Source organism: Tetrao urogallus (assembly GCF_951394365.1).
Source record: "Tetrao urogallus genome assembly, chromosome: 15".
In the NCBI taxonomy this organism is placed as follows: domain Eukaryota; kingdom Metazoa; phylum Chordata; class Aves; order Galliformes; family Phasianidae; genus Tetrao; species Tetrao urogallus.
Window position 1 is genome coordinate 8,949,367 of NC_136828.1, and position 130,400 is coordinate 9,079,766.

The 130,400-nt window shown below is 48.0% G+C and overlaps 11 protein-coding genes across 11 annotated transcripts in view; 6 read left to right on the top strand and 5 right to left on the bottom strand.

Moving 5' to 3' along the window:
- HS3ST6 (heparan sulfate-glucosamine 3-sulfotransferase 6) overlaps nt 1–19,063 on the top strand; it is a gene marked incomplete at both ends in the record, with an annotated part of 21,445 nt that extends 2,382 nt beyond the window's left edge. The window contains one exon of the mRNA XM_079543050.1: nt 18,445–19,063. Coding sequence (XP_079399176.1) covers nt 18,445–19,063 — 619 coding nt within the window. The remainder of the gene's footprint in view (nt 1–18,444) is intronic.
- A 17,953-nt stretch (nt 19,064–37,016) lies between these two features.
- On the top strand, nt 37,017–48,115 carry MEIOB (meiosis specific with OB-fold; the record flags this gene model as incomplete). The annotated part of the gene is made up of 13 exons (XM_079543109.1): nt 37,017–37,085; nt 40,599–40,656; nt 41,680–41,811; nt 42,575–42,647; nt 43,246–43,441; nt 43,952–44,052; nt 45,184–45,236; nt 45,333–45,428; nt 45,854–45,955; nt 46,422–46,575; nt 46,946–47,129; nt 47,529–47,615; nt 47,993–48,115. The coding sequence occupies 13 exons, from the start codon at nt 37,017–37,019 to the stop codon at nt 48,113–48,115; spliced, it is 1,428 nt and encodes a 475-aa protein (XP_079399235.1).
- Nucleotides 48,116–50,087: 1,972 nt separating this feature from the next.
- On the bottom strand, nt 50,088–50,759 carry FAHD1 (fumarylacetoacetate hydrolase domain containing 1; the record flags this gene model as incomplete). The annotated part of the gene is made up of 1 exon (XM_079542824.1): nt 50,088–50,759. The coding sequence occupies one exon, from the start codon at nt 50,757–50,759 to the stop codon at nt 50,088–50,090; it is 672 nt and encodes a 223-aa protein (XP_079398950.1).
- A 3,516-nt stretch (nt 50,760–54,275) lies between these two features.
- LOC306952126 (hydroxyacylglutathione hydrolase, mitochondrial) lies at nt 54,276–59,058 on the top strand (the record flags this gene model as incomplete). Its single annotated transcript, XM_079542775.1, has 8 exons — nt 54,276–54,395; nt 54,875–54,939; nt 55,860–55,977; nt 57,022–57,130; nt 57,315–57,418; nt 57,834–57,935; nt 58,403–58,482; nt 58,959–59,058. The coding sequence occupies exons 1-8, from the start codon at nt 54,291–54,293 to the stop codon at nt 59,056–59,058; spliced, it is 783 nt and encodes a 260-aa protein (XP_079398901.1). The 5' UTR covers nt 54,276–54,290.
- A 1,365-nt stretch (nt 59,059–60,423) lies between these two features.
- LOC306952123 (hydroxyacylglutathione hydrolase-like protein) lies at nt 60,424–62,499 on the top strand (the record flags this gene model as incomplete). The annotated part of the gene is made up of 8 exons (XM_079542770.1): nt 60,424–60,643; nt 61,008–61,072; nt 61,154–61,271; nt 61,357–61,465; nt 61,555–61,658; nt 61,803–61,904; nt 61,982–62,061; nt 62,334–62,499. Exons 1-8 carry the CDS (start codon nt 60,539–60,541, stop codon nt 62,497–62,499), a joined length of 849 nt encoding a protein of 282 aa, XP_079398896.1. The 5' UTR covers nt 60,424–60,538.
- A 3,009-nt stretch (nt 62,500–65,508) lies between these two features.
- CIAO3 (cytosolic iron-sulfur assembly component 3) lies at nt 65,509–76,365 on the bottom strand (the record flags this gene model as incomplete). The annotated part of the gene is made up of 11 exons (XM_079542889.1): nt 65,509–65,747; nt 66,785–66,942; nt 67,959–68,096; nt 71,226–71,298; nt 71,517–71,646; nt 72,707–72,825; nt 73,253–73,387; nt 73,697–73,838; nt 74,168–74,311; nt 75,537–75,632; nt 76,300–76,365. 11 exons carry the CDS (start codon nt 76,363–76,365, stop codon nt 65,509–65,511), a joined length of 1,440 nt encoding a protein of 479 aa, XP_079399015.1.
- A 7,543-nt stretch (nt 76,366–83,908) lies between these two features.
- MSLN (mesothelin) lies at nt 83,909–97,782 on the top strand (the record flags this gene model as incomplete). Its single annotated transcript, XM_079543110.1, has 22 exons — nt 83,909–83,945; nt 86,270–86,310; nt 86,863–86,884; nt 86,984–87,011; nt 87,572–87,743; nt 88,050–88,265; nt 88,373–88,543; nt 89,448–89,594; nt 89,740–89,789; nt 90,601–90,721; nt 91,013–91,098; nt 91,776–91,905; nt 92,037–92,227; nt 92,913–93,003; nt 93,192–93,303; nt 93,548–93,729; nt 94,460–94,606; nt 94,828–94,961; nt 95,483–95,610; nt 96,181–96,275; nt 96,850–97,039; nt 97,688–97,782. 22 exons carry the CDS (start codon nt 83,909–83,911, stop codon nt 97,780–97,782), a joined length of 2,586 nt encoding a protein of 861 aa, XP_079399236.1.
- A 1,433-nt stretch (nt 97,783–99,215) lies between these two features.
- On the bottom strand, nt 99,216–104,204 carry LOC306952208 (mesothelin-like protein; the record flags this gene model as incomplete). The annotated part of the gene is made up of 12 exons (XM_079542869.1): nt 99,216–99,298; nt 99,978–100,890; nt 101,173–101,267; nt 101,418–101,548; nt 101,763–101,896; nt 102,090–102,245; nt 102,367–102,726; nt 102,822–102,912; nt 102,981–103,130; nt 103,504–103,553; nt 103,853–103,884; nt 104,180–104,204. The coding sequence occupies 12 exons, from the start codon at nt 104,202–104,204 to the stop codon at nt 99,216–99,218; spliced, it is 2,220 nt and encodes a 739-aa protein (XP_079398995.1).
- Nucleotides 104,205–107,525: 3,321 nt separating this feature from the next.
- RPUSD1 (RNA pseudouridine synthase domain containing 1) lies at nt 107,526–108,963 on the bottom strand (the record flags this gene model as incomplete). The annotated part of the gene is made up of 5 exons (XM_079542920.1): nt 107,526–107,926; nt 108,158–108,259; nt 108,329–108,431; nt 108,517–108,640; nt 108,719–108,963. 5 exons carry the CDS (start codon nt 108,961–108,963, stop codon nt 107,526–107,528), a joined length of 975 nt encoding a protein of 324 aa, XP_079399046.1.
- Nucleotides 108,964–109,288: 325 nt separating this feature from the next.
- CHTF18 (chromosome transmission fidelity factor 18) lies at nt 109,289–120,182 on the top strand (the record flags this gene model as incomplete). The annotated part of the gene is made up of 22 exons (XM_079542883.1): nt 109,289–109,364; nt 109,797–109,964; nt 110,086–110,236; nt 110,336–110,525; nt 110,609–110,692; nt 110,787–110,839; nt 111,006–111,132; nt 111,286–111,498; nt 112,527–112,624; nt 112,700–112,823; nt 113,249–113,382; nt 113,856–113,949; nt 114,025–114,123; nt 114,578–114,708; nt 115,104–115,266; nt 115,394–115,618; nt 115,709–115,858; nt 116,367–116,497; nt 117,813–117,957; nt 119,023–119,133; nt 119,832–119,889; nt 120,046–120,182. The coding sequence occupies 22 exons, from the start codon at nt 109,289–109,291 to the stop codon at nt 120,180–120,182; spliced, it is 2,862 nt and encodes a 953-aa protein (XP_079399009.1).
- Nucleotides 120,183–120,708: 526 nt separating this feature from the next.
- GNG13 (G protein subunit gamma 13) lies at nt 120,709–121,064 on the bottom strand (the record flags this gene model as incomplete). The annotated part of the gene is made up of 2 exons (XM_079542906.1): nt 120,709–120,814; nt 120,967–121,064. The coding sequence occupies 2 exons, from the start codon at nt 121,062–121,064 to the stop codon at nt 120,709–120,711; spliced, it is 204 nt and encodes a 67-aa protein (XP_079399032.1).
- Nucleotides 121,065–130,400: the final 9,336 nt, after the last annotated feature.

Genomic DNA, 130,400 nt, shown 5'->3' on the forward strand with positions numbered 1-130,400 from the left:
TTCATTAATGTCGGCTGCTGATTTAAGCCGTTTACTCTTACTGGAACATTTTATTTCAATGTGAAGTAGCTCAACATTCCTTTAAAATATTTTCTTAAGCAGTTCTTTTTTCTCTTACGAAGAAAACTTTTGGTAAAAGCAATGCACGTCTCGTGGAATTCCTGGAGTTGCTGTAGGTTTCACTAATTATGGGAAGGTTAAACACCTTCTCCAGGCTGCAGCATAAATTACCTAATGGATAATCCAAGCATGACGTGAAATTGTATCCCAAAGCAAAACACATTTTAATTTTTTTGGCGCTCTGTGCTGCTGTTAGGGTGGGTGAACCCCAATGGAAAGGGAAAGGGATGGCAGTGTCTGCTCCTCTGCCGGCTCCATGCAGCCCTTGTCTGTCCTTCTGCTGAGTGGGAATGTGGGTGAAGGCAGATGTAAGGATGGGATCTGAGATGTTTCCTGGTGATATTTAGAAATTCTTTCCCCTCAGCAGAATCGGCCTTTGGGAGCTCTCCCTGTGCTGCAGCTCATGCAGTGTTCCCTCGTCTTTGTCCAGCAAAACTTTGTGTCAGCAGCAGCTCTGTCAGCTGCTTTGCTCTGTTGTGTGTTTCTGTGCATGATGTGTGATCTGAGCCTTTCTTCCTGTCCCCTCTTGCTGCTTTTTTGCAATATGAAGGAGTTGTACAGCTGGAGAGCTGAGCCCAGCGTGTCTAAGATCACAACCACGGGCACTGTGCTGTGAGAAACTGCTGCGGGTGGTGGATTCTGTAGGAATTGCAAATAATTCCTTATTTCCTCCTGGTTTGGGGCAGAAGTGATGAATCCACCCATGTGTGAGTGGTGCCAACAGTCAGCAAGCACTCAGCCCCACATGAACAGCAATCGTTGGTGCTGCGGAGCATCCCGGAGCCCAAACTCTGGGGCTGAGCTGCGCGGTTCGGTGCCGTTCTGCCTCTTGCTGGGCTGTGGGTCTGCACACTGTGGGGGGAGAGGCCTCTCCATGTGCTCTGCTTGCACTGCTGGCTGTGTGTTGGAGGGCTGTGTGCATTGGGAGTGCGTGTGTGTGCACCCATGGGCCGTGCTTTGCCTCTTGAATCTGATAATGGCATTTGGGATTTCTGAAGGCAGACTTCATCTCAGGACCTCACAGCCTTCGGGCAGCAGCGAAGGGATGTGGCTCCAGCACTGCTGCTTTGACTTCTGCTGCGAGTGCTTCTGGCAGCTGAAGAGTGGAACTCAGGAGATGTTTTGAGGGGGTGTTTGTGCACGTTATGCTATAGAGTGCCTCGATCCATCCGTACAATCACAAGGACCTCTTTGGCACTGTGCTGAGAGCCTATCTGGACTGTGCCATTCCCAGATGCCTTTTAGAAGCCCATGGGTAGTGGGGAACAAGGGAAACCTCGCCAGGAGTTGGGTGGCAATGCACAGAATGGTTTGGGGATGTTATTTCTACTCCGTGACAGGGCCAATCTGCCCTGTGTAGGGCTGCATTTCCATGCTCAGAGCTGCCCTTGTTTGCCTCTGTGCATCTCAGCTCTCCTTGGGTTCGCTGCTCTGATTCAGTGATTTCTCATTTCCGTTTGTAGCTTTCATTACCAGCACAGAGCCTTTCTGCATCACCTTCCCCTGTGTGTATAAAAATACAGAGGGAAAACACAGGAAAACCGAGGCAATGGTGGTCGCTTTCTAATGGCATTTGAATGTTTTATTGTATAGGTGCTACTTTAAATGTGATAGTAGACAGAAAAATGTGTCCGCGTGCACAGGGGCTCGATGTCCCTTTTGTGCATTAGAGCTGGGGCTGAAACACTGCCCCAACAGCTGTGCTCAGAGAATGTGTGTGCACTCCTTGTGATACACGCAGGGCTGGGGCTGCTGCAAACTGCTTTCACGTGGGATTAAAAATAGTTTTTCTGGCTGTGAGGAGGAATTAACATTTGAAAACACTTAGAGCTGCTGGGAAGCAGCATTCTGCCCAGGATCTGCCCTGTGTTGGCCACTCTGTCCCTGTCCCCGCTCCCCCCAGTGCTCCTAGGTGCTGCTCTGACCCTTTGCAGATCCCTGTGCTGCGGCTGCCACGTCCCCGTGGTGCTGCACAGATCAGGTCTGAGGGAATGTTGGAGCTGTGCTGGTGTTGGCTGTGGTGTTCGGATGGAGGCTGTGAGCTGTGGAGCAGAACGAGCCCCGCTCCTCCTGACGGAGGAATTCTTTCAGTGTCGCTGTCTCTGCTCAGTAAATGGTGGTGTTATCTGTCTGCTGTGCAGCGGGGTGTGCAGAAGTAACAGGAGTTTCTAAAGGATTTAAAGTATGCTGCTGTCCCAGACTGCTGCAATAAATACATGGTGCACCTAGAAAGCCTGGAGCTGCTTTAAAAATGACTATGAATTGATACAATTGAAAATGCTCTGTTCACGCCCTTCTTGTGCTCCCTGGTTCCACTTTTGCAGCCTCAGGGGTTGGGAATTCAGGCGTAGGAGCATCGAGTCACAGAACCATTCAGGCTGGAAAAGCCCTTTCATATCCCCACTCCGTCTGACTGTGCCCACCGACCACATCCCTCAGTGCCACATCTCTGTGGTTCTCAAACTCCTCCAGGGACGGTGACCCCACCACCTCCATGGGCAGCAGTTCCAGCACCCAGCAGCTCTTTCAGAGAAGAAATCGTTCCTGATATTCAACCTGAACCTCCCCTGGCACTGATAAAGGCAGTGAATGGGAACAGGTGTCTGGATGCTGAATAGCAGAGTTCAGCATCAAGTACCTTGTGTTGTGCTGCACCGAGACCAGCTCAGCACCACGGGTGTTTCTTAAAGGCATTCTGTCCTTTTTGGGGTTATTTTATTTTCAGATGCAGACAGTAGCAGGAGATGGAAAAGGCCAATGGGTTCAGGGTGCTTTCATGCAAGGAGAGACCATTACTTAGAGGTGTTCAAAGCTTATTTATAAAGCAGTAATTACCATCCCCAGAGATGGAAGTGGGCAGCTCGCATGGGGTGGAGGAGGGAGTTACAATGGTTAATTGGCAAATATGCTTAAAAGCTTCTTCCTGACCTTTTAAAAAACTTTTCAGTGACACCGGCTCCGGTCGAGATTGAAAACCTGCCTAATGAAAGGCCAGCTCTAATACCAGGACTTAGCTCCAAATGGCTTTTCAAAGGGCTTTGGAAATCTGCCTGCTTACAAAGCTGCTGCGGATGCTGCTGCTCCCGATCCCACAGCGAGGGCTGGGTGGGACAGCGGGGCTCAGTGCCATGGATGGGAGCCGGGGCAGCCAGCCTACAGCAGAGGTTGGAACCAGAAAGGCTTTAAAGTCCCTTCCAACCTAACCGTGCTGCAATGGTCCTATGAACAGTTGCTCACATTTTGCCCAGGACCATCCTCATAAAGAAAAAAAAAAAAAGCAGCTGATTTAATTTGGCCTCTTTCTCCCTCCTGGTGGAGACAGCTCGCAGATCACAGGGCTCTAAGTGTCTTCAGAATTATTCATGCATCTTTTAAGTGAGTCGATCTTGATCTGAAGAGTTGTTTGAAATGCAAATGGTGAATATTGCAGTCAATCAGGGCCGCTGCTGTCACTGGGGCACAGGCAGCGTGCCCAGTCTGAGCGTGCACACAGGCTGTGCGTGTCTGAGCCCACAGAGCACCGTTTGCAGAGTAATGGCTGTGCAAGAAATCTGGGCTCTGCCACCTGTGAGATGCTACAGAGCCACAGAGCACATTCATCGCTGCTCCAGCATGTGTGGGTGCTACAAATTGCCCAAAGCAGCAATGCACCACATGCTCTGACCAACACCGTCTGTGCTTGAAATGCAGAGCAAAATATTTGCAGTTGGTTTCTTGTGAGCAATTGCACGAAACTCTTGCTGCTGGGCTCATCGTGGAGGGATTTTGCCCGTCACATCATGCTCTGCACGAAGCATCGTGGCCCAGGAATGGCCCAACAGGGAGCAAACTGTGCTGCTCCCGTAGCACTGTGGCATGAGGGATGCTGGCCCTCAGAAGGGCTGTAAGTTTTAATACACACATTGATTACAAGCAGCAGAGAATTACATTAATACAGTCACTTGTCAGTGAGGTCTTACTAGTAATCTCTGCTCATTAGGCTGGGGAGCATAGGGACGTGACCTTGCTGGGCGTCCTTGCTGGGGAAGGACTGAATGCTCTGCCATTGATTTATAGCTCAACCCCTGAGCAGCACGTGGCTGTGTGCCTGCACTGACACCACTGTACGCTTAAGGCTGCACAGGAGAGTTTGTGTTGGAGAATTTGGGATCTTGTACCCTTTGGGCTGTTCCAGCTGGTGAACTGGCAGCTGCCATCAGCAGGCACTGCACAGGAGGCAGTGGGCACTGATGGATGGGAGCACACAGGGAATGTGATGAGTCCTGTCCCCAAGGCTGGAGCTTGGCTCTGCCTTCTGGCTGTGTGTGTGGTGCTGGGGCAGCATACTTCCCAGCTGCTCCAGAGCTGCTGGCCTCTCACAGCCCAGGCCTGGGGGAGCAGGACCCACTGCTCTTGGTACAGGTCCAATGCAGCCTCTAAAGCAAACTGCAGCCCAGCGAGGTGGTGGCTGGCTCCCTGCTATAACCGAGAGCAGTGCTGCTGCCAGGGTGCCAGGTGCCTCTTCTTGCTACTTTGTGCATGATGTGAAAAGGCTGAAATGCATCTCCCATGCATCCCACTGTGCTGCACTGCAGCAGACTGGAGTCAGGAGCACACCTCTTGCTGCTGGCATTTGTTGATAGCTGCCAAGGCCCCAGCAGTTCAGCTGGGTGCTATCAGTGCCACCCCTCAAGTGACAGCTCTGTGGGGCTGCTGCATGATTGGCAGCAATTGGGAGTGGTCATTCTTCACCAAGAGCATGGGCTGCTTTTATATTGCAGAAAATCATGTTCCTAAGCCACGAGGAAAAATGTCAAGGGGCCGCTGCCAAGTATTTGGAGCTCGGAATTGAGGTTTTGTTGAGGGAAGGGATTGTCTGTCTCTATGAAAGCCTGTTTGGGGCAGAAAGGGGGCTGGATGTCCGCCCTGTGGTGTCACAGCCCTAGCATGACAACCTGCACCCGCTGGAAAAGGGGACATGCATGGTGCAGAGCAGCCAGCACCACAGGCTGGTTGGGTGTTCTGCATCCAGCTGAGCTCAGCTGGGGTCTGCGGATGGGGTTCAGCCTTGTTTTATTGGGGGGCTGTATGGAGAGATGTTTGTGAAGCAGCACTTTTCATCAGCAGGATTTTGGAAGTTCGGATCTGGTTGTGCGTGCTGTATGTTGGATGGAGGACCGTGAGAGGTGGCTTTGTTGGGGTTGCCCTGTTCCCATCGGCCCAGTTTTGAGGCAGAAAGAGAAAGACAGCTTTGTTGGGCCTGATCCTATCTGTACTAAGCATTAATATTCCTCTGCTTCAAACTGTGAGAGCCTGATGTATTCATGGACTGAACCAGGGTGGAGGTGCACACTCACACAGTCTCTCCTTTTCCGTGGGGTTTGGGGAGGACCTTAAGGCTGAGGCTCTCACGTGCCGTGTTCCCTGAAGCGCTGTGAGGGACGGAGCAGAACAACTTTAAAGACCAAGGAAAACTGTTGCCACTTCAAAACCAGCCTGGGAATTGATGCCAGGACTCCAACAGACCGATGCTCCTTTATTCTCCTGTTAATTAATTCCTTTGCCTCCAGTGAATTTCCATCTTTTATTTCTGCGGCAATCAAAGGGCTGCGAGCATTGCGGCTCACATTAGGAACAGACCCATCCGACCTTTTTTCATCTCCCCGTATCAGTTACGTGTCTCTTCCTCGCGCTGCCACACTGCATCTGAAGCACATATGCCAGGAGATGGCTCGGAGGAGAGGTGGGGCACGCACAGCCCGTGGCTGGAGCTGGCTCCCAGCAGCTCCGTGTGGCAGTGGAGGGTCCAGATAAGCTCGCTTACATGCACGAATGAGCAATTGCGTGGTCACCTGAGAAGTGCCTGATGATTTATGGTGTTATTAAAAGGTGATGGGAAGTGGAGAAAAGAAGTGCAACATCTGCATGGAAACCCCCGGCACTGACCCTCACACCCCAGATACCAACAGATTAAATATCCCAACAGGCGTTTAAGCCTGCAGATGGCTTTGACAGAGATCCCTGCACATCTGGTAACACTTGGCCTGATACCCAATGCACTGGACAGTGTGTAATTAAACGTAATTCACTCCTGGCCCTGCTGGGGACTTGAGGAGTGCAGTTCCTGCTGAAGGGAGGCTGTGGAGGAGCCTCACGGAAGGGGAATGTGCAGCCAGGGTGGTGTGGGGTGTCCTCTGAGGATGTGCTGGTGGGGGGCACCGAGCCCATAACAGGGGGTGGGGATTGGGGTGTGGGGGTCCCTTCTAACCCAATTGTTGAATGGCAGTGACTGAGGCTCCCAGCAGCCTGCGTGGATCTGCTGCACTGGGCAGGCTGCTGGGTCTGCTATTGCCCTCCAAAGACTGTGGAGGAGCAGGGCTGTACTCCTGGCTCTGGTGGTGGGAGCCTGTGCTGCTGGGCATCCTGGCTTTGGCACAAGTGTGCTGGGGTCACCTGAAAGAGGACACTGTGGGAGGTTTTTTCCCACACCTTGGTCCTGTACTTTCCCACTGGGAGATCTCTGCTCCCAGACCCAGCAGTACTGCTGGTGTCAGGATGATGCTGCTTTCCGTCAATGGGGTTCCCAACTCAAAATGGTGCCTCAGCCCAGCACAGCTGCCTTGTTTTGTGCAAACACCGATTTTAGGTACAAATGGGAGAAATCCATTAGGGGAAGTGGCTGAAATGGGCACGTTCACTTGTTGGGAGCCCATGCTGTATGGAACTCGCCAAGCTGCAAAGGGGCAGAGCGGAGGATGCATGTGTTTGCAGAGAGCAGGGGAGAGCTGGCGGCTGCGGGGATAAAAGCAACACATGTCTGATTGAATAAATGGAGAAATGCAGGCCAGATGGCTGGGAATGAGAAGAACCATTTAATAATTTCTGAACTCCTCGCTCTCTGAAGCAAGATTACGGGCACTTGCGATCTTTTCCTCTCGGCTCAATTTGCCTCCTGTGTTGGCTGCATTACTTCTGGCTTCACGTAGAGCTCTTCATATTGCTTGTGACCTTCAGAGAACCAGGACTCTAGGGTTTCCCTTCCAACTCTTAAGGATTCTATGATTCCAACACCATGAGGTGCCGTAATAAGATGGGTAATGCTGAGCATGCAGCACTGAGCCCAGGCGAGGCCCAGAGACGAGGAGCTGTGCAGGGATGGAAGCAGTGCTGGGGACGGGAGGGGACCCGACACATCCCCACAAGGTATTCCTCCTCGTGGTGCTGAGCTCACTTTGTACCAGAAGAACTTATTTCAGCCCCTGGAACAGCACTGTGCTGCTCCCACTGCAGGTGGGAAAAACTGGATTCTTTGAGGGTTCTGTGTTAAATAGAATAACAATAAAGTCATAGCATCTCAGGAGAATAAAGGCATGCAGGAGTAAAACCGCCATTCCAAAAAACTGGAAACACCAAGTGTTGAAAAATAACGCGGTATTTGGGATCGCTTCTTTTCCTCACACGATGGGAGGGAGAAAAACAAATTGCGTGTAAACTCTGCTTCAATGAGAAGGAACAAATTTGAGTTCATTCTTTTCCTCCTAGCACAGCTCCATTCAGCATTTTGAAGTCAGGGGATTTGGGGATGTGGAGGGAGCGGCGCTGCTTTTTGGTGCTGTGTACAAACGGGCTGTGGGGCTTCGGAAGCTGTTTCTGATTAGTATCTTTTCTTTTGACAACTTTTTTTTTTTTTCTTCTTGAAAAGAAAGGAAAGGGGTTTTTGTAACACGGTTGGACTGGAGATGGGGGAAAATCTGTTTAAAATATGCAGGGACCTGAAAGAAAATCTTGAGTGAATAATAAGTTTAACTGACCTTAAAATATCCCATTGCCATGAGGGATTTGAGAGTAACACTTCAAATGGATTTTTGATGAGGGCTCTCCGGGCTGTGGGGAATTGAGCGTTTTACCCAACGCCTTCTCCTATCTGAATTTTCATGCTGACTGGGAAAAGCCACGCTGAAATGCCTAAAGAAGGTTTTGTCTTGTTTTGTTTTCCTTCAGAGCTACTGACACACAGGGAAAAGCCATTCGCTGTAAGCTGACTCTTCGGATTTTCATTTCTTTTACCCAGTGCTAAGTTCAGGATGGGTTCTGCCAGGACCTTGCTGTGCCCTGGGGACATCACAGGACCAAGCATCTCCTCGTGCTGGTCACCCAACCCCAGTTCTGTGCATGGGGCTGCTGCCCCAGTCCTCCAGCAGCATCATCCTTCTCGTGTCCCTCTGCCCATCCCTCTCTCCCTGCAACCTTGTGGGGTTTTCGTCCCACGTGGCCTTGGTTCTACACAGCCCCAGGATCTGCATCCCACACAGATGAAGGGATGGAGCTGTTTGTGTTGCCGCAGGCTCCCACCCACCACCACCCAGGTATGGCAGTGCCTGGCTCAGGGGTCGGTACCGAGGCCAGCCCTGTAGAATATCTTTATTGATGATCTGGATGAGAGGATTGGGTGAACCCTCAGTAAGTGCGCAGGTGACACCAAATTGGGGGGGAAGTGTTGATCTGCCTGAGGGTAGGGAGGCCCTACAGATGGATCTGGATAGGATCGGTGGGTTGAGGCCAATGAAATGAGTTTCAACAAAGCCAAGTGCCAGGTCTTGTGCTTTGGTCACAATAACCCCGTGCATTGCTACAGGCATGGAGCAGAATGCCTGAGAGCTGTGCGGAGGTAAAGGCTGAAGGCTGTCTTGGGTGTGCATGATGGCACATCATAACGTGGGAGCAAAGAATGCAGGCTTGGGATTCCTGCTGCACTGGAGCTTCTCCCCAAAGCCTTCTGGGTTGGGAAGAAACGCCTTTCTTTATGCTGTGCCTAGGGGTGAGGTGGTCCTGCTCCATCCCTGCTTGTCATGGAGATGTGCAAACTTCCTGGGTCTGATCCTTGTCCTCCATTCAATCTGGCTGGAATGGGGCGGTGGGATCAGAGGATTCTGGGGGAAACCCAGCAGACAGACGGGCGGGCAGGCAGACAGACCGTGTGATTGCTTAAGCCACATTTCCTTAGGAAGCCGGGCTAAAAATAATAAAAATCCAGTCCTTTCCCACAAACAGCTCTGGTAGCCACAAACTGATGCTTTTCCAGTGCAGAAATGCTTTGTATGAGAATTCCCAGTGGTTCCCAGTGACGGGAGGACGTGGGGCTGCTGCTCTGGGGCTGACGGATACCCCAGATCTCAGCCTGGGGGCAGCCCCTGGGGCTGCAGGTGGTCCAGGCTTGGGGGGGCAGTGTTGGATAACCCTTCCTATGTCCGATCAAAATCTTTATGGTCCCTTTAGAGTGAGAGAAACAGCTTTTGGCGTGCTCTGCCCACGTCCTGCTGCTCGATGGGGGATTTCCTGCAGCTGGGGAGCAGCTGGGGTTGAGCGCCAGGTGAGAAGGTGTCCTCTGCAGCTACCCCAGATTGACTCTGTGAGGGTCTCTGAGGCTTCTCCATGGAGGAAGCGATTGTAAGTGCACAGGGGAGATTGTTGAGATCAACCCCACAGATGCTGAGCAGGTTGATCTTGCTGCAGAGTGCAATGGGGTGCTGTGGGTACGGGGGCACAGAGCCATCCCCTCATCACTGCTGCACTCAGGGGCGAAACTTGCCTGTGCTCCGTGCCAGGAAATGGGGCTTTTTCTGATAGTAAAAAAAGAGCTAAATTTGTTTCCCATCTTCCCCCAGGCTGTAATACAAATTTGACACAGATGGGGAATTTTTTTTTTTTTTTTTGGTGGAAAATCGGATACATTTTCCATCTCAACAAGAGCTTTTCCGTGGCAGTGTGACAGCATGCTGCCTGAGAACAGCCCCGAGCTGCCCGTGCTGGAGTTTTGTCGCTAACAGAGGCAGGGAGGGAAGCAGCTCCCAGAGCCTGAACTGTTGTGAGCCCAGCACAGGTGTTATGGGCTTTGCAGAGCTGGGGTCTGGCTGTGTGCAGGGAAAATGACTATTTGGGGAGGGGTTAGCTCTAATCTTCCCTTGTTGCACTCCAAAAACAGGGCCAGAAGGTCCAGCTTGCAGCACTGATGCCCTTGTAATAAATGCAGAGGATGCAGCTGACGGTGATTGACTGCTTGAGGTGTTGACATTGCTGGGGCATGCAGGCATGGGGCTGCTGTCCTCTGCATTCCTGTTCCTATACATCCCTGTCCCCCACAGATCCCAGTCCCCAAACATCCATGTTCCTCACATCCCTGTCCCTGCAGAAGAGATGGGGTCTGATGGCAGATGGTGTCAGGGCACGCGGTCCCCATATGAGGGTATGCTCACTGACAAGGTGGGGCTGCAGATGGGTTGAGAAGATGGATTTGGGTGCAGTGTCAATGAGCATCACCTTCCGAAATGCCTTTGTGGCTCTGACCAAGAGAGCTCGAAGCTGTCATGGGGAAACATTGTGATGGATCCCAAAGGCTCTGCTGCAGCTCTCAGGTCTGGCTGCAGTCCATGGGTGAGGATTGATGGATGCTTTCTTAGGTAGAAAGGAGACAGTTCTGGATGCATTTCAGAAGGGCTCGTGGTTAGCTTGAACTTGTAGCTTTTTTTTTTTTTTTTTGGTTGTCTTTTTCTTTTTGCCATCCCCACTCCACCCTCTGTGTTATAAATTCAATAAAGGCAGCTTTGTCCCTTAGCCAAATCTGACAGATTTTCTGCACTAGATTAGCTATCCCGCCTCTGGACCCCACTCATGTTTCACAGAGTGGTTTCACTCTGAGGAAGAGAACATCCGACCGCACTGCCTCGCTGCTCCCTGATAAGGGGGATGCAGATAAGGGTGGATACAGATAGAGGGGATGCAGATAGCAGGGGTGGATAACAGGGGCAGATAACAGAGGTACAGTGGCTGTTTCTGTGTGTATCAGACCACAGGGTCACACAGTCAGTCTGAAATGCGTTCACTGCGTTCTAACATCGACTCGGTGATTTCAGAGAACCACAGAGCGGTTTGAGTTGGAAGGGAAGTTGAGTTGGATGGCCTCTGAAGGCCATCAGGTCCCACTCCCTGCACTGAGCAGGGACACCCACAGCTCCATCAGTGCTCAGAGCCCCGTCCAGACTGACCGTGCGTGTGTGCAGGGATGGGACACCTCCATCTCTCTGGGCACCCTGTGCCATTCCTCATTACCCCTTGACTAAACTTCTATTCATCCTTCTCAGTGCCCACCTGAGGCTACAGGGCGCTGGGCAGCCCCATGCTGACATCAAATAAACGTGAAGGCAAAGCACATTGACTCACAGCTCTGGGGACTTGTCCCAGTGCCTCGTCAGCATCTGTGGATCAAAGCAAGCAGCTGGCAGCACAGCGGCCGCTTGAAGGTCTCTCTCTGGCACACACGTGAGTCTCTCCTTTCTTCCTCCCCCCTGCACTCCCACACCTGTGGCAGTACTGGGACCAGGTCCTTGCACTGCTGTGGGATGGATTTTGAAAGTTTTGAAAGTTTTGCCCTTCAGCTCATTGAGGCTCAGTGCTTGCTTTCTTTCACCTGCTCAGGATCCCTGTTTTGGCAGAAATTCCCCTTTCTGTTGAAGATTTCCTGGCAGGAGCTGGAGCATTAGCAAGCTTCATGTGGGAGACAGGAGCCTTGCAACCTTAAGGTTGAGATAAACAAGATTTAGAGTTTATTTACTTCCTGTGCTCTTCTGAGACTATGTAAGAAGCCAAGAAGTGTCAGCTCAGTGCTGCAAGAGGGCGTTTAGTCAAAAATACTATAGATGTATTTTTTTTGTTTGCAGTCGTAGATGTCAGGCGTTCTTGGTGGCCACAAAAGATGAGATGCGTGGTTTGGGGAGAGCTCTGTTAAGCAGTTGATTCCGCTGAAAGGTGCAGCAATCTGCTGGATTACCCTCTGCTGTGGTGGCAGCAAGATTTACTGCTGTGCAAAGATTACCAGCCCTGCCGCAGGCAGCAGATTTCTTCCTTTTCTGCTATCCAAGGAAGGAAGCTTTTCATTCAACTCCTGCTGCTTGTGCCCAGAAGTGGTGCTTCCCCACTTGGGTCAACTCTTAGAACTCTGAAGAGAAAAGAATAATGCAGGCAGTGCCCTGTTTTACCCCATCTCTTCCCACAAGGCTGATCTCAGCCTGGTGTGAGCTTGCATGCAGCCGCTCTTGGCGCTGGTGCTGATCACCCAACAGCATTGGTGCTGCATTGAGCTCGGTGCTGGGACAACACCATGCAAGATGGGGGAAAGCCCACACCTGAGCTCTGTGCTCCCTGTCCCTGGCAGGAAACTGAGTGAAAGCATCATTTTGTGCCGTTAGTGAGTTTGCAAACCCTTCAGTCGTGCCCCAAACTGGGGCGCGTGGAAGGGTTTGGTTTTGTTATATTTCATTCCCCTGCAAGGGAGGAGAGCTGCGGCGGGGCTGGGCAGCTAACCCCTTTAATTGTGTGCAATGAAGGCTGACAGCGGCGAGGCTCAGCCTTTAAAAGGGGTACTGAACCTTTAATTCCTGAATAAATCATCTCCAGTCTGTTGCTCCTTCATCTGCAAGCTGTTTGGGCGCGGGGACGTATTCACTGCGGGAAGGGTCATTTGGAGATCAGAGCCCTCGGCTGACCCGTGTGGCAGGCAGGACACCTGCTGCAGGCCGTCCCTGTGCCCCGGGCTGGGAATCAAAGGGGCACTGGGGAGCAGCAGCTGAGCAGGGCTCTAATTGCTGTGCTTCGTCACAGAGGGATGGCAAAGCTGCGTCCTGCCCACGCTGCTCAGACCCTGCTTGGCACCAATGCTACCTGCCTGCTCCTTCTGGGTTTTTTTGAGGATTTGTGGTACCGTTTCTTTTCTCAGCTGTAAATCCGGGCTCAGCTGCTTTTATGCCAATGGCTGATCAAAGGACATCTTTGCTCACTGCAGGTGGAATGCTGCGCTTCTCCAGTTGTGGTGTTTACGGTGACGCTGCCCAAGGTGGCTCATCAGTGTCCCCACGTGGCATCATCTGTTGGAATTGTTTCCACTCTTTGCTCTGCAGTGCTCATCCATTACATTACCCTTGGGTGGGCATCCATTACATTACCCTTGGGCGGGCACTGGAGGTAGCAGCTGTCGCCATGGCCTTTGGGGTGCTGTACTTCTGCAACCCTGGGTGATGGTCTCTAAGATGACAGAGGCCCCAGGCGTGGCTTTGTGCTTGGCCGGGAGCCCTGCGCTGCCAACCAGACCTTCCTACACCTGGTGTACACCTGGAAGCAGAGGGGTGGTGTGACCCCACCTGGCTTGCAAATGGAAATGGGTGCATAGAGCAGAGCCCCAACAGCACCACAAGATCTTGAAGTTCCAGTCTCATTCCTCTATACCAGGCCTCCCTGTGCATATGTGCAGACAAGTGTGTGTGTGCAAGCCAGTGTGTGTGTTCCAGGGCACGCATGCAGCACCCCTGCACTGATCAGGCTCTTCCTCCAGCACTGCGCTCCCATTGTACCTGCTTTCTGCTCTCCATAACGGTATGTGTTGGGTGGACTCATCAGTAACCCTTTGGCCTTAATGACCTCATTGGAATAACCATGGAAGGACACCACAATCAGTCACATGCCTTCAGGGCCGTAGCTGCCCATAACTGAGGTATCTGACCATAAACATGAGCATGGGCTTGAAGCAAATGATGCAGGGGCTGCAGCTGTGCCATGGTGATGGGGGAGCATCCCTTTTCTCTGCTAACCATCAGGATTTGGGGCACACAGAGGGCTGGGTGGCTCTGTACACAATAAGGACTTTGGTTCCCAAAATGGTTTTCCAAATGGCACGGTTCTTATCGGGGATGAATAACTGGGTGTCAGATGACACGTAAAAGCAGCCAGTTCATTAGAAATGCTAATGCTGTCTCCAGCTTCTCCCCTTTCCATCACTCCACATCCCCTAGAATTTGATGCTCAATAGGTTGGGAAGCCAAACCCAACATTCCCCAGCTCCTGGCCCTGCACTGAGCCCCTCCTGATGCACAGGCTGGGTTGAAGCCCCAGAAGAGACTCCATCCCAGGGCTGGGAGAGGTCTGGAGGCACTGAGGATGCTGGGGGCTGCTCCCTGCAGCTGGGAGTGGGGCAAACCTCCAGGCTGCTTCATGTATCAAACAGTAATTATGTGCAAAGGGCGTGGGGGTGCAAAGGAGCATTAATAAATTATCTCCCTTGTTGTTAATTGACATGGCTTTGGTCGCTGAGCTGAGGGCTTGGCTCCCCTTCCAGGCGCATCCTGGCCTCATTACCACCTCCATTACCATATTCAGGTTTCCCTGCTTAAAGCCAATTAGCTCATGGCCGGGCCTGATTGGGAAGCTGCGGCCTCATTTGCACATTTTTGAATCAGTGAAAGAATCAAAAAATAATGGAGCAGGCAGGGAGGGAAAGCGCCGCAGGGCTCAGTGTGCACTGAGGGCGACGAGGGGCGAAGGGGATGGCGTGGGGACGGCACGGTAATGAGCAGCCAAAGAGACCATGGCCTTAATTTGCTCCCGGGCGGTTTGCTGGGGTTCAACAGATGCTCCAGGGGGAGGTGATGGAGGGGCGTGGGGTTGTGGTTTTCTGCTTGTGTCCCCCACCCCACTTTGGAGACAGAGTGGCTGTCTCCATCCATGCCGTTAGCCATGGTGCGCTCAGGGATGCACTGTTGGGTCCGTATCCAGTGTCCCATCCCCTCGCTGCCTTCTGGCCCCATTCCCTAGCAGAGGTGCTGCTATCTTCGCTATCTGAAAGTTTTCCTCTCCGGTTCCAGTTTAACAACTTCATAGCTGCTGCTGCTGCCACAAAGGCCTCCTTGTCCCCGCCGGGTGAGATAAGCCTTGGTGCGATTCATATGTAGATCCGGGTGGTACCGGAGAGGAGAAATCTGCGGAGATCTGCCCCAAGCCCTCTCCCGTCTCTGGTTCCAAACTGTTTTACATCTGCACAAAAAGGTCCCGGCCCCCATTGAGCCTTGGGGCTGTCACTGTGCCATCAGGGAGATCCGGTGTCACCGTGCCGGACGCAGCTCCATGCCCACGCTGGGATGGAATGTGACACCATTCTGCGGGTCCTGCTGGGTTAGTCCTGAAATCACTGTTCCCCTTTATGGCTGACTGTCTTGAAAGCGTTGTTGGTGCAGCATCAAGCTGCCAGCCGTGTCAGCTCCATCAGAAATCCCTGTGCCTTTCACTTGCTTCTGTCACTGCCTTATGTCAGCGGTCACTTTTTAATAATTTTTTAATAATTTTTTAATAATTTTAACAATAATGAAGGGGTTGTTTTTTCCCCTTTTCCAGGTGTGGTTTTACCTCTTTTCCTTTTCTAGTGCTGGTGACAACACAGAACCCAGTCCGACTGCTCCCATCACCAGCACTGTGCATTACGGGGTCCAGGACCGTTGTGAGTGTGCCTGGCACAGGCTGGGCCTTGGGAGGACGCTGCCAGCATCGCCCGTGGGAGCTCTGGGCTGGAGCCTCCCTTATCGCTGTGAGGCACATCCGTTATGTTACACTCAGCCCATCCCTGGGATGGATTCTCCTCCGTCTCCAGCAAACCAATCGCAGAGCCCAGGAATCCTGAACCAATTAACCCCACTTTTTGAAGTCTGCTTTGATTACCTGTCCGCTCTGGCTGTTAATCTGTGTTTAAAGCAGCTTTCTGCGTTTTTATCAGGGTTATAATTCATTGCGCCTCGCTACCTCAACAGAGGAGATCATTAATCATTGTAAGGGCCCCTGGGAGCACAGCCTTAATCTGCCATTTCCCATTGCCTATAGGAGGGTGGGCCTGGAGGTGTCCGGCAGCACTCGGTTGACAGATCCAAGGGCACAGTTCTGAGAGGAGACCCTCAGTGACTGATCACCCGCGTGGTGCAGTGGGAGCTGCCTTGGGGGGAGATGCTCACAGCTCCACGTGTTGAACATCTCCCTGTAGGAAATCCCATTGCCCACGCCGTGGATACGTGGCACCTGGGGAGATGGTCAGTGGGGGTGAGTTGGGATTGGGCTTGGTGACCTTAGCCATCTTTTCCATGGGGCACTCAGAGTAATGATTCTGTGATTCTATGACGTGTACCTGTGGGCAGTGCTTCGCATACTCGATGTGTTCTCTTAGTAAAAATTAACTGTATATTCAATTAAAGTTTCCAGTGCTTTTTCTAAGGTGGAGCATAACAGGTCCATTGATTTCTGATTTAAGTCAGGTCTGTAGGTGGAGGGGGGTTATCAATAATTAACTGGAGTAATTTAGGGAGAAGTCTTAGGGAGCTAATGGAAATGCAGAGTAACACAGTTGTCTTGCAAGGAGTGGGAATCTGTGGGACAGAGCTGAGTGGAAGGTGTGTGCTGCTGCCTTAACATGGACTTTAAATTTTACTTTAATTACATTTTTTGTTAAGCATAGGAGAGAGTGGCTGGCTGTAATTATATCTGGGACTGCTCCTGCATGCATGCGACCATGGATGGCAGGGTGTGTGTGGGCTCTGGCAGTGCTGGCTGTCAATCACCCAGACAGGGGATAAAGCAGCTTTTGGAAGATACTTCCTCCAAGCTTGGCTTGGGGCATCCAGAATGGCATCGTTCCTCATGGTCACCATGTCAGGGCAAAGGGGACCCAGCTGCCCATCCTTTTTCAGTGTACTTGGTACCTCAGTGTGCACTGACAGCTCTGGACAGGGCTGTATATTTTTTCCTAGAAATAACCCTAATCCTTGGGTTACAGGAGCGGCATGTGTTGGCACTGAAAATCTGGTGGCTTTAAATGATTTAGTGATTTTTTTTCTCAAAAACTTGCCTTCCTTTGACTTTTCTGTGGTCATCCAGGTGAAAGCTCGGCAGAACTTCAGCTTGGGTCAAAACAAAACCAGTTTGTAGAGAACAGATCAAGAGAAGCAGAATTTCGGCTTCATGTTGGCTCTCCAGGAGCTTGGATGATGTCATCCCAAATGTTGCACAATGAACATTTTGTTGTTGTACGTTGAGGACAGGGTCTGATTTAGGTCCCACATGCGCCGTGAGGCATCTGAGGGAAGTGCTGGGAGCAGTGCTGCGTTCCCAGAGGGGAGGACTGGCCCGTGTGGACTCAGGGGCGCACAAGGGATGGGATGGGCAGGAGCTGTGCTGGAGGTGTCTGTCCCCATCATCCCCCAGCTAGCTTAGAAGTGGCATTGTGGGGTTGGCTTTGGGATGTGTTTAGGGTTACAACTACAGGAGATGTGACAACCTGCTGCCAGGAGCCCCTCCATCCAGCTGTGCCAGCTGTGCCTGCCCCTGCTGATGGGGCTGGGGATAAGAAGTGGCTCTGTGAGTGCCGTCACTGTCCAAACAAAGCCAACAAAATACAGCCACAAGTGGCTTTGCCTCTCATTTGGGGGAGGGAGTAATGTGGGGCCCAGCGTTGCTCGCAAATGCTTTTAATAAAGTGTTCTTTCCTGCGTCCAGAGGAAAAAAACCCCAAACCTCAAGCCTTTTCCCATTACATAAGGAACAGATGCTGCTGGGCAGAGCCCTGGTGTGCTGACAGCGTGGTCAGGACTGAGCCATTGGCATCCGCAGGGCAGTGCTGGCCCCAGTGTGCCCACAGGACATCATCCATTACTCCTGGCCATGGTTGGTATTCAGGACTGGGTAGCTCAGTGTCAGGAGGTGTATGTGGGTGTATGTGGGCATTCCGGAGGCATGCCAGCACCCACACAGTGCACACCATGTTGGTTTCCATCTATAAAATAGTGCACACCTGCAGGGTTTCTACTCTTCTAGGAATGATGCTGGGTGGGAGCAATGACTGTGATCATGTATCTGTATGTGTAGGTGGACACACAGTTCTTGTTTCAGAAGAACCTAGTGGAGTGATTCAGTCATTGCCCACAGTACTAAGTCAGTCTCTGGAAGCGTCCCATCCCACCCCATCCCTTCCCATCCCATCCTCCTTCTTCATCAAGATGGCCAGAAGGGACATGCTCAGCCCCAAGTGGAAGGAGACATGGAGGAGTTGGGAAGGCACCCATACTGCTGTAGGGGCACCATGCCCCAGTCCCTTCCGAACCCAGCCCCAGCTCTCAGCCCAAAGGGTGACATGCCTGGGTAATTTCTCCAGTAATTAACGCCTCATTAAAGTGCACAGAGGAACAATCTCCCTAGTGAGTTTTACACAACATAATGCCTGGGTCCTGAGAGGTTTCCTGCCCCTTTTTTTTTTAAAGGGAACTGTCTTTTTCTGGCCTTAACTGCTTGCTCTCTGGAGGCAGAGGAGGTTGAACCTGATGGGCACCTGCACTGTGGTTGGGTCAGGTTTGAGGGGAAAGTTAACTGTCCCTATGACCAGGGCTGGGAACTGGGGCTGCTCCAGGCTCTGAGAAGGTGAAGTGGGAACTGATGGAGTGCAGTAGGGTCACATCCACCAGCCCTGACCGTGTTGCGTTCTCTCCCCAGGAGCTTGATGCCGCGGACACTAGAGGGGCAGATCACAATGGAGAAGACCCCCAGCTACTTTGTCACCAAGGAGGCTCCGCGGCGCATCTACAACATGTCACGGGACACCAAGCTGATCGTGGTGGTGCGCAACCCCGTCACCCGCGCCATCTCGGACTACACGCAGACGCTTTCCAAAAACCCCACCATCCCCAGCTTCCAAGACTTGGCCTTCAAAAACATCAGCACGGGACTGATCGACACGAGCTGGAGCGCAGTCAGGATCGGGATCTACGCCAAGCACCTGGACAACTGGCTGCAGTACTTCCCCCTCTCCAAATTCCTCTTTGTCAGCGGAGAGAGGCTGGTCAGTGACCCGGCTGGGGAGATGGGCCGCGTCCAGGACTTCCTGGGTCTCAAGAGGGTGGTGACGGACAAACATTTCTATTTCAACCAGACAAAGGGCTTTCCCTGCCTGAAGAAGCCGGAGGGCAGCAGCAAGCCCCGCTGCCTTGGCAAGTCCAAGGGGCGGCCGCACCCCAAGATCGAGGGGCAGGTGGTGCAGCGCCTGCAGGAGTTCTACAGACCCTTCAACATGAAGTTTTACCAGATGACGGGACAGGACTTTGGCTGGGACTGAACGGGGCCACCGGCAGCCTCCTCCCTCTGTTCTAATTTATATCGGACCTTTTCCGGCGAGAAATGGACCCTTCCGGAGTAGAGAGAAATATTTAAGAAATAAAACCACAGATGACCCCTCCCTCCCCTTCCTCCCCTGACCAGATTAAATATTCTTCCATATAAATCTTGCTGATCTGTATTAACCGTGGCCGTGCTGGTGACAAGTGCATGGGTGTGATTGCATGCTACCCAACACGAGCGCTGGGAGCCAGCCTGGCCCCGTGATGCCCACGCTGGGTCTGTATTTGGGGCAGGCCTTGGCTGCAGTTGGCCAGGCAGCAAAACCCAGAGCACGGAGCGTTTTGTGCAGGCTGGGAATCGTCTGAAGGAATTTCCTCATTGAGAAAAACGATTGATGGTGGTGGTTTGGAATAAGTGCCGGATCTGGGGATAAGGAGAGGGAGCTGCGTATCACATACCTTCCTTTGAGTAACCCAGATGATGAAGCAGGGCATTTCTCACCCTTAGGATAGAAATCCCTGCTTCCCCAAATTCACCAAAGCAGAGCAAACAAAAGCTCCAATCTCTGACCTTTGGGTTCAGTCATCTCAATAGATCCTCACATCTGCAGTCATAGAGAGCCATCACGGGAGGCTGCAGAAATTAGTTTAATCTGAATTAACTACTCTTCCCTTAATTAAAGATGGGGAAACATTTAATTAACCTTTAATATCTTACTAGTGACTTGCATTTGTCTTTTTAATGAGCTAATTATGTGTTTTCAAGGGCCCTGGGGCATCACATTGCTTGCAAATATGCTTTGGCTGTGGTTTCTTCCACTACAGTGCATCCCAGCGCTGACCATTCTGCCACGCGTGCTGTAGAACTGCTCAGCACCACTGCTGTGGATGGGTGGGTACCACTTGTCCTAGAGGTGATGCATATGATGGGTACCACTTGTCCTGGAGGTGATGCATATGATGGGTACCACTTGTCCTGGAGGTGATGCATATGATGGGTACCACTTGTCCTGAGGGAGATGGATTGGGTGGGTACTATTTGTCCTGTAATGCACAGAAGGCAGAGGAACCTTTCTTCACTCTTTGACACCGGCACTTTTTCCTTTGCTCCACTCAGCTCTCCCCACTCGCTTGTCCCAGCTCTGGGACATCCTCTGTGTCCCCTCCAGGAGACACATTTTCTGTACCAATGAGTGGAGCTGGGGCTGGCAGTTGGCAAGTTGGCACTTGGGCTCATCGAGTGGATGCTGGGACAAGTGACGTGAGCAGGACAAACATGATGTGGGAGCTCAATGCAGCATTTACCCATTCCTATAGGCACCGTTGGCTGTCCTGGCTGTCTGTCCATCCTTGTGAGCATCCATGAGCTGAAGATGCCCGGGTGCCACACGTGAGCTTTATGGGTTTAAAGCCATAGGAGGAATCAGGGCTGTTTTAGAGGACTGGAAACAGGAGATGAAATGGTGCTAGTGCTGCTGTGGTGGCACTCAGAGCTGCGCAATGGACCATGCTTCGCCGCTCGCGGTTTTGTTTCCAGCCACGACATTCGACCAAATTATTCTCCGCCAAGAGCTTTAAAGTTTCCCAAGTGCCTGTGAAAGCCTGGAAACGCTGATAGTGATCCTATTTCCCAGCTGAGTGACTGCATTCAGGCCGAGCCGTATTCATATGCAAAACTCTCAGGGTCCCGGCTCCAAGGATGGGGTCTGTCTGCCCTGTGAAAGGGAACCATACTTTTTTGGAGCCCGGGCCTTTCTAAAGCCGCACAATACCATATAGACTATGCCATTTAAAGCATCTGAAGCGACCCAAAATGTATTGAAAGCTTGCTTTGCAGACTCATTAAGACTACTCAATAGGTTCTGGCAAATACCGTGCCAGGGCTGACCGCACGGATTAAGACTTTTGAAGTGTTACACAAACCCCCTGCTTAAACTAATTGCTGCCCCACGGCTCACGAGGTCAAGTATTTGTATTCATTGCCTCAGAGAGGAGCCACTTGTGGGTCTGCCCAGGTGAAGCCGCACTTCATTACATCGGGACCATAAAAGCGGCCTTGGATGGGCAGAGGGAAGGTGCCTGGGATGGAGTAGCCTCAGTGAGCGCTTGGGATTTAACGTGGCCGTCAAGCAGCTCCCCACCATGATGTGTTTTAAGGCAGCATAATCTCAGGAGATGTGTGACATCCATGGCACGAGGTGTTGGTGGACACATTGAGGCTGTAGGTCCAGCACAAGGACAAGTTTGAACACCTGGTGCATCGTTGCATGGCGGCCCCTCCACGTGTGCACGGCCTCAGCCCTAAGCTGGGGATCTGCAGGGTGCTGTTTGCTATCAGAGCAGTTAGTGGTCACTGATGGAAACCAAGGTGGGGAGTCTGCACTGAGCTGGGTGAGGTGCAGGGAAGTCAGCAGCCAGTTTCCTCCCATTGCTGTGTTTTCTGCACCAGCACTAGCCCATGGACTCATTCTTGAGGCCGTGGGGAGCTGCTGATGGGGCTGTAGGGAAATAGACCCATGTAGGTGTTTTTATGACTTCCTTCTTTGCATCTATCTCAGAATGCTAAAAATCCAGAAGCCTGGAGGGTGATGTTTTCCTCCAAGTGGCAGTGCTGGGACAAAGGCACTCCTCAGCTCTGCGTCTGCATCTGCTGGTAGGAGGATGCAAAGCTCCCAGTGCCTTTGAGCCCCAGGTCCCAGTGGATGTTAGTCGTTGCCAGAGCAAGAGGGGGATGGAAATCCACACAAGAAAATCTCCGTTGCCAAGTGTGGAAAGTTTTGTTCTCAGTCTCAACCAAAGTTTCCATTTCTAACTCAATTCCTGTTTTTGAAGTTAACTATCCAAAGTGTTGCTGTTCCTGTGCCCCGGTGTTCCCACTCCGTTTCAGCTGTTATGTGAGCCAGGAAGAGCAGCACTACAGAACCTTCTAAAATTGTTATTTATTTATTTTTTGTCTTTTATACCAAACCTAGAAGGATGGACAAGAAAAAAAATGCACAAGGAAGTAATTAAAACATTCCGATTTTTTGTGAAGATCTGGAGAGCAGCTATTTGCAGTTACCCTTCTCATTTTGATGTGCCTTGGGAGCATCTTTTGACAGGGATGTGCCCCATTCTCTGCCTGCTGCACCAGCCCCACACCCCGTTCCCAGTTGGGGCTCATGCTGCAGGGCTGTGGTGCACCTAGAGGTGATAAATGCAGGAGATTTGTGGGTCTGGCTCCTTGCTGCAGGACCTGGTCCAGCTGTGTAGGTGGTGTCCTGGATCTGGCAGGTAAGGAGGAAGCTGAAGCCAGGGACAATGTTTGTCTTTTGGTTGTCCTTTGCGCTGTTTGTAAGGTAGAGTCCCAGAAATATTTGGGCATAGGGCAGTGTGGTTGCTCAGAGGTGTTCAGGGACCATCTCACAATACTTAGGGCAAATCTTTGAGATTTCCCATACTGGTGCTTGAGGTCTCCAGATCTTTCCTGCAGTGTGGTGCTGCTGCTTCTTTAGTGTTTGAGTGCTCAGCCCTGGGGCTGCTGGTGCATCTCTGGTTTGCGATGGGAGAGTGAATGGGGTTTGGAATCCACCAGAGCTCAAAGGCAAGTGAAGGTGAAGCAGGGAGGGCTGGGGCAACTCAGCTGAATGCATGGTTTAGGGGCTATGCTGTGCTGGCAGTGCTCAGGTGGTGCCTATGCCTTGTGGAGGTGAGTTTGTGCTCCTATGGTGGGAGTGGGCAGCAAGTTCTACTTCCTCCTTCACTCAGGGATGCACTGGGCTGCAATGCTACATGCCATGGGATGTACTGCAGTGTCCAGCAGCCCCCGGGGGAGACATGCATCCCTTTGCAGTGCTCAGCCCAACAGCACCCCAAGTTGCCATCCCCCACCCAGCCTCTTCTCTGCTTCCAATCTTGATGTAATCTCAATACACAAAATAAATTCATGCCATATTCCCCAATAGATGAGAAAATGCCCACGCTGAGGTTGCTCTAATTGCAACCACGTGCCTGGTGGTGGCTTCCAAGTAGTGCAGAGAGCAGCCTGGGTTGCATGTGGGGCATAAACACTGTCAGGTGCAGGGCATCGTGGCTGTGTGCAGGACATGGAGAGCACAGCACTCACTTCCAGCCCAAGGGGAGCTGAGCTGCTGCGGTTCAACCTGTGCCCTGATTGTGGGTTTGGTTATTCACTGCTTTAATTGGAATTAGGGTGAAACAAATGCATCCTTTGTATCTGGCCCCTCTGGAAGCCTGTGAACAGGCAGTGAGTTGCTTTTAGGAAAGTTGTTACTTACTGAAATAATTAACCAAATGATTTATCTGGGAGCAACCTGCTGGGAGCTGTTCCTGTTCAAACTGGGATGGGACGTGTTGCTGGCGTGTCCCCACCATGAGTGTCTGGGCTGCCAGGGAAGGCTGCTGTAGAGCTGGCATCAGTGCTGTGCCAGTGGTGGGACTGCTTGACTGAGTTTATTTGCATTCTTGGTGCAAAAGAAGTAATCTTTGGGCCATTTTAAAAATGCAAGTTGCTTTTCTGCTAAGATCTAAAGACTTGCCTGTGCATCCCAATAGCCATTCCTCCCAAGGGGGATTGGTGCCAGTCCCTAAGGGCAGTGAGGCAGTGGCACAGAGTGCCCAGGGAGGTGGCATTGCCCCATCCCTGTAGACACCCACAGTCAAGCTGGACAGGGCTCTGAGCACTGATGGAGCTGTGGGTGTCCCTGCTCAGTGCATGGAGTGGGACCAGATGGCCCTTAGAGGTCCTTTCCAACTCAATCTATTCTATGATTCAGGGCAGTTGAACATGCTCTGGTCGCCCTATTCATCCTGCAGCCTGCTCAGGGCTCTGTCCCACTGGGCTGGTGAAAAACATGGTCTGGAAGATGACAGTCCCCCAGCCTGTGGTGTCCCTTTCCCTGCAGGGTCCATGTCATGCCTGCATGGTGCTTCTGCATAGGCTACACGGTCCTCCCTTTCCCCCCACCCAGCAGCACAACAGCATTGCTGTTTGCTGAATGGAACCAGCTCTCACATCACCAATCAAAATATTTAAATAGAAATAATAAGTTGGGGGTGGAGGGGAGGGGGGCTTCTGGCAGGCTGTCCCCTGGCAGGACAGGACCCCCAGGTGTGTGCCCATCACTTTCCAAGGGCATGGGATGGGGCAGTGCCACTGCCTGGGGCCTGCGGAGCAGAGGAAGGATTGTGGAGCTGCAGCCATTAGAGTTGCCTTGTGCCCAGGCACCAAGAGACCCTGCAGCTGAGTGCAGGATCCCAGGATTAGAGGCAAGCAGTGGAGCTGGGGGGCTTGATGCAGTCCCATTGCTCCTGATGTATTGCAGTGGTATGCAGACTGCAGCAAGGAGATGAAGGAGTTATTCCCAGCACCCAAGCAGGAGTTGGAGCAGCCACATAGGCTTCACTTTGGCACATGCACCGGCAGTGCTGCCTCCATCCGTGCTGGAAAATTAACAGAGAATATTTCACTTTTTCTCCTTTTTGCTGCGTATGCAAACTTCCCTTGCCCACAAGGGCTGATTGCCAGGAGCAGCCCCAGCATGCTGCCAGGAAACACCAGGGGGAAAGTGTAAGGGATAGAGGGGCTGAGAACTGGGAAACACTCCTGGTGGGGGTGGGAAAGGGGCTTGTGCAACAGTCAGCCTTTAATTAAGGGTCTTTAAAATGCTTTCCCAGCTGGTTGCCATTGCCTTGCCATATTGGAGTGGTTTAGAAGCAATGCTGCTTGGGAGCAACTCCCTTCCTGCCGGCTTTGCTCCAGTGACGTGTCCCCTGTCTGTCATCCCTATGTCTGCCTGCAAACGGGGCAGCAAAGTAGGGTTGTGCATGGGTAGAAAAGGTTGGGAGCATGCAAATATCTTTAATGCAGCTTCTGCTGCATCATTTAGACCTGTGTGAGGCAAAGGCCACTCTTGTGGCGGAGGACACGATATTGGTGCCAGCTGCCCAGGGATGGTTCCTGTGCCCAGCAATGTTGCAGCAAGTAGGCGTGCAACCAACCAGGCACAGACATTGCTACAGCTGCCCCAGGGTGAGCGCCTGCAAACAGCAGAGCATGCTCAGGGTCCAGGGAGCCTGTGCTATAATTTCCACATTCCGTAATGTTTCTCAAGAGGGGAAGAAAGGCAAGCCTGAAATAATTACCCACACAAGCAGTCATTGAAATGTTCTTTACTGTGAGCACTGATCACTTACTGTATTTAACAAGACAATTTTGGCTCTCGGTGCATGAAAGCAAGTAATGATTAAAGCTCTTGTTTTCAGAATCTTTGAGCCAAAGCACAAAAGTCTATCACTAGCTCCAAGTCTGAACTTGGCAAACAGCTGTTGCGTGGGGATGGAGCCAAGGTGAAGCCGCTCTCAGTGCTGTCTGCAGGGCTGGGGAGCACAGTGGGTGCAAAGGGATGTCCCCAGCAGCAGGGCTCAGCCTTGGAAGCAGATTGTGGGTTTGAGGTTGAAGTTGTTGCAGCTCTCTGGGGCCGTGGAATGTTTCTCAGCTGTGGAAATGGGCAGATGCTGCTGGGGGATGGCTTGAGAAATGGGGTCAGTGCATGTCTGATGTTGTCTGCTTCTGTCCATGGAACAAGAGGAGACATTTGGGGGGACTCCAGGAAGGCAAAGAGCTTTTATGCTGCTGCCTGCATACGCCAAGCAGGGATGTGGCTGGATACAGTGGCATTGGGCAGTGCTGGGTACTGAAAGGGTTTGATGCTGCAGGGTGTGGAGGGCTGGGTGCTCCCCCTTTGGGGATAGCAACCAGATAAATGGGAAGGAGCCAGCCCTGCTGAGAGGCCGCCCGGCTGTTGTGTTCATCCCAGGGTGAGTGTTAGCAGAGCTGATGAAAGCAGCTTCTTGTTTTGTGCTGTGCCACTCTGCTTGCAGATGCTGCCCTGATATGAACTGGGATGGGCGTAGAGAGAGCTGATGGCATTGCAGTGTCCCCATTGCCATCTCTCTCTGTACTCAGCTCTATGCTGGCTCCTGGGAGAGATGGCATCAACAGGATAAGCTCTGCCCAGCACAGGACAGGCAGCTCTGGCAGCAGCAGGGCTGGGCAAGAATTTGAGCCTGGGCAAGAATTTGAGCCTGCTTTCTTGGTGGCATAAATCAACCTCACTTGGTTCAGCGCAGCTGTATGATTGAGACCAGGTCCAGATCTGTTTCAGATCTTCCTACAAGGCTGTTGAGCTTCTTTCCTTGATGATGGTATTGCTTCACTTTTGAACCAATACAAATGACACCCAGTATGGCAACGCTCAATCTACACAGCCAAGCACTTGGCTTTTCTGGGTCCCTTTTCTTGCTTCAGGGCAGAGAGGACTCCTAGGAAAATATTTGGGACAGCAGGGAGATGCAGTTCTGCATGGACAACATTATGCAGATACTCCTGCTGCTTTTCCCCTGGAAAAAGTGCAAGAATTTTGACACTGAGTAAATTCCACAGGCATTAACTATGCTAATCAGGCAACTGCTTTTATACACAGGGCTGTTATGTACTGCTTTCCTCTCCTCCCCAAGTGAGGTCAAATCAAACTTGAAAAAAAAATCCTTGTAGTGTGTTTTCATTTCTAGCAGTGGGCTCCGGGCTCCTCTGGAGTGTGTGGAGCTGCAGGAACCAGCTCCCAATGGCTGCATGTCCCTTGGACATGGCCTGGCCTTTGCCTTTTGGTTGTTGCTCCCCTTCTGGCAACAACTGGGAGCATTGCAAGGTGTCTCATGTTGGCACTCATCCCCTTGGATGTTCCTGCAGCACCAGGAGTCTTATGCCAGCCCAGGGCACAGCTGTTGCTGTCACCCACCCGCTGTGCTGGCTCTCTTGGCTCTGCTTTGCATGAAGAAGAGCATTTCAGGAGCTGCCCCATGGCCCAGCATTGCTGGTACGGTATTGCCAGCCCTGGCATATGGGCAGCCTTCAGCCATGTCTGCTGCCCCTTTGGTTGAGTTGTGCTCGTGGGAATTATTTACTACTCTGCTCAGTAAGTAGGATAGGCAGTGGGCTGTATTTCATGAACACAATGCTATCCTTGTGCACACTGCTATATTTCAAGAGCATAAATAATACCGGGGCATCAGCAGAAATTAAAACCAAACAGATAGAGCAATTTATACCCCAAATCTCTCAGTGTGGTGAGGAAGGAAGGAGGAGCAGCTCCCCATGGTGCCATGGGGCTCTGCCCTGTTTAACCAAACCCTTCTGGTGCTGCCTTTACACCCAGCAGGGCTCTCCCCCTGTCTCTGGCACAGGCAGCATTGGGCATGGGACAGCCACCTGCTCTCCTCAAGTCCTCCCACACCATGGGGACATAATCCTGGGCTGTCTGCTGCCACGTGCAGTTTGAGAGTGGCCTTTAGCATGTCCCACTGGTCATTGGATGGTCCCAGCAGGAGCACACCAGAGTTTATTTTGCTAGAGGACATATAATCCAGCAGCACGTGCACCATCACTGAGCTGTTTGTTTGCCTTCAGAATGTAATATAGGTCTAATTATATCAAAGCAAAGTATAATAAATAGTGTGGGGTTATGCAGCGCAGCTCTCAGTGCATGCGGTGAGTGCTTCGTTCCCCTTCCCTCTGGTAGTGTTTAAGCATTTCCCCTGCATCAGTGACGCAGACGTTCTCCATAAATCAGCGGAGGTAGGAGCACATTTGCTCCCCCAGCTTTGAAGAGGCGTCAGATCTCCGTACAGAGGCTTCTTGCTGGGTGATCCTCTGGGGCTGGTTCTCATTTCCTCGTAGGAGGTGGGTCTGGAGCCCATTTTGTGCATTTGGGAAGGCTTGGCAAGGGGGGAAGGGGGAAAAAGGAATGACTTAGCTTTGCTGACAAAAAAAAAAAAAAAAAGTCTTGACACCATGAGCACTGCACACCATTAGCATCCCACTGACACAATTATTTACCAGGAAGACACACATATTGATTTGGCAGTAATAACATATGCTACAGAGAGGCCAAGGGTGCAGGGATGCAGAACGGTTCCATAAGCATAATCAACCCATGCTTCAGTGGGGACTTAATCCTGCCCAGTGCTTAGTTGACCTAAGTCTGCCTGGGTGAATTCCACCATGCACTGGGTGCTGTTGTGCTTTTTGGTTTCCACAAGGAGGATGATGGCACTGAGGGATGGTGACATCCTGGTGATGAGGGACGCAAGAACCCTGCTCCCCATTCAGTTCTGGCAATCATTTCTGGCAGGGCCATTTCCTCAGTGCTCTGCTTGGTGTCTTCAGAGACCTTTGAAAAAATTTTAACCCCTGTTAAAGGTCTTTACCAGTAGTTGCATGCCCAGCCTCTTGGAACTGGGTGGTGAAGGATGGAGAAAGCACAAGATGTGTGCTGGTTCCTGGCTAGTGTTGCTACTGACTGAGCGATACTAGGAGGGCTTGGGCAGGGTGCTCACAGTACCTGGAGGGTCCTCACTGCTGGTGCAGCAGGTGTATTTTAAAGAAGGAAAGTGAGAGGGGAGGTGCCAAGAAACACAAAGCTTCTAGGGGCAAACTGCAGGTGAGATTGATGGCAAGATGGGGTAGGGTTTCCCACTCAGCTCTGCCTCATTTTGACTCTCCTGGATCAAGGATTGTACTGCATGAGAGTATAAGGTGCCCACTAGGGGATTGGCCTCTTCTCCCAGAAGACCAGTGATGTGAGGTGACAACCTTAAGTTGCACCAGGGGAGGTTCACATTGAATATTAGGAAACATTTCTTCTCAGAAGGAGTGGTGAGGCATTGGAACAGGCTGCCTGGAGAGGTGGTGGAGTCACCATCTGTGGAGGTGTTCAAGAACCATGGAGATGTGGCACTGAGGGACATGGTTAGTGGGCATGGTGGGGATGGATTGGCAGCTGAACTTGATCTTGCAGGCCTTTTTCAACCTTAATCATTCTATGATTCGATGATCTCTATGTCATAATCTCAGTCACTCTCACATCCCTCCTGAATCTCTCCTTTGCATGCAGTAACTGGAAAGGACTATCAAAGAGAGCAGTCCATGCAGCAGCAGCTTGAGCTCCACAGGAGGGCCATATTGAAGATGAGTGCAAGAGGCTTGTCCTGCCAGCCTGGTATGTCTGCGGTGGCCCTGGGATGCACCAGATCCCTCTGGACATTCCTGGGAAATACCCCTATCCAGGAAGATCTCAGAGCTGCCCAGGAGAGCATCACTATCCATGGTCATGCATGGAGCCACATCACAAAGAAACACCCTGAAAGAATTTTAAGGATTTTTTTTTTTTCTGGTATTTTTTTTAAAGGTAATTGTAATGCAAAGGTTGGGCTGGAACATTTCTGCCTCGCTGGGTTGTTTGCACTGAGGAGCTGGCAACAGGCAAGCTGCTGAGTGAGGAGCTGGCGCTGCCATATGGAGCTCTGCTCTGGCTGCTTGCTAAAGAGAAAATCATAGAGGGCCAAGACTTGGCAGCCCTGCTCCACAGAGACTGCTTGTGTGAATAAATGTTACTCATTGGTGTTGCTCAGTGCTACAGGATCTGGCCCACAGTCATAAAGAAGAACTGTGCTTGGCCACGGTTCAGCAAAGCATTCACACATGTGCTCAGCGCGAAGCACATGAATGGTCCCGGTGACTCCCTGGGAGAAGTGTGCTTAAACATGTGCTTTGCTGGGTATGCACTTCCATTGGACTTGATCTCTGTGCCTTGAACGTCCCTTAGCTTTCCTGGTGGAGGAAGACTATGTTGGTGTCCTTACTGAGACTGAATAAGAAAGGAGCCCTGTGAAAGGGAATGGAGGGTTTGCAAAGGAAGTCTGTAACAGAGAGGCTGAAGCAGGCTGGTAGTGCTGTGCAGTACTTCTCTTACTAAGAGCAGGGAAAAGGGAGGGAGAAAATCACAGACACTGGAAGGCTGGGCATCTAAGGATGACAAAGGAAAAAGCAGTTTTGCATATATTAGAAGTAAATAGTTTGTGAGAGTTCACAGCCATAGAACGTAAGTGCAGAAGATGAGGTGAATAGGGCACAAACTGATCCATATGCCTAAGAGATGGCAGCTGGAGCTGAATGCTGAAAGCCACAGCCTTGTTGCATCCCATCACATGCCATCATCTGTGGGGTCACAGTTGAGGCCATTGCAGACCTTCCTCTGGTTAGACGGGCTTTTGGCCATGTGGCAGTGGCTGCCCCTTTGTCCCCATGCTTGTCTCTAATCCAATACAATCCTGTGCAGTGGGGCTGCAGCAGGGATGCATTTAGCCCCTGGTATTTACACACACGAGTGCCAATTTCCCCTTTTGTTTCATGAACGGGTAGTTAAGTACATTAGCAAGCCATGTCAATCGGGACAGCGATCATACAGGCAAGCTCCAGGAAAGGAAATACTAATGTACAGCAAGACAAGAACAAATTCAAAAGAATAGAACAAACTCTTGTTAGATACGAAGTGCCTTGCCAAGCCAGTGAATCTGGATGTAGTTAGAAAGGTGTACAGTACACAGAAGAAGTCTGTAATATTTTATTTCAGGGATACATATTTCCGGGACAAGTTGTTAGATTGACCTCTAGTGTTCATTTTCTTCAGGGAAAATTTCTTGATGTAGCTCCGTTTTGATCAGATCTCATATCTGTGCACTCTGAATGGGCTTTGAGGAGAGGGTTGGTTTTTTTTTTTTTGCTAGTAGATGAAAACAGAAAATGTCAGTGTTGGTATGCAAGAATTTTCTAGCTAGCTGGCTGACGGGCAGCCAGGCATACCATGGAAATGTTGACACGCCATTACCTATAGGAAGGAGCTGGAAGCAGTCCTGGCTTTTGGAGGTAATGGGAACTTTGCCACTGGCTCCATTGCCAAGCACTCGGCCAGGAGATCAAAGGTATATTTTTGCAGGAAAGTTTAGCTTGGACAGATCGTTTCCGTTTCTCTAATGTTCTGTTCACTGAAATCTGTGGTGGGGGAAAATGTTATTTACTCTATGATTCCGGTGTTCTCTTACAGCCATCCTCATCTGTCTGTGAGATTTACATCCCAAATTTTCTTCCTTACAATCTGCTCAGGCATGGTGAAAAGAGATTGAGTTTTAGACTTGGTTGGAAACTGAAGTTTGGAAGGGTTTTCTCTCACTTATGTTGCTGGAGGGCTCCTGTCATGTGCAGCCTAATTGGTACTGTTGAATATCACACGTATCAATCTGAAATCCAAACAGAACTTATTTGGGTTTGGTTTCATTGATTTCAATAGCCGAAAATGTTTGAATGGCAGCCAACCAATGCTAAATATCATTCTTCTTCTCCTAAAGCATTCTTCCCTAGTGTCAGGGAGCTGTCACTAAAACTATTTTTAATTGTTGTATTTTTTTAATTCATGGTGCTTTGCTGGAAATTATTCATCATTTGTTTGCACATAAGGGGATGAGGAAGTTCTGGTCTTGAGGAAAGTGGTGAAAATCCAAGTAATTTCACTGACTTTACTGAAATGTATTTGGAATAATACAGGGGGGAGATTATCCTCCACAAGGATAATTTTTTGAGACTTTTGGAGTCTCAAAAAAAGAAGAAAAAAAGAAAAGAAAAGAAAAAAAAGCACTTTTTATCTCTGCAGCTTTTGGCGAGGTAACCATCAGACTGATTTCCCTACAATCCTCAGCCAAAGCCTGGTTCTGAGCATTTCAATTGTGGTGTTTCCTTTGTTGCTAGAATTCAGCAGTGGCCAGAATGAGCAGGTTTTGCAGCATGTTCTGGCACCGGTGGTTTTCTCTCCTCGCTGAGCTTGCACAATTTACGTGACGTCACGTCATTGCGTGAGCATAGCAGAAGGGATTAATTACTTCTGAATTCATTATGAGCTGAGGTTGCTGATGAACGGGCATCCGGGACCAACCACACAGAGCGAGCCCTGCCACCATCCCCCAGCGTGGACCTTGCTGCTCTCAGGGCCCCCAGATGCTGTAGCTCCCTGCCCAAGGGGAAGGCTGGATTGGTTTTAAGAGGTTTTCTGTGAATTCATCAGAGGGAACTGGGAGACATTGTCTTGAGAGCAGCTGTTGTTTCAGAACACTGTCTTTCCTGAACAGCTGGAAGGGGCAGCACTTACACATCCTAAATAGCTTTACACCTTCAAGACAGCCTTTTTTCTTCTTTGTCAGCAGTAGGGCAAAAAAGAGCCATCGGTATCCCCACCCCAAGTCCTCAACGTGTGGTCCCATGGCTCGTGCTTGCACACAAGAAGCACTCACACTGCTGCTTTGCAGATGCATCAGCCTCAGATCTTTGTGTTTTCCCTGGACCAAAGCAGCTGAAACCAGCCATGGTTCATGCTCCTTTTCATTTTCAAATAAAACTCCAGGTTGCTTCATCTTCCTGGGCTTCAGAAGGTTGCACAGAGTGAAAAACTCCTATTGAAATAGAACTGGGATGAGTCCAGAGCTGCAGATCAGAATGGAGAAGATGCATGGCAAAGCAAGAGATTAACAAAGACTGTGGTGACGGGGAGACATTTAGATTAAATATCGCTCAGCACGCTGAGCACCTGTTGGCGACATCAGCACCTGCACTGCTTCTGCTAAAGATGTCCATCACTACTTCATCAGCACACCCCATTCTTATCCAGTTCAGGTATCAGCCAAAGCTGTTGAAAAGGGAATACCTTTAATAATGTGCTGCCTTTAATGCAATCAGCCAGGCCAGTTACATACACTTACAGGTCTGCCCTTTTCGTTTCACAGATTCTTTTGGTCCTGAGAGTGTATAAATGTTAAATTAAAGTAAAAGCTGTGTTCAGTGTAAAACTTGCAAATATTTTGATTTGCTCTAACCTTGGAGATCCCTTTGAAGACGATTTCAGGAATGGCCCTGCTATTGCTAGACAGGGATAGCTTCCCCTGCGTGCAAACGGTACTGTCACATAACAAATTGCTAAGTGAATTACAAAATGGCATTTGCACTCCTTGACCATACCAATGAGTGTAATTTAAATAAATCCATTCATGAAAGCCTAATTAGCAGGGACCATTCAGCGTGCAGCTGTGCATGGGAAGTCTCTGCTAATCACAGGTTGAATCGACAGAGTGCTAAGTGCTCCTGATGTGCTGGAGAGCTGAAATCGCTCAGACCTCTCAGGGATCAAGCACTAGATCAGAAAAATATTGATCTTCTGTTGCAGCCCTCTCACAGGGCTTGGTACTCATATGGAGCTGGGTGGATGTGCCCAAGGTACTTGTGTGGAACCTGGCCCTCAGGAAACTGCTTCTAGTTTTTCTCTTGCCTTTGTTTTTCTGGCTGACAAATGGAGATAATGATGCTGATCTACTTTATAAGAGCATTTTGAGGTTAATCGAGGAGAAAAGCCTTAGTAAAGCTGAGCAAATTCTATTTCTGCAAGCTCACTTCAGTGTTGCTGTTAAAAACACCTGGAGAAGCTGCTGGTATTGCATATTAGTGGGAGACGCTCTGGTTGGAGACGTTTGTTTATTACAAGCACCAATAGAGATGCTAGCAGCTCACAGTAACCTACAGAATTCCAAATTGCTGACTGTCCCCCCCCTCCCTCCATGCCATGTGCCTGACAAATGGCAGAAGTCAAAGCATTGCTGCCAGATAGGTGCATCAGTCACATGTATTTATGTCTCAGTGTGTGTAAGTTGGAAATTTGGCATCTAATCACGTTTTCCAGGGAAATGCTCAGTTCTCATGCCCTCTCCCTCAGATGCCTTTGTGTTGTGGCTGGGTACATCCCCTTGTGTTGCTCCTTGCCTCTGGACACACCTGAGAATGATATCCTAGAATAAGTTACTACGGGGAAAATGAAATGCATCTTATTTTTAAAATGTAGATGTGCTCAAAAAGGGAGCAAGCACCAGGAGTAGAACGCAGGGCAATTGTTAAATGCATACTGAGGCTGTGGGGATGCTGAGGAGCAATGCACAACAGAACCCTTGTTCTGGCAGCTCTGAGTCCAAACAAAGACTCAGTGCTGGTAGCCTCGGGTTTCACCTGTCCTTTGTGCCTGTGGGAGATAAACAGCTCAGTGGGACCAAGCCTAAGGAAAGTGGTGCCTGTGCTGGGCACCAGCACTGGACTGCCACTTCATTCAGCAAAGCAGGCCCTCCTATCCCACTAAAACCCACCAAATCTGACACCTGCAAGCCCATGGGGCATGATCCTGTGATCGCCCTCTGCAGCAGTGCAGAACCTGCAGATCTCGTTTCAGTGTGGTTATTTGCGTCTGTTTTGCCTTGCAGTCATGGTGGTAAGCATGAGCCCTGCACCTCCGGCAGCATTATCCAGCATAAGTTCTTCCTAACTGATTAGGATCACATCACCATATTCATTGTCTGCTTTCTGTTCATTAACTCGAAATACTGAAAACAATGGAATTAACAGAAAAATGAACCATGGCCATGTTCTCTTCCTGATTTTAGAGACTTTAAACATACAGAACAAAGTTAGAGCTATAGATCCTGCTGTATAAAACGTGTCCTAAAAAGCCCAGCACCCAGGCTGTCAGTTCTCTGGCATGCATTTGTCATCAGCGCGGTGTAATTATTGTGGACTTTAGTGACACAATAAATATGAGAGCAGAGGTGGTGTCCATTTTCAGCTGTTTAATTGAAGAAATGAAAGATCCCGTAATACAGTCAACCCAGAGAATTTGTCTGCCTGTGCTAAAAACTTCAATAGCTGCAACCTTGAGGCCATGAAATCACTGATCAACAGTAGCATTTTTTTATGATACAGAAGTGAAGGGCATCGATTTTTAAAAATGTATAATTTTATAATGCAATATAAATGATCAAAATGGCCCACTTCAGTTCCCTCCACAGCCTGAAAACCCAGGAGCGGTATGTGCAAATCGATACAGTGCCTTAGAGCAAAAATCCCAATTCATTTATGAAAGGCAGGCTGCTTTTTTGTCTTAGAGCTACCACACATACAAAAAAAAAAAAAAAGAAAAAACAACACAATAAGCACAGAATGGTTCTTCCAGAGCTCTCTGAAATTTTGCTTGGGCTTGGTGGTGTTTTGTGTGTTTTGCATCGCAGCAGAAAAGGGCTGGTTTTCATCTGCTGGGCATCTTCAGTGGCAGAGCTGTGGGCAGGGTGTGCAGGTGTGGAGGTGCGCTGGGCACAGCCCTGCGGGTCACAGTGTTCGTAAATAGGTCTGCTAAGAGGAACTGCAGCTCTGCACCCTCAGCCCTGGGTTGGATGCTGAGCTCACTGCAGCCGAAGCTGGCAGCACTGTGCTCAGGCCTGAGCCTCTCTGGTCAGGTAGGTGGAAACCGTCAGCCTGAGGCTCTGCATTTCGGTGTTTCTTGGCTTTGTCCTGGCAGCTGTTCCTGGAGGCCAGGGTTGGTGCCTGATGCACAGCAGCTCAGCAGCCCTCACACCCAGCTCGTCTTTTTCCCGCCTTCGGCTCCCAGCGCCATTTTGTCTCTCGGTTCTCTCAGGGCGGCCCATTCCACTCTTGGGTCTCTGTTTCTCTCTCCACACCTGTGGGCAGCAGGTGAGGTCAGTGCTCCTCCTGCCCAGCCCTGGCAGTGTGGGGCCAGCAGCCACGTGTTGCTCAGAGCAGGGCAGGGTGGGAGGGCAATGGTGGGCCCACGCAAGGAAGATCTGTGCAGCGCTGAGCTCTGAGGGCGCCAGCTCCTCTGCTGCCAGACACCAGTTTGGGACGGGTGGTCGTGCCAAAGGTTTCAGTGTTTTTAATTTATTCTGAATTCCAATCTTGTCTTTTTTCTCAGGAGATCTGATCCTGAGCAGGTGCTGACAGTTCCTTCGGCTGAGCTCGGGGCTCAGCTCCTGCCTCTGAGGAGAGGATAAATCGGTACAACAGGGCACTGCTGCTCCGCTGGTCAGGGTCTGTGGTGTTTTAAATCTTTAATTGCCTCTCTGATTGTCCTTTGATGTACATGCTCCCAGCTGACTCACTTGTGGTGTGAGGTATAGCGTTCAACAGCGTTGAAATGCTCTAGAGATGGGAACACTGACATGCCTTGGAGGGATAGCTGACTTGACTACATTAGCGAACATGAATTCTTCCATGTAATGGATGTAGGTTTGAGTGTCACGCTGCTGAGTGGTTTTTTATAAAGCAAATTTTAAGTAACTTTCTGCGGGAGTCTTTTTTTAGAGAAATCACTTCATAATCTCTGAGAACTGCTTATGTTCTATAAAGTAGAATCTGCCTGCTTTTCTAGCAGATAGATCATTGTGCCAACGACAGACGAAGTGCTTAGCAATTCTCACACAGGGTGCCAGGTGCACAGATACCAAATCCATTCAAGACTTGTGCTAAAAAGTTTGGAACAGACATCCCCTGAGAACATCAGCAGTTCCCCAGTATTTAAGGTTATTTAGATTTGGATGGCTTGATGGTTCCTTTTATATATATATAAAAAGTAGCATCTGACAACTGTTTGATAAATATCAGTAACATCTCTGAACATACATGGAACTGAAATAAAGAAAGGCTTTCAGGCAGGCTAACAAGTAACCACAGCCCAACTTTAGTATAAATGGAGAGGACTTGGGTAGCTCACAGGAATGCAAGGTTAAGTTGGCAGTCTGAAAATGTTTTAAAGTAGTTTAATGTTAAATAAAAAAATCTCAACGAAGATGGTTTTCAGTGCAACACTCATACTTCCGCCCGCATAAATGGCCTTCTATATAACGAGCTGCCTTAACAAGTACAGTTGGACTTCCCAGACAGGAGAAGGAAGGTAAATATTTTTCAGAGGCTTGTGCTAATGGAATTATTTAATGCTTTGAAAAAAATTACATTTGTGTGAAAAAAACAGATAGCAGTAAAATTTGTAACTATTCCTTAGCCAAGTGCAAACAATAAAGGATTGTCTTACTTCAGACAGCTTGAAATACTTTTTATTGAAAGCATGATATTTAGGCCAAAACATTTGTGTTAAAAATCTGTTATTCCTCCCATGAATAGTTTTAAATGATTTGTTTAGATCTTTTTTAAAATCTAAATTAATTTTCTCAAATTACAGATAAAGAATGGCTTATTCCAGTTCAACACGGGACTTTGTTGCCCTTTCAGATCTGCATCCAAATCTTGCTCGTCCTGTAAGTCTCAGTGACACAGTACTTTTGTTCTCAAGTGAAATTGTATATGACTGTATTATATTACTGCAAAATTATGTAATTGACGTGTATTTAGATACTAATAGCATTAGTATAATTGTTAGATATAAAGTACCTTACTTTCTTTGTGTATAAACCAGGAAAATGAAAATTGATGCTGTTGTTGTCCATAGTATGTGGATACCCCAACTATAGATATTGACTGGACAACTCAGTGTCTGAAAGAATCTGAGGCTTCTTTGTGATGTTTTAAATGGATGCAGAATTAGTAAAGCATGTACAGAGTCAGTATTATGCAGTCACAATACATCTGTAACCTACAATAGTCTTTCACCACAAGCTATGAACACAAGGCCCAGACCTGAAGTTCTTACTTGTGTGCTCAATCCCTCTGAGCTAACTAATGTAGTCCTTAATTACTCACACAAAACTCTTGTTGAATGGCATGGTGTTTTAACGGGATAAAAATCTCACAATTACATCTCAGATAGGACTGTTTCTGTTTGTTTAGGACAAAAAGCAGGTTTTGCGGTTGTCAGGCTATTAAAGGAGCTAAAAACTTTGCTTGTGGGAGTACAGAAGTGTAGGATGAACCATAAAGTAAACTTGGCAAACAGCAGAGGTTGGTACTTGGTAGTTTCATGCAGATGTTTGAATGTCTGTATGATTTTCTTTTGTTTGTTTGTTCCTGACACAAATGAGAACAATCTTCCCAGGAGCAAGAGCTGAACAAAGGAGTGTGCTGTGTAACTCATTCGTTTTCTCTTTTGGATTACAGATGGTTGAATTACAACTAGAAAGTCTGGGGACCCATTTTTTAAAATTCTTTTCTATCCACAATCATGTTTTAAAACAGGAGGGAGAAGGCTACAGTGCTCCCTCTGCAATGTCTCCCACCCTTTGCTCTGTCTAGCCCACTAGTTATAATGTCTGTTGAGCATTTGATGCTGCAGGAAGCTGATGCCTGGAGAATAAAACAGAGAAGCTGCACTTCCACGTGGATACCAGATACAGCTGCATCTCTCCATGCAGCAAGAAGTAGATGTGTGCTTACAGAACTGTACGTCCAATAGGAGATCTGACGTGTTGTGAAAAGCTGAAAATGAGCTTTCCTATTCCCACAGCTTTTTATTTGGAGGGGGACAATTTAGCCCTTTGTTCCTTTTAAGAAGAGCAATAGTGTTCATTAGACAAATGAAACAGAAATCAGAGAAGAGAGATGAACAAGGGAAGAGAGTTGTGGATGCTCTCGCAGTGGCACTGTGTGCTCTTTTCAACTTATTAGAAACTCCTCCAACAAAATTAATTTAGTCTGTCACTCACCAGTACTACCAAATACAGGGATTCACTGACTTGGTTAAAAGCTTTTATCTGTACAAATAAGACCAATATTGAGTATTGCAATTAGCAAACGTGCAGGAAATAGAGCATTTTTAGTAACGTAGCTTACCAGTATCTTAAGATAGACTGATCAGTATGTATCTAAATCCTATAATTTTTTACTTTGCAGCTTGTTTTTTAAAAGTAAAATAGATGGAGCTGTAAGAAACTTGCAGTGTTGTAATGCTGTGGTGTCACGATTTGGTCGAGCAGCCTCAAGCACTGCCCTGCCAAAAAAGGCAGCATGCCCTACTCCTTAGTGCCAGGCATGTTCCACTCCTCCTCTTTTGGCAAAAGCAATGCTTGTACAGTTGCACAATAAATTGATCAGGGAAATGATCTCTGGAAGTTTTTATGCCCTCTTGCACCCTCCTTTCCCTCAATAGCTTTCAGCCAGATCACTTCCTTTTGTTAGCTTGCTTGGCAGGCTTTGTACTAGTAAGAGAACGATGAATGTATTTATATACAGTGGAGACCTCTTTTGGAAACTGCAGATTTACATGAGCATAGTTTGTGTGGAAAGTCATCCTAAACATCAGTTCTTCACACCAGCAGTGTGATGGAGTGTGTACTGTAGTCAGATTTAACTGAATTTTTTATTTTTATTTTTTTAAGAAGCAAATCCAAAAATAGAAAAGTAAAATTCTAATCTAAATCACCTTGTCTTGTAGATAGATAGAAAATATTCATTACAGAAAGGCTGGGAGAACTAGGATGTTACACAGTTAATGGCTGCATCCTTCTAATGAGTTTGTGTCCATCAGGATGGGATAACACAGTGACCTTGCTCCATCTAGTGATTCAAAGTACACAGGGATCACGAGACGAGATTTTTGAGTGCACATGGGTGTTGTATGTTTGTAGTCAGTCAGATTGCAGTGTTTTATGAATAGATGCAAAATTCAGTGCGTTGTTGCTTATTAAATTGCTGGACTGCCCCATGCTAATTGACTGCTGTGGTTCCACTGTTGGGATGAGGAAGTTGTGGAGTACAGCAGGTAAGTTCACGTGTGTGCTGTAAAGAGATGTGGTGCACTTAATGGTTTCATTCCTTTCATTCCATTCATCCCTTTTGGAGTTTATGGCAATTAGGGTAATCTGCTGAGAAATAAATGTAGTGCTAGTTTATGAAACTTAGTGGAAGATAGCTCTGTAGCCTCAGGGCCTTTTGTCTTTCCACCTCTCTTTTTGCTGTATTATGATGACATTCTCCTCTTCTAGTCTTCGCTACCAGACAAAGTTCCCAGAAGCACTTCTGTGCTCTTTTCTCACAGATAATATATATTATTGTATATTATTCCACAATATTCTACATCAACATACTATAAAATGTGGTATTTCTTAATCATTACTAAAAAAAGTCTGAAACTACTGCTTGTCATGCTTTTCTGGGCCACTCACTGTGTTTTTACCTGTGTTCAACACAGTAAGTTGTTCACAGCTCAGGACATCTTGTTGTGTGAGTGTTCCTAGCAGTTTTTTCTACAGTTGAGACTGGGCTGCTTTATCATAATAAACAAAAGTTTAGCAAAGCAGACTAAGATGAATTTTGTTTTTGTAATCAAAAAACGTTTATTGCCTGAGGTCTCACTGTGGTAATTTGAAAGGCACAAAGCACTGTAGAAATGTATGTTGTTAAGATGAGGATGGCATAAATGGCCATCCCTGTGGGTGTGCAAGCGTGCATCTCTGTGGTGACAGCAGGGATAACAGTGGGTGCTTAACTGTGAAATAAACTCTGTCCAGCCTTTTCGTAGTGGATTTAAGGAGATATGAGGCCTCTGCACAAAACAACAATATTACTGCCTACCTGAGGAGATGATACCACAAGCAGGCAGAATTATGAATGTTTTCGGGTGAACTTTTGTCCACTCGTTGATTTACAAACAGAAACAGATGTAGTTCTTTTAATATCTTTAATCACGTTTTTTAAAGTAACATTGTATGTTTATGTTTTAGTCCTTTGTTCATGGGGTACTGTGGAATAAATAGATTAAAGTGATTACCAGTCAGAAATATGCTTATTATCATCAGCAGAGTACAAGTCCATGAAATCTAATTCATCATATACATCTGTGTTTAATACTCTTATTCTATAATCTTTTTATTTTTTAGAATGTAATCGGTGTGGTTATTGGAAAAACAGATGTCAGAAGCTTTCCAGACAGAAAAAGTAGAGTCTTTTAAAACCTTTTTTACTTCATTTTGTTATGTGGTATACTTCGGCATGTCTGACTGAAATCGATATTTAAATGATAAACAGACCTCTGAGTCTAAAGTGTATAGAATAGAAATGCCCTCCCAAAATTGTGGGGGGTGGGAAGCAAGAGGAAAGGGAGCAGTATTAGTTTGGCTAAACGGTATCAATTAGAATCCATACTGAAAAACTCCAGCGTGGAAGTATTTCAGGGTCTGAAGAAGACAGTATCAAACTGAACACACTGCTACCATGAATACTGCTGGTGCTGATTATGGTTTGTTCCTCTCCATTCTCCCAGAGAAATGCTGAGGGCCTTTCTTAAGGAGTGAAGCAAATAATTTATGGTCTGAGCAATGCCAAATCAATATTATTGTATATTCATAAAGAAAAAAAATGGGAATAATACACCGATAATACACAGTTAATTGGATAATGAAACAATGTACCTACAGCTTGGGGACAGACTCTGCTAGGAAGCATCTGGCTGCAGCTATTCCAGCTCTGTGCAGAGTGCTCAGTTATTCTCCCCGTATTGCCACTGTGCTGAGCCAGCCTGCTGTCTGTCGCTTGGCTCTCACACGTGGGCACAGCCCTCTGCAGGCTGCCTGCCCACCAGAATAAGTTTGTTAGTACATACACTTACAGTCTTGCCCAATAATGTGTGTCAACACCTAGGATGACTGCTTTGGATCTAGCGACCTACAGTTCTTTGGTTGCTCTTGCATTAGATTGTTAAGCTTCTGTGGTGCTGTTAAGTGATACTCGGATGTGGGCACTCAGGTACCACTGTAGGGACGGCAGCCTATTGCAATCCTCCATGTGTTTACCGACAAGTCTGCTGACCTCTAGTGGTATTCGCCACATTGCTGATAGTGGTTCTCCGACAGAATCTAGCAAAACCCTGTAGCAATAGTTTTTGTACACACATTCTAGAATCGAGTCTAGTTGAAACCAAGGTGTGCCAGTGAATGCTAACAGTAGTGTTTGTTTTTGCAGACATTGGGTCTGAAAGATACACATTCAGTTTCACTATTCGTGATTCACCATCTCATTTTGTTAATGTCAATTCTTGGGGCAGAGAAGAATATATCCGATCGCTTTCAGAAAGCTTCAGAGTTGGTGACTGTGGTAAGTTGGAGTTTATTCTTAACATGTTTCTGTTTGAATGTGTTTTTGTTTTTTTTCCCCAGTAAACCAGTATTATGTATTTGTGGTTTTACTATATTTTCCTCAGAGGAGATGGAAAGCAGTTTAATTGGAAACAAATTGTTCAGTTACGTTCAGTATGAAGAGGAGTGAAATAAGATCTCCAAGTTTTAAATTCAAAACCAGTAAATGTGTCAACAAAAAGACCAAATACAAACCCACTGAATGCAGCCACCCACATCTCACCTACGGTTAAATGGATCTAAATTCTTACATTACATGATTATAAATTATGAAAAATAATCTCTGCAAAGTAGTTCAGTGTTTTTCTTTGCCTTCATTACTCATAGGTATTAATATGATTGTTCATTAAAAAAACCAACAAACAAACACAAGAAAAACCTTCAATTTATTTACAGTCTGTGCTTTTATATCATTAATAAAAAGACTGCTGGCCACAGTGCAGTGTTTGGATAAAAGCTGTGACTATGAAGACTGTGCACACAGCAAATTTTAGTCATTTTGTTTCCATTAAATGCCTTGAGGACTCCTGTGGGACTCTGGCTATAATGCAAGCTGTATGGCCAGATAATGTTTTCAGAATGGAAGCATTTAACAGAAGCTGCTGCACATGCATGTTCTTTTCCATATCCTACCTGGGAAACAATTCTATTCTTAAAGTTCCTTCTCTTCTCATGCATTCGCATTCAGTGTTTTAACTGAACTCACTGCTGTTTGATTGCAGTTACAATTGAAAATCCTTTAGTCCAGTCAAAGGAAGGAGAAAAGGAAGAAAAATTCAACCCTGTAACTCCGAGGTAAATGTACAGTGTAGACTGGTAGCTCTTTCCAGAAGGATCAGTTCCTTTCAGTGCCAGCTCACTGCAGCAGCTGGCTATTGGTAGAAGCAGCGGTCAAATAATCTCAAATTAAAACATATTTTCCATTGCACACATTTTAATTTTTATTACAGCTTTGCTGTGAAATAATAAAAATAATAAAGATATTGCTAAAGTCATAGGTGAATTTCTTTTGAAAACCTGCTACCAAATCCAGTCTGACTGCAGTAGTCTCACTATGTCGCAATGCCAATTACCTGCATTACAGCCATTTCAGAACTTATTTCATTTTCCTTTATTGATAGGAACTGAAAGACTTAAAAATACATATTCTACACTGCTATCTGGATTTCCAGTTCTATATAAGCATTCAGTACACAATCATAAATCTTCTGCAGGAGGAAAGGTCTACATTTATAGTTAAAAATTACTGAAATGTTGAAATATGTATCCATCTTTAAGGAAAATGATTTTTCCCCATGAATTGAATCATCATTCTAGACTGTTAATGAATTGGTTAAGTGAAATGTTAATTGATGTTTGTTTTGTGTGCATGTGTGTGTTGCCTACTATGTAGCTGCTACAAATTACTGATCAGTGAAAATCATTCAGTTGTCAAAACCTCTTCATGCTACGAAATGGACACCAAGCTACTTTCTCTGCTGCACCTGCCTGTCAAGGACCCCCAGGATTATTATTCACTGGGTGACATCACTGCAAATGGGCAGAGCCTTGATGGAAGAATTCTTAATGTGCTTGCAGCTGTAATGTCAGTAAGTCAAGGCGCCATCAGAGACTGGTGCTTTTCTTCTTAGCAGGGGTAACTGCACTGCCTTCATGTGAGTACTGATTTTTGGACTCAGGCAGTGGGATCACTGCTGTTTAGGTTGGCAGTGATTTCAACTGATCTGAAGTCTGAGCTACTTGAAGTTTCCATCTGCAACACAACGGAGGAAATGAAGGGAATGGAAATGTTCTAAATAGTCTTTTTGAAATCATGCATGTGAAAGCAGTAGATAACTTGCAAATATATAAACTGCTGATTTTTATAAAGTAAAATGTGTCTCTTTATCTTGAAATTACTTTTAAATTAAAATTACTACTGTTAGTATACATAATTTTATAACAACCTATACCTATAGGTGGATAGGTTTTATTTAGTTGTGTATAGTTCCTCCCTCCCCCCACTTTTAAAGTCATCTGTTAAGTTTTAAGTTATCACCTTATACTCCTAAACACTGAGAGTGTTACTTCTTACATATTGCTCCTCTGTCTTTTTAAAGGTTGGTGAGCCAAAGTATTTTATAACTTCAGACAAAAGGAAAGGTCAGAGGTGTGAAGTAAAGCTCTACGATGAAACAGAGATGTCCTTTCCAATAATATGGTAAAATGTGTTTTAATTTACTAAAATACATTCATGCAAGAGCGGGTAAAGAATTAAATGCATGCTGCTTATGATACTGTCTTAAATGCTTTGTTATTTGTGTGGTAATGAGGCAGCAATAGACACTAAATAGAGACTTTAAAAAGTCTCCGTAGAGTAACCCTACATGTCTAGTTGTGTGACTTACAGACTGCTAGCTAACAGATGGCAAAATGAAGCTTAGTTCCAAATTGCTGTATTTTTTTTAATTCAGAATTTTGCACTTGTCCAGGACGTGGCATTTAAAGGTTCATTCACTTCTACCACAAACTAGTGAGGGGAGGAAAAAAAAAAAAAGGAATATCCTTCATTTCTAAAGCCAAACAGGATTTAGAAGTGCAGAGGAGATAGGTGTGGTTTTTAGGAGTCCTTTAGGAGTCCTTTTTTAGGAGCAGTGAACGACATGATAGTGAAGACATTTCAGAGGCCATCGGTGAAGAGTTGGCTCAGCAATGCCAGGTGAAAAGTAAAGAGCTGAAATCCTTCTGTAATTAATTAAAAACAGAACAAAGCTGTGCTTTGCCAGTACTCTTGCCATCCAAACTTAAGAGGAATTGCATGACATTTTATCAAGGGACCTAAACATTAAATCATCATTGTTGAGGGCTACTACTGACCTCATCTAGTCTTATTCACAATTTACAAGGATTCCAGTGTTGGAAAGCTGGCTGAACATCTGCCCTAGTGATGTCAGCAAACAACTTGTTCCCAGAGCAGAAGCTCAGATGACAAGCAGCTACTTTCTCTCAGATTTGCTTTAGTTAGAAATTACTTGATGCTCAGCTTTGAAATAATGCAGTATTTTTCCAGGTGTGATGTTTATTCTGAACAGTCTAACAGCCCTTTATTTTATCTTATTTGGCATGGGATTAAACAGGGACTGTATTGGGCCATACTTAAAGCATCCTGGCTGGCTGTGAACTAAATGCATGTGGATAAACAGAGTATTTCATTTTGTTTGCATGTGCATGTAATGAGGGAATTGTTCTCTTTGAGCAATTTAGTTATAACTGTATTATTTAGTAGTTTTGTACTTAAAAGCACTGGTGCTTTTTCAGAAACGTTCTGACACATTAACTTCTTTTGGTTTAGTTGGGATAATGAATCTATCCAGCTTGCACAGAGTTGGATCCCACGAGAAACAGGTATAATTTTCTGGTTTTCCCTGGTGTTTTTTTTCCTTCTGTAATTCCTAATGCAATCTGTATTCAAAAGTAACAGACTTTTTATTTTATGCCCAGTAATATTTGCATCAGATGTGAGAGTAAATTTTGACAAATTCAGGAACTGTATGACTGCAACTGTGATATCAAAGACCATTATTACAACTAATCCAGGTGAGAGCTGTTGACATATCATTCTAATATTAGTAATCACTACAGATAAGAAAGCATGAATGAATTTGTTGGAGGTCTGATTTCTACCAGTTTGCCTCAGAAAGCTTCCTGCTTCTTGTCTGTCATATAGTGACCAAGCTTTTGGCTTCCACAATACTATTATGTGTCTGTCTGTCTGTCTATCTAATCTAAGCAGCCTTCATACATTCCACTGTATGAATGAAGCACACATTCTACTGCTAAATAGTTAAAAGAAAACAAGAGAAATGCATTTCTTGGCCAATTCCAAGAGGCATGCTGTTGGTTCTACCTGAACTAAAAAAAGTTGTACAATTTTTGATCTATCTGTATATTACATACATTTATTACTTAAAAATGAATATTTTTTTTTCTTTTTTTTCTTTCTTTTTTTTTTTTCCCCCAAGAAACTGCAGAAGCAAATATTCTCTTCAGCTTCATGAGAGAGAGTGCACAATCAGGAGCTTTGCATGATAAAATGGAGGAGCAGTCGAAAGAGTCCATTAACTGTAAGTGTGGATCCAAACACTGATTTTATGAAACTAGATAAAGTCGTTTCATGGTGCAGCTCAAATTTCAAGCTCATACTCTTTTTAGAAAGTAAGCCATAGCCTGGCTGCATACTTCAAGTCTGGAATGTTAACAGGGCTGTTCCTTAAGTTATCACTTACGTATCTCCACGCTTAGTGACTATGCAAGTGTGAGGCCTGACATGCTCTTTCTGGCTTAAGTAAGAAAAACTGCAAGTTTTGGTCAAAAACTCATTTTGAGGAGATACAAATATTAAGTATGAGATTTTCTTGATTTTACTCTTTTTTTTCCCTTTTTTTCCCTCCCACAATGATGAGCCTTCTCCAAAAGGAAGACGTGCACTGCTTTTCTGATGCTTTTGATCATCTCTTCTTAAGGTCCTTTTCATGTTGCTGCTCTTCTGTGTTGTTTCTTCTTAGACTCACATGTCTTTTAAATTTGTAGTGGAGACTATAGTTGATGTTTATACTGTGAAGCAGCTGAAAGAAAAAGCTTTACAGAGCGATGGAAAACCTGAACCAGTGTTTGGCATTATTTATGGTTACATTTCCATGCTGGACATTGATGATAATGTATCTAAAGTTATTCGCAGCAGATGGTAAGCAACTGTTTCTTCTAAATTTGTGTTTTAGAATGTTTTTTTTCTTCTTCCCCTGACCCAAATTAGATAGAACGGTATTTAGTCTAGTTCTGGACAAAAAATAAAGCTGCTCTAGCAGTTGGCATCTGAATTTCTGTTGCATAGAATTTACAGCATCGGCAAGGAAGAGGAGCTGGCTTTATGAAGGACTTTCTGGTCCTGGAGGAAGGAAAGAGAAAGAGGTTGTTTTTTTTCTCACACGGACTTGAAAGTGTAGATGATGATTTGATCTATTTATTTTTTTAAGAGTCTCTTGGGAAATCTCAGCCTAAAGAACAGGCTCGAGCAAGAAGGACTTGCATGCACTAATTACCTTTCTGTGTTTCAGCTCAGTGTGCCGTTTTGTGGTGAATGAAACATCAAACACGTGCAGCTTCTGTGGTGACATCTCTCCAGATTCAAAGTCAACCTTTGTGAGCTTTGACATCCTTGTTGATCTGACAGATCATACAGGCACTCTTTATTCTTGTTACCTCTCTGACTGCATAGCTGAGAAAACCTTAGGCTGCACTGTAAGTAGAAATAAATGAGGTTGTTCTTATCTTGCTCCACAGCTCAGATGAAATGAATCTTACAAATACCTCTAACTGTTCTTTATATGTGCAAGTTCTTCATATACATGTCAGTAAAAACGTAGAAGTCATTGGGTGCTGATAAGAAACTTGTTAAATGTAAGAGTGATGAATACCCTACTCAGAATATTACTTTAATTGATCAACACTTCCCAGAGAAGATGGTTGCAATCCCCTGCAACTCACTGTGATTTATCTGTTATGTACATGTATCAAAGACTGTGTTAAAATTGAAAAGTACAGCTTAAAAATGCACTAAATCCTCTTTTCATCATCATTTTATTGCGGAGATGTTACAGCTATGTGCTGAAGTGTGCTGTGATGTCATGTTATTAACAGGTCCAGGAGTTCCTCACTCTACCAGAAGACAAGAGGACTGCATTGAAATGGCAACTTCTTCTAGAACGGAGCAAGATTTATTTTAAAGTTGGTATCTAATGGAAAACAGCTACTGTTGTAAATTATTATTAGGTAGTATGTTTAATACTGAAAAATTCCATGTCAATTCTGCTGAATTTTTCAAAATAAGCATCAGTTTTTGTACATATTTGGAATATTCCAATATGCCTTACACTATATTGGATTCCTTTTTTTCACAGAACTGCCTATTTTAGGATAACCCTAAGCTGATTCCCTGTTTTAAAACTTCCTCTTCTTAGCAAAACTGTTCTTACTCTTGAATCCACTTCACCCTCTGCTTCTGCTTTCAGGAAAGCATTTTACTTTGGTACTAAGAGATACTTAACATAATATCTGTTCATTGATACAGCAGTAAAAACAAAGTCCTTTATTCATTTTTGCAGATTACCTTGTCACCCAATTGGAGAACTGGTCTGAAAGCAAATATACTCTCGTGCAAACTAGCGAATCCTATAGAAGCAAGTCAGAGCCTGCTGGGAAAGAAGCTGCAGCACATGGCTTGGTAACAGCTGGGAAAAGGCCATCTATTCAGTATATTTTTAGAGGTAGAAGGTTGTTGTCATCGTATTTTGCCAAGGAATATGCATTACTACTTGTTGTAATTGGGCTTCTGTGGTGTTTTTAAGATGATTGTACTTGGAAAAGTGTAGCAGGTCCACAGCCTAAAAGTTAGTTCTACTGAATTCAACCCTTTAGAAGGGAGGTGGAAGCCTTCTTCGCTCAGTTTGGGAACTATGGGAAAGTTTTGAAAAATCAGAAATGACAATGAGTACCAGACAGATCTCTTGAACTTTATTGTTTGACTGCTGTGCTACTTCTGTGTTACTGAAGTAAATAAAGGCCCACTTTCAAATACTGATGCGTTTGTAGTGTATGTTGGTGAGTCCAAACACAAAGCTTTTGGCAACTGCAGAGGCATGCAAGGGAAATAGCAAATATTTTTGCAAATCTCTTTTCTCCAGGGCAGACTAAGTTTTCTTAGAACAAAGTAATCAGTTAGCAGGGACGTCTGACAATCAGATACTCAGGCTAAGACTGTAGGTGGCAGACATGACAAGATTCGTCTCCAGCATAGACGTTCTTGGCTGAACATAAAGAACCCAGGTGTGTACATTTTCCCATTCTCCAGGGGTTGGTTTGTTTGTTAATCTATTTCTATATTAGTTGATTTCCAACAATTCTCACTTTCAAAGCATACAAGGGGCACTTTGACTTCTAAAAGCCAGGGGCTTGCTCTATTCAGATGTCATGGCTAAATGTTGTGTTTCAGCTGGCCTCAGTTCCTTAGGCCATAGTATTTATAATTATCAAACAGAGACCTTTTACATGTGCTTTTAAGCCACTCACTGAAGCTAAAAGGCAGCAATCTGCAGTGTACATGTTGGCAGGATTAGTGCCTGGTGGAGGTGGTGTTGTGGGGGCATGCACAACTGTTGTGCCTTAGGATATCTTCAAAAGAAATGTGAAAAGCAGCTACATCCTTCTTTAAGCACACTGCCTCGAAGCTCATATAATTGCAAAATATAACCCTAAATCTTGGAAATAAAGCCACTGAAATGAGCCCCTCCCAACATGTGAATCTGTTGTACAACTTTCAAAATGGTGGCCTACTGTAAAAATTACAGTTAAAACCACCAAATATCTACAGTTTTAGTCTGAAATGATAAAAACATATGCAGCATTTTCCAGACTCCTTTCTCACAGGCTTTCTTGTGTCTCATTACAGTTCTTTCCTACTGCAGCTCCCAGTGACGACAAGGAGCCAACGCTGGCCGCCGCAGCCAGGAGTGAGCACCTCTCACTGCTGCCTGATCACCCAGGAGAGCCCCTGCAGCACCCCAAGCTGGAAAGACCCCACACCAACAGTCACCAGAGCACATAGCTGCACACCCTGAGTGGATTCCAGTCCTCAGGTTAAACTTTTATTTTTCCACTTTATAAAGTGCATTCTTGCCACTTTATTGCACCCGTGCAAGGAATCCAAGTGTGGGTGGGACATAGAAGCCGGACAGCTGCAGGCCTTACCACAGATCACTTTCTGTACATCACCATTTTAATACTTCAGTTCTTATGTTTATTTTGAGACAGGACATTGGCAAAGCTCAAAGCGTGAACAGAACAGAAGAGCACACAGCGATAGTCCTGCTGCCGTATTTCCTACTGTTCTTATTTCCCCAGCACAGCTGAATACAAAGTTCCAAGGTACAGTTTAGGTATCAACCAGCTGCCTCAGGCTGGGTTGGACTCTTGGACTAATCTCAGCTTTACAGCCTCTCTGGAGGCCAAAGTGGAAATGGGGTTGTTTTAGCCACAGGTCTTCATGAGCTACAGCACAGCTTTGATAACCAGGAGTCCAGGAGATGCTCAGGCCATGTAAATTTAACACACAGGACAGTGGGTGCAGTGCATTTCTTTGTTCATGCAGCGCTCCCCAAAAGGCTCTTCCTCTGCAGACAGAGGTCCCAGCCCAGCTGCTGGTTAGGACCGACGTGTTTGCTGGGCCACCTTGAACCGCATGGACAGGATGTCACCTATCCCTGCCTCTATCTCATCATTTTCTTCTACAGACCCGACTCCGCTGGGAGATCCTGTCAGAATCAAATCTCCTTCTTCCAGGGTGATGATTTCACTGATGTAGCTGATCAGGTGCGGAATAGAGAAGATCATGTTGGAGGTCTCTCCCTCCTGCCTCAACTGTCCATTCACCTTGAGCCAGATCTTCAGCTTGTGAGGGTCTGGGATCTTCTCCTTGGGCACAAATTCACTGACCGGGCACGATGTGCTGAAGGCCTTAGCCAAGGTCCAGGGCAAACCCTTCTTTTTGCACTCTTTCTGCGTGTCCCTAGCGGTCATGTCCAGGCACAGGGCATAGCCTGCCACGTGCTCCATAGCAGCCTCCTGGGACACGGCCCGGGTTCTCTTCCCGATCACCACCCCCAGCTCCACTTCGTGGTGCAGGTCGGTGCAGTAGTAGGGCCGCAGGATGGGCGAGCCTTCCCGCAGGTAAGCCGAAGAGGGCTTGAGGAAGAAGAGGGGCTCGGCGGGCAGCGCGTTCCCCAACTCCTTGGCGTGCTCGGCGTAGTTGCGCCCCACGCAGACGATATTCTTGCCCCACTCCCAGAAGCGTGCCAGGGGCCTGGAGGAAGCCATCAGCCCCGCCGCTCTCCTTCTCCGGGTGCCCTTGGGCCGCCCTTGCTGTACCGGAGGCACAAACCCCGCCGAGCTCCGCGCTCCTCCTCTGGCCCCGCTCTCCTTCCTTCCGTCCTTCCTTCCTTCCTGCTGCCTTTCGCTCCCTCCCCCAGCACAGGCGTGAGCCTCCTTACCCAGCCCCTTTGAGCCGGGTTAGCGAATCGCTTGGCTGTAAAAAAAAAAAAAAAAAAAAAAAAAAAAAAAAAAAAAAAAAAATTAATTAAAAAACCCAATAATAATAAGCGAGGCCTGGGCGGACAGGGGGCGGGCGGCAGCTCAGCACCACCCCCGCTGCACTCCGGGCCGGGGCCGAGCGGGGTCGCCCGCCTCCCCCCTCCCCGGACCCTGCCGCTGGGCGGGGAGCGAAGGTAACCGGGGCCGGGCGGGGCGCGCCGCTGCCGAGCGCACCATGGTTGGCGGGGGCTGGCGGAGCCTCGGCACCGCCCTGGCTGCGCTGGGAGCCGGGGCCCTGCTCCGAGCCGGTACGTGGGGCGGGCGGAGCGCCTCGCCCGGCGCCCACCTGCTCCTACGGGGACGCGGAGGGGCTGCGGGGATTCGGTGTGGGCGGCCGGGGGGCTGGCGGCGCTCCGAGCAAAGCTGCGCAGTTTGCTGATGGTTTCTCTTCTTTCGCTGTTCAGGGGTGCGCCGTTTTAAGCTGACTCACAGCCCCAAGTAGGTCAGTGTCTGCTAAGCTGCAGCCTCGCGCTGTTGGTGGTGGTGGGGTTGGTTTTTTTGCGCTACTAGCGATGTGGGAGGATCCTGGAGGGTTGCTGGGCCGCCCGAGTGCTGCTGGTTGCTCTGGAGGATTGGGGGTTGAGGGATAAGGTGTCGAATTTTAACTGGGTTAGATGGGAAATCGAATTGGTAATGTAAGGAGAAAAAAAAAAGTGGAAAAAAAAATTCTAGGCTGTGCATTTACATCTGGGCCTGAATTCTGAAAGTGTCTCTTTGAATCAGAGCTCAGCCTAGCAGTGCCTCTGTATGTAAAACGTGGCCTTAATGAGCCAGAATTCATTGCAGCCGCTGTCAGCCTTGAAGCCCCTCTGCTACCTTGTCCCTGAGTGTGCTGACACGAGGAGCAGGCAGCTCAGAGTTGCTGTAGGCGGATGCACACCCTGCATGCGTTGCACTGAACCTGGCTGGGTGCTGCAGGCTGCCTGAGGGGCAGCAAGCAGGAGTTCCATAGGGTGCAGCTCACCTGGTGTCCAAACACATCTACGTGCAGGGTGTATAGAAAGCAAACGTGGTGTTTCTACTTGTGGGGCAGTGCAGAGATAAACACCTAGGAATGGGTGTGCAGTCAGTGTGTGTGACTGCCTCATTTGGAACAGGAATTTTCCTTTTTTTTTTTTTTTTGTAGTAAAACAGTAAAACAAAATACTATGAACAAAATGCACAAGGCAACCATTTTTCTGGAGGAACCTATTGCTTAGCTACCTGCTGCCTCCCTGCCTTCAGCCTCCTGCGTGTGTGCATTGCTGTGATAGCATTAACATTGCCCATCTGCAATTTCTGCCCCTCCAAGAGTCAGGCTGTGCTGGCAACCCATCCTGAACAGAGCTATGCGATCCAAAGGGCACTGCTGGGGACATGGAGCAAAACTGACTGGAAATGGAGCCAGTGGACCTTATAGTTTTGGACGGGCATGTGATCTTGACTTGCTGTCTGTGTTAGGTGCAGGGGTTGTGCGCTGCTGGGGAGCTGCCATGAGCAGAACTGGGTGTGAGCTGCTCGTAAGAGCAGCGCTGGGTGTGCGTGAGAGCTTTGGATCAGACTGAAGGGTGCAGCTCAGCTGCAGATGGGACTTGAGAATAGGTTTCATGTTGCACGGATGCTTTCTCATTCTTCTCTTGAAATCGCATTTTAGAAAACCATTTCCTTCTGTGGTGTAGTTTGTTTGTTTGTTATGCCAGAATTGTGAGTTAAACATGCTGAGAGACTTCAGGATTGTGGCCAAGGTTAGAAATGGTTCATAGGAAGAAGGCATTTGAAGTATGTGAGTAATTCCTTCAACTCGAAGTTAAGTTTCTGCTTTCTTGTGTTTTAATTTTCCTTTTCCAATTTGCATCTGGTACACAAACAGGCAACTTGTCCAAAGCAAAAGTGCTTTCAGTTAGGGAGAAACTGAGGAGCAATTGTTTGGGTTCTTTTCCTACCAAGCAATAGTAAGGGTTTGTTTTTTTTTGTCTTTTTTTTTTTTTTAATTATTATTTTTGGAAGTACACTTCTCCTCCAAAGGAACGTTTGGCAGGTATGGATGCTTCCTTCAGCACTACGTGCCCACTGTGTCAAACCCCCAGTGCATGCTTATGCTGTTGTGCTTAAGGATTCCTTTCAGCGTTGCATTTCATTTTACCTTCCCACAAAACAAGAGATCTGGTGGGTGCAGGAGGGGAGGATGTCCTGGGCAGGATCAGAGGGGCCTTGATGCATCTGCTGCGCGTGCGGCTCCAAGCTGTGCTCTCAGCTTTGCAGCACTGTGGTTGTGTCCCTGCAGTGCTCTGGGCTCATTGTGTTGGCTGGGTCACCCTGCCAGGCCCCTTTTCTCTTATCAGAGGTGAGCAGAGACTGCTTGGAGAGTGGGCCAGGCTGATTAGCAATGTGGTGACCTCTCCCTGAGCACCAAGTGTTGGAGCCTTAGGGTCAGCAGTGCAAAATGAGACAGGAGCTGAGCCAAACCAGTGCAGGCACCTTCAGTGCTGTGCTGTGGGTGTAAACTGACTTCTGTCATGGACTGCTGCCTCTTCTTCTGTATGGGCATGGACCCAGGGCTGTGTGGTCCCCAGCCATCAAAGGCATCATCCTCTTTGTTCCCTTTTCTTTATGGCAGAGCTTCTTGTGACTGCGTTGTTTCTTTAAGAACTTTGTATCTATGAGGAAAAGTGGGGGGAAAAGTGGAGCCCAAGTTATTTGCATCTGAAATCAGATTTGCTCCTTGGATTCTATTAAACATTTAACCAAAAGCAAATAGGGAAGCACTGCTGTTGCATCAAGGCAGCCCATCACAAGGAAGCTCCCTGCAGTGCACGCCTGCTATCTGGCTGGCTGTGCAGAGAGCCCATCTTCTCTCCACAGCACTGTGTAAGCTGTGATTTCCCCAATTAATGAACCAGATACTTCTGTTCTAGCAATGTTTGTATTTCTCCTCTTTTTTTTTTTTAATTCCTTTTGGTTGTGACATTTTGTGCTTTTTTTTTTCTTTTTTTTTTTTTTGCAAAGTCACTGTCCCAGGCTGACCTTTGTCCAACTGCTCTCTCTCTGTTCTGTTTTCCTGCCCCTTGAAATCTTCTCCCCGATCAAGGTACAGCACTTTGCCTGCATGTCCACACACCTGCTGGCAGTGTCCCGTCCCTCTCTGTGAAGCTGCAGAGCACCACGATCCTCCCACAGCCTGAATTTTGCTTTTGGTCTCCAGGTCCAGCGCGGGTACGAGCTGTCTTCCTGCACACAGAGCACGAGCAGAGGAAGTCAAAGACGGTCACACAAGCCAACATGAAGGTGGAGATACTTCCAGCGCTCACTGACAACTACATGTACCTCCTCATTGATGAGGAAACGAAGGAGGCTGCAATAGTGGACCCTGTGCAGCCCCAGAAGGTAACGCTGCCTGCTGTCCTGGGAGTGGGCGCTGCTAGAATACTTCCATGCTGCCACGTACACAAGAGAATTAGTCACAGGGTGACTCAGGCTTGGAGGAAAGTCAGGAAATATTAGCATCTCCTGTGTACTGACAAGGCTTCACAGGTGCTGAACTTCTGAGCTCAAACATCTTCTCCCTGCCTTCAGGAGCTGCTGACCTGATTTTGTTTTCCCTTTTAGTTTGTTTGTGTGCAGAAAAGAGGAAATAGGGCTGAGAGTTTAGTTGCAGCCCAGCTGGATCAGAGAGCTTGTGTCCTGAGGTGTAATGACTGCAAGATGAGGGATGAGTTCTCTGCATAGTCAGCAGGACGTTTGCATGGAGGTGTGGCTCTTAAACCTCGTAGCAGTTGCATACAGAGCAGGCAGCAGGTTGTTTAAGCGTTGTTTAAGGGAGTCCATGTGAGTTGTCATGTTCTTGATGTGCTCTGCGTCTGCAGGTTTTGGATGCAGTCAAAAAGCATGGCGTGAAGCTGACCAGTGTCCTGACCACACACCATCACTGGTAACTATCTGCTGTATTGGCATATCTGTGCAGTGTATATGGGTCCATGAGTGAACACACAGGGCTCCTTTGAAGTTGCTCATATCAAGATCTTAGAGCATATCCATGTGCTTGACTGGGCATGCTTAAGCTATGCCAACTGCTGTTTGTCTGCAGCCACTGAATAGCTCTGAGAAAGCATGGTCTGCTCCTTTTTTGTGCCAAAGCTCACCAGAGAGTGAAGTGCAGAGAAATCAGCATGAATTAGCTGAGTGCACAGCAAAGATGGGAAAGCTTGGGATCAAGCCAGACTTTCTTAAGAGCAATTCTTCCTGTGACCAGGTACATTCTGTAGGCTGCAAGTTCTCTGTGTTAATGCATTTAGGCTTTAAAATGATGACTTATTCCAGCTGGTCAGTGAAATAAGTGTATGTGTGGAGTGCAGAAGGCAGCACACTTGCAGTGAGTTGCTAGGACATGCCTCTAAAGCATAGTCAACAGTTGTGGGAGCATTAGCAGTTTGCACATTAACTCTGACAGAGACATAAAGCTTTAGCAGTTTTGCAGTGTTGAACCTGAGTACCTGAACTGCATCTATCCCAATTAGCCTGCTCTCTCAGTGTTGTGGTTAATGGGCATTCGGCTGCGATACTCTAAATTTGATATTTCCCAACTAGGTGTGAAATTGAGGGGAGCTGCAGAAGAGATGGTGACCAAGGTCCTATGCTGAAATCTTTCGTGAGCTTGCTGCTCTGCAGCCACCAGTACTTACTAACTGGCACTTAAAGAAACTATCTCTACTAGTGCTGATGTAGCACGCCCTCTGAATACAGTGTTAGATGTCTGCATACTGGGAGACTGATGATCATCTGGACATTACCATTGCAGTTGCAATCAATTTGTCTTCATCCTTTCCAAAATCCATTTTTCTGACCTTCCAGGGACCATGCTGGAGGAAATGAGAAGCTTGTAAAGCTGGAGACAGGATTGCGTGTGTATGGGGGAGACAGCAGAGTTGGAGCATTGACACAGAAAGTGTCTCACCTTACATCACTCAAGGTAAAGGGAGTGAGCTTCTGGATTTGGCTGGGGACATCTTCCATTTGTGTCACAGCTTTTTTATTTTTTCTTTTTAATGCCTCTCAAAAGTGGTTGGTGATTTAACTATATCTTTCCCCCTTTTCTAGCTCTGTGTACCATAACCCCTCTGTCTCCTTCTAGCTGGTGGTATTTTTTTGATGGTAGCATTGGTATTGCTCAGACACCTGTACTGCCAGGTACATGCTGGGTGTCTGTCTCACCTTGGATAGCTACCTTAAGCAGGGTAGTGAGAGCCACAGCATGAAAGCACAGGGCTTGTGTTCTGCTTACAGCCTGGTTAGCACTGAAGAATTGCAAGCGGTCCTTTCTGAATGAAGGCTGAAATACAGGCTGAAGAGAAAGTGGGCCAGCAGGGCGAGCTGCCTGCATTGCTTTTCCAGAGCTACAGTGGCAGAGCTTGCTGAAATGTCGCTGTTTGTTTGTAGATGAGCTGGCAGGTTGCATAAACTGCTGTGACATGTGCAGGCTGGTGTGAGTGGCACTGCTGGTCCTGCGGTGCCTCAGCCTCTCTAGGGCTGCTCAGCAGCAAAGAAGGGAGTGCAGAAAAACATGGGAAGATTTGCAAATTAAGGCTGTCAGGGAATGATCCTCGTGAATGTGTGTAATTCCTCCATTTTCCTGAGCTTCTTCCACTTCTGCCCCTCAGCTTCATTTTTGTTTGGAGCTTTTTACGCTTGATTAACTTTGTTTAGGATTTTGTGTTGCTCTGGATCTATTTGCTGTTGCTGCCGACCAGACGCTGAGTCACTCTGCATGCAAATGAAGGAATCTGGCAGTTCTCTTTATAACAACACCTGTTAGAGGAAACAGCACCCTTCCAAGTCCCTACCATAAAATTCTTGCACTGGACTCTCCCAAGAAAAGAGCTGATGTTTACTGGCCAGCTGCGTGAGAATTTGCCTGTAGGACTGCCAGGCCATTGTAATAAGTTGCAATTCTTTTCTAATGGTACAAATGCTACCAGACAATAGCCTAAGCTCTAGTCTTCTGCCTTCTTCTCAGGTGGGATCTCTTAATGTGAAATGCCTCTGTACGCCGTGTCACACTTCTGGACACATCTGTTATTATGTGACTAAGCCAAATAGCTCCGAGCCACCTGCAGTTTTTACAGGTGAGGAGTTGGGAGGTTACATCACTGGCAGTCTGTGTTGCAGAGAAATAAGCTCCCCCTCTGCCTGTGTGCTCCTGGCTCTGGATGGGCATTCATTCCTTATTACCAGTGCAGCTAGCCTGACTTCCACAGTGTGGCTGTGAACTGTGTCTGGCCCTGATGCCATGTCACACCTTGCTTGCAGGTGACACGCTGTTCGTGGCTGGCTGTGGGAAATTCTTCGAGGGAACCCCTGAGGAAATGTACAGAGCACTGATTGAGATCTTGGGCAGCTTAGATCCTGAAACGGTACGAAACTTTTGTGCTAGTAAGTTAACCTGTCAGAAGCTACTGCAGGCCTCAAGAGAACTGCCTTCCAAATAATGCTGTTGTTTGATGAGAACATCTCTCATGCACTGAAGGAATGCATGCTTACTGCCTTTGATGCTGAGTAGCTGGATTCCTTTGAGAATGAAATACGTACTCCAAATACATTTGTGTTTTACGAGGGAAGAGCAGAGAGTGCTTATTGAAACAAAGGCTGGGACAGAGATGGGACACCTGGGTTCTTTCATGAGGCTTACCTATAAGATGGCACATAGCTCCTGGCATTTTGCCTGCATCTGGTGTGTTCTGGCAGGATGGTTCTGTTCCTGCTGTGTATGATAACATTGATGGAACCCAGCAGTCTACCTTCATACCATGCGGGACTTTTTCTTCCTAGAGAGTTTACTGTGGTCATGAATACACTATCAACAACCTCAAATTTGCTCGACACGTTGAACCCAACAATGTCAGCATCCAGGAAAAGCTTGCTTGGGCCAAGGTGAGTATGTTCATCCTTTCCCTCAACCTGCTGGGTGCTGCTGGAGCCTCTCTGAGGAGGTAGAAAAAAGGGGACAGTGTGGAGAAAAAAGAGAAGCTGAGGAGAGGGAGTTGAGATGAGAGGTGACAGTACAGTTGTGTGATCGGGGGGACAATGTGCTGGAGAACAGGGTGGTGTGAGCAGCATAGCAAGCACAGTTTGCTTTTTGTGGAGATGTGACCCTTCTTGGGAATGTCTCGGTACCATTACAGGCTGAGGCTGAATTTCTCCCCCTCTAAGAGGATCAGCTTTGTCCCAGGACCTGTGACCCAGGTTTCTCAGTGCCTTGATCATGCCTGTCCAATGGTGTGGCTGAGGAGCAGATCAGGCAGTTAGATGGAATGCTTTACCCTTTGTAGCTCATACATAGGACATTTCTTGTACTCCAAAACATTCCTCATCAGGCAGAACTGTTTTCCTTGTTCTAGGCCAAATATGACAGTGGAGAGCCAACCATACCCTCCACCATTGCAGAAGAGTTTACGTACAACCCCTTCATGCGAGTGAGGTATGGACGTGTGGGAATGGCCCTTCTGAGTCTTGTTTGGAGGGGGGGATGTGGGGAAGGTGAGGAGAAAGAGCCATAAGTATGAGTTACTCTCCCAATTCACACATTCTGATGCTCTCAAGACCCTCCTTGAATGACCCTCTTGCATTCTAAAGGAAGTTGGGTAAAACACTTATCCTGGCAAAGGCTTGGTGCTGTGAAACGTGGGGAGTTGTGGTGAGCATCTCTGACCCAGGAGTTAGAACAAACCTTGCTGTGTGATAATATTCCTTCATCACACAGGACTTGGTAGATGGGTGTGGTATGATGCCACTCAAGGTGCAGGAGCTGATAAGCTCACGCCAAAGTCCTGAGTCTTTGGTCTTAAATGAAGCTTATCCCCATGATGCAGGCAAAATGTAGTAGCAGTGACTTCATGGCCAAGATTTTATCTTGCAGGCTTTGCATTTACCATTCTGGGTGTTCCCTCCTGGCAGGGAGAAGACAGTTCAGGAGCACGCTGGGGAGACCGACCCCATCCGCACCATGGGGGCCATCAGGAAAGAGAAGGACAACTTCCGTGTCCCGAAGGACTGAGCACTCTGCCTGTGTCACTTTATGGTCATCTAATAGTAACTTAGACTGTTCAGATGTTTCAGAAATCTGTCGTGGTTCAGACAGTCCTTATTTAGGTTCTAGTTTGTTTTAATTAAGGAAAAAAAAAAAAAAAAAGCACTTTGCCCTTGTTGAGATATTCTACAGCATATTTATATTATGATGAAGAATATTTATCCCTCTGCTGGCTCTCAAGCTGTCACACGTGTCACATGCAGCTCATTTTACAGGTGTTGGTACGCGGCTCAGGGCTGGAGTGGGGGTGGCACGGACCTTGAGACCTAGGAACAAATCCCTGCTGTTGCTGTGGGCACCTGATGGCAATGCAGACTGTGGCACTGGGGCTGTTTGAAGCGACCATTTAAAACAGGAATAAAATGCAGTAACTGCCGACTGAAATTTAAACTTTCCTTCCATGCTGCTGCTTATTCAAAGTGCCGCTTCTGGCTGCGTTAAACCTCTTCCCAGTGGCGTAAAGCTGAGGTAACTTTTCCATGCAGAGATTGCACTGTTGCTTCTGCCCTTTCTCTGTTAGCTGAAGCCTGCTTGCGTGCTCCTGAGGGTGAGCTGCACTTTACTTGTAGCCGTAGACAGAAAGGAAGGAGGGATTTGTCTGCTGGGAGGTTCCTGTGGGAGCAGCTGCAGTGTGCTGCTGTGGTTAATGCTTAACCTGCAGTGCTGTACTGAGCTCATTACCACCTGCATTCCACGCTGTGACCCTGGTCTAAAATGGCAGTGTGTGAGCAGGGTTTGGTGGAGCACCACTTCTTTATTTGTTTAAAAAAAAAAATAATGATTTTTAAATGTATTTCAGGAAGAAAAAAAAAAAAAAGGTACCTAAAATGTTACTGACTTCTTAAATTCTATGCTGCTACAACTAAGCATGACTGTACTGGTGGCTGAGGAAATAAACACAGCTGTGAACAGTGTGGCAGTCTGGAAAAGGTTCATCTCCAGCTTCTGCTCTTATTTCTTTGTACCAGCGATTCAAGTCAGCCAACTTCAAGCAGCTTTCTTCTAAATCCCAGTGTGGCACATTTGGGAACACGTGAGGCTTTATTCAATTACTGCCTCAGCCCTGGGGGTCCACGGGGGGGGGGGGAAGGAACCGCACCTACTGCACTGCAACCCCTGCGCTGGGGGAGCGGAGAGAAGAAGGGGAGGGAATGGGAGGAAGAAGGAAAAGGAGGGGAGGGAAGAAGGAAAGGAAAAGGAGGAAATAGCGGGGCTGAAGAAAAGAGGGAAGGATGAAGCGATGGAAGGAGGGAACAAAAGGAAGTAAAGAGGGAATGACAGTGGGAAGGAGGGAGGGAGCGAAAGAACGGGGGGAGGAGGAGGAAGCTCCGAGCTCCGCCCCGCTGCCCGCACTGCGCCGGGCGGCGCTGCCCGCAGGTGGGGGCGGCGTTCCGCGCGTCCTGCCCCGCGTGGGTGCGCGGCGGTGGAGCCGCGGGCTGTGCGGAACATGAAGGTGAAGGTGATCTCGGTGCTGGAGGACAACTACATGTACCTGGTGATCGAGGAGAGCACCCGGGATGCGGTCGCGGTGGATGCAGCCGTCCCCAAACGGGTGAGAGGCGCCGGAGCTGCGCGCTATGCCGGCCGGCGGTATCGCTTCTGTTCGCGCGTTCCTCGCTCTCGCTCGGCCGTTTCCTTCCTCTCGGGGCTTTGAGGGCTGGAGGCGGCGGGCAGGGCTGCGGGAACGGCGGCCGTAAAGTGCCATCGGCCATAAAGAGCCATCGGCCATAAAGTGCCCCCGCCCCGCGGAGCGGCCCCTCCTGCCCCGCCCCGAGCGCTCGGGCGCAGCGCCTTCCTTCGTCCCGGCGCGCTGAGGTTTTTCTCTCCCTGACCCCGCTGCCCTCTGCGTGCCGTGCGGCGGACCCGGCGCTGCGCTGTCACCTCCTCCCTTCACGCCCCGCTTTTGTCCCTTTCAGCTGTTGGAGATCGTCCGGAAGGAGGATGTTGTTCTCCGCGCCATCCTCAGCACGCATCACCACTGGTAAGCGCCGACGCTGGGAGGGCGCGGGCAGTGCCCCGTTGTGGGGGGTACCCGGTGCCCATTGCCCCTCTGCCACCATAGGGACCACGCGCGGGGCAACGAGGAGCTGGTCAGGCTGTGCCCGGGGCTGCGGGTGTACGGTGCGGATGAGCGCATCGGGGCCCTAACGCACCGCGTGGCCCCCGACGAGGAGCTGACGGTGTGTGGGGCACTGGGGGGGAAGGGGGGAGGGGGGGCCGGTTCTGAGCCCATCTCGTGCCCAGCACTTACCTCCATCCCTGCAGTTCGGGGCCATCCGTGTGCGGTGCCTCTTCACTCCTTGCCACACTTCGGGCCACATGTGCTACTTCATGTGGGAGGATGGGTCCCCGGATGCACCGGCGCTGTTCTCAGGTAACTCTTGATGGGCACCCACCGATCCCGCGGGGTGAACCCTTTGTACCCCCCGGCTTTGGGGACAATGCCTCACCCTATCCCTGCAGGTGACACACTGTTTGTGGGGGGCTGCGGGCGGTTCCTGGAGGGGACAGCGGAGCAGATGTACGCCAACTTCACCCAGGTGCTGGGGAATCTGCCCAAGGAGACGGTGAGTGCCCTTCCTCCCCCGCTTCCCCCCCTCCTCAAAGCTCAGCCTCAGCTTAGAGAGGCCCCAGAATAATGATGGAGACACGTGGGGCACGGTGGGTTTGGGAGCACTTATAACAGTGGGTGCTCTATGCTGCCCTTGCAGAAGGTGTTCTGTGGCCACGAATGCACCGTCCGGAACCTGAAGTTTGCCCTGAAAGTGGAACCGGAGAATGAAGCAGTGAAGAAGAAGCTCGCGTGGGCCAGAGTAAGCAGCTGTGCCCTGTGGGTTGGTGAGGGGCTGCCGGATGCCGGCAGAGTTTGAATATCTCTGGTTCCTCACAGCAGCGGGATGATGAGGATCTGCCCACGGTGCCCTCCACGCTGCAGGAGGAGTTCCTCTACAATCCCTTCCTCAGGGTCACGTAAGTAGCATCGGTGCAGGGGGCATGCTTGTGGGTTGGTCCTGAACTGGGTGGGATGGGATGGAGCAGCTCTGTCCCCACGCTGTTGCGTGTCCAGTTCCCCATTCTTGCATCCCCCCCCTTCTCCCAGTGGCTTTTCCAATGGGAAACCAAACCCAGATGGAAGGGAGGGTAACCCAGTGTCCTTCCAGTGTCTCTCACTCCTGGGGCTGAGCCCTGTCCCCATCTGTCTCTGTCGCACCCTGGTCCCAGTGCAGCCATTGCCCCTGCAGGGAGGAGGCTGTCCAGAAGTTCACAGGCAGGAAGGAGCCTGTGGAAGTGCTGCGGGCTCTACGGACTGAGAAGGACAACTTCAAGAAGCCCAAGGAGCGGCCCCATCCCCAGGCCATGCTTGCCTTCGACTGGGGGCTCTTCGCCCCTTTCCTGGAGAAGAAGTGAGGCTGCACCACCCCACCACACAGGGGCCCATGGAGCAGAGGCACCATCTGGGCTCTGCTGCCCAAAACCCACAGTGCAGCACGGAGCTCTGCACACGGATGGCCCCGCTCAGGTGTCGGCTGGGACAGGGCAGGGACCCAGGAACTGCACCACTCTGTGTCCATTACATTTCTTTTTCCCAAGGTAGAACACAGGAAAGCTATTGTATGAAGCATTGACGCTGCTGTGCCTCTGGGATGGCAGCATGGGACTCCCACTCCCTGCAGCTTGCAGCCTGCAGCACGTGCAAAATCAGTGCTGTTGTGCAAAACCAATATCATATTTTTTTATTTTTCATTTTTTAATTCTTTTCATTTAAAATCTGAGAACAGCGTGGAGTTTTTTGCTGGGGCGTTGCATCACAGAACGTAGCGATGCCTTTTTCTTTTTAGAGGGCAGACAGGGAGTGCTGGTGGCTCTGTGCTTGGCTGCATTAACCCCATGTGGTGGTGTGGGCAGGATGCTGCTGGGCAGCCCATCCTTCTGCCTTTACCTCAGTTGTGCACAGTGCTGTGATGCATGGAGCGATGTTGCTGAGCATCGGCCCGGCTTGTGCAGCTGAAATGCAAACAGTGGAGAAAAAATAGAGGAGATGGGCCCTGAATAATACACTGTATGATGTCTTTTTGACTGTGCTGATATGAAGCCGCTGACACTGGATTAGAAACAACTTCAGAACCTCTCATGCATGGACTGTGAATAGCATCCGTAGCACCGAACGTGGTTTGTGGCATTTCTTCCCTTGCTAGAAACTTGATTGAGGTTTTCTTTTTTGCTTTTTTTTTTTTAATGTTACCTTGTTAAAATTTATACTTCCCTCCAGGAGGGGGAGAATCAGCCCTGCTGCACGAGTTGCCTCAGTGCTGTTGTTTCAGAGATGCCCTAAGGGTGCAGCTGCAGGCGATGCCAAGTGTCTTTGGGCACCGCCTGGGTGCTTTGCTGTGAGCAGCACTGGGATGCCTGGAGGAATCCTGGCCCAGCACTGGACTTGCTCATGTTGGCAGCAGCTGTGTGCAGCTCAGAGGTGAAATCTAAGCTATTCTTGATGCCACGGTGACAATGAATACCTGGGAGAGCTGCATGGGGTGCTCTGGGTGGAGAGTCCTCTGACAGCTTCAGTACTGTGCTATTCAGTAACCTGGTCACTGGAGAAGGCAAAATGTGGATCCTTGGTTGTTTAACCTGCAGCTCATTCAGCTGTATTTAATCGTGCACTTCTGTCTAGATGTGCATGTTCTCAGTAGAAACAGAATGTGTTTCTTTTGCACTGATAAAGTTTATGGATTCAGCACTTCAGCATATTGGACTTAGTTTGGCATCTCTCTCTTGCTGTAGAGAACAATGTTATGGTTTAGCATAACAGCCTTACAGAACTACGCGTGGAAAAGGGCATTGAGCACAACCACTGCTTGCAAAATGAGTGGGGAAGGGATGGGGGAGCAGAGGGAGATTTTTGCCTTATCAACACTGTGAATCTACTGCTTGATCAGCAACACCTGAAGTATGTAAAGCCTTTAATTAAAACCATTACAATTGTCTTTTACATTGTTGGCTCATTTTTAATGAAGATTGAAGAAGGATGCAGGGAAGGGCTGCCAGAGAAGCTGTTAAATGAGGCAGGTTAAGGTCTGACAGTTTTGCTTCTTGACAGCCCTAAGCACAAGGTCTGCAGGAACAGTGAGGGTTATCTCTGAAGAGGGCCTGGCCAAGGTTTGAGTCTGGGCTACGTGCAGTAACCAGCTCCATGTCTGTTCTGAAAGAGCAAAGCAAAGTGGCTGCTTTGTGTTTTCATCCATTTTACTTCCTGCAGTCGTTCTTCCCCACATAGCAGTAACTGGGAAAAGGAGAAATATTAAGTGAGAATGGGATTTTTATGCTAGTACTCACTTGCAGCTGCAGCGGGCACAAGGTGGTTCCACATCTGCCAGCATCCCTTCACCCTGAATTAAGGTACAGCTGCAAATCTCCCACTGCCACTTTCCTATGCACTCTGCCACTTTGTGAAACCTGACAGTCAGATTCAGTAGACAAAAGCAATTACACAGAACTCATAAATAGTTCAGGAAATATCCATATGTAGAAATACAGACAGTGAGACAAGCACACATAATCTCACAGTGAATTATTTGCATCCAGGTCACCTGGCAAGGCATTACAGCACACAGCTTTAAATCAGGTGTACTTTTGCTAACCACTTGGATTGTTCTGGTGATCACCTGCAGTAATGCTTACATCCTTCAGTCTTCTGTTAACGTTTACAAATTGACACCTTCCAGAGACACCAAAGAAAACTGGTCAAAAAGAAAACTGGCCAGCCATTCTCATTTGATAGGATGTAAAAATGGCTTTCTCTGATTCTAAGGATATTATTAATCGGTAACTGACTTAGAGCCAGGGTAGATGTAGATGGCTTTTTGTTTTTTTTTTAAGCATTCTTTCAAGTCACGTTTCAGCAGCCCTGGAGCTAATGTTGCTCTCACAACTGCAGGCTGCTGGGGCTCACCACTCTGACAGTGCAAAGATGCTGCAGCTGTGCTTCAAGGGCATCCAGTCAGGGGCAGTGACACAGAAACACAGAGCCCAAGGTCTAATTAGATCATTTGTAACTAAAGGAGAATGTCCAAACTTAGTCCTTCAGTACCTTAAATCCATCAGTTCTGGGAGCAATAGGATTGCAAAGGGAGTGCAGATTTAGTCCTAAAATACATTAGTGCTTCTTTTAACAAATTTTAATCACTGTTTAGTTTTTATTCGTATCACTTCAGTTGTCATAAAGCTTGAGGAATTAACGCTGCCTGTCTGTATGCACATTACCTTCTCCCTGACTGAGAGTGAGAAACTGCAATTCCTCAGTGATGGCACAGAAACGATGGCACAGAACTGTGGCTGTCTCTTGAGAATCCTAAATAGAATCAACTTAAAAGGCACTAAGAATATTCAGGCTTCACAGTCTGCTTCCAGCATCAGCCTTCACCACTTGATGTTAAATCCAGTGCTTGCTTTTTCCACGGCATGGTATTCTGTATGCAGAGCTTTCCCTGCCTTTTCAGACTCAGTGCCACCCAGCCACTGCTCATACAGCGCAGTTACAGTCCGGTTCTCCTCTGGAATTTCAGTCTTAAGAGACTCATACAGCTTCTCAACTTGCTGAAGCCAGTCCTTGCTAGGTTCACCTTCCACTTTGATCTGGCCGCCTCCATTTAAACAACCTAAGTACAACAAAGTGGGGAAACATCACAGTTTTACAAATTAGTTATCAGGAAAAACTAAAAAAAAAAAAAATTAAATTACCAACTGACTTTTCACCTGTGAACAGAAATGAAAACACCACTGTAATTGTGGTTTATTCCCCAGCAATCTAACACCAGCAGGGCAGGTAGCAGCCCCAGAGGGGAGATCATTGGCCTGGTGTGACCAATGCTAATTCAGCCCAGCTGTGACAGAGGGCTCGGGGCATCCTGGGAAATGCCAGTGAAAGAAAGATAAGATGTAGGGAGGGCTGGTTCTTTCTCTTTCTGTGAAAAAAGAGCCCAGAATAGCAGCTAGGTGAGAACAGCCCTGCAGCCTCAACTGAAGGTAAGACAAACATCCTTAGGACGTGTTCTGAATTTGTTCTTGTGCTGTAGGTGTGATGTAAGTGTTGGACTGCACAGTGCGTGGAAGCCTTAAGCAATGCTTAACTTCTTGGTGCTGAGCAGCCTTCTAGGTAGGAAGTAGCATGGGCCCTCTGGAATAGAGCAGATGTTTGCAGATAGCCAAGAGTGGCAGCTCAGCATTGCTTCAGGCTAGGTTAGAACTCTGCATACTCTTTACTCATAGATTCAAAAAGAACCTGAAGGGGAAAAATGGAGATCTTGCAAGAAGCAGATTAGGGATGGCAAGAAAGACCTCCACCAACTACAAGCAGCATTCTCTGGAAGTGTAACACTTGTGCAGTTTTGGAGGATGAATGTCTTGATGTACTGTAGAGCTTAAAGTCAGGAGGGCTTCTTTAAAAGAACTACCTGTGAAGTTTCAACATGGAACTTAACTGTAATTACTTAAATCCTGAAGAATTGCTAGCTTCCAGTTAGGAAAACATGCATGCTGCTTTGAACTCTGATGCTGTGACTATCACGTGCCAAGGTGTTTGAAGGCCTTGCCACAGTATCAAGAACAAGAGAAGCTGTCACTGTTTCTTATATTTTAGTTATAATTTTGTGTGATTCCTACGGGCTGGAACATGGAAGTCTCTATGCAGTCTCACCTGATGGGCAGGCCATGACTTCCACGTAGTGATAGGGTGACTTCCCCCGCTTCAACTTCTGCACTAAGTTTTGTATGTTTCGAAACCCGTATGCCAGAGCAAACTGGAGCAGAACTGCTCCATCCTTCTCCAGTGTCACCTCTTGGAAGTCCTTGTTTCTGAGGAAGAAGAGAGAAAATGTCTTATCCAAATTAGCTTCTATATAAACTTCAAAGAACCCTGTGTTGAAATGAAGTTCTTTGTGAATCCTTACTCAGGAAAGTTGTCCTCGTTCTTTGCCACCCAAACAAAACAGATGAAGGAACCAGCTTACAAATCCTTTTCAGGCTTTTCCTGTTTGAGCACCCACTGAACTGAGTTTATTGAACACTTGCGTTGAATAAATCCTTACAACCTAAGCAAATTAGACTGAACTAAGGTTTCATTGTGACAGGCCACCTCAGCTGGCCTGTATGTCAGTGAGTGCACTGAAGGAAGCTCTTAAATTGCAGTGGATCATGAAACTAGGGAGCAAATGACCGCTGAAGACTTCCAGATTCCTAACACTAATGGGGATGCCTGTTCTTGATAAAAGTAATTTGACTTTTACTATTTTGTATTGAGACTGTGAGGGACTGTTTTGTACACCAGAGAATTTTAACCATTAATAATGCTTATCAAGGATACAACTCATTACAAATGGTACGTTAAGATCTGGGAAGCTAGCAGGAATTGCAGCTTTTTGGCCTCTGTACCCAAACTTAAGTGATTTTCTATCTTAACCACAACAGTTACAGCACAGCTCCAAAGTCCTGACACGAGATTTTTGTTCTGTGATCTCTAGATTAGTAACAAAGCTCTTTTATCAGTCTGATTGCAGGTGAGACAACTGAGATCCCTATGTGCTCTGTCTTCTAAATTGCTCTGGAAGTGGTCTGCAACTTGATACTGGGAAAATCTATCAGTCCAAAAGTGTGTGGGTGGTGAAGGGGCTCAGAGTCTCCAAAGGCCAGGCTGCACGGAGTGCTGGCTGATTTATGGCTCAGCAACTGTGGGAGTGGGAAGCTGATTCCCATGCCTCAAAGGAAAACGTGTAACTAAGCAAAGAAAGTGAAGCCCTCTGAAAGATAGCAGCATAAAAAGAATTGCAATAAGAAAAAAAAAATAGTACTTGTAAAAGCTTTAAACTTCATACTTTAAAGGCTTGTACTGAATTGTATCCACTTCAATGCCAAAGAGTTCCTTGGCTGCATACTTGTATATGTGCTCCAAATAGCCACCAGAGCCACCTCCCGAGTGGCCAGTGAGTTCCTCCTCTGTGGCACTATTAAACCTGGGGAAAGGGAAGAAAGAAGTGGTTTTAGTGATTCAATGGAACAGACAGCACGAAGCCCATTGCTCCTTCACACGAAGAGAAGCTTCATTAGCTCAGTGCCAAAATATCTTCAGTACTACTAATAGAAACACGATGTTGCGAGTCTTGTGGGACTTTTGATAGTGGAGTTATTCATCCAGGGAATTCAAAAGCAGCAGAACAAGCCAGGCACCAGCTCTCTCTGAGCTTCAGCCCTTTCCCTTTCTCCTGGGAACGGATTATTTATGGTCTCAGGCTCTGTGGTTTAACCCTATGCTGTCTAATGTTCTTTGGGTCAAACTCTGTGGAAACACCCTCACTGGATCTGACCCTGCTGCCAACTTAATCTTCACACACCAAAAATATTTGGGAACATTTGAGTTAGAGGGCAATTGCTTGAGAAGTCTCAAATCAACATTTTTTGTTAGTTTACTGTTCAGTGGCTCTACGAACAGCTTAGATTATACTTGGAAATGGAAGGAGGGAAATGATGATGGTATGGACCTGTGTGGCCTATGCCTCCCTTGGAAAACACAATCAGAGAGAAGTCATCAGGAGACATTTCAGCAGTCCTGAAGTCTTTTTTGCAGCACCAACAAAAGCTGAGCTCATTACTGAACCAGGTACTTATATGTGGTTGCCAGGACAGGAGAGAACACTTCTGGAAGATTCTGGTGCTGCAATTCCAAGCACAGAGATGAAACCTTATTTGCTGTGGTTTCATGTGGTTAAAGTTAGTGTACAGATGAACAAACCTCACAATGCCAGGGCATTTGCCCTGTACATGGTTGTCCTCAGCAGGACCCTGCTTCAAGTTCAGCACACTGCTGGTGTTGTACAGCCACGCTCGTGTAATAACAGAACCTACATGTTCAAGTTCTGCACAAATAATTCCATCCCACTGATTTGCCAAAACACAACCAAGTATTCAGAGGTCGAGATAGTGTTTCTTGAAAACAGCTTACCAGATGGAAGCTACAACAATAGCTTTTGTTATGAGAGAATAATAAGATGAGGGATATGCTTCTAAGTGCTCATCAGGCAGTGACACTTGCATTTTCCTACTAACAGCTGCAGAAGGGAAAACACTTGAATGCAGGCCAAATAGCTTCAAGTCAAATGGAAGATGCTGCCTCTTGCAGATAAAATCTCAGCTTTAGAAAAACTGCAGAAGGCAACACGTTAGCCTGTGAGGGCATTCAGAAACTATTTTTAATTTGATCTTGTTTACAGGAACTGAGCTTCATTAATGAAACATTTCAGTGTGTCTGGCCTCACGTACTGCAACTCTCTTGAAAAGAGGTTGCCAGTAAGCATCAGTGCTGGCCTGAAGCAAGCAGTTATAACAGCAAAAGTCCTGGGATTTCTGGCACTTCATCTCATGCTCGCTGCCAAATGTAATAACCTCTCAATGGGCTTTTCCACGTGCTGGAGGATAAAGCAGAACAACAGCCATTGGACTGCTTATGTTAGTGCTCCAAGTTCTGAGGAATACGTGCTGTTTATAGGCAGTCAATTTACTGCTTATAAACTGAGTAAGTTAAAGCTAGCAAAAGGTTACAGAGGCGCTTTATCACCACGAGCATGAGCTACTGCCCTCACAATGTACTCCTAAGAAGTTAGCCAGAGATTTTTATCAAGTAATTAGACATTTTGTTCTATCTTATAACTGACACTTCCATAATGTTATTTCCTAACTGAGTCCAAACACTTCAGAATGTTTTTATAATCTCCCTGATTTTCTGCTCGCAGTATAACAATAAAGCAGGTAGAATAAAATGCTTATTTATGTGGGCAACTGCTGAAGTTGACTTTTTGGGACACGGCCATGCAGACCTTTATTACAGTGGAGGATAATTCTTAGATGTGAAAGGAATCTGTGCACAAACCATTTTAGAAAAAGACAATACTGGAAGGATTCATAACCTCAGAACATATAAATACATCTGTGCCAGCAGAACACCTTACAGGCATACACCAAGAAGTGTGACCAATGCTGAAAACAATGAAAGCAGAACTATGAAACAGGCCTCGTGTAAGGACACTTCTGCTTATGGTTCTGGGAACATACACGTGCTAATCAGGCATCTCCTCAGCAAAGGCTGCCAGTTGCACTCAGGACTGGGAAAAAAATTAAGCCCTATTTAGAAATAAACCACAGTGTCACATCTGCCAAGGGAGACAGCTGTCAGACCACTGTCACGTCCTGTGCGTGTGCTATCTGCTGCATATCTGGGCTATCAAAATCCCTTCTGAAAACTCTGAGCAGTAGACTTGAACCAGGTTGTCAGTAACTGTTAAAACTATATAAAGGTTGCTACGTATGTAGCCTTTCTCTTTTTTATGATAATAAAGTGCTACAAAGACATTTCTTAGAAAGAGAATGCTTTGATTTAGTGATCAGTGTGGAGCCACTACTGAATGTCAATTCAGAGGGCTAAAATCTGATTTCAATATTTCTCCAGGCTCTCAGATCTTTGCAGTCATCACTTAACCAGATGTTAGCTTTCAGTTAATGCAACTGAAGTCTCATCTGGTTTGCACATGTTCAAGTTCTCATGTTTTCACAAAGACTCCTTCAGATGAGTTGTGACCTGAATATTTTGCTTCAATCTTTACAGTAGCTCAGATAATGAAGGAATATAAGCAAACTGAGTACAGCCCTGTAACAGGCTTTGTTACAGCACACTTGTATCACTGATCTACACTCCTCCATGTTTCTAAGTTTGCAGTTAGAATTTATGGGGGTTCCACCTGCTATACTGTAACAGTAAATGATTGTGATACAGTTTGTACTTCTCTACATAATCATTTTGCAATCATACTCTTACAGAGCAGTTTTACAGTTCTGATTATTTAGAGTAAGAACTGCTAATCCCTGGACCGCTAGGATCCAGCAAATAGTTACAGGTTCATTGTATTCTGTAGCTAATGTACTTAATGCACAGCTGTAGTGATTTGAAATTACTGACAAAAAAAAGACCATAAAATGCCAACACATGCAGCCTTATGTGTAGTAAAATAGTAGTAGGAAGTGAATTCTGCTGAACTTGATATGGATACTGGATGGAAATGAACATGCTTGAAGGTGCAAATGAGATTTCTTACATGGTATCCAAAGGAGCAGGATCTACATCTGAGAGAGACACTTTTTCTTGTTCCAACAACTTCAGCACTTCTCCTAAAACAGAACCACAGGTACAAAAAGCTTATTTTGGAGATTAAAAAAATGAAATCCACAGATCAGTATCTAAGCCTGCATATAAACTCTGTACCACGACGTGAGTGGCGTTTCTGGAGATTAATTATAGAGCACTATCCATGCATTACATCCATCACTGACAAAGGATCATTAAAACCAGTCCAGAAATGATCTAGGCTGCCTCTGGCTCTGCCTACCTGTGGTGATCACACAATCCACATCGCGGGTCTGGAACTCTTGGTTGAAGAAGTCTGGCCTTGAAGCCTCCAGCTTCTTGTCATAGCAGGGCATCACTGTTACGTGGTATATCTTATCAGGTGTTAAGTGCTGGAAAAAGACAAAGCAGTTGCATTGGTCAATATCAAAACTGTCTTGTGGGAGGTGTTTTCCAAGTATAAATGAGGATGATGAAACTAACAGTGCCATGCTTCTGGAAATACTGTCCTTTATTACTGAACATGAAAAAATACATTTTTTCTCTCATAGAACCCAATTCTAGTCCATAGAAAATGACAACAGTAAGGTCTCCCATGGTCTTTCCACCCCACTTTTCCTAGTGCACATGATCCAAAATCAATCAGTGAAGAAATCCTAACTGTTCAGTTAGATGACACGTTTCTTCCATGCTAACTAAGATGCAGCCCCTGCATCAGCAACTAAGAAACAATCAGAAGTTGGACAAAATCCTTATGGCCATCCAGCAAAATAAGTACAAACTGAGGAAATATGTCATTGACTCAAGGCTATTGTTTCACTATCTTGTGCCAAATATTCTTAACAGCTGCCAATTTTTGTAATAAGCATGCATGTGTCAGCATTTGTTTAATGCAACTGTTAAGCCAGTGCTCATTAATGGACAATAAATCATACAAGCATACATGGTGCTTAAGTTTGCTGCTGGACAACTCTGGGCTATAGCACTAGACTTTAAGCACCGAATTTGCACTTGGAAAGATTCCAGAGGTTAAAGAGTGAGAACAGAACTAAGTAAAACTGAAAGAACACAAAGTTGGGAAAGAGCAAGCAATTTTTAGACAAGACATGATCTGCACGTACGCACTGACCCAAGTTTCATTTTGGGATAATTTATTTTAACTTGTTCACAGCCTTGGACAGCAGGAAAAAAAAAACACACAGAAACAAGTGAGATATAAGCACAAGAATCATGAAAAATCAGATTCCTTAGACTTTCAGAATAAGATACAGAGATTTTAAGTAATCCATGAAGCGTGAACTTAGTGCTGCTGTCCCAGTTGCAAGTTTCTCCATAGGAATCACAGAAGTGAGAGTGCCTTTGCTGGCAATTTGCAAGATAAAACCAAATTATCTTCAATCTTTAATGTAAACAGTACAAGAAAATGTATCAGTTGTGTTCAATACACCTTACCTGCTGCTCTGCAAAATGGCCCTTTATCAAGGAGCCCATGATCTGCTGTGGAGACTTAGTGGTGCTGATGTAAGGAATGATGAAACTGCCATGGGTTTTCTCTGCATAGCAGATCCAACCTGAAAAGAGAACAATTAGCAAATAGTTGCAATCAATAAATATAAATATACATAAAAAGATGTATATATAAATAACAAGCACCCCTTCACTCTGCCCAAAGCCAACCCCAGCCTCGCCACCCATTCATAACCATTTTCAGACTCAGTACAAAAGGCAAAGAGGTGTAACAATTCCATTTATAGAGATCAGTAGGTATTTCTATGGACCATTACCACTATTAACAGCAAGATCTCTTTGTAAAGAGTAATATTTTAAGCAAATTAATCCATATGAACTTTTCTGAGTAGCTTTCTGAATTCTTGTATGGGTGTATTACTAGAATGACATCTTATTAGTCCTGTAACTAATTTTGTACTACTTTTTCCTATTGCATGTATATACAATGTTATATTATATACATATATATTATGTACTACTATTTCCTACCTGGACAGGCAGAAGCTAGCATTGGCAAAGCCTTTTTGTCTTCAGATTGCTTTCGAAAGCGTTTTACAAACTCTTTTTGGCTCTCCAGCAGGCTGAAGTTTCTTGAGAAAGTTGTGTCAAATACGTAGTGCACACCTAAGTGGTACAGCATGCATACTAAAGTTCACAAAGAAGATACAAGCAGCAAGCTACACCTCCTATTCACAGCTATCAACCTGTGCTTGAGAGTGAACCGTTTTCCCCAGCACATCAGCACAGTAAGACAAGAGCAGAAGTCGTAGGAGGCATGAGAATAATTTAAAGCTCCTTTCCTCCATTACTCCAAGTTTATTTTGTGACTGAAGCTGCACAAAGTTTGTGTTTAATTCATATCCTTGGTGAGCTCATAAAAGCTGTGCCTGATGTACAGCCAGCAGTCCCCTCTGTGATGGTAGGGCACAATACAGCACTTGCCTTGACTCTTTAAGAACGCAGTCAACTTCTTTGCTGTTTCCAGAACACTCATTTTACATTTTGCAGCTAATGAAGCCCTGGACTGTGGTGAAACAGAAACCACCACCAACTTCTGTTCACTGGGAGCTGCAGTCTTAAAAAAAAAATACAAAATAAAAAAATAAAATAGAAAAGAGCTGTTCAGACAGTATTAATACAGCACATGCAGCAGTGCAGCATGCTAGAACTTCAGCAAATATCTCCCAGTATTACTCCCAAGTTTCTAATACAGTAACCTACTATGTTAAAAAGCTATTTCCAAACCTATGACAACTTTTTAGAACTTAGAAAAAAATCTATTCTGTACTGAGAGTGTATTCAGATTTTATGTGTACAGCTGCAATGTGTGCTTCTGCAGATGCATCACACCTAGATTAACATCTATTAATTCTGCAGCATACCTACCCCTGTCTCATCACCTACCTTGTTAAAAGATAGAGTTTTGTAGAACTCTTCATGGCTCTGTTGAGTGATTAAGACACTTTCTGCTGATGTAATGCAGCCACTGCAAGCTAAACAGTCGTTCAGAGTAATTTTAGCCTTCTCCAGTTTCTGTGCTCCTCCATCCTGGGAAGAAACAGATGAGACACAGTTTTGGTCACAGTACAGAATTGAGCAGGGTAGCAGTTTCTCATCTTTACTGTGTTTAGTAACAGATATTGTCCTCTTTGCCCTCCTGGCTTATCAAGAGCAGAAGTATTTTTTTTTAGTAAGACAAGGAGGAAGACAGGCATCTTTCAAAGATTTCTTCAAAGAAAGAAGATTCTACAAAGAAGGAAGAATTCCATTCTTCATGGAATTTCTTGGCATGCCTAAGCAAATATGTTGAGAAGCTTTAGGAAAACTTTAGCAAGAGCAAGAGCAATAACTTGTTTTTTTTCTATTAAGAATAGAACAGTTGCTCTGGCCACAATCATTTCTGCTATCAGGTGGGCTGATGCTGCTTCAGAATACTGGCATTATTCTTTCCCAGGTGCAAATACGGCCCTTCTTGCTACAGATTGCAGCTGCAGTTTTAACCACACAACTGTAAACCACAGTTCCTAAGCCTTGAAGCACCAACCTCCAGCATGCACTGAACTCTGCATAGCAGAGAGCACGCCAGCTTTGCCACCCCTATCAGATGCTGCTTATACTATTGAATACTGCAACCATTTCTCCACAGGAATCTTGAGTTTCTCTCCTTCTAAAGAGATCGTGCAACCGGATTACAAATGTGTTACTATTCTCAATTGATGCTGAATGTAATTTTGGTGCGTGCGAAACTTGCAGAGGGAAAACTGTATGGCAAAGTATCAGTGTGTGTGATGCTTTCTAATCTGTGATTCTGTGATCTTTTCTGGGTAAACAGGAAAATATTAGCTTACAAATTCTGCATGGTGTTTAACAAATTTTAAAGTATAATATAAAAAAAAATGAGAGAAAAAGTTAAGGGTATTTAATTTAATCTCTTTTTTTGAGTAAGGACTTCACTGTATGAAATCATGCAGTAAGAAAGGACATTGTCTCAAATAATGTAGGATAGCAAAACAAGAATTCTCAGCTTATCTGCTCTTAGAATAAAACCCACTAGTAATCAATGTCAGTGACTCGGAGCATGTAACAAAACTGACTTACAAAACCTAATAATTTAAAAGGTAGACTTTGGAAAAAAAAGGTTTGTAACAAATGTTGCTGTTGTCATCAGCATTCTCACATCTCGGTCCTTAAATAGCTGTGTCCTGTTTAAATACATAACAATCCATTAGCACTGTCTGGATGTTTTACACTAGTAAAGAAAAGTCGGGCATACCTGAGTGATCTGAAAATAGCTCCCATCGGCTTCGATTTTGATCTTAGCTGCTGCTTTCCCAGGCTTTTTTTCCACCTTTACAGGTTTGACACATTCCTAAAAGAGAAATAAAAGGCAGAAGTTGAAGAGATGAGCGATGAAATGGGGAAGGCAGGTTTAAAATAAACCAGAATTATCAAACCCAAGCAGTCGTTCTCGAGTGAATGTCCATCGCTCCGCTTTAAATTATGCTGGATCTACTGACTGTGCCTACGGCCACCAAGGGAAAACAGAAAGGCAGAATCTTACCCCTTTTTTACAGAATGAACACTTTGTCAGCATCACACCAAAGCCAGAGGTGACTGCGCCCCTTCTGAACAACAGAGCTGTGTTCTAAGGAGCCCTGACAGGAACACAGGCTCTCCTGCAGTGCCATCCCCCCCCACATCTGACAGCTGAGCTCCCGTTCCTCGCTGCACATTGCAACGGATGGAGGCGTGGCCATGCAGCATTGCTAATGAAGTTCCGTGTCGTGTCGGAACGACCCTGACAGCCTCGGAAGGGCTGCCTGCAGATTTTTGTACTGTTCTATGATCGACTCCCAAGGGCGCTGCAGCATTTTGTGCCATTTTTATTGTTTGTGCGCCTTACGGCTCCTCGTCCTATTTCCACAGCTGCGACTCGCTTTGTCTCCCAGCAGCTCCCTTGCCCTGCCAGTATCTTTGAGCAGATTAGGGCTGGCCCCGCGGTTCTCCAGGCGTTGGTTTGCTCCCCGAGCACCCACCTGCGAGGGCCCGATGTAGTCGTCCAGGTCCGTCAGCTGCAGCACCCCGCTGAACGGAGACGCCATCGTCGCCGCGCCGCCGTGAGGCGCGGCAGCCGGCGGGTGGGCAGAGAGCTGCGACGCTGTCGTAAAAGCGCGATGCCACACTGCCGTCAAGCGAAGCGCGCTATCGTGAAACGTGCTAAGGAGCGCGCGTGCGTGGAGTCGTCCAGGTTCTGTGGCTCTGGGTTCAGTGTGGGAGCTCAGCTCGGTGCTTCGAAGGACGCAGTTTCGTTTCCATGAGTGGATACAGTGGTGTAATGATTGCTGAAGGCTGCTGATAGGGCTGTGGTGTTGCTTGAGGAAATCTAGTGGGGTATCCTGAGCCCACAAAGCTCTGAGTTGGCCGTGCAAATTCTGGCATGTTGCTTCATAGCCTGTATTTCTCCCGTCCTGGAAATCAACGATGCAAGCGAAACGCCTGCAGGTGGCTCGGTGTGCTGCTGTGAACATGACGTCCAGCCAGGCTTATTGATAGTCTCGCTTGGTATAGCCTTTTCATCAGACACGTGTGACACAAAGGGGTTAAAGCTTCCCTAGCCTGGTTTAGAAAGCACTGCCTGCTAGGGGTGTGACATTACTATGAACTGAAACAAATTCCTTGCTGGTGATAGCAAGGTGCTGTTGTGGGGAGAAAGTGCTTCAAAAGAGTATTTAGAGCTGGGGCTTAGGGTCAGTCACATAACAAACTGAGGTAGGCTTTCAGTTTGTGAGCGGGATCTCTGACTCTCCTCAGGCAGGCTCTCTCTTTATTCCTCCTCTCTTAGGAGTGCATGTAACATCACCATCTGTAGGTGGCTGTGCATGCACCCGTGCATGTCTACCTATATACAAAGCAGAGAGGGAGGTCAGACTGTGGTGTTACATCACAAGGCGTCAGCCTCACTGTAAGGGGAAGCAACTGAAATCACATAAAGATTTTTAGCAGGTAGCTGACTCATACAGGAGACCATTTTCTTGAAGCTATAGAGTACAGAGCTGCTTTGTACTTGAGAGTAAGGAGTGCCTGACAATTATAGCTATTTTTTGCTTCACTTGAGTGCATAATAGAGATGTCCAAGTGCTGACGGTACTTCAGGGCAGGATGGAGCAGAAGCATTGCTGGATACCCACAGCACCTCACCCTTTCATACCTGGTGCTGTAGAAGGTGTGTGCTTTGGGAGGACCTGTTCACAGAAAGAATTGAGAACGTGGCACAGCAGCTGACACAAGTAGCACTGTTCTTGGAGTGCTGGATGCCAAATGCTTTTAATGGTGTGAGTTTCATGGTACAGCCAGAACTAATGGCCAAAGACCCAACGTTGTAACAGCCTGGTTCTTTCTAAGCAGTCTTTCAAGGCTGGGCTGGGCTCCCAGGACCATGTGTGAGCTCTGAGCCTCGCTGCTGAACTCTGCTTTTCCGATGTCAGTTACCTTAAAGCTGGTCATGTTTCTTAAACCTGGCTGCTGATCTGTCAGGAGGACTTCTGTACCCAGCTAAACAGGGCTAGGGCACTGCTAAACACTTCTGCTCCAGTGCTGCCAGTCACGATACCAACATGAACAGAAACCTTGCCAAGAAAGAGGAAGAACAGATTTCACAGTACTTCTTTTTCAGTTTTATTAAGCTTATAATTCAGGAGGTTTGACTGTTAGATATATGTGGTTTTTATCTTTGTGCAACTCAAAAATGATTATAGAGAAGGAGGTAGAAAACAAGCAGAATCTCATGTGAAGTTCTGGCAAGGGGTGATGTGATGGCTGAGTTTTACTTCTAGCTGCTAGCAATATTTGGTGCTCTTTGGCCTCTTTATCCCCACTCTTAATCAGCTCCTCTGCCTTTTTGTTTGTCTCTGTGATACTTCTTTTAATAGTGTGCAGTGGGAGTGCTGAGTGTCCAGAGCAGGGTTTACTGTGGAGTTACTGGAGGAGGAGAAAAATCAGGACTGGGTTTTTTTCCTGGGGTGGCCAAGGAATGGGCTGTGTGAAGGTAGGCAGGTCTCTGAGACCTCTGGCTTTCTTGTCTTCTCCTTTGCAATTCAGAAGTAGCCTTGAGTGAAGACCTGTTAGTGCCTGGAGGTGAGCACTGATGCTCTTGCATGAACTGTCAGAAACAAACCTTCAGTGTCAGGTTCTTGTTGACCCCTCTGGAATTTGTAGGTGTGGGCACAGTACCATCTCAAAGCCAATAATGTTTATTTTCACATGTTCCCTGCTTGTAACTGAATGCTTAAGCAAGCAGAAGTGAGACAAGTTGCGTGTTGAACCAAGTACTGCCTTATTTATAAAAAAAATTTCTCCAGGTGACATTTAACGAGTAGGTACACAATTCTGCAGTCACAGAGCTGGATGTGACCTGCTTACGCATTCTTTGGAAGATCTGCACCAAGATAAGGGTCAGCCCTGTCGATTAGAAACTATACTTGCACTGTTAGTAGGTCTGAGAGTATTGTTCACTTGCTTTCTGAACCAGTGGCCACTTTTACTGCTACAAGAAATCCACAGAGACCATAAACCGTGTGATGATTAACCTAGGAACAATCTCTCATGTTTTTGGGAACTGAAAATGAAGTCTTAAGGAACCAACATAAATGTCTCTGTTTTTTCTAAAGACGTGTCCTTTTCATACCCCCCGCCTATATCTCAGCTTGTAACAGTTCAACCTCCTTGCTCATCGTGGCAAACCACATGTAAAAAGGATGTGAGATGAGGATGCTGGAGGACAGCTTTCGGATCTCCTCTCTGCTGCCCTGAGACTCCCCAGTTTGCAAACCTCTCCCTGAACTCCGACCTCATCCAGTGATGGACATATCAACAAGACAGATGATATAACTTTTTCTGCCCCAATTTACCCTCCCTGAAATGTGTATAACCTTACCTAACCTAATTTACCTTTCTTTTCTGCAAGTAGGAAGCAGCAGTTTTAGTCACGAGCAGCTGGAGCGAAGGCAGGACTGTTCTGCAATGGAAGCACTAAGCCATAGAGCAGTGATTGGTTTGATGCCAATGAAATCACAGTTCTCAAGTGTGGATATTTATTTAGTAGTGTTTCCTTGTTTGCATTTTTAGTGAGATAAGTAGAGGAGAATTTTCTCAGAGGCTTAATTCAGTTGTGGGGGAGTCTTCCTTTGTGTGCCAAGTCCCAGTAAGTCTGAGATCTGTACAGGGAGGGTAAAATAAGAGCTGGGTGCAAGCAATGACTGTATCATAGCACTGCCTTTATGGTCTTGAAGCTGCTTATGTCTTAGATTTCTATTAGTATCTATGTGTGATGGACATGGATAAAAAGAATTAATTTAGTTTTGCTGTTAGAGTTGCATGCCTCCATATCCTCTCTTTGTACCTGGATCGTGTTGTCCCTGCTGGGTCCTGACAATTTTCTTTTTCATGAGGCAACTAACGTAGGAACAGAAAACGTCAATTATTTGAAAGATACCTCCTCACTTCCAGTTGCCTCTTTGCCCTTCTGTACTATCACAGCAGTTTGATTTTCTTCCCTGGCAGCATGTGTTTGCTTTCAGCCTTCAGTATGTCTTTTTACAATTTTTATGCCATCTGCAACATTTTTATTTTTTTTTAACTGCCCCTTTTGGTTTCTCTTCAGCAAACTTTATTTTGTGCTCTGTTGTTCCCATTCTTAAACCTCTCTTTCTGGTTCTGGGTGCACAGTAGGGCTGTGTGACCCCTGTGAGTTGTGGTAGCCCATGCAGGCTTGCAGATGAGCTCAGCGCTGGTCTGACATTAGTGAAAGCCTGACCACATCTTGTACAAACTCATGGTCAAATGTTCTTCTTAGCCCCCCTAGGGTAGTGGTCTGCCATGCAGTTTGCTTGCTCTTGGGCCCATGTTTGGATGGGAAGTTTGTCTGTGATGTGAGCATGTATCTGCTGGCCTGGCTCTGCTTCCCCAGCTCTGTCTACCTAATGGGAGATCTGACTTTTCTGAGACAGCCTGAAGCCCCTGTAGTTCTGCATGAAAGCTACAGGGAAATGCAGCGACTGGGCTGAGCAGGGCGTGTGGTCTGCGTGGCAGAGATGGGATCGGGAGAGATTTACTGCCTGCTGCCACACCTGGCTTAACATGGCAGGAACGCATCGACGACCAATTGTACAATTTAGTGTTGCTGAATAACACTTGAGCTGCCCTCGATGTCTCTGTCAGGCTGGGAGAGTAGAGGGTTGTGAATGCACTGACTCATTTTCCCATGGCACAAACGATGTTTTAGGCCTGGCCCCATTTCTACCCACCCTCTGCAGGTTTCATTGACTGCCCTCCTTTCATGACCCTTCAGTGTGAGTGTTAAGAAATCATGATGCAAAACTAGGATTCATTCCCCACTTGCTATTGCGGGGAAATTTATGCGTTTGAGGAGGAGGTGACATAAAGACATTGGATTATTTGCAGTTTCAGGAGAGGGATGATTGCAGGGAGGGAGGAATGCAAGAAGGAAGAGAGGCGGAGAGAGGTCTCAGTAATGGCACTGACCTAGAAGTGACTGTACAGGTGAGCTCTAAAATCCCCCTCACATGCCAATGCAGGCTGCAGGCACTTCTGTCTGCAGGGCTGCATCCACTGGTACCACGGGGCAAGGGCTGACTGAAATCTCCTTCAGTTTTGTGCTTCTCACATGAGATGGGACCTCAAGCTGTTTCGCACCAACAGGGAGTTTTATCAGCATTTGTGTTACATGCTCTGTGTTCCCATTAGTTTGTGACTGAGGGGCTGCAAAGGGAGAGAAGTTCATCAAAGGTGGGGAGAGCAGGGCTTACGTAGGGCAAGTTGTGGAAATGAAGTTAATGACAGGGAGAGCTTTGCTTTTGGAGAGGTGGTAGCTGAGGGCGTGCTGGACTCCATCCCCTGAAAGACTTGTCTGCCAGGTGTGGGCTGCAAATATCTCATTCTGGCTTAGTCACAGCTGCTGCCTGAATTGCTTCATGTTGCTAAGATAATAGGAATGAAGCACCTGCACCACATCTTTTCTGGGTAGCACGAGGGTTATTACCAAATTATCAAATCTACTTTTCTAGATTGATGTCACTTTGTGAGTGGCTGTGATGTTCTGTCTGACCACCCATCTGCAAATCTTATCCTCATCTCGAAGCTGTGCTGCCACGCATGGTTAATGCTACTGTGATGATGTGGCTGGGCAAAGCTGGTGTGTAGAAAGTGCAGGAAAACCTGCAGGAGGCCAAACTGCTGTTTCCAGCATCCAGTGCTATGAAGTCAGTCTGAATATGGCATCACATCCAAAAATCCTCTAGCCAGAAGCCTATTTCAGGAAGCTGTAGCTCTTACTTACACTTACTTGAGCAGATACAAAGCCATAAATCAGCTCCAGCCTTGTTCATTGCAGTAATCAGAATTTTGCCAAATACTTGATGCTTCTGCTCAGCCACTTTGTGAACAGAGCTAAGAAAAATAACAGTTTGTTTATAGATGAAAGTTCCTCCTTGCCTTCGTGAACTCTGGCATCTCTCCCCGTTGGGGGGGTTGCTTGGCACCCTCTTTAGGTACGCAGATTACCTGATCAACACAAGCAGAAAATCCTGACACTCTGCATTGCCCCCTCCCCTGGTTTCCTCATCAGTTGATGAGGCTCACTGTTGATTTTTCTGCTTTTCAGATCCATCCTGTTCTTCCGTTTCACCTTCGGATACCCCCGTGAGAAGCAGTGGATCTGGCTGCAGATGCAGAGCCCTGTTGTGCCATGTTGCTGCTTTCTTCATCGACTCTTTTCTGGACCTGCAGTTCTTCCAGCAGCATGATCAGGACTCAGCAGCAACACGGGCTTACCTGACCTTCCTCTGTGAGCTGCCTGCTTGCAATGTGGACTTTTTGAAAGGCATAAGACACCAAAAGCTATGATATTTGAAACCTGATTGAAGGATCTTCCATCTGTCTCAGGGAGACTTCTTTTGGATTTCCTGGAGAAGCAGCTTCTTGCTTTGAACTTTGATTATTTGCAAAATGATGCATTTCAAGTTTACACAGCTTAGATGGAAGCTGATAAGAGTTGGTTTCATGTGTGGCATCCTATGGACTCCTAGGTCAGAGAAACAATAAGTATGAATCAGTAATCTTGTACAAGTTTCAAAATAGCTGATAAACATATTAAGCATGCTAAGAAAGCTGGGAGTGGGGAGGGAGCCGGTTTTGGGTACGTGGTGGTGCTGTGAGTCAACGCCAGCTTTTCTCTGCATTGCCACAAACACAGGAGTTGTAGGTGGGTGTGATGGGACAAACCTGAGCCTGGGACTTAAATGGCTTATGGGAACCTTGAAAAAACATCAATAAAGTGACCAAAGATAGATTTTCAAATTTGAGTATGCAGAACTACTCGTTTGCACCCAAAGAAGTTGAGACAGTTATGGTGGACAATTTCTTATTGGCTTGAGGACTCAGATCTGAGGGTCAGAGAAACAAAGTCTGAACCAGACAGAAGGCAGTTTAATATCCCTCTCTTGTTGATATCTGCAGCTGGTCTCACTTTTAGTCTTGCAGATTGTGCTTGCTAAGTTCTCCTTGCTGAAGTGCTTGTAGGCTTACAGTTAGTTGGAGAACACTGCTGATGCACAGTTCTGGGGAGATTGTGAGGACCCATTCCATGTGTTTTTCAGCCTAAGGAGCAGGACAAGTTATCAAGTCATTCTTTATCTTCTGCAGCATGCAGTTACTGCACACAGACCCCTTGTAACCAAATGCAGGCTCTTAATTGCAAAAAGTAAACAATGTTTTAATTAGAGCAGCTTGGCAGGACTAGAAAGTCCATAAAGTTATGTTCTAGGAATTGTGCAGATTTATTGAGAAAAAGGCTGTTTCTGGTGATAGGGAGATAGAGATCTCAGGGTTTACAGTTCTGAAGCTGTATAACTGTTGCATCCCATGAATGGCAAACGAGTCAAGTTTGGAGCACGGGGGGAATGCACTTATTCACTGCTCTCATCCTGCTCACTCCACGCAGACACTCTTTGAGATCAGTGTTTCCAATGGTATCCAAGGGAATGCTGAGCACTAACAAAAAACCACACTCTTGTTTGCACTGTTAAACGTTTGCATCTTTAAGGACTTACAGGTGTGTCTGGTGCTCCAAATCCATCCTGTAATTTCAGATGTGATTTTGAGAAGCCAGAGACACACCCTGGTTTGCTCAGTGAAAAGCAGCCCTCTACGATCAGGGAGCCACAGAGTGAGGACCCAGTGACTGGTGGCTGGGAGGCAATTGCCACATTTAACCATCCGGGCAGGTTGTGCAAGCTGCTGTCTTCCTCTGCAGAGCAGAGCCCACCACCAACTTCAAGGCATTGATAGCAGTGAGTCTAGCTTCACTAACTCTGAATTCTCCTTACTTGATCAGGCTGAGCATACCCTCAAGTAGCTTCACGTGCTTTGGATCCAGTTTCAGGTAGACTTTGTGAAGGTTGTTGATGTGTGTAAATTAAACTCAGCAAGCAGTTATTTGAATGAACGCTTTTTAACTTTCCTACCCAGGTTTGGTTTTTTGCAACTAAGTATTATTCGTTTCTGCTTTTTTTCTTGGCTGAAATAAGGTGATTCCTTGTGGGCACAGGCACTCCGAAGACCACTGCAGAAATGCCACCTTTGCAACTTGGCTTCCTCCTTGTGCTCAGTGAGTATTGCTGCGTGGGGAAGGGCGTCCTGGAAGCTGTGGTTGGGGTAACCCTCAAAAGGGAAGATTGTGTTGAAATACCACCAGATGCTACTGTGGTGGTTGTTTGCAGTCCTCAGCCTTTGGTTCGTTACTGAGTGAACTGGTTTATTACTGAATCCTCGAGCCAAAATATATTAATTTCTGTAATGAACAGAGTGGAAGGACAGAAGTGGAATTAATTTTCTTTCTGTTGGGATATGCAGAAGGCACTTATTTACAAAATAGCCTTAGCTGGTTCTGTTTATATTCCCCTTCTTCCCCTCCTCCTGCTTTTTGGTGCTGAGGGATTCCGAAGCAGTCTTTGTTACTTTCCCAAAGTGTCGGCGCTTTGTTCTCTCTTCCTTGTCAGATTTGGGATCACCTTTGTAATGAGTTCAGTGATGATAAAACATGGACTTGTAACATTACAAACAAGCTAATGAGATGCCAGCTGGGGAGCAGCTACATAAAGAGACTGTCATTTTCTCTGTGGTGGGTTTGGTTATCAGTATTAAGGAAGGAAAACAAATAAACAGATTGCTTTTTTTCTTTATTTCATTAATGACGCGCTTGTTGCTGTTCAAAACTGATCAGTATTGTGGAAACTGATGAAAATTCTGATTTTCCAATTTTATGTTGATATCCTGTACAAGGAGTGAAGTTTGTTCAGCAGAATTGTATAGGTTTCTTGGAAGAATTAATGTCTCTTAATGCAATGGTGAGATGAGGCATCTTTTATCACAGAGCAAGGATGGTTGTGATAGTGAGTTGAGTTTCTCCTGTAGGATCAGAGAGGCCCCCCACCTTCCTCCTTTTCCACATGGGTCTCTGAACGCTGCTCTTCCAGTTCAATGGGATTATTGCCATTCTTAAAGATAAATGTGTACAAGGACTTACCAAGATTGGGGCAAAGGGCTTGGCTGTGTATTTCCAAGGTCCAAACCAGAGAGGAGGAGGAAGTGATTATTATGGATAGAAACAGTCTTGGCTTTGTCTATAAGCAGGGAAGCAATGGCTTTTGGCTCTCAACTCGTGGTTGTGGTCCTGGTAACTCTTTCAGGACTTTGTCTAAGAGTAAAGCTAATGTGTGGTAGGGTTAGAGGAAAGCACTCCGTTTGGCCAGCTATGGGTATCGTTTGTTTGCCTGTTGGTTAGTGACAGTTCTCCATTAATTAAATGATTTAAAAAGGTGTAGCAGCTAGTAATCCAAAGAGCTGTTACACTGATTAGGGACTCCTCTCATCCATCCCTACAAGCTATTTTACATCTGGACACACCATGAGAAAACACACCAATAGAACCAACTCTGCTTCAGTTGTGCCTGTCAGCCTGCCAGCATCACCTCAGGTGCCTCAAATCATTGAATCATTGTCTTCTTCTCCTTGCCTCTCATTTCATGTAGCATTTCTTGCATTTATTCATTCTGCCCTGTCACATGGGATTTCCCCATCTTCCCCCCCCTTTTTTTTTCTGTGTTGTTAAGATGCTGAGCTTGGCAGGTTTCTTGTTCTTTACAATAGTAATGCCAGGGAGAATTGAGTCTGTGTATGCTGTTTTGGTTTCCTAAGCTTGCATTTCACCATATTTCCAACTTCCTGGTATCAGCTGGAGAAAAGCAAGTTGACATTAAGAAGAGTGCGAAAGTTGAGAAAAACAAAGTGTAGAGCAGTGGAGAACTTGCACAGACCTGCCAAGAGCCGACGGTGACAGGCTGATGTAATTTAGTAAATCCCTGCCAAGCTCTCAGACAAGGCTGAAGTGATGGCTGTCATACAGTGGCACGGCCTGCATTGTGTGCAGTTCTGCAGCATAGGATGGTTTTAATCCACTCAAGGATTTAGCTGGAGATGTGTGAAATACAATGCAGGCTTGGCTACAATTGATGTTTCAATGTGGATACTGTAAGAAGCAGGAAGAAGCTGCAAAGCTGGGACCATCATGGATGCGTAAGCATGCTGGGTCAGGCCTCCTGGGCTGATCTCTTACCTTGATCTTGTCCTGGCACACGAGAGATATTGGAGAGAAGGAGCATTCCAGGAGTGTTTTCTGCCCCTTTCCCTCCCCTTTCTTCTTTGGGAGGAAAAAGACATTGAGTAGATCAAGGAGCACCTCATGCCTGCCTGCCAGACAGCTGTCACAAAGTCAGAGCAAGGGGAAGGTCTGACAGTTGGTTCTGTGAAATGCTGTGTCAGAATGATGTAGAGAGATGACTGATGTTTGGGATCTGCTAAGCCAGATGGGAATTGTGAGAATGAACCTCTGTCCTGAGTGTGCTGCTAAAATCACATCACATTGTCTTCCAGGTTGGCTGGGAGCTGACGCAGCTCCTGCTGGGACGTATCTGGTAAGACAAACACTGAGTTTGAAATATGTCTTTGCTTGCAAAGTGTGTCTGGGTTAGTTGTCAGTGTGATTCCTCCTGGTAGCAATGATTCCTCCTGGTGCAATGATGAAAATCAGTTGCCACAAACCAATGCCTGTGCGTTATGATGTGGGCCAACTGGCTAACTGTCCCTCAGTTATGGGTGTACTGGGTGGGGATGGCTTCTCCAGGTCTTTGCAGTGCACACATGTCACCAGGCAGTGCAAGGAGGGTGACACCCACTGGTCACACTCAGATCCTTGGAGTAGCCCATCCCATTGCTTCTAATGCCTGAGTGACTTTCTGGCTCTTTAGAATACAGAGCCAATACTGATCTCAATTTTGCAGATGGCAGTTCCCAACCATAGCAGGGGAGGAGGCCTGAGTGTAGATATTTGTGTGTTTCAAGCCAGATTCAAGTATAAATTGTTTGTATGTACATGCTTCTCTGTATGAAATGATCACAAATAAGACCGTACTACCATTGTAACTGCAGAATATGGTTCTCTCTTTTCTCTCATTCTCCTTACTCAGTGCTCCAGCCCCGCTCTCAATGGTGAGTTTCTTACCAAGTAATTTCCCTAGGATTCAAATGTGGTTCTGTATACATATTCCTGTCACAGTTCCTTTTTCTCTCTTTTTTTTGGGAAAACAGAAACTGCTGTGTGTGCTTCAGTGAGAAGGTATGTAGGCCGTCAGTAAATGACCTTGGTGACGTTTCCCTTGGAAGGGCACTTCTGTTCTTTTGGGGATGTTGCTTTGGGTGGCAGGCAGCCTCTGAAACTAGAGGTAGCACCTCTCTCCCTGCAGAGGTCCAGGGATGCTTTTGGGCAAGGGAGGGTTTTGCTCTGGTTTTGCTCTGTTGAATAGTGAAGAGAAAATGGGACTCTGTGTCTGTGCAGGACAAAGAAGAGCAGGGTAAATCCCTGGTGTGTCAGACAGCCAGTCTATCATGGGCAGGATTTACTGCTCCAAGGATCCTTGTGTTGATGCTGAGCTGGTACTGGGGGCCTGGGATGAAAATGATGCTTCAAGCCTTGCTTTCATTTGATTACCACCTAAGGGTAATCAGTTTACAGGTACCTTCTTCCTGTGCCAGCAAATAATTCTTATCATTTGAGTTGTTTGTTTGCCCTTCTGCATTTCTTACTTGGGCTGTGCGAGCATCCTTTGGAAAAAGAAGAAAGATCAGAATCACTGCCTATCAGATTGTCAACCTCTCTTCCTGGTGTCCCACCCGCAGTCTCCCAGACAGATTTGTTTGCTACCTGAGCCCCTCTGCAGTGAGCAACCTGAGCAGGGATGATTCTTTGAGCTTGGCCCAGAGGATCAGTAACAGCTGCACCTTGAACACAACGCTCGGAAGAATAAAGGGAAACGGTGCTCCTTCATCCCTGACAACAGAGGAACTGCAGGTAATCTGCCCAGCCCTGTGACTCAGTTCTTCATTCAACTAGGCAATGTTTCTGATGATTGAAGGTTCAGCTCTCATGCCTCCTCCTGTGTGCAGTCCTAGAACCCATCTTGCTGTTTTTTTGTGTTGTCTGGCTCATGCTTTATGATAGGCAAAGTCTTAATGGTAGAAGTCCACGAACAGGCTTAATCACACAAATTTGGGGCAGAAAATCTAGCCATGTAAGGCATCCAAAGGCTGTAGAATCCAATAGGCACACATCATTACTCTTCTGACTTTCTTTTCTGAATCTGTGGGATTTTTACAGGTTGTATCTTCTTTGGTGAGGAATGTTGAGCGTTTCACTCCTGCTGTGCTGCGGGTGTTGGGCCAGATTGCTGTTGGGCTGTCTGTATCTGACATAGAAAATAAGATCAGTGGGGAAGACCTGGAAGCATCAATTCCTACCCTGGGTAAAGTTCGTGGCTGGAATGCTGACCAGTCCAGTGCTATTATCAACAAACTGCTCAACTCTGGCTATCAGGTATAAAAGATGAAATCCACCAATGCACCTTAGACCTAGCATAGCTAGTTGTAAGCAAGTGCTATTTAGTCTTTCATGTACTCATGCCTGCATGTATTATCTTTCAGATTTCTTCTGGACAGAGCCTGGCAAAGCTAGGGAGCTTGGTGGCTGGCCTCAACAGCAGCATGCTTCGAAGCCTGCCTCCAGAAGTGATCTTGGAAGCCATTAAGTTGCCTGAGTTTGTTCAGCAAATAGCAGCCCTGCCCTCTCCTCTGAAAAGGATATTTGTGGAAAAGGTGAAATTGCTTTTCTCTCTATGGATGTCATAAATTAGCGAAGCTCCAGTGACTCACAACCAAGAACACTGGTTACCTGGGGCCAGGCACTGACACATACCTGCGCACACAGACAAGATTCCCTCTGGGCTGTTTGTCATTGCTAACCAGAGCATGCAACAGGACAGGCATTCCCAATCCCCATCACGGTGCCAGCGTGGATGTCGTTGGCTGCCAGCCAGCATGCTCTGATGAGCCTCTTAGGGCTTGGGGCAGAAGAGACAGTTTTCTGGGGGACGCACATGGAAACTACTCACCACTGACGTGATAAGAAGCTGCCAAGAAAATGTTATTGTCATTGTTTGAAATTAGAATGTGTGAGAAGTGAGGGCTCATCTTAGAAAAGGCCCCTTCTAGGGTAAATTAATCCCCTAGCAATGCACTGTGTCATTTCCCCTGCGTGACTGTAGGACGTGAACATCTTTCCTCGCTTTTCCTGGCCATTATTTTAACCTTGCAGCATCTGAGTTTGTTATTATTCATCTTACCTTCTACAAGAAAACTGCTGGCATGTTCAGCGCCACAGGCCCTGCACATAGCATATGTTGGGGCAGTGGGATGGTCAGGGCTCTGGGTGATGCGTGAGGGAAATAACACCTCCTTCACCACAGGATTGCTCTGCAGCTTACCTTCGAGAGTTGAGGTACTGCTTGGGTTGGCAGGGAGGAGTGTTCCTCCTTTCTGGCCTGTTAAGGATTTTTAGAGCATGAAGCCAAGAGCTGGGAAACTGATGGAAACAGAACCATTCCCTCTCACTGGGGCCTTGGGTATTAGTCTCATGCTAGTCTGATGTATATGTTGAATGGGAAATAATTTGTAACGTTAGATTTTTTACAAGTATTATTTAGTTTTGTTGTTGTTTCAGATTTCCTCCAGTGTAAGCAACCCGGCTGACCTAGTTAAACTTATCCCTGGTGCTCTGGCCAGTTACATTCCAAAATCATTGCTTATTTTTGAGGATGAGAAGCTCAGCATTGAGGATCTCAACAGTAAAATGTGGACTCGAGACCAGGTAACATTCTAGCAGCTTGTATTGCCCTCACTGTCACTCTTGGGCACTGCAGAGCTATGAGTCCACTCTTAAAGTCTGCCTGAAAATACAAGTAGTGATGTGGAAGAGCATGGTTAACTACTGACCATCTGGCTTTGCTCCACAGGCTGCCATGTTTTTCAGAGATGTGATGAGGACAGAGCCTGACTTCAGCAGGTAGCGTTTTTCTGCTCTCCTTGTGTTTTCCATGTTTGCTTGGCTCGTGTTATCCCTGTTTCTTTTATCATGCACGACTGATCTTTTTTAATCTATAACAAGAGACAGGAAAATACCATGCAGACAACAAGCATGCAGTGCTAAGGTGTACCATGGTGTCAGCTGCAAGATACACCTGTGAGCCAGACTTCCTTTCTAAAACAATACTGCTGGCTCAGATTGCAGTTGGGAACCTTGCTTCTTGGCAAAGCATTTCTAATCAGACAACCTGTCAGTCTTATGTGGTGCTATTCCAAGAATTATATTTAGTGAGACTGACGTGTCTTTTGTCAGTTCTTGTATCTGAGATGAAAAATGATGAAAGCCTTGACACGTACCTGGAAGAACAATAGATCTGACATGTCATGCTCCTTTCACAGTGTCAGTTTTTCCATATAGAAAGACTTCTTCCTGAGCTCCCCCAGGTCGTGAGACTGCTGTGATGAGGATCTGTGTGAGACTGTTTCAGTTTTGATATGTGTCATACACAGAAAGCACATCTGATCTTGTGCTTCAGTACAGCAGTATTGCTTGGGGTGGAGAATTTGTCCCTGCAGTTCTACTCCCAGCAAAATCTCTAGACTATATTTGTGTAAGCAGCGATGGCTTCTTGATCTCCCACAAAAGTCAAGACTAGCGATGTTGCGTTGATGAAGTTTTGAGAGTGTTAAGCTTTGAGGTGTGGGAAGGTTTGTGCTTATACTAAGGGGGTCATCATTGACTTTTCTCCTGAAATCCTTGCCCCTCTGATTTGCTTTCTGTAAACATTCAGGCTTTCCCAGTCAGTCCTTCATGGCTACACGTGTGCAGTTGCCAATGAAATGGAACCAGAGAGAGTTCAGGAGCTGGCCAAAGTCATGAAGAGGAAGAATGTCAAGCTAGGAGCAGACCAGGTCAGTTCCTGTATTCCCAAATGGTGTTTGGTATTGCAGTGAAGATACTAATTAGGATTGTTTAGCAAGAACAAAAGATCTTCAGCTTAAAGGACTGGAACAAATATAAGTGGTCCTGGGTCTCAGGTGCCCAGTTTTGAATTTTTCCAAAGGCTTCTCAGGGCTGATTTATCCCTTTTTCTTTCTCCCTTTGGAGCAAAGTAAAATCTTTTTTTTTTTCTTTCTTTTTTTTTTCCCCCTATCGTTTTATACTGTTTTCCTTTTCTGCTACAAACTCTGGTGTGCTTTCAGCTGAGTTGCTTAGCGAAGATGGTGATGCTGCGTGGGATTCCCAAGGACTTGGATAGCTATCCTAAAGACCTGTTGCTATTTTTAAGGTATATGTGCTATCATTTTTCATGTTGTTGCTTTAGTCCTGAATGAGAAGAAGAGGCATGACTTTATAAGCCAGCTAGTAGGGACTAATTCATGTTTGACGTATATTTCTGATTTGTTCAGGCATTCTTATGGAAAAAAAGATTGCAGAAAGCTTTTGAAAGAGCTTTGATGCCTTTCAGATTTAACTATCCATTGTATTACAGTAAATATACATTTACTGTACATATACATATACATATACATTGTATATTTACTGTAATTGTGTAATTGTATAATACATTGTATTATAGTAAAACAGTATGAAGCTCTTCTTAGTTATTTCTGTCTTGATGTGAAACTACTGTGGGCTTTTGGTACTTTTTAGCCTTTTTGAGGGTGATTTTCTCTTACAATGTCAAGTGAAACAGACAGTAGAGTAGATTTCTTTGTTCTGGTAGCTTATCCACTGTGGTTCTGTATCCAAATCCTGAATCATTTTAAGCTGAGTCTTACGAAGGAGCCCTTAAAGTGAAACTGAGTTTTTGAAAAATGTGGATTGTGGTCTTTAGGAAGAAGAACTGCATAGAATTTAGACTGTGGGTATGGAAAACATTATATTAAACGGAGTATATGTTGAACAGCCTTGAACCTGACCGTCTGTATCATTCAGCAGAACTCACAGTGTTTGTCTTCCTAGGCCTTTAGACTATGCAGCAACAGGAAGCTGTAAGCAGTACTTTGCTAAAGTTGGGAAAGCAAGTCTTGATCTTCTGCAAAGAGAGTCGTCAGAGCGCAAACAGCTGCTGCTGGAAGCTTTAGCGTGCTTGGTATGTGGGCAGGGGGCAGCTCTGCTCAAGGCTGGGGAGAGTTTGGGGATGTCAGCTGTCAGAAGGAGCAAAAATGCTCTTGTACAGTGGGATCCAGTTCTACTTAATCTCTCTGTCTTGCGTTACTTCAGAAAATTCCAGGCACACGAGTAAACAAGGAAAATGCAAAGATTCTGGGTCATCTGATCTGTGACCTGGGTGAAGAATACATTAGAAGTTCTGCTGGGACTTTGTTGAAGGAATTAAGCCAGTGTGAATCTTTCCTGCCTGATCAAGAGGAGGCTATTAGGAGTGTGATCAGCAGTGGCAACACTACGTTTGGGTATGGATTTTTGCTGATGCTCAGAAGAAAAAAAAACCTCTTGTCATGTTGAGACCTAAGTGAACTGCAGCTGACCAACTTGATCATACACTTGAATAATTTATTGCTTTTGAATTTCACATTGTTTCATTTGAATGTCTTTCAGTGCATAATTTTGGCTGGAATTCTACTGAAAAATATGTAGTCGTTTCTGTCTCACCTGCTGTAGTTACAGAAGCCTTTTCTCTGGTCTATTTTTCATTATCCAAACTTCTCTGAGGTGGTGCTGATGAACACAGAAGAGCTCTAGATGTTCATCAGATTCTGACTTCCAGAAAACGTTCTGCTTCTGTCTCTCAAACTGCCAGATGCTTGATAAATCCCTGGCTATACCTAAGAGACGTTGTCCAGAAAGGCAAATTACTTTTCCTTCCTGTGTCAAATGCTCAAAGGTCTTGGCACTGAATTGGCAATTGGTTTTCACACTTAAAAAAGGTGTTTGTTAAATGCCATTTTCCCATACAGCTGCCCCAGTGTTACTAACAGTTGCTTCTGATCCACTGGAATAAAGTTTTCTGTGATAGAAAGTGATTGAGAAGTTTTCTTAACTTACTATGTTACGTGGACATAATAGACACAATGCTGGCATCTTTCGTGTTGTTTTCCTTTCTTTCTGAAAACTGATCCCATCGATTTCTGTCTGCAGGCCTCCTCAAGTGTGGTCAGCATCTAGCTTGAATGAGCTCACAGGGTTGATTCCTGTATTGGATCACAGCATCTGGCAGAAGGTTCCCAAGGTGGGTTACTCGAGTTCAGGCATTTAGAAATCTGCCTTTGGCTGACCAAAGAAAGGTCTCCAGGCTTATAGCAGAAGTCTTCTGCCCACAGTATTTCAGCAATTATGTTTCTGTGTGAGTAGCGACCTAATGCATTGATGATATGCTTAATGCTGCAGAATCTCCCTGATGGAATATTTTCTTTGCAGAATGTTCTAACTTTTTGGCTGAAGAACTCTGCACGTGATTCACGTCTGTCAAGAGCACAGCTGGCCACCATTGTTGAAGAACTCTTGCCTTCTAGGCAGAAGCGTGATGTTGGTATGGGAGCTTTCTCTGATCCATAATGGCAGCATTCCTCTTGTATCAGGATTGATCTCAGTGCTTGTGGGCCTCCTTGAATATGTCTGAGTTAAGCTGTGAAACACTTGGTGGTGGATTGCCCAGGAGGAGGGTGGAACGACTGCATACTTGTCTGTCTCCAGAGATGGAGCACTCAGAGCTTGAAGAAAAATGATTTAATGCTGGGCAGTAGTGTTTGTGTATTTAATACTTCCTTCAACAGGTTGCCCAGATAACCTGAGGATAACAGAGACGGTTCTTAATGACCTGATGCCTATTTACTATACACCTGAGGTGCTGCGTGCTTGCCTAAAGAATGTCTCTCTAAAGAATTACTTTGCTCAGATGCTGGACTACCCCTTCACTCAGGAGCAATTGGCTGTGCTGAAGGAGAAGCTGGATGAGGTAACGTCAGGCTGACGAATGCCAAATTATCTACTGATGAGATTGCTCAGGGACTTGTTCAGTTGAGTTTCAGTGTCTCCAAGGACTGAAACTCCACCATCTCTCTGTGTTCCTCTTCCAATATCTGACCACTTGTACTGTGAAAATATATTTTAATACCTAATCAGGATTTTAATTGCATCTTGGCCCTTATCCTTTCGCTGCGCATCTCTGAGAAGAGTGTGGTTCCATCCTCCCTTTATCTCCCAGAAGGTAAAGACAGTAATAAAATCCTCTTCTAGCCTTGTCTTGTTCAGATTGAAAAACCCAATTCCCTCAGCCCCACTACCCCACTTCCTATGTTGTGCCTCCAGCCCTTCAGGGAACCCAACACTGTAGTACTTAGATGAGGTCTCACAGGAGCCAAATAGAGGGGAATAATCACTGGGCTTGACCTGCAGACTGTGCTGCTGCTTGGGTAGCACAGTGTTTGGTTAGCCTTCACCACTGTAAGGCATTCTGCTGCTCCAGGTCCTCACTGAATCAATTCACATTGCTGCAGGTTTTCTTTCCTCACTGAAGCCTGCTTCCCTCAGCTTTCATGTAGAAAAATGACAGATGCACACATTATATCTCACTGGCTTTTGTTTTCATTCCTTGCAGAGACCTTTATGGCTTTTCCATATTAATCTTGCAGAGAACACAGGCACGACAACAAGTGTTCATAGCAATTCCAACTGTCTTTCCACAGACATATCCTGATGGATATCCTGACAGCCTGCTCCCCAAACTGGACCGCCTTGCTTCTTTACTCACCGTGAAGGATTTTAGCAAATGGAAGATAACTTCAGCTGACACGCTGGCTGCCTTGCTAGAGCTTGACCTCCAAAATGAACAGGTGGGGATTTGGGTTTGCTTTCCTGCTCAGGTTTGTTTCCTGGTTTGGGAGCTGCTGGTTTGGGACCAGCTTAGTGGCTTCTTAAGATAATTAGCCCATCCTCGAGGTCCAAACAAGTAGATTTAAAATGATTTGGTTTAATTTTGTAATTATCACATTTGTTTTTCTTTTAAAGATGAAACCATGAATGAAGCTAACTTTTGAAAAAAATGTGTTTCTAGGCTGCTGCTGTGATCAGTCGATACGTTGCCTTGGGAAACCCCTTGAATGCCACTGCACTGAATGCAATTAATACAAAATACTTGTGCACTCTGAATGCGACCTTGCTGAATATGATAGACCCCAACAGCCTGAAGTGAGTCAACATTGCAATGCTCTCAGCTTCTTGTAGAAGCACATTCCCATCAGCAAGGGCAGTTTACTTTCTCTCCATGCAGTAAAAGGAATTCTAAGGAGCAACTTAGTGCGCGTTCTCTGCCCAGGCTTAAAAGCCTGTTGTTCTCCGCTCTGCCAGATCTGCAATCAAATTCTTTTTACTGCACCTCGGGTGACAACCAGTATGGTCTGCATGCATGCATGCTTTTGTCTGGAGGCAAAACAGTTGATTCTGAAGGACTGCTAAATAAAATTAATTACATAACTACATCTTTGCAAACACATAGTTAGCATTGCACCATCACAGCCATCGTAACTGAGAAAACACATCATTTTCAGCAGGCAACTGAGACGTTATTTTCTTCATTGAGCTTCTCTCCATACGTCATTTGTCTAATGGGAAGAATTTGCGATTTATTCAAGTTGAAACGAATAAGAACTTTTATTTTCCTAAATCATCATCATTTTCTTTTTTTTCCTTTTTTTTTTCCTTTTTTTCAGACTGGCATCCCTGAATCCTTCAGCCTGTTCGCAGCTTACAAAAGACATCCTGTATGCTAAAGCAAAACGTGCTTTCTCAGACTGGCACTACTTACGTGACTACTATATGCTTATTGAGCCTTACCTAGGTATGTAAAACAACAGTCTGTACAGGGAAAGAGGAACAAACACTGTCTTAGGATCTGGGAATCTTTAAAGCTGAGCTGTTAGAAGTTCTGGAAGGTTAGCATCTTTTTCCAACTCGTAGATGACATAAAATATTCTTGGAAGAATCTGTACCTGACTTAAAATTCCTTTAACTGACTGTCTAACTATCACAGGAATATTCAGACTCGGGGTTTCTGGGTTGGGTAAGATCTGCTAAGTGCCTTGGAAATCCAGCTGCCAATGCCTTGTGCTTATCTCACAGGCATTTCCCATGTCACAAAACATGGATTTTCCCTGTTAACCCAAGAATTCATTCACAGCCTCAGTGAACCTCTTCCTGCCCATTCCACCTGGCCGTTGATGCAGATTGGTTTGATGGCCAACATCATAAAACCCTGCAGCTAAAGGAACTATTTTTTTTTTTTTTTGCATTTGAAATTCACTCTGTTAGCAGTCCAGGCCTACCAAGTTTATGCTCCAACCTATACAGATACACAACACTGCTCATTTGTGTGAGGGCATTGAGTACAACTTTCTCTTTTTGGTCACAGGAGGTGCTCCTGGTGAGGATATCAGAGCTCTGAGCAAGGACAACGTGAACATGAATGTTAGTACATTGGTGAATTTGAGAAGAGACGCTTTGATGGTAAGCTGAATGCTGACGTTGTTCAGCTCCTTGTGTTTCTGCCCTACGAGGTGGTTGTTTCTGGTCATGTTGTCCATTGTTGTAAATCAAGAGTTGCTCCATCAAATTCACAGTGATGGCTGACTAATGGAAAGCAGCAAACCAACCTGAAACTTCCCTAGAAGTTTAATTTGGAGTTATCCATGGGTGCCTACCCAGTCTTACTGGGGAATTTCTTTAGAACAAGCACTCCTAGTAGTAATAGGAAGTTTCCACTAGGCTACAGTGCAAACCTTCTAACAGGAGTGTTAGCAGTAATATTACTGGTTTTGGAAGAAAGCTTTGTGACCAGAGCAGGGATTGGAGACCCTACATGAGTCAAGGAGACGTCATGGTAAGACAACAGAAATTGGTTTTGAGGAATCACTGTGTTTATTACCTAAACCTGAGGTAAGATTTGTTCCAACTGGAGCCGCTCACCGCAAGTTTGTTGTTCTGAATGCTTCTGCTAACAGAAACCTCATCAGATCCTTGACTAGAGGGGGTATGGTCATTCCTGCATTTACATCAGTAAGTCGTGTTTGATTTCTCCTAGAGCCTGACACCTGCTGACGTTAAGGACTTGCTGGGGATAAATCTGCCTGATCTGTCAAGTTGGAGGAACATGTCTCCCATCAAGGAATGGGCCCAGGGACAGAAGCAAACAGAACTGGATAAACTGGGCGTTGGGCTCACCGGGGGAACACAAGAAGGCTATATAAACATCGTCACGCCCAAGTTTCAGCGTATGTAGTGTGTTAGGGCTTCTGATTTTTGTGCTTTATAAATACTTATTTTTTGGGTTACAGTAAGGAGAATAATTGCCTTGTGGAAGTGAGGTAATTTTGGTGGCCTGTAAAGAGAACTGAGCACATCCAGTTCTCAGCCATGCTTGTGCCACGGCCTTAAAAAGTCCTGCTAACTGCTCATGTGTCTGAGAGGAGAGACTGTTGGTCTGGGCTATTGCAGATCTCTTTCACTGGCATTTGCTGCTGCCTATCCACACAGCCCCCTTAAAATGCATTGGGTAGTGCTCACCTGCACCCTTCACTTCCCAGCATGGAGAGGCAGCAAATCCAGTTCTGCAGAGGAACCTTAAGCCTTGCAGCAATTTCTAAGTCCAAGATGAGGAGCAGTCCTGTAATCTCACTGAAAGCATCCATGTGAGCTGAGCATCTCAACTGAATGAGCACTTCCACAGCACCCTGAAGTACTGTGTGTCGGATTTGGGCTTTGACTTGATGATTTGATTAGGGATAGCTGGGTACTGATTAGAGAGCCCTTGCCAAAAATCCAGATATCTTCCCTGGATGTGGCACAACAGGATCTTTTCCCCATGGAAGAATGGTACAATTGTTTATTTCTTTGTACTGATGCCCCCTTTTTTCTTCTAGCACCATCCTCAGCCCCTCTTGGTACCGAGGCCATGATGCTCCACCTCCTGCCTGCTCTGCTTCTCAGTTTCCTGATGATGTCAATCTTGTGTTGAAAATATTCCCTTGGATACAGCAGGATGAGGTGGACCGGTGTGTTACCTGCTCAGAGCCTGCTGGGGAATGCCAGGCCAGGGGTGAAGGGTGCTCACTGCAAGCAGGCAGCTGCTGCGTGGCTCTGTGCTCGTTGCTAGGTACTTTTCTTTTTGAAATCAATAGAAAATTAGTGTTCTATTGGAACTGCAGCTTTCGGACAATTCAGAGCAGGATCTCTTTTTGCTTTTTGTACAAACCAAGCCAAGGTAACATACATCCCTTTTACTGCAATGCAACTGCAACTCAACAGCTTTCAGTATTTTACTGTGCAACCGTGGTGGGTTTAGGGGTGAGCAGATCTGCTGTTCTGCATGTTACTGATTGCATTTCTCAGAACCTGATCTCTTGGTGCTGCCAGGCCCTCTGAATGGGAGTAAAGCTTTCCAGCTGGTTCTAAAGAAATTGTGGAGCTAAGTAAAAATGCCAGAAGCAAAATGGGAACTGCTGTTGTCTTCATTCACTGCCTGCACTGCAGTGGCTGTGGGTACTAGATCAAATTAAATGGCTAGAAACCTCAGACATGCCTGCTAGTTTTCTTTGGTGTTGACTACTCCAACCTAAGGGCTGAAGCTGTTCTCAGCTTCCTTATGAGAACAATATAAGAGCTTTGTGTAGGACTTTCAACATATTTTTTTGCTTCTTTACGGGATACGGGACTATAGGGATTTCTGTCCAAGAAAAGCCTTAATGTGAGAAGAAGATAGAAGGAAGTCAAGGCAAAGGAAGGGGAATCTATCAAGATTTGTTAGCCAGAAAAACTCCAAAGCACTAAATGTATCCAAGAACATGCTTGATTAAGAAAAAAATAGTTGATTGTTTTATTATATATAATTGCAACAGTAATCAAGATAAACTATCTTCAATTTGTCTTCCTAACTAGGCTTAGTGTAGTTTGAACAAATGTTGATGACAAGTTCATGAAGCAAATTAAATGCACTTTAGTGGATTTCTGGCTGAGTTTTCAGGCTGAGTTTCTGGGCTGTGTTCCACCTCTCTTGCAGGGGCCAGCAGTTCGAGTCCCTGAGTTTTCCCACTGTTTTTTTTAACTGTGGGACTGCTTAGAAGCAAAACAGCACCCAGTGTGAATAAAGCTGGTAGAACTGTGCCCACTGTCAGCATTAAAATAGTGCTGGAACAGCCAATATTAACTGATAATTGTATAGAGCAGCTAGCTAGTGAAGTACCTGCTGGGCTGCTTTGGGATGGAAAATCATCTGTCCTCATTTCACTTTCCAGATTCAAAACAAAATGAGCTTTCCTTGCTGGAATCAAAAGGACAAACTCTTCTCCTTCCCTGGGTTTCTACTTTTCAGGCAGAAATTTACCAGCATCGTTTTGCAGGATGATGAACGTGGGAGGAGGGATTCGGGAGCGCAGTGCTGGAGGTGCAGTGTCAGAGAAGCCCTTGCAGCAGGGATATTCCCATGGCTGTGGTCAGTATGTGGAGTAAGCATGAGGACACCCTGGATCCTGAGCCTAGAGAGCAGAGATGAGAAAGGATTGAGTTATCCACACAAACAGAACATGTGTGCACTTGGGGCAGGAGAGTTGCTTTGGGGTTTGGATGCCCTGGGGGTCTGTGTGTGTGTGACATTGGCCAGACCCTGCACCTTCAGGCACTGCTCTGCATCCTGTCTACAAAAATCACCTTGTATCACAGTCAGGAGAATTGAGTCTGCTCTTATTTTTTCTAGTGCAGAAGTAAACCTGAGTCAGTAAAGGTATGAGTGCAGCTCTGCTGGGATACAGGACTATAGACTTTAAGGCTTTCACTATTCAAAAGCAGTATGTGTAGTTAAAATATGGAACTCTTAAGTCCTTTGTGAAAAACAGTGCAGCACACTGACGTTGATGGGTTTACTCCAGCTTTTTTGCAGAGTGGATGAGAGCTGGTGTGCACTCAAAGTGTGATGAGGCGCCGTAAGCTATAGCTTGCAACACTTGCAGGATCTGAAGGCAGCATGCTGCAGAACAGCTGTTGTCAGGCCCTGTGCAGGTACAGTGCTACCTGACATGCTGTAACTACCTGGGGTTTCTTGTGCATAGCATGCCGCTATTGAATGTAGCCAGGAAAAAGGCAGATCAGCTGCTGCTTGTTGGTGAAGACTTTTGCCCCCATGTTGGCCCCTCAGCCTTTCCCAGTTCCCAACCTTACCAGATTCAGGTTGCAGATTAATGTATCCACCAGGCGGAGGTCTGGGTGTCTCTGGCACATCTACTGGTGCTTTCTTGGTGATCTCTCTGCTGGAGGTGGTGGAGGAGGGGTCGAGAGGTGCTGGAGGAGCACCAGTCTTGCAAATGATTGCTGTAGGCTTGCTCGTTGAAGAGCTGATGCTTTGGGTGGAGGCAGTGATGTTGTTAAGTGGGGTGGTGGGCTTGTGGGAGAGGGGATTCATTTCTGTGGCTGTGGTGGCAGCAGGCACAGAGGTGGGCTTTGGGACAAGGGCACAGGGGGAGCTCGGGGTGGTGGTGTTACAGGGGGCAGGAGCTGGGCCGGTGGTACCTCCCAGTGCTGGGGACACCGGTGCGGTCCCAGTGCTGCGGATGGTGCCTGTGGGATTGGGAACATCAGTGCTGGTGGTGGCACTGTGTGTGACAGCTGGGGGTGGGACAGAGCTGGGAGAGGTGGCCCTGGGGCTGACAGCAGTGAGGATGGTGGTGAGGAGGGTGGAAGCAGGGGATTTGGAGGTGGTGGGTTGGTGGATGAAGCATGGGGTGATGGAGCTGGGGGCTGGGGTGGAGGTGATGGTGGTGACAGCAGTGCTGGGCTGGGCAGTGTATGGGAAGGTTGGGCTTGCAGTATTTGGGGTGGGGGCCTCGGGGCTGGTGTTTGGATTAGTGGGGTGGCTGCTGGTGGCTATAGGGGTGGGGGCAGCAGTGAGAGGGGAAGGGGTGGTTGTGGGGGGAGGCTCCCGCATCCCCCCTTGCAGGCCGATTCCCAGGATTTGGTCCAGTTCCTGCTGGGACTGTTTCTTGACCCAGCACATCACAGCAGTCTGATTTTCAGCTCCCTTCAGTTGTTGGATGTTTGCCCCCAGCAAATTTTTGACATCCAGAACGCTGAGTTTCTGCAATGCACGTATGACAGCTTTGGTCAGGCTCATAGCTGACACTGCCTGAAAACGCTTTTCTAAAGGGTATGTAGAACGAGTAATAACTTATGAAAGAAAATTTTAAAAGGTTAGAAGTAGAGATTTGGTGATCTGATGACACTGAAGCCTTGAACCCACAGCTCAGCTCTCAACTTAGAATGATAGAATGGCATGGGTTGCAAGGGACCACAAAGATCACCTAGTTCCAACCCCCCTGCCATGGGAATAACAGCAGCACACAGCACAGCAGGAACATACCTGCAGTTCATTGGGATTTAGGGCAAGAAAGGTGTCAATGTCCATGTTGACGCCATTTTCAGCCAAGTCCTTCAGGTCTTCTGCTGGAGCTCCACCTTGAAGAAAGCACCCAGGGCACCTGAACTCATGTGAACACTTCCAACACTGAGAGAAGGGCTTTGCTGACTGTTGGATGGTTCTTGACTATGGCCAGCCTTCCAGCCAAGGAAGACATCTCTACAGAAAGTGAAGGCTGAAGCACCTACCCAGATATGGCCGCATCTGGAGGTAATACACCTTGGTGCCAGCCTGGCTGGCAAAGGCCTGCTGGGCTTTGCTGTAGAATTGGTCCTTTTTGTTTTGAGAGCAGGAAGAAATGTCCAGTACTCCAGCGCTCCTGAGGGAAGGGAGGTTTGGAGGTCAGAGCAGGGGGTGCCACCCAAAGCCCTTCCGATGGCCAAGGGATGTGTGATTTATCCCCCACCCATGTCACTGGCGGCCCAGAGTGGGACACAACCATTGCAGAGCCAGGTGGACCTGCTATCCCCTGCTCTCTTCCCATGACCCAGGCATCCTGCAGGATGGATGAGCATCCCTATAGAGTGCTTTACCCAATTGCTTCTGGAGGTATTTTCTCAATCTGCTCCTCGTTCAGGTCACACAGGAAAATCCCACCAATTTGCTGAAGCAAGGGCCCTGTTAGGTTGCCCCCCAACTCCAGGAACCTTGCGATCAGCTGCTGCTTCTGGAAAACACAGTTCATGCATTGCGTGCTTCGAGAAGAGGAAAATGTATTTGGCAGAAACACACTACAAAACCCCTGTGCCTTGGGCTCCAGGAGATGGGGGGGTGAGCTCCCACAGGAGCTGGGCACAGACACGAGTGCAGAGCAGCCCTCGTTTGGGCTCTCCTGCATCTGTCCCTGTGCCCTTCGGTACCTGGGCGCTGCTCCATTTGCCATCTGAGGAGTTGAGCAGGGCACAGAGTGTGTCTGCTGAGGTCACCTGCCACTGGCTGAGCTCCTGCACTGTGTAGAGGTGGGACAGCAGCCCCAGCCTCCGGAGCTGGGCATCTGGCATCCCCGTGGGGTACACCTGCACTCAGCAAAGAGGGGTGGGGAAGGCAGGGATGCTTGTGGTGTCTATATTAAAGTAAGAATTGACTTCCCCGTCCCAAGTAGTTGCACCGCTGCTCGTGCCCTGGTTCACCCCTTACCTCCTGTAGCCTTTTTTTCAGCACCCAGAGATACTCGGTGGTGAGTGGCTGCTCCAGCACATGTTCTAGGTCTGTTTGCAGAACGCTGTCGCTCAGGCAGAGGTAGAACTGCTCAGGGCTTTCATAGGCGAGGAGCAGGATGCTCTCAGAGAGCACACGGGTGGTGATGGGTTCCTGCATGCAGCCTGCAGGCGGGGAGGGTGCATTTGGGGCTGGCATCTCTTGGTCTGCGCTCCGCTTTGGCCGGGGGTGTAATGCTGCTGCAATGGCTGTCAGCAGAGTCAGGGACTGCTGCCGCTGCTCCCATCCCTGGGTGCTGTAGGTGGCTGCGATGCTCCTGGCAAATGCCTCCCGTGCTGCCTGCCAGGGAGGGCAGAGGAATCTGGGTTCCTCAGGATGCTGGGCCCCATGCCTGTGGGCTGGCCCGACATATGGGCCATTTAGGGTTGGCTCACCTTATCCACCAAGCTCAGCGTGGTCTGGTTCAAAGCCAGTGCAAGTGGCCCCAAATGTTGCAGAGTCTCCAAATCCCAGCCTGAAGGATGTCTGCAAAAAGCACAGCTCAGCATTCTGAAGGGAACACCTCCCCTCCTGCCCACCACTGGGCTCCTTACCCATATACTGTACTGCCCCTGAGGAGCACAGCATTGACAGCATCCTGCTGGGCATTCGTCAGCATGGGGCAGAGTTTCAGGTGCTCCAGGATACTGGGGTGCAAAGCAATGATGGTGCCTGGTTCCATGGTGCACACCAGCACCCCGAGGCTGTGACAAAGGAGATGGATGACAAAGAGATGGGTGACAGATGAAGCACGGCAGAACGCAGGCACGAATGTGCCCTAGGGCAGTGGCAATGCCCTGGGCTTAGAGTAAGACAGAAGCCAGTGGAGCCCAGATTTGGAGTCCAGAATCTCCCATTGTATCTGTGCCAGCCCCATAAAAAGAGAATTTTTGTTTTGTTTGTGCTACAACAGAAGAGGATAAGGCTGAAACCCAACCTGCCACCAGAACTGGCTGTGCCAGGCTCTAAATCTTCCCCAGCCCAGTGCCAGTCACAGAGCCCATGATGCACATGGGAAGAAACCCAACGCCCAAAGCAAACAACACTTCTGCACCCTGTGCTGGGGTCGACACTCACTCAGCATATGGCTCCGTGGCAGCGAGGATGGCACCGAGGAGGAGAGTGGCCTGGGGGGAATTATGGAATCATAGAATCATTCAGACCTCTTGCATCCCAAGCCCAATCCCAACCCATCCCACCATGCCCACCAACCCACGTCCCTCAGTGCCACTTCTCCATGGTTCTGGAGCACCTCCAGGGATGGTGACCCCACCACTTCCCTGGGCAGCAGTGCCAGTGCCCAACTGTTCTTTCAGAGATGAAATTGTCCCTGATATGCAGTAAAGGAGAGCAGGTGGACATCAGCCCCAAACTCTGCTTAAAGCCCTGTTGGTTTGGAGCCATTTATCAATGCTCAGTGACTCACCAATGCTGCCTGCATGAGGGCAACAGGAAATCCTGCAACAAAATGAAATGGTGTTGTGTAAAGTTCAGCAGTGTGCATGCAGGGGCTGTGCTGGAGCAGCTCCAGCTTTCAGCCTGGGGAAGTTTTCTTTGTCAATTGAATAACATTTGATAAATGCTGTGTGAAGAGAGCAGAGTTCTTAACCACCCTGCAGCCCAACCTGGACACCATGGAGATGAGCTTAGAGGGAGAGCAGTGATGCCCCAGAGCTGGGAGAAGTGCATGTGCCCATTCCCAGCACAGTGCCAGCTGTGGGCTGGGAGCAGGTCTGGGGGCAGAGGGACTCACGGAGGGCAGGGGCTGCCCACACCATGCTGCCTGTGCTGGGAGTCTGGTGCTGGGTGCCTCCTTGTGCTGCTGGAGCTGGAGCTGAGCCTGGTGCTGCCCACGCAGGGTGCTGAGTCCTGCAGAGCAGAGGGCAGGCTTCACTCCATGCCCATTGATAACGTGGGCTCTGTGATGAGTTCTCTCGCCCTGGGACCCCTCAGATGCACACCAATAGAATGGTGAGCAGTTCCACCAGGGATGCACCCCCTGTACCCCAACCCCCCTGTTATAAACCCCCCTAGAAAATAAATCCTTGCTCCAGAACCCAGATCACCACCATGCAGAACAATTGGGGTCATTGCAAATCATTTCCCCACTAAGTCCCATCCCGTTCCACCATCCCACCCAGCTCTGGCCACCCTCTGCCCACGGCTTTGTCACCTACCTGCACCTGCAGTCGCCTGCAGCCAGGGATGAGCAGAGGGAGCAGAGCAGCACGGCCCTTATCTATGTGGGGTGGGGATGGGGCTGCAGGATGGGGTGTGACGGAAGCAGTTTCTCAACTCTGTTTTGTAAAGCCTCTCTCTCTCTCTCTCTTTTTTTTTTTTTTAATGTAAAGGGTCACTTTGAACTTGGAGGCCAGGGAATGACAGCTGCTGGTTCTGCAGCTCCTCATGAGGACAGAGTGCCCCCCAGCCAGTGAGAGCCCTTTGAGTTACCTGGGAATGCATCTCATGGGCAGTCTGTTTCTTTCCTTACGGTTTTGTGAGTGCCTGTTGTGATGCCATCCAGCACATACTGGGAGAGAAAGGATTTGAAAATAAGGAAGGGAAACCAAGGGGACGCAGCACAAACCCAGATGGTGACGATGATGCTGGGAACCCAATGCGTGCTGTGTGCCTTGTGCTGAGCCCTGGCAGGAGAGAGCTGGGGGACAGCAATGTGGGAGCTCTGCCAGTTTCTTGCCCTTGTTCTGGGGTGCCACTGAGGGGTGGCAGCCACAGGCACCCTACTCAGAGCTCACACCCAGCCCCAAAACTGCCTTAGGGTCCATCACAGGAAGTGGCCCCTGGTATTTTCTGGGGGTCCTTTGGATGTTGGTGGCAGCGAGATGGGGACACTGCGTGCCACCCAGCTGTGGGGATGCTCTTGGGCAGCTGCTGTGTAACCCTAAAACCTTCACAGCCTGAAGGATGCACACAAACCCTTTGTTCTTTGTTTTTCCACCCATGCCAACCTCAGCAATGGTGTTAAAGTGCCATTAAGAAATGGTGCTTGTCCCTACAACCACAGTGCAGGGCTGCACTGCTCCTACCCGTCCTCATCAGAGAGCTCTGAACTCTGCAGGAATTTGGAGGAACTTTTCCTCCACCTCTGCTGCTTTGTTTTGGAACAGTCCCAGCCGCTGGCGCTGTCACTGCCCTCTGGCTGACATCAAGGTATGGCTTTGGTGCTGTGCTGTCAGGGGAGGAGAGGGGCTGAGCCCCCCCAAGGCATGCACACAGAGGGGATGGAGTATTGGGTGACATCTGAAGCCCCAACCCTCCCCCACCTCATGGCCTCAGGGACTTGGGAGCTCAACCAATGCCAATGTCAAGGGAAGTATGAAGGGGTTGGAATCGGGGTAATGGGGATGGAAAATGTCCCCAGGGCAGAACTGCGTAAGAGAGGACCATGAACCCTATGGGGACACAGCATGGGACAGGTGAGAGGTGACCGAGGTTTGGGGAAGGGCTGGGCTGTGGCATCTGCCCCACAAACCTTCACTACCAGCACAGGGTCACCGATCGGGATGGCTGTGGGATGGATGACCCTGCTGGTTTCAGCTGTGGGGTTTCAGCTGGATAAGGATGAGAGTGTGATGATGACACAACAGGTTGGGTTGGCCGAGTTGGAGTGTGGGGCTGTCTTGCTGGACCAGTTCGGGCTCATTCCTACCAGCCCCAGTCTGTGGCATTGCATTGGCCCCACAGTGACTGGGGCAGCACTGAGAGAAGGAAGAACCACAGAGGAAGAATATCAGGAAGAGATGGTTTACTATGGCAATGCCCACAAATACACAATAAATAAGGGCTGTTACCAGGGGTACAGAAGACCACGAAACACACAAATACCCAAACATGACCCCTCCCAAGCTTTCACGTGCACAAAGTGGATCAACACAAAATGCAGCGAACGCCGCGTGGAGGTGACGTGGGCGGCGCTGCCCAGTGGGCAACAGCTTTAGGGTTGGCTCCTGCAATATCGCTCAAAGTGCAACACAGTGCGGGATTGTGGGACGCAGTGCTCTGGCTGTGACCATCCCCATGGCACAGTGTCCACACGCTGCCACTGCAGTTGAGGGCACAGTGTCCCCAGCCGTGTGGCTGCAGCCACATGCGGATGTTCCTGCACAGATGGGGCGCATCCCAGCTCTGATGCAGCAAATGTCACCCGTAATCTTTCGGCCTTTCGGCACATCCCTGACAGTAATTCTTTGGCAAACACTCAGTGCTGTTAATTTACAGCTTCGGGAGTGCCTGTGGCTGCCTGCGCTCCCTGGGCACACCTGGAGGTGTGGATGGGCCCTGGTGGGGAGGAGCCAGCCCTGCTGATCCCCAGAGCCCCTGCCACCCCCCTGTCTGTCCTCTGATCCATCTCAGCAGAGCTGCCTCCACACCTAGGAAAAAAGGGAGATGCTAGTAAAAGGAGAATCTATTAAAAAAAGCGTGGGGATGCTGGCTGCTTTAATACAAGGTAAGTACTAAAAATACATGCATCTCTGGGACCATCAGAACTGCTAAAAGACGAGATTCGTTCCATAGAAATCTGAAAAAAAGCTTTAAAATCTCTTCATACCAATTTGCTCATCTTCAACAAACCTTTAAAAACAAGTAGATGGGTGGCGAGGCTGTGCCGCAGTCCCAGCTCACGGGCAATAAGCAAGGAGGGGTCATCCCACCTCCTGCACTGAGGACTGCGGTGGGATGGAGCAGTGGACACAGAGCCCACGGAGGGCACATTGAGCACCCGAGTGCTGCGGGACTGTGGGTGCATCCAGCACGCTCACGGCACAGCCGCGCTGCCCCGGCACAGGGACACAAAGCTCCAGGGTCACTCTAAGCTGGTGCGTGGCACACTGACTGCTGCTGTGGCACACAATTAGGAAAGGGGCATCCGGTGGCCAAGTGGGTGATGGGCACGGTAAAAAAAGAAACCGATCCTAATTGCTGCTAAAAACTGCCTAATCCCAGACCCAGAGGTGAGGGAAACCACAACCTATGGAGAGTGTGGATGTGGAGTTAGTGCTGGGCTCTGGGGTAGGCTGCCAGAACCCATCAGACAACTATGGAGCAAAGGGTTGGGAACATGTGGAAATGGCCGGCGCTCACTCCAGAGCCCACTCAGCCAACCACTGCTCGCACTGCACACGCTGCTCCTCCAGCTCCAGGCTCTTGGCTTTGCTCAGTGCCTCCTCTTCTTTGTCCCCAGGCACGGCTTGCTGGCTTTGCCCTACGTCCCCCTTCTGCACTGCCTTGTCCTTCAGCTCCTGGATGGTCTCGTCCAGGCGGCGCACAATGTGCTGCGGCACCCAGTTGCCATCCATGGCTGTGACAAAGGGGTCAGGCGTGCAGACCTCGATGAGCTCCTTGCTGGTGGGGATGCGCAGGTAGTAGGCGTGCAGCATCATGCGGTATGGACCGCTGTCCTTCTTGTGGCTGTACGTAAAGTCCCCCACGATGGCGTGGCCGATGGCACTGCAGTGAACCCGGAGCTGATGGGTGCGCCCTGGGAGGGAGCAGTAACTGGGGCTACAGGGTTTCACCAAATCCCCCCTTGGCATCCCCATGATGGTCCCTCTAATTGGTGTCTCTCCAATTGGAGAACTCAAGCCCATGAGCTCAGCTTCAGTCAGCCCCTCCTGGACTGCTCTGCACCACCAATACCCAGGGCTGCAAGCACAGATCCCACCCTGCGCTATGGACACATGCACCACGTGAGCCCCCCCCAGAGCCCCACCTGTCAGCGGCTGCAGCAGTACTTTGGTCACAGGATCTCCGCTGTAAGACCCGTGCTCGAGCACAATCAGCTCCGACTGACACGGCTTGGGGTTTTCACAGCCTGCAACAAGATCCAGGGGTCAGCCCTGCCCAGCTCCCCGGGTTCAAGCAGGGCACGCGTGCTGCTCACCCTCTGTCCCCTCAATGCACATCATGTGGGTCATGCCCTCCGCTGTGTTCTTGCCGATGGCATAGCGGATCGTCATGTGGCTCTGGTCAACGTGACCCCTCACCTACAGGAGACAAAACTGGATTGCAGGGCAAGCCCAGGCTCATTCCCTTCCACACCCCAGCTTGTACGGGTAGCGCTGAGCTTACCAGGGCCAGGTAGGCTTTGGTCACCAGGCGGTCCTTGAAGCACTTGTAGGCGCTTCCTGCCGCCGCTTTGTTGAGCGCGACGCAGAGGGCCCCGCTGGTGGAAAAGTCGAGCTGGTGGCAGAACCTGGAGCAGAGGGACGTGAGGGAGCACCGCGGCTGCTCGGCCACCGATGCACGGCCCGGCCCGCGGCTGGGGGCTCACCTGAAGCCGTAGTATGTGTCGGGGTCTGCCAGCTCGGGGAAGCGGTGCTTCAACTGACTCTGCAGGGTCAGCGTCTCGTACCACATCTTGCTGTCGATGCGGATGTCCCAGTGCTTGTTGACCACGATGAAGTCAGGGCTCTGGTACAGGATGCAGAGGTTGTCGATGGTGCCCGGCTCCATGGCGAGCGCCCTGCGGGGACAGCGGCGGGGCTGGGACCGGATGGGCCGGGGCTGACCGCGCATCGCAGCCCCGCATCGCTCGCTCCCGCGGCCCCGCGCAGCCCCCCCGGAGCCCCACGCCCCGGCCCCGCTCCCGGCCCACCTACGGCGCGGCCCCGGCTCCGCCGGGCGGAGCGCAGCGGCCGCAACGCGTCACCTCGGCGCCAGCCGCGGATCGCCCCGCAGCCAATCAGCGCGCCCACCGCTTGCTGACCTTCTCCTCGCATCCAATCAGCGCGCACGCAGCTTGCTGAGCCGCGCCCCGCAGCCAATCAGCGTTAGCCCTTCCGATCGGCGCGGCGGGCGGAAGCTCGGGCTCGCGGGGTGGCTCCGGTGCGCGGCGCGGCTGATGGAGAGCCCTGGGGACGAGGATGACTTCAACGAGCGGTTCGCCGCCGAGCTGGAGGTGCTGGCCGAGCTGGAAGGTGCGCGGCGGGGCCAGGCCTGTTCGATGCTGCTGGGAGCGGGTGGGCGCAGCCGGGGGTTGGGGTCATGCGCTGCTGCCGAGGGGAGCTACGGGGGAGGGCCGGGAGCTGTGCCGAGCGGCTCGGAGAGGAGGCGGCTCGGGGATCCCACCCGTGGCTGTAAGTGTGGAATCAGGCTCTGTTCGGTGGTGAGAGTGGAAGCGCTGGGAACGAACCGGAGTGCAGGAGGTCCCATCAGGCAGCAGTGCTGTGCTGTGCGAGTGGGAAAGCACAGGGACCCAGGGAGGCTGTGGGTTCTTCTTGAAGATCTAACTATAACCCTTACCCTAAACCCACCTGGCCCCCTGCTCTGATTGTCTCTGCTGCAGTAGGGTGGCACTGAAGGCACCCGGAGGTCCCTTCCCACCTCTACCACCCTGCACTCCCTTCCAGATTACCCATCCCCTCCCGGCTCCAAAGTCTCCAAGTTCCGCAGCAGGAAACAGCCACAGGAGGAGGCTCGCCTGGCTGTGGAGCCCAATGCCAGGAAGAGGAGCCAGGAATGTGCCCTGCACGCATCCCCACTGCCCTCACTGCCTGCAGAGTCCCCTGTGGTCCTCAGTAAGGTTTTGCTGCACTGGTGATGTGAGCACTCTGTGGCTCCCTGCTGCATCCCAGCTTGCTCTGGGCTTTGCTCTGTGCCGTGTCTCTCATCTTTCTCCCACCTCTGTGTCTCGCGCAGCTCCAAAGCCAAAAAGGCAGCGGCTGGAAGCTGTGAAGAAGCTGAACTTTGGTGGGGATGGTGAGCTGGACACAGATGTCCTCCAGGATGCTGTCACGCTTGTGCCTGGCTCAGCGTCACCCCGTGGTCCCCGTGCTGCCAGGTTGGCCCTGTGTCTCTGTGTCACTGAGCTTTACATCTGCCTACCGATGCTGCGGGATCTCCATGGATGGGGTTTGATTGCTCCTTCTCTCACCCTCTGCTGAAATAGCCTGGCATTTCCCAGCCCAGAGCTGGAGGTGAGCGGCCTGGGTCCCCTGCAGAGCTCACCACCCACTGAGAACCCAAGGCGTGTCCTCAAGCGCCCGCCTGTCCTGGGGGACTACATCAATGTGACATCCAGTGAGGGCACCAGGGTCTTCATGGCAGTGAAGGACGATCCCTCCCAGATAGGGATGGAGGTAAGGAGACCTCCATCCAGTTCAGGAGCTCTGATGGTACATGGAATGTGTGCTGAGCATCAGCACTCCTCTGTTCCTCGCAGCTCTGTGATTCTGTGGGCTGGAACCGGCCACTCCATCTGCTGGGAGTCCCCTTCTCCTACCTGAAGGAACAAGTGTATGAAGAGGTATTGCTCCTTCCTGACAGCCCCTGGCCCCACTCACCCATCATCACGGGTTGGTGGGGTGTTCCTCACCCCTCTCACCCTATTTGTGCCCTAGCATCGGAGGAGAGCTGTGGAAGCATCACAGCAGTTGACGGAGATAATAAACAGGTGAGGTCTGGGCAGCTCCTGTCCTCACCACGCTCTCGGTTGTGAGATGCTGCAGTGGGTCTGGATGTGGGATCCATATCTGCCTGCAGCATTCTTGCCTGGAAGACATGGGGTGAGCTCCCAGCTCTGCCTCCTTCTGCCACATGGCTTGTGTTCACACTTTTAGCTCCTTGGAGACCGGTGATGAGGCCACAGTGCAGCCTGGAGACATGATTGAGGAGGAGCCTACTCCCCATTGCCTCTGGGTGGACAAGTTTGCTCCCCGGCGCTACATAGAGCTGCTCAGTGATGATGTGAGCTGCTGGGGTCAGCGGGGTTTGGGGGGATGTTGGCTTTATTCCTTAATGCTGTGGGTGGTTGGGTTGGGTTTGCCATTTCATCCAGCCCTTGGCCCAGAACCTTGTGAGGTTCATTGGTGATGGTTCTTATTCTTGTTTGCTGCTCAGTACACAAACCGCTGCCTGCTGAAGTGGCTGAAGCTTTGGGACACAGTGGTGTTTGGTAAGGAGAAGCCCGTGAAGAAGGCAAAGCCTGGTGCTGAGGCTCACCCCTCGTTCAAGCAGCCCAAGGAGCCGCAGAACAAGTGGAAAACAAAGGCACAGCTCACAGAGGAGATCCTGGAGGCTGAGCTGGACCAGCACAAGAGACCCAAGTACAAGGTGAGCGGGGCAGGGCACAGAGCACATCCACGTAGTGTCTCCCAGACCCCAGCACTGGAGAGGAGCAGTGTCTGTCCTTTCTCTTCCAGTACAGATCCAGGAGAAATCTTCTTCCATGTCTCCCATTTAAAAATACATTTTTTTATTGTTGTTTTTTGTTTAATCTTTTGTTTCAGTTGAGTAATATGTTAACCATGTGTAGCAGAAATGCTAAGTCATGGCCTAAAACAGTGATTGAGCACCTGGTGGGAAGGCAGGGCCAACCCGGGAGAGCTCAGGTGCATGCAATGTACCTGAGTGACTGGAAGGGGTAGAGCCAGGATCCACCCCCTTCCAAGGCTTCATTTAAGGGTTGGCAGGGGTGGTGAGGGTATCTGTTGCTAGAAGTCCCTATCTCCTTGGGGCCTTTCAAAAGTAAGCAGCTCTTTTCCTTCATTTCTGTATCTGTGGCTTCTGCATTTGATCTTGTTCTCATTTGCTGTAGATGAAGACTTTGCTACCCTGCTGTTATCATCCTATTATAGCATCACACCAGGGGAGGGGAACAGGGCCAGCCATATTAGATGGGCTGGTAGAGGAGAGAAGCCCCAGCCTGTCAGAGGTTGGACTTGACTTCATTCACTGTGGACAAACGTGGTATGGCTTTGGGCAAGTGCTTCTGCACTCAGAAAGGAGCAGGAATGCTGAAAGAGCAAAAGAAGCAGAGATAACAGGCCATTTTACAGCTTTGCTGCATTTGGTGAAAGATTATTAAAAAAAAAAAAAACAGGGAAGTAAAAATAGATACTAGGAAGTCTCGTGGGAGTATAATTCTTCAAGGGGTTTTGTGCACCTTTTTCTATTGTCCTATAAATACACAGATAGGCACAAGTGATGCCAGCTGGGACAGCTGTCACTTCTGGGAGCTCCTGCTCTATTTTTCCCTCTCATGGTGACCTCCCAGCATCTCTACAACCAGGGCTAAAGGCAGAGCTGTCCTCCTGGCATTGTGGTTGCTCCATGCCTCCCCATGCCCTCTCTCCCTGCAGGTGGCCCTGCTGTGTGGTCCGCCCGGCCTGGGGAAGACAACACTGGCACATGTCATTGCACAGCATGCAGGGTATAACGTGGTGGAGATGAATGCCAGGTGAGATGAATGCCAGCACGATCCTGTGAGGACGGTCACACTGGGGTGGCACTGAGTTGAGTTGGTGTCCCACAGTGATGACCGCAGCCCGGAGACCTTCAAGACACGCATTGAAGCTGCCACCCAGATGAAGTCAGTGCTGGGTGCTGAGGAGAAACCCAACTGCCTGATCATTGATGAGATTGACGGTGCGCCCACTGTGAGTCCTCGCCTGGGCTTATGTCTTTGAATCACAGAGTGGTTGGGTTGGAAGGGACCCCAAAGCCCCCCTGCCATGGGCTGTGTGCTCTTCACCAGCTCAGGTTGCCCTGGGTCTAGCTGTGGCCTGGGGCAACCACGACTCTAGGCAGCCTGTGCCTCCTCTCTATTGATGCAGCCAGGATAACTATTGGCCCATAGTTGGCTTTTCATCCACTGAACTCCCAAGTCCTACCCTGCAGGGCTGCTTCCTATGAATTCTTTTCCTGGGATTGCCCTGACCTAGGTGCAGCACCATGTCCTTGGCTGTGTAGAACTTCATTAAGTTCATATGGGCCCATTTCTCAAGTTTACATCTGGCCACCATTTGCTTAATTATTACTCTAAACAGCAAGCACTCGCTTCTGTCCCTTCATTTCTCCCAAGGCCTCCATCACTGTGCTGCTGAACATCATCAGCAGCAAGGAACCTGAGGGTGAGGCGGCTGCAAGCGGAGGGCGGCGGAGAAGGCGAGAGGGCAGCCTGCTGCTGCGGCCTGTCATCTGCATCTGCAATGACCAGTGCGTGTCAGGAGAGAAGCTGGGACACCTGCCCTAAGGGTGGCTCAGGTGTCATAAAATCTTGGAATGGTTGGGCTGGGAGGAACCTTAAAGATCATAGAACCCTAGGGTGATTGAGTTGGAAGCGACTTTGTTAGAACTGTGGAACAATTGGGTTGAAGGGATCCTAAAGATCATAGGACTGTAGGGTGGTTGGCTTGGAAGGGAGCTTGTTAAAACCATGGACTCGTTGGATTGAAAGAGGCCTTGTAGATCATTAAATCATAGAACCATAGCATGGTTGGGTTGGAAGGGACCTCGCAGCCCCCCCAGCCACAACCCTCTGCCATAGGCCGGCTGCCCTCCCCTTTTGCCCCACTCCCTCAACCTCAGCTCAGGCTGCCCATCCATGGCCTCAGGCACCTCCAGGGACAGGGAGCCCACAGCTCTAGGCAGCAGCGCCAGCCCCTCACCACCCTCTGTCCCTGTGCCAGGTATGTCCCTGCGCTCCGACCACTGCGGCAGCAGGCATTCCTGCTCAGCTTCCCCCGGACAGCCCCGTCCCGGCTGGCACAGCGCCTTGGGGAGGTATGGATTAGCTCCAGCACTGCCCCCTGCATGGCTGCGTGGCCAGGAGCAGTGCTCAGTTCCCTTCTCCTACAGATTGCCCAGCAGCAGGGCATGAGGGCGGACATGGGAGCACTGCTGGCACTGTGTGAGAAAACAGAGAATGACATCCGCTCATGCATCAACACCCTGCAGGTATGTGTAGTGCCAGGGGCTGGGGGGAGGCAGCACAAGTGGTTGAAAGAACTGGTATGGTTCAGTCTGGAGAAGGCTCAGAGGAGACCTTACGGCTCACTACGACACCCCAAAAGGAGGTTGTGGCAAGGGCTGTTTGGCCTCTTCTCCCAGGTGACACCAATAGGGTTACAAAAGGGAATGGCTTTATGTAGTGCTAGGGGAGGTTCAGGTTGGATATTGGGCAACATTTCTTCTCTGAAAGAGCGACTGGGCACTGGCACTGCTGCCCAAGGAAAAGGTGGGATCACCATCCCTGGAAGTGTTCTGGAGCTGTGGGAAATGTGGCACAGAGGCATGTGGGGAGTGAGTGAGTGTAGTGGGTTTGGTTGGTATTGGACTTGCGGATCTTAAGGGTCTTCCTCAACCACAATGATTCTGTGGTTGTATTATTTGTTTGTGTCTTATGTTGCAGTTCCTGCATGGCCGAGGCCAGAAGGAGTTGGATGTGCGAATGGTGCAGACAATGAGGATTGGCCTGAAGGATCAGAACAAGGGACTCTTCTCCATCTGGCAGGAGATATTCCAGCTCCCACGAGTTCAGAGGTAAGAGGGGAATTTGTTGGCTGGCACATGCTGCATTGTGGGCTCTTTATTCAGAAGCTGCAGCGGAAAAGCCTGAAACATCCTGGAGGCCAGGCTCTATCTCAGCAGATTTGTATGTTCCAGATGCACCTAATAATTGGGCACAGGCTGCACAAGGGAGTGGTGGGGTCACTGTCCCTGCGGGTGCTCAAGAACTGTGGAGCTGTGGCACTGAGGGTCATGGGTTGGTGGTCAGACTTAGTAATCTTAAAGGGCTTTTCCAACCTTAAAGCAGCTGCCCCATACCAGCTCAGGCTGCCCAGGGCTACTAGTGCCTGGCCTTGGACACCCCTAGGGATGGGGCAGCCACAGCTATAGGCAATCTGTGTTCACCCTGTCCCTCCTGCTCTCTGCAGGCATCACATAGGGATGGATCCCTCGCTGCCCAACCATCTGCTGGCGGATGAGGATGAACTGTCACACCTTGGTGTGAGGACTGCCCTCACTGCCTCTTCTCACCGCTTCCACCGCGTCCTTCATCTTGCCAGCTCCTCGGGGGAGCAGGAGAAGCTTGCCCAGGTTGGAAAGCTGGGCATGCGAGTTGTTTCCTTTACTGACTGGGGATGGGGTACAAGGTGCTGGGGCCGAGTTCAGTGGGATTTTCAAAATCCCACCGACTTTGATCCCACTGCCTGGCCACTTGCAGGGTCTCTATGAGAATTTCCTGAATATGAAGCTGAGGGACTCCAGTTTTGGCTCAGTGTGCCTAGCCCTGGAATGGCTGTGTTTCTCTGACATGCTGAGTAGGGCTGTGCTGCACAGGCAGAGCTTCCAGCTGATGCGCTACCTGCCCTTCCTGCCCGTGGCATTCCACCTGCTCTTTGCAGCCACCAGCATCCCACGGCTCTCTTACCCCAGCAGCCATCATGAGGTGAGTACTAGGAATATGCAGTGCTGGTGGTGCTTCATTCCTCCTGGGGACGTGGCTGAGCCATTTCTTCTCTCCCATCCTTTTCTGTAGGCCCTAGCCAAGCTGAACCACATGCAGAACCTCATGGTGTCCATGGTGTCAGGGATCACACCCAGCGCCCGCAGCCGTGCAGGGCAGCAGTCTCTTGTTCTGGAGGTGCTCTGTCTGCTGCTGGATATCATTGCACCCAAGCTGCGGCCGGTGAGTGTTCCCCTGTGTTCTCTGTGAGTGGCTCCCAGCCTAGGATGTGTCCCTGTTCTGTGCAGCCAGGCAGGGCTGCTATATGCAATACTAAATCCTATATTTGGGGTTAGCATGAAATTGCAGAATTGGAGGGGAGGTGGCGCTGGGACCCCCACACAGGGGGTTAGGGGCTTGGTGTGAGTGAGGACTTTGGGGCCCCATGCTGGGTGCAGTCCTGTGCCTTCGCCCCATTGTACCTGTACCTCTGTGCGTGTCCCCCATGGGCTGCTGGAGGAGAATCCCCCTGCTCTGCACCCTATTAAGTGTCCCAAATAGGAAGCAAAACTTCTCCCTGTTCTGATCTCTGTGGGTGTATAGGGAGCTAAACTTTCCTTCTTCCTACTGTGATCCTTGTGGGTATTCGTTGTCTGCTCTCATTCACTGAGACAAGAAGCTGCTGTGGGTTATCTTAATGCTGGGACACTGCTCAGGATGAGCTGTGCTCTCAGCCCCTTGCTCCTCCCAGGTGAACACACAGCTGTACAGCCTGAAGGAGAAGCAGCAGCTGGCAGCACTCATCAGCACTATGCTAGCCTATAACCTCACCTACCACCAGGAGCGCCTGCCTGAGGGCCAGTATGTCTACAAGCTCGACCCGTGAGTCCCAAGGGTTGGGAGAGGGCGTTTGGATTGAAAATAACCTTCATGGAGGATTTTGGGGCTGTTTTTTTGTTTTTTTTTTTTTTTTTAAAGGAAAAGCCCTGTGCCCCCTGGATTGGCTCAGAGCTGCTTCTGGTGTGGTGTCTCCCCTGGGTCATTGGCAGGCTGGTGCCAAGGCGGGGCTGTGCTGCTGTTAATCAAGTTGGGAGAAAGGAGGCAGCTGTCCTTGGCTCTCAGCGGGGTGGTTGTAAGCTGGCAGTGGAGGAGCTGAGGCTGACAGCAAGAAACCCGGGGTGTCACAGGCCAGGAGCACCTGTGTGCTCTGATAGCAAGGATGGGGTAGGCAGGGTGCTGTGGGTGCTGGCCCTGCTCCTGCAGGCTGCTGGGTGTTCACAGAGTGGGGGCTCCGTGGGGATGAAAATACAACTAGCAGCCTTGGGTTTATTTGCTGACTTTGTGTGTTCATAGCGTGACAGTGCCCTGCTCAACTCCTTGCTGTGCTGGACCCACAGAGCTGTACACGCTCCTGGGTTTTTGTGACATAGCACAGACCTGACCGGAGCTGGGAGCAATGCTAATGTCTTCCTGCTACAAAGTTAATTACAAAATTAGCCTCTGTTAAATCAAGCAGCTGTATCTAATTAGAGAACAGTGAGGTTTTTTTTTTTTTTCCCCCACAGAAACGCCCACAGGACTGCTGGGGTGGGGGCATGGCCTCCCTGTGCTGCCCGCCTTGCACTGCTCGGCCCACCCCATGCTGTGTTGAGCAGAGCTGTTCTAGCAGCAACACCTCTTGTTTGCTCTGAGTTGTCACAAGTGCAAAGCCATCCGATGGCACGCTCAGCTCAGCAGAGTCTGCAGCTCATGGGAAGGGTTTCACTGCTGCTGGAGCCTGAGCTGCACTGCTGTGACTTTGGCTTTCCCGTGGCAATCTGCTCAGCACAGAGCACTGTGCGATTTCCTGTTCCTGCACTAAAACCGAGCTGAAAAGCTCATAATCTCCTCGGGATTGTCATTGAGCTGTGGGGCAGCACAGCTCTGCATGTCCTATGCTATTTGCTGGGTCTTTGCACATTGATGTTAACTATGCTGACCTGGAGAGGGCAGCAATGGGGAAACTGAGTCATCTCCCCCACACTGGGGCGGGGAGAGGACAGGGCTGGAAGTCAGATCTTGCTGTGTTTAAACCCCTCTGCAAAGGGATGGGGCAGCAAGTCCCACTGAGCTCAATCTGCCCTGCTGATTTGTGCGTTTGTGCCCAGTGTTGGTTCTTTGTTCACGAGGGTCTGGCGTTCTCCCCTCCTCCCTGCAGGAATGTGGAGGACGTGTGCAGGTTTCCTGACCTGCCAGCCCGCAAGCAGCTCACCTACCAGGCCAAGCAGCTCATTGCCCATGAGATTGAGATGGAGAAGATGCGGAGGACTGAGGCAGTGCTGCAGGCGCGGAACCTCAGCGAGGTGGGGAGGGGAAGGGTGTGGGCTGCTGGGGGGGTACAGCACCTGCAGGTCCTGGCCTGGGGTGCGGGTGGGCAGTGGGATCATAAATAGGATTGTTAAGGTTGGAAAAGTCCTCTAAGATCATCGAGTCCAGCCATGAATCAAGTCCTTAGGGATGTTGAGGGGATCCTCAAAAGCAGCAGAGACCTCAAAAGGAGTCTGGGGGTGGGCACAGCTGGAAGTTGTGTGGGGTTACACAGTACCTCTGCCCGTGGATGGCAGCAGAGGTACAGCTGCAGGCTTTGTGCTCTGCACATGGAAATCCAGGATTAACCCCCCTGTCCCTCCCCCTCACCCCACATCTGCCGGGGGCTTGCAGGGCAGCACAGCAGCTAAACCAGAAACAGGACAAAAAGACCATTCTCTCAAAGTTAAATCTCAGAAACCCTCACCTTTCTCAATCAGTGACGAGGTGGGAATTTCACTTTCCCTGCTTGTACACATCTTCCCTGGGTTGCCTGGGCTCTGAGCACCTGATGGGGCTATGGGCATTCCTGTTCAGTGCAGGCAATGTGACCAGGTGATATTTAGAGGTTCTTTCCAACTCGGCCCATGTAGCTCTGCCTGGTGCCAGGGGATAATTGGTCCCTGGGAGACCCTTGTGTGATTCTATGGTTCTTGTAGTTTCTCTGGGGACACCCGTGGCACAGAACCCTCTCTGGGGATTTCTTGTTTACATGGTGCCAATGTGCAGTCCCCATGCAAGATGCCCCAGGTGCTGCCTTGTGCTCATCTGGAGCTGAACCTGACGACAGATCCTTCCCATGTCCTTGAGGTACTGCAAACCAGATAGGTGGCAAATTATAGATTCTTAGTAAGCTTTTTATCCATAGCACACACGAAAAAGTACTTATCTGTAACAAAACCATGAAATCCTGTGTTTCCTGGGTGGGATTGAGCAGGTATTTGTGTGCAGTAGGATAATAACTCCTTTCCCCCCCCAGCACACACGCACACACAGTTCTGAGGGCTTTTCCCTTTCCTGGGTACCCCCAGAGGCTGTGCTCAGAGCTCTTCTCCCTGCAGGAGCCAGCAGAGATGGGGGATGTGGAGATGGGGGCCGGAGGACCAGCAGCGCCCCACAACCATCAGCAGCGCCTGGAGCACATCGTGAGGAGGGCAGCGGTGCAGGACAAGGTGAGGGGCTGTGATACCCCCAGGACACTCCTGCCCCATCTCCTTCCCTACCAACTTGTGCTGTTCCATTGTTCTTCCTCTCTGTTGCTGCTGTTTTGGTTCTTTTTTTTTTTTTTTCTTTTCCTGTTTCTGTTAATAGAAATGTTATAAAATAGCTGACAGTTGGGCACTCCTTGCAGAGAGAACTTAATTAGTGTTAGGGTGGAGTGGCCTTTACCTACCAGCCTGGAGATACTGGTGTCCTGCAGGGAGCTGTGGGCACGTGGTGCAACCCATGTCTGCAAAGTCGGGAGGAGTTTGGGTGCCTTCAGTGCAGTCCAAAGCACCCAAATCCTTTGGGGTTGCAGATTGCCCTGCTGGAGCCAAGCCCTGTGCCACTGCCCCATGTTCTGGGCTGAACCTGGGGCTCTGCCCATCAGCAAAGCAAACATCGCAGTTTGTCTTTTCCTCCAGGTTTTTGAATGTTGTTTGCATTTTACCAAGGCCTTCCTGCAGGATTTGCATGCGGGTCCTGCCCCGTGGCTTCCTCCTATCATGGGATTTTGGATGGATCAATGAGCACAGAGGGCTGGAGCAGCCCACTGTGGGCAAGGAGAGGCTCCTGCAGCTGTGCTCTGCATCGCTCACTTTTCTTTGCCTATTTCTCTGTGTGCTTTGCACCCAGGCAACCTGACTGCTGCTTCTTCTGTTTTTTACAGCCCGAGACTGACTTCTTTGGGCGGCCAATCCCACGGCAGCAATCAGTTCCAGTCCCAGGTAGGTGGCAGAGGGATGGGGTGGCCCCTTATACCACCCCCTACCCTGGGGTGGGGGAGCCCCACCTTGCAGGAGGGGCTGTGTGGAGGGAGTGGGTGCAGCAGCATGAAGGTGCAATGGGAAAGGTCTTTGTCTCCGTGTCACCCTGCCCTGCAGAAGCTCAGCCCTCAGAGTGCGATGCCATCGAGAGCCAAATGGGCAAAGCTGTGGGGCGCAGTGATGTGTGGTTCCGCTTCAACGAGGGGGTGTCCAACGCTGTGCGGAGGAACCTCTACATCAGGGACCTGCTGTAGCAGTCAGGGGGTGACAGAGGGAATGGACGAGTTGACTTCTCACATGTGGTGAGGGATGGTGCTGATGTGTTTGGGTTTTTTATACGTGTTGTTTAAATAATAAAAATAAAGTATAAAACTTAATAAAAGCAGAGCAATACGTCACGTTTATTTCATTTATAAACCCTTTGTTGGCAGATTGTGCCTGCTGTGCTGCAAAAAGCTTAGAGCCTACAGTATACAAAAAGAGTAGTGAAAAGCACTGAGAACGTTGTATAAAAGTTTTCTCCCTTTATGAGTACAGCACTTGCTCATGGGTACAGAAGGGGTAGGAGAAGAGGCAGCCCTCCCTGCCCCAGGGAATCTTTGCTATTGCCATCTCCCATGCATCCACCCCATGTATGCCTCCCCAGCTGCCCCTATAAAACCAGACACTTCTACTACTAAAATAATAAGACGAGATGAGGGTTGAGTGTTTCAGTTAGTCATATTAGGAAGCTAGCTAATAAAAAAGTGTACATTCAATGTTAATGCACAGCACCTGCTCTCAGAGGATGCTGCATTTCCCTTTCTCCACCCAGGGGTTGTTCTTCATTAGCTCTGGGTTCAGGAAGGGGTCTTCAGGAATGCCATCCTCTATCCACTTCACAAACCTGCAGGGAGAGCACAGCGGTCACAGAGCCTTCCTTGGCCACCCACCCCCTTCCCTCCATGGCTTTGTGGCAGTGCTCAGCCCAGTGTGTGGGAAAGCTCTGCCCATCTCAGCCCCCATCACACCACTGCTCCCTGCCCTGTGCCCACTCACTCAGGTATCGTTTTGGAGGACATCTCCCGCTTGTAGGCCAGCTGGTACTTCAGGCTCTCCACCTCCTTCTTCCACTGGGGCAGGTCCCACTCATCCATGGCTCTGGGGCTCGGTCGGGGCTGGAAGGCAGAGCGTCCCCATGTTCCCCATCCCACCCACAGCCCCGAGAGCTTTTGGGAAGAGTTTGGTGCCTTGGCTGGAGGTGAGGGCTGCGCTTACCATGGTGGCACAGGGACAAGTGCTTTGTGTGACATGGAGCCTGAGAGCTCACACTAACCCTGCCCTGAGAGCTGCGCTGGATTTGCCTGCAATTTGAGTGCAAATAACAAACAGGCTGTCCAGGTGGGGGACATTGTTCTCCTGCCATGGCTCTGAGTGAGGGCCAGGATGTATTTTGGCCATGCGCAGCCCCACAGATGGCTCAGTCCCCACCGGTGGAGCTCTATACATGTGTGGCGGGGGTGCCTTGCAGCCCCCAGGCTGATAGATGGGGCCGAAATGGGATTCCCAAGTCTCAGCCTCACTCCTGGTGGCACCAAGCATCACTCAGAGAGAGTGGCCCTATGGATGTGGGGAGGGCTGGTGGGGGTATGGGTAGCACTGAACATCCTGCTGCACCGCACGGAGAGACTGACCCACAGCGGGGTGGGATAGGGATACTGAGGCACAGCATGAGCTGTGAGCACTGCCACGACTCCAGCTCCCTTCACCCCCACAGGGATGCATGGCACAAGAGGACGGCTCCTCCTGCCCACCCCCAACTATGAACCCAGCAACGCCGGGGCTGTGCCCTCTCCACCCTCCAGTAGCCCACAGTGAAGACCAAACCGGGGCCGACCCTCCGTCCATCCCTCATCCACCCCCATCCCAGCTCAGCCCCGCGCAGGGCACAGCTCAGCAGCTCCGTGTCTCCGCAGAGCATCCCTGGGAGAAACACTCGGCACAGCCGGGAGGAGGAGGACGAACCCAGTGCCCAGCAGCATCCCTGCTCTCCGGCCTTGCCACAGCTCTCCAGGATCACAACCGTCCCCATCCCCGCTCCATCCATCCCAGTGCCACGGCTCAGCCCTCCACTTACCTCGGCTGGAAGAGGTGGCAGAGGGCGCGGGGCTGCGTCTGTCCCCGCGGCTCAGCAAGCCGGGCTGGCCTCGCCTCCTGCTAGCTCTGCCCTCGCTGCTGTCAGCGAGCCCAAATCCTCTGTGTAATCTATTAATGCACGGCCGGTCCAGCTGCCTCCGACACGGCAAGAGCCGGATAATGAGAGCGTCCTCCCCCCTCCGCAGCTCCCGGGGGATTTGGCTCCGCTGGAACGTGAGCACCGCGGGGATGGAGAGGCAGCGTGCTGGTACCGGGGCTGCGGAGGCCGTATTGCCGAAATGGGGCTGTTAGGGGCGGGTGGGTCTCTTGGGGACGCGTGGAGAAAAGTGCTGGGACACAGCGGCACAGCAGGAGGGCTGCTCCTGTCTGCAACCCCACCAACAGCCCTTCCTGCATCCCTGCAATCACATCCCTGCCTAGATCTGATGTGTGTCCCTGCCACATCCCTGCCTGCATCTGAGCTCATGTCCCTGCCCCTGTTCCTGTCCAAGCTTTCCAAGGTGCCAGCAGAAGGACCCCCCCACCCCCCCAACTTCCAGCCCCTCACCGTGGCTTTACCCCCGTGCTGCTCCTGGTTTCCTTGTTTTTCCTGCTCTCCTGGTGCTGGCAGGGAGCTGCAGGTGTTCACGGGGGGGTTGTAGGGATAGAGGGCGGGGATGGGGTTATTACAGAAGAAAGACAACTTCGAAAGTTGAGTGGTTGGAAACCAAACATTTGGTGAGGATGAAGGGGCCAAGCCCTGCCCCAGTCCCTGTGTGGGCAGCATGTTGTACCCACACTGGGCTGTTTGCCCTCTACACTGCCCTGCAAGCAGGTTTTTTGCCATATGGTGCTCTAAGCACTAAGCTGAGCTCCTCTCCATCACAGCACTTACTCCTGCCCCCAGCAGTTCTGGCTTTGCCCCATTCTACCCCAAAAAGCCAAACCTGGTGTTGCCACATCAAGGGGTTCCCAGTGAGTTGGAGCTCAGGGAGCGAATCCTCCCTGCCGCCCTGCTGCCCTGAGAGCTTGGTGAAAAGATGAAATAAAAACATTACATATGCAAAAATAACATAGGTAAACTGTGTTGCATCATGGAATAGCACAAGCTAGAAGGGTACCTAAGAATCATCGAAGCTAAGTTGTAGTACAGTAAGATAATAAACCCCTAAAACAATGCAATGCACATATATTTTACGTATGTTTTACACTTTAAAATATAACTGATAAAATAAGTAATACAGCATAACATATAGAACATGTGATATGTTAGAGATGCTTTCGCCAGGTTTGTTTGGGCACAGCTACTGCAAAGTCAAGAGCTAATCTTCAGAGAAAGGCATTTTCTCATCCATAAAAGATTACACCATTAGCTATAGCATAATCCTCACTACAAGGACTTTACTCTTTGCTGACATCTCTATTTATATGTCTCTATCTAACCTATGTCTGTGCAGACACTGACCCATCCCATATCCGCGGTCGCCTTCCCCCCCAATCAATGGCGCTGCCGTGTGCCTAATGGGCTCCTGCCGCCCTCTGCCTGCCACGGGGCTGGGATGCAGCCAGGGATCAATGGGGCGATGCTGAGCTGGCAGCACCTCACTTGGAGGCAATGGCACCGCTGCATAGGGCCCCGTGGGGCTGGTCTCTTTTGGGAACATGCTCCTATAGGCCATCGGCCACCCATTAACGAGGCCAGCGATACTGCGCGCTGCCCCGCGGCTTATCTCGCTGTTGACATCAATGGTAATCTCCCAGCACTGCCTCCAAACAATCATGGGAAAGGCTGGGCTTTAGCAATAAAACCACACTGAAGAAGGCTGATTGGATTTCTGCGGATTTTCTGCAATCTGACTGCAGCGGGGCCAGGCACAGCCACCAGAACCCAGCACAGCAAATTTCACAGCCACCAGCTCCAAGGCAATGGTGTCCCAAGGCCTTTCTTCTATGGACAAAGCAGCCCCGGTGCTCTTGGCAGAATTTGGGCAGTGCCACGTGCACCAAATCCCCCACTGGGGCCACGGGGGGACCTGCACAGCAGATTGCAGGGCCGCATTAGTTACCCCGCCTGGCTTTGTAGATTAAAGAATTATGAACTCCCAAAGTTTTGCAATATTAATGATTGTAGCCATCTGTTAATCTGGCAGCCAGAAACAAGCCGGGTTGTGCTTTGCTCAGTCCAGTTATTAAAACGTGGTATTTTTGGTATGGTGGGCAGCTGGGAGAGCTGCTCCTTGGGGCTGGCCCAGCAGTGAGCTGCGTCCTGCTCTTATCACTGCTCTGGGGGCGCCTGTGGGCAGTGCCAGCGCTGGTTGATGCACAGTGAAGCACACCAAGAATAGCATTTTATGGTGAGAGACCCCAAAAGTACCAACCTGCAGCCCCCATCCGCCCCTGGAAGCACAGCTGCTAATTAAAGCTCTCTGTGGAATGGCATTTTAGATAAATCAGTTCTCCAGTACACACTCTAAAGGGACAAACTCATTTAGCAGGTTAATTAGCGTCCTTGGCAGAAACGATATCAGCTCTGTCCCAGCCCACAGGGCAGTGTCAGTGCTGGGAAGATTTCCTATAAAAACCCACCTGTGCCTGCGTGGCTGAGGGGCAGCTCCTCATTCTGCACTTGAAAGGATGGAGGCATAGTTCGTATCTATACAAATCCAGGACAATCTCAGCCACGTTGAGATAGGCAGCACTTGTGCACCTTAAACAGAGTTGAAAGAGCTCCGTGACGCACGACAGGTGGGCTTTCTCCTTACACATCACCCCAAGAAGTCCCCATTCATCCCACAACCACTCAGTTCACTAGCTATGCATCCCAAAACCACCCAATGATGCACATATCCGACTCAGTCTGCTCATCACAGCCAGGCACTCCTGGTCCACACGTGCATTACCTTCCTGGGTTGGACAACAGCATTCCTATTCCACACTTCTAGAATCCCACTTTCAGCTTAAATTTTTTTTGGTCAATACATGCACCCCCTTGCAAATGTTCTGTTTGCTGTTTGGCACACGCTTGCAAAAAACAGAGTTCTGTTTGCTAAACACAATATCTGGATCAGGCAGCTGTAGATGCGCATTTTCTACTTCAAACTACGTCCTTCAATTTTTAATGAGTTCTGTTCTTCTCTATTATACTTGGAGCAAAGCAGGAAAAAAAAAAAAAAATAATAGAAAAGATCAGCCTTCAATTTACCTTTGGGTTTTTACACTGGCTGTAGTCCCAGGGCACCAGCACGATGTTTTCTGCTGTGGCTGATGAAGCGTGGGGTCGGACAGGCAGGGACAGGTATCACAAAGCCAAGTGCTAAGTTTTAGAAAACATCATTTTCTCATACATAAAAGACCGTATCAGTATCTATAGTATAATCCTCACTATAAGGGCTTCACTCATTGCTGCTATAATTCATTAATATTCAGCAGCAGATAAATAATGAATAGCCATGCTATTTACTTACTGCAACACAAGCAGTTCTTGCATTTCCCCGTGATGGTGAATCCAAACCAAAGGGTAACAGAGCACAGTGCCCTCAATTGCTCCCAGCTCCATGCTGGGCACCCGGGAGGATGGCACCAAGGAGCCCATGCAGCTCAATACACGATGGAAAACCCAACCCAACAACAAAACCATAGACCAGGCATCGTTTTATTAAATCTTTTTTTTTTATTAAACCTTTTTTCCTTTTAGATGCATGTACACTTTCTGTAGAAAAGCTGGACAATAACTTAACTGAGTTTGGACAGAATGTATCAACATGTTCAAAAGTCTTACCCTGCCTTCCAAACCACAGCACACACGTATCATGTTGGGGCAAAGAAGAGCACAACTGGGCAAGAAATACTTCCCTATTTCTACTTCCACAATTCCCAAAAAAGTCAGCTCTTACTATTATAATACTTGAAATAACACAGAGCCTTCAGCACCAGTTTAAGTCACCCATTGTAGAACGTTTAAGAAAGCCTACAATTGGAATGCCTTGAAAAAAATAGATTTTTTTATATACAAACAAAACAAGCTACTGCTTTCTTCATTCTGATTTCTTAGAGTAAGAAAGCTTGAGGCCAAACAATACTAACTGGAGCGATTTATTTTTATAATTATACACTATACAAACACAAGGAGTGCAAACAGCATCCTAATTTACACTGCTGTACACCTTTGGAGAGGCAGTTTTCCTAATTTAAGCAGCTTGTCTAACTGCTTTCTTAGCAGTTCTGTTGGCTTTTCACTCAGAAAACACCTGTGCAACTCATAAGCAAAGGACTTTTGATGCTTTCCACTTTGTTTCTCTCCCCTCGTTCCTCTTGCCATTGCTGTCTCTGGTGAGCATTTCTCTATAGGTCAGCTTTCCTTAAGATGTGTAGCTCCTGTCTCTAAACGACAGCTTAATACATGTGCCTGTAAAAAGGAAGTTTCCAGAACACACCTACCAGGATACAAATGCTGTTCACCATCTAGATCTGAGATTTTATTATCACACTTGGTCTGAAGTCAGTTTTTAGGTGATCATTTCAAGCGAGGGAAGAGATGACAACCAAAACAGAACACAAAAGACTCCAGGAAGAGATGTGTTGGATCAAGGCAAGTTGAAAAATACGCTTGAAAATTTGGCCAGATCACAATTTTTCAAGAACATCCATGAACTTTGAGACTTCGTGATGAGTTGTGGCACCAAGGGGCAGCTGCATTAACCTCTGAACAGAGGAGGAAGAAAGAGATTAATGCACATCAGTAACTCGTCATTTTTACAATGAGCAATACTACTAAATAATTATTTCCAACACGTATCAAGTATTAACCATCACTTATCAAATCATCTCATATCAATATATTTCTCAAAAGTGATGTACTTGTCATTTACACACTCTTTTGCTTAGTTCTACAACACAGAGATACTTACTGCATTGTGAAAGAAGTTGTAAAGGTGCTTTGCCCATGGACATCTGAAAAACAGATTAAGAAAGTTCTCAACCCATTTTCTTACAGGGACAAATCTGCTCCCATTTTCACCCACCCCAACTACTCCCTTCAGCTTCCAAATACAGATGAATTTGGCATCAGATATACAGTTTAAAAAACAACAAAACACAAAGGCAGACCATAATAAAAAGGATCCAATCAGATCCTGTCCTTGAATGCTGCTAGAAATGCAAAAAGGCATTTATTAGAGTTGCAAATTGGTTCAGTAGAACTCAAAGAACTGAGCAAGATCAGGAATTTTATTTCCTGAAATACACACAACAAAGGCTGGTGAGAAGAGAAACAGAAGCACTTTGCAAGGAAGGTTAACTCACATGTCTATGGTTTCTACTTAGGACAGTTACAAAGAAGTGAATTCTCTGCTGCTACGTGTGAGCTCAAAGTGCCAGAGCAGGCAATTACTGCCTTCTGGTATATAACCCTTGAGTCACTGCATTTTAAGACTATCATGCCAATACATTTGTGTCTCTTACTTTACAGTGTACGATCCTTTACAGCCTAGAAGAGAAGGGAGCAAGGACTGCACTTCGGATCAGCCAGCAGTCTGAAGCGACGCGTCAAGAGTCACAGAATCACCAAGGTTGGAAAAGACCTCCAAGATCATCCAACCACTGTGTTGCTATCATTGGCAACCTAAATATTGTACTCAGATCTTCTCAGAACTCCATTTTCTACTCTGTGCTGCTGTAATGCAAGTGGTCCCCCTGACAAGCACAGCCTTCACCACGTCCTCAGTCTGCGTCAGCGCGCAGATGTTCCTGAATCTTCAGTTGAACATGGGGATCTATTTTCTCACCACTACATGAAGCATTTCTTACAAGTTTAGAGGACATTTTGTTACCATCAGTATACCCAGCATACTCTGATAAGTACACAACAATACTCACTTTGTGCTTTTCATAACACAAGACTCTGGGAAGTCAGAAGGCCATTTGGTTGATCAGGAACACAGAGCAATTGCAGATCTTTTCAACTCATCACATTTGATATCTTTACTGTTGCTTATAATAAGGAAGTCCATGAAATAGGAGTGAATTGTGAGTGCAGCTTGTTAATTAAGGAAACTACTAGCACTGTTGCAACATACAGTGATTGACTATTTGGCTATGATAAAGATTAACACTTACACGTGCAAGTTCTCTGTAATTATATCCAGAGCCAACACACCAATGGATTGCAGTATCCTGTTTCTGCAAGTCAGGAACAGGCAAACAAATTCACCCACATACTGGGGACCAAGGTTTTGCCATCTAAGTGATATAAAACCAGAAAACAGAAAGCATCAGTTCAGCAGCAGAGACAAATGGCAATATCTGTGTAGCTTCTCTCCTGACACCGCTTTCTCACTCTTCAGTCTGCTCTAAAAGTAGGGGCATTTAATTATAGGAATTCAGATTCACAGTCTCCCCTCTGATTAGAGGGACATAGCAATGCCATGATCACATATTCTTCAGATTACCACAGTTATTTCAGACATGCCCAGCCAATAACGCATTGCTGCATAAGAAATACTAGGGCCTCACAGCTACTTGAATACAGAACTGAGTCAGATCAGGGGCCCCATCCAGCTTAGTGTCCTGGCTCTGTGACAAGTATATTTGTTTTGGCCTTCTGCAAACCAGACACATGAAGGGAGATGCCCTATATGCCCTCTGTCTGAAGGAATGGTTGCTGAGGAGCAGTGCTAGCTCATATAGATCTGAAGGAAATCATTTTCTAGATACACTCATCTTCAAGAGCTCTTCAGCCTCCTCAGGTCTGGAGTGCTGTTTTTATGCTAGCTGTACTTTACAATCTTCCAGCAATGTTCCTGCTCTTCAATCTATATATACCTTTCATTTTCACAGCATCCTCTGTCAACCAAATTCACAGCTCCAAGTAATACAACCTTAATCCATCTTGGTTTTGCCATATTAGATTTCCTTTAAGGCTCTTGCTTAAGAGGAAACCACAAACAATTATTCCCTGGTCACCATCAGCACATCATGTGAGATTTTGCAGACCACTGCCACAGCCCCAGGCTGGGATACCCAAGCCATGTCAACCAGTTCCTCACAGGGATCAAGAACCACCGCCAGGATCACACACAGAACATTTACATGAACATTTACATGAACACCTGCTTCCCCTCCCCCCCCTCCCCCATTACTTTCTTATTGGCTCCTAGCATTTTCTTCACATTATTACCTGAAGCATTGGGCTGGTCATTTTCAAAGAGCTAAAGCTTGTATCTTTGCTAAATGTTCCTGCTGTGAGCCTGCTGTTAAATGTTTCCAAAAACAAGACAGATTTCAGGAAGTGTTTACTCACAGTTTCAGCATTGTTGCTTTCTGACGATTCAGATCTCTCAAAATCAGATCGACAACGCCATGAAGGATGTGCTTATCATAGGAAAGATGATTCAGTAACAGCCTCAGAGCCCAGAAGTTGTTCTAGGAAGAGACAAAATAAGGCCACTAATTCAACTTAATTCTCAATTGTTTCTTAAACAAAACAAAACCCTAAAACAGAAGAAATTAAAGGCCAGTAAAGCTTCAGAGGAACAAAACTAGGCTAAATGCATGCAAGAATCTCCAAGTAGGTGTTACATTCATTTTAAATATAATCCACTTTAATCTCTTCAAACTGAAGTCAATCTCCAGGACTCACCCCAAATGCCAGGAATATCTCTAGGAAGGAAGTTAAGTATGGGAGTTCACAGATAACCATCTGTTGTACTGCTTGCACTGCAAGAATAAGACAAGCCTCCTGGTGCAACTGCAGGAAGAGATATAAAAAAAGAAGAGATTTATATTTAAAAGTCCCCTTTCCCACTACTTGTATATTGCCTCCAGTCCAATCAGCAGTAAGCTACTACCACTCCAGTCACATCTGCTGGATGACAGATACTACATTCAGAAGAATCTTACAAAGACTGAAGGAAGGGTGAATAGAACAGATACTTCTACTTATATAGTGTGTTTCATCTGAGGATCTCAGAGTCCAACCTAGAAATATGAGGTCTCTCACGAGACGGAAGCAGAAGAATTAATGGGACAAAATGTCTGGCCCAGGAGTCGCATACTGTAAGGTAAAGCTAAACGTAGTGCCCACGGAACAACTGGGAAGAGAATAAAATTGCTTCTTAGGTAAGTAATTATATTTAACAAACTATTTGTCTCAAAACACCTTTAAACATGCTCCATGAGAAATCCCAGGCTATTCTGAGTTTTGAGACAAACAGGCTGTCAGTCTCAAAGGACAGCCTCCCATCTGAACCAAACACAAGATTACTCTGAGAAGTTACTACAGAATCACTGATAACTAACCGTCCCACTTTAGGAGATACATACATTTGGGCAGTGATGAATTAAAACTTTTGGATGGATTG